At 41.8% G+C, this 144,179-nt stretch overlaps 1 protein-coding gene across 2 annotated transcripts; it reads right to left on the reverse strand.

Moving 5' to 3' along the window:
* Positions 1-9,188: 9,188 nt before the first annotated feature.
* On the reverse strand, positions 9,189-115,709 carry ADAMTS16 (ADAM metallopeptidase with thrombospondin type 1 motif 16; the record flags this gene model as incomplete). Of its 2 annotated transcripts, none has more annotated exons than XM_081090218.1 (23): positions 9,189-10,461; positions 11,201-11,348; positions 16,770-16,994; positions 19,677-19,871; positions 20,034-20,235; positions 44,643-44,769; positions 47,371-47,509; positions 49,111-49,355; positions 49,760-49,883; positions 51,796-51,926; positions 53,670-53,842; positions 55,210-55,358; positions 56,868-56,963; positions 60,480-60,633; positions 70,650-70,787; positions 78,775-78,880; positions 80,545-80,704; positions 82,858-82,941; positions 84,800-84,999; positions 86,796-87,078; positions 107,607-107,932; positions 115,444-115,549; positions 115,635-115,709. In XM_081090218.1, the coding sequence occupies 23 exons, from the start codon at positions 115,692-115,694 to the stop codon at positions 10,346-10,348; spliced, it is 3,687 nt and encodes a 1,228-aa protein (XP_080946344.1). In that variant the 3' UTR covers positions 9,189-10,345. The 2 variants fall into 2 exon arrangements, with proteins under 2 accessions (XP_080946344.1, XP_080946343.1); XM_081090217.1 differs by having other exon boundaries at positions 115,444-115,546; positions 115,635-115,694.
* Positions 115,710-144,179: the final 28,470 nt, after the last annotated feature.

Below are 144,179 nucleotides of genomic sequence, written 5' to 3' on the forward strand. Positions count from 1 at the left end.
CAGGTGGCTGGAAAGTGCTGTCTGTCTGCAGCCAGGGATGAACCTTCTCTGGAAGGCCTCTTGTTTTGTAGGAATGACAAAAACAGAGTTTTCAGATTTGTGCAGCCCATATTGGGAAGGAAGGACCTTGAGGGGCAGAAGCATGACATGGGATGATTTAAGGAGGACCTGAAAAAGATTGATTAGTCCTTTTAAGTGATTTCAAGTTTATCATGGAACATGCAGCATAAAATGACCACCCTTTATCTGCCGTGACCTTGAGAAGTAAGTACGGATGTCACAGCCCAGACACACACTGAAAAAGCCAGTCATCAGGGTCATGATGCAGTGGATGCAGCAGCAGGTGGTGCTTTTGGAAAGAGGGGCAGGAGAAAGCTCAGCTGCAGAGGAATTATTGGAGGAAGACTAGCATTATCAAAAGGCTGGGAGACTCCATCCCCCTCAGCTGATCACCTTCCTCAACTAAATCACACACACAAATGAAAACACTAAGAACATGAGTAGTAGGTGAGGAAGCAACACTGGAGGAAAGATCAGGAGTCTTCCTAAAATGTACAATGAAACTCTTTCCATCTAGCCCTAAGTATTGATGTCCTCTATTATGTCAGGCATTATTCTTTTAGGATTACTTAGAAAATAATAAAATGAATTGACTCATTTTTTTTCTGGAATACTTCCCTCTTTTTCTTATCTTGCTTGAAAAGCATAGATCATCAAAAGCAAAAAAAGGATTAAATTCTTGGAAGAAAACATAGGCAAAAATCCTTATGACCTTTGGTATCAGTCTCTTAGACATGACACCAAAATCACAAACAACAAAAGAAAAAATAAATAAATTAGACTTTATCAAAATTAACTTTTGTTCTTCCAAGGAAACTATCAATAAAAAGACAAGTAGCCCAATTAAAGTACAAATTGGCAGTTATGGAAGTAGTCATGGGGATGTAAAGTATAGCATTGGGAATACAGTCAATAATATAGTAATAACTATGTATGGTATCAGGCTTATCAGAGGATCATTTTGTAAGTTATGTAAATGCCTTCAAATATTAAACATATAGTTACTACTTTTAGGTATAAATCTAAGAGAAATATAAACAATTGTATACAATTGTTCATTCTGCATAGGAACCAAAAGGTGCAAATGACCCAAATATCAATCAACTGATGAGTGGATAAAGAAAATGTGGTACTTTCATTATCTATATATATAAAAGCCTAAGGGATTGGAATGACTGGTCACTATGACGCACACTGACCACTAGGGTGCAGATGCTCAATATAGGGATCACCCGATCAGGGCTGGACCCTGGGCTGGGACGGGGAACTGGGGGTGGGTGGTGGCAGACACAGCCCCTTTCCCAGGGGTCCGAAGGCCAACCCCCTCCTTGAGGTGGTGGCCAACCTCCCATGCCTTGTCCCTCCCCCTGGCTGGCAGACCCTGATCAGCCTGGTGGTAGTGCAGCAGCAAGAGAAGGGGGGCGGGGAGAGGTGGGAAACTGCATGGTGGCAGGGCACTGATGATGGCAGTGTCAGCATCCAGTGTCTGTTCCTTCCACACCTGGCCCAGTGACTGTTGCCTCCTCTCCAGCCCAGCCCTGATTGGGCTGGCCCTGATTGGCTCTGATAGCCAGCAAGGCCTAGGAACCCCACCTGTGCATGAATTCCATGCACCGGACCTCTAGTCTGCAATAAAAAGAGACGAAGGAGTGATGCATGTTATAAGGATGAACTTTGAAAACAGCATGTGACGTGAAAGAAGCCAGTCACATGGCTACATATTGTGTGATTTCTTTTACAGAAAATGTCCCGAGTCATCAAAGTAAATTAGTGGTTGTCAGGGGCTAAAGACCTGACTGCTAATGCTATGAAGTTTTTTTGGGTATGATGAAAATGTTCTGGATTTAGATAATGTTGATAGTTGCACAGTTTTGTGAATATACCCTAAAACAGCAGTCACCAACTTTTTGGGTCTCACGTACCACCAGTGGTCTGCGGACCACCAGTTGGCGACCGCTGCCCAAAAACACTGAAATGTACACTTTAAAAGGGTGAATTTTATCACATGTGATAAAATTATGTCTTAGTTAAAAAAACGAAGAGGAAGAAAACATAGTGCGTGTATAAACCATTTGTAAATAAGATGGTGGGAGGCTTATTTAAAAACCAAAGCTTTGGATTACCAAATATTTCAGCGTGTGTGTGTGTGTGTGTGTGTGTGTGTGTGTGTACATACATTTTGGGAGGAGTGTTATGCATGATGGGTTGATGCATTTGGTCAGCTGAACCATTCCAGCTTCCACCAGTGGCTTTCTAGATGAGTCATTGTGTGAGGCAGGGGGCAGAGAGTGAGAATGGGCCTGGCCCGGCTGTCCCGGGAGAGCCCAAGCTCCAGGGACTGTTACTCAACTCTGAGCTTCAGATCCAGCCTGGGGTGGGGTGAGGGTAGGTCCTGGTCCTACTGCTCAGTCACAGCCTTTGAGCAATCAAATAGCGAACAGGGGAGTCTCAAGCAGAAGCAGATACTCCCCTCTTCTCTCAGCACCCTCCCCCAGTACTGCTCATGTTCCTTAGCAGGGCTGTGTTACTGTGGTTGACTCCTCTAGTTTAATGCATATATTGTGGGTGGGTGTCTGAATGATTCTACCATCCTTTCACTGAAAAAACTTAAGAGTCACAGCGTGGCTTTGTGGTCCATTAACTCATAATGTTACTCTGCCATGTCAGATTTAATTTCCAGTTCTGCAGAATGTCCGGTTCCTCAAAATCAACTCACCAGTCTGAAGGGCTAAGCACTGATAAAGGATGGAGGGCCCTGTGTTTGTGAGCGCCTTGCTGGAACTATTCTGGGCACCTGAGTCTATCGCAATCCCACACACACTCTAGGAAACCCCACACAGAGGGAAAGAGGTGCAATGCCATACAGGTCCATCTGCTATCAATTTTTTCAGATACTTGAGATAAATCAATCAGCATCCATGAAGAGAAAAGGAGAGGCAGGGGTGATCTGCTAGCTGGCCGGGGCTGTGTGGGAGTCCCATGCCGTGTGAAAGCTGAGTAATTGTGAGATGAGTCACACTAAGAGGAAACAAATGTATGGAGGCTTCCTCAAATTCGGGGAGGCTTGGCCAGAGCCCGTGGGACAGAATGTGGTGGGAGGTCTGGGAACAGTGTGCTAACGTTTAGGATCAGCTTTCCTGGTTTCCCTTCCTCACACATTACAACCCCCTCGAAGTGTCGCATCACAGTACATTTTGCCTAAGTAGACTGGTAGATCAATCCCTTTCCTCAGTTATTTACCTTGGAGATCCTGCCCCAAATCCCTGACCTCCTAGCTAAGGGTTTGACTCCCTGGAGACCCACGCATTTTTCTTCTGGCCTCAAATCCTTCCAGGGGAGAAGGAAGTCCCACGATGAAGCTGCCAAGTTTAATCAACTTTACTGCAAATTGTATTAATACAAATCTAAGAGGCAAAATGAACATTGCTTCATACATTTGGACTGTTTAGAGACTTAATGTGGACAAAGGCAGTAATTAAGCAACAATAAAAGGCTGTGCCCTAGAAACGGTTTAATACCTTTGAGAAGAAAAGAAAAACCTACATGACAGCAAGTTTGCCCTTGAGTTCTAAACTCAACTTTGGCAAGTGACTTACCAAAATATCCCAGGACAAATGAAAGGGAAATTGGGATCAGTTTATTTCAGGTCTTGGGTTTGCCGCATCAGGAAGGAAACATGGGTGCACCCCCCCCCCCTCTCTCCCTGGGCTGGGTAAGAGCTTGTCCTGCTACTGAGATCCATGCCAGTGGGAACCATTGCTTTCAGGAACCCAGAGAGGTGGAGGGAGAGTGGCTGTTCAGAACCCAGCAAGGCACCAGCTTACTGGGGCAGCCTCAGACAGCGTGATGGCTTCAAGCTGTGGCAGATGGCTCCAAAGCCATCTCCCAGAACCTAGTATTTTAGCAGCCCTCCAGTCTGGGTGTGGCTATTATGAACAATGACACAACGACCATTGGTGTATGTGTTTTTGTGTAAATAAGTTTTTAATTCTCCTGGGTTTATCCCTAGAAGTGGAGGTGCTGGATTGAACTCCCAACTGTTTTCCACAGTGGCTGCAACACTTGAAATTCCCACCAGCAAGGCCTGAGGGTTCTAACTTCTCCACATCCTCACTTGTAATTTTGTGATATTTTTTATCACAGCTATCCTAGTGAGTGTGAAGTACTAGCGCATTGTGGTTTTGATTTTCATTTCCCTAATGACTACTGATGATTAACATTTTTCTCTGTGTGTGCTTATTGGCCACTTGTATACTTTCTTTGGAGTCTATTCAAATCCTTTGCCAATTTTTAAATTGGGTTATCTGTCTTTTTATTGTTAAGTAGTTGAGTTGTTAAGAGTTCTTTAACTCCTTATTAAGAGGTCTTTATCCTGAATATTAGACCTTTACCAATATATGGATTAAAATATTTCTCTCATTCTTTGGGCTATCTTTTTTATTTTCTTGATAGTATTCTTCGATGAACAAATGTTTATAAATTTGATGACATCTAATTTATCTATTTTTTCCCTTTGGTTGCTTGTGGTTTTTGTGTCATATTTAAGAAACTATTGCCAAATTCAAGATCTTGCCGATTTATATCTTTTAGTAGTTGTATAGTTTTAGCTCTTACAGTTAGGTGTTTGATGCATTTGGAATTAATTGTGGCATATGGTGTGAGGTAGTGGTCCAACTTTATTCTTTCACATGTGGATATCCACTTGTCCCAGAACCATTTGTTAGAAAGATTATTCTTTCCCCATTGAATTGTCTTGGTTGAAGTTTTATAATGAATAGAAAACCTGAAATATTATCTAACTTACTTTTTACCCTAATTTCACAGTTCCATTAGAGTTATTTCGGGGTGGTTTTCACTGAAAAATATATTTTAACCTTTTTGTTAATTTTAACTGTCATGTTCAAAAGGGTTTGACAATTGACACAAATGCTGTGTGTTTAAAAAATTCTCATGTGTCCTCTGTAAGGAAACATATTTTACAACAACCCTGTGCCACCCCTGAATTGCACTGGCTTCTTATTTACCATGTTAAGACTTAATTCCAGTCTCTGCTCTGAGGATAGAGCCATCCCATACCTTCTCTGTACATCCTTAGGGCTGCCGAACTCCATATTTTACATGCTCCCATTACTGAAGTGTAATTATTTATTTTACAGTCCTCCTCTCCTTTTTTCCTCTGAACAGGTGAAAATTGAGCCCCTTAAACTGGACATCTGGGCTTGGGCCAGACTTACGTTAGCAACACACACATGTTCCTTTAGCTGAGCAGAACAAAGCCCCATCCCCCAGGAGCATTGGGAAGGTAGGGTGTGCTCTTGTAACTCACGACTGCTGGAGGGCATGGCGACATTCTGTTTGGGATAAGCAGCACACAGCACTAACCATCCCGCAATGGCAGAATCATCATTCATGGTGCAGCATTATCTTGCCCCCCAGTGCCGGCGCCAACTTAGGCAAACCCTGACTCCTAAAGGAAAACACATTATCAGCTTAAAGAGAAACCTTGGACATTAGATTTGACACTTTGTGAGATACCCTAAGTCATATAATCAGTTCAGGGGAATTAGGATTCCAGAAGAAAGGTGGACAGATTGTGGTCAGCCCAGTGCAGCCCTGGGTCCTCTATGATCACGAGTGGTTCCTCAGTTTCCCAGGGGCTCAGGAAGTTGGAGGTTCATGTGGCCCCTTTTGTGTTCTCCACTTTTGGTAATTTACTCCTTAATTCTGTTACTGATGACCCACTCCCGCCTCAGTCTTTCACCACATCATTGAGCCTGGACTCCTTGTTTTACCCTTGCTGTCCTTGCCAAGTCACATGACTCAGCTTCCTGACTGGTCTGGCCTTTGCTCAATGACTGACAAGGTCTAGGGTTTTCTTTTGGAGTCAGTTCCAGCCCAGCTTCCATTTACACAGGACCTGTGAGAGAAGGTGCCCGCCCTATCTAGCCCCTCCCCTGCCTCATGCCTGCTGTGTACAGAGATGGTGTGCATGTGTCCCTGGTTATGCACACTTTTGATATGTTGTTTCTTTTGCCATGTTGTTGCATCAGCCTGGAGACCCTTTACCCTTTCCTCCAGATGCCAGCATTTCCACTGGACCTTATACGTGCTTCTTCTCATCCTCCCTCCAAACCCAATGCCTAGACCACAGTTATAACCGCAGCATATTCATTTCAATGTTTATTTATATCTGCTATTATGTTAGATGTTCATTGCTTCACATTTGTCAAACTCATGTCCATGATAAAATTAGCAGCTCAGGACAGGAGTGAATCTTACACTTAACCTATGTCTTCAAAGGACAACACCATGTCATCCATACACAGGGTAGGCGCTCACATGAGTTAGAGATGAACTGGATTGAATAAATTTATCTAAACGCTTATTAAACCTCTGACAATTTTAGCCTTGGTGATCACATGATGTTATTGGACATTTCAAAACTTGAATGTTTCACATGACATAGGGTGGATAGAATTGGGTGAAAGGGAGTTTGTTAAGAGAAAGAGAAATCGGAGGGAATTCCTGGAATGAACATTTCTTGGGCTTTGTGACCCTAGAAACCACAAACTATGTGGTTCTGGTGTGAAGGATTGACAGCTGAGCTGCTGGGGAATGTCCCCCTGATGGCCATGATCTGAGAACATCCACAAAGAATGCCCCATGCAATCCAAACCAAAGCACAACCTGCAGGCTGAGAGCCCTGGCACACAGCGACTGAAGCAAACCGGGAGAGCAGGCTTTCCTTTCCCTGGAAATCCTCTCTGTGGTAAGAAAGAATGCTTACTCGGTGTCTTCTGTCATACCCACTGCCTGGGGAGCTGGTTAGTAAGATGTCACGGTTGAGGAGGAGAAAAGAAAGGTGTCTTCAATGACTAGCTGTGTTTTCCTTTGTCAGAAGATAGCAACTGGGGCGTGATTTAAGGAGATCTGAGATGTGCGCATAGAGATTGCTTTCTAAAGTGGTCATTATTCATGCCTGAGTCATGAGGACACTATCATAACAGTATCTTACATTTTATAGGGTTTCAACTTCTCAAAGCCTTTTTATGACTTTCATGTATTTTTCTTTTCAGGAGGAAGCCAGGTCCAGCATACCAGTGAGATGTGTGTGTGGTAGGGCTGGCGGGGAGGGGCTATCTCTGGTGTCTCTTCCTTTTCTATTAAGGACACCAGTCCCATGCAGTTAGGGTCCCACTATATGACCTCATTTAATCTTAATTCCCTCCTTACAGGCCTTGTCGACAAATACAGTCACATTGGGGGTAAGGGCTTTAACATACAAATTTGGGAGTATGCAATGCAGTCCATAGCATGCAGTGTTCTGGAGGAGGGGGGTTTAGGATATCTAAGGTTCTGGGAGTAATCTTGAAGGGTGCAGAAGTGTGACAAATAAGACAGATTCTAGAACATTCCACTCAAACATAAGGGGAGAGAGTTAAAGCTGAACAAATATTTGGTCCATTTTCCCTCAGGGGCAGGCCCAAGTGTCAGGAGGGGGTATGTAGGTGTGGCCCAGCTACGGAAGACAAAGGGACCAGCTGGAACTAATCTGCATTTGTAGAAGCCCTCTTCAGGGGGAGGACAGCTTTGTGAGCCCCCATGGGAAGGCATGATTTTCCACTTGAAGGAGATGTGGGAGCTAATGGCTCTCTACAGTGCAGAGTCCTGTGGGAAAAGTGTGGAAACAAATGTAGCACACACATCTATCTTGATGGTTTTGGCCTTATTTCCCTGGGAGGCTGGCCTGCTCTCCTCAGCTCCCGAAGAGACGGCAACTACCAGATGAGCAAGCAAAGCAGGCAGAAATGAGTTTGTCTGCCCTCCCCAGCTCCGGGCTGTCCACCTGGCAGGATCATGGGGCCTGGGCTCCCGCCAGGGCACAAAGCTCACTTGCCTCTTGGTTCCAGGGCACACGGGTGTGGCTGAGTATCTGTCCAGACTTCAGATTAAAGCTCTTACGATTTGTAATCCCACCACAGACCTTCTGGGGTGCCAGCTGCTTGGGCCAGCCATCAAAACCCCTGAGGTCAGAAGAAGAAATGCCTGTCACTGTGAGTCACAGGCTGGATGCTGATACAGTGGGAGTCCCAGGCGGCTCTGTTGGGGCCCTGACCAGGGAAGGGAGCCAAGGCACTGTGAGGGCCAGTCTGCAGGCACCTGGGCATGGGCACAGCTCCTGTTAGAGACTCCTGGACGGCCTGGCCTCGAATCTACCCACTTGGCCTCTTGGAAAATTATCGGCGGGTTCTGCTCTGCCACCACCTGCAGTCTGTGAGTATATGAGTGCAAGTGTAAGGATTTCAATAGGCCAAAGTCATCCCTAAAACCTCAGAGCCCTCTTTCTCCGGATTCTAATGCAGAGCAGGCGCACATTCTCCGCCTAGCTAGATCCATTCTCAGGGTTGATTCATGACTTCCAGGTAAGTATTAGTTTAACAATAGCGAGACAAGTGAAAAGGTAGCATCTTAGAATTTTGGTGAAGTTTGAAAGATCTAATTACTTTATAGATGATAAATCCAAAAACCAGAGAGGTAAAGTGATTTGCCCAAGGTCACACAGGTAGATGGTATTCAGATCACAGGGAAGGGGCCTTGTTTAGTTTGGGACAGAAGCAAGCACAGTGCCTGGCACATAGTAGGCGTGGTGGATGGTGTTGTCCTGGATGGTTCATTCCCTTCCCAGTTAAGCGTCATATACACCCTACTGCTGCTGTCTGTCACATGGGGCCTCCCTATGGAAGCAGGGACACTAGGTGGTAAAGACAACTCCGCCCTAGCCTTTCTGGTTTCAGTGAACCAGCCATGAGCTTTTCTGGGCCCCCATATGGAGCCAAATGGAAAGAGACTGCCCACTAGCCAGATATTTCTGGAGCACTGGGAGTGGGCAGAGCAGGGCTCTGGACTTGGGAGCAGGCAACTCCAGGCACTGACTTGGCCACATGCCTGTGAGCCACTCCCAGAGCTCCAGGGCAGCGAGCAGCTGGAGGAGGTGACCTCACCCAGTCCATGGTTGGTGCACAGACTGCCACCTGCCTTACAGATATGGGACATGCCAGCCCCCTTAATCATGTGAGCTAATTCCTTAAACTTAATCTCTTATGAAGAATCGTGAGCAGTCAGAATCACACTGTACAATATAAAATTTATTATAAAACTTCAGCAAATATAAATATCCAGATGCCCATTCTGAACACAGCTGCATGGCGGGAAGGGAGAATGACAGCAGCACCCGCACTGACAGATGATGCTGGGGCCTGCGGGGCAGCTTCCCACCGGGAAATCAGTGCCTTCTCTCTGAATGGGCCTCACAAACACAGCCAACATTCATGGAAAAACAGTTTAAAAACCCACAACGCACAAAAATGAAACCTGATTACTAAGGTTATCGTGTTGGCATATTCATTGGAGAAGAACCACCCACGCCCCTTCCTAGGACAGCAGGGTTGTGGTGCAGGCAACAATTCGCTAATCATGGTATTACCTGTAATTCTGTCATCTAAAAACGAAAAGCACTAAGAAACAGTTTAAATAGAGACACTCACTTGTAAATAACTGCGAGAGAGAAAACCTAAGATATAAAATCCTCTCCCCCAGCATCCGAGTCTGTAAGAGATACAGCACCTTAGCAGGAATTTAATTTTTCCTGTTTCCAGAGGCAAACTCTGAAAGCAGGACTGAGTCCCACCTCTCGGGGCAGGCAAGTGCCCCTTAGAGACAATACCAGCTCTTGTCACAGCACCAAGTCCTTGCAAAGAGAAACTCTGTTGCTAGGGCATGAAGCGGGGCCCTGGGAACACAGCCAGGATCTGTCCAGGCCGCCTGCTTGTCCTGGTCAGAAGCTGGTTACTCCTAACCTCTGGAGGGGACCCCGAGGTGGGAGGAAGGCCGGCACACTTAGCAGCAGAATTTTGTACTTGTTCCTAATTTCGTGGCCTTTCTTCTTTTTACAAAGCACCAAACATTTATTAGCATTTACCAAGTTCAGCTCCACTGTCTTTCAGACTTGATTTAGCTGAAATACACATGCAGGGAGCACTGCTCCCGTTTGGCAGAGCAAGCCCTACTGCCTCCTCCAGGTGTCAACCCAGCATGACTCTATATGCTTGTGTGTGCACAGGTGACACCACACACACCCACACGTGCACGCTTGTGCACAAAGAGCCTAACAGCTAACAGTTTTTCTTCTTCCAGTTTCCATCTTTGGATGCATTCCCATGTGAACTGGACAGTTCGTTGGTGCTGAAAACAGGCATTTCCCCGCCCCTGGGAGGGGGCCCCACCCTCACAGGTTGGATTTGGAGCAAGTCTCGCAGCACTGCTGGCCGTAGAACTGGTGGCTGCACATCCCGTGCTGGGGCACCAGGGAGCACCAGTGCAGGTGGTCTCTGCAGACGGCATCTAGAAATGAGCAAATGTCCCTTAGTCCGTGTCCCCACGCCATGTCCACTGCTAAAAGCTAGTAACTCTGCTGGCAAATCAAGGTGAATTTGTCATTGTCTTGAAGCTGCTGAGGGATAGCAGCTCTTCAGGTCAAATTGGGCCACGTGTAATCTGCTGTTTTTATTAGGCCCTTCTTAGAAGATCCAGCAAAACTGAACTTTTTTCTTTTTGTGTTAATCCCACCCACTCAACCACTCATCCACCCGAGACACAGGCACTCTGTGGATGGAGTTCAACCATTAATCTTCTGATCGAGCTGACCCACTTGCTCTCCCCAGCTCCATCTCCTCTCTGAGAAGCCTCCAGAGACAGACTGTTGATCTCTGCAAAGGCATTGGAGGCTCTGTGCACAGAGATGGAGTTTAAGATGAAGAAGGTGGCCTTTGTGTAACTTGTCCCTGAAGAATAAGGAGGATAGCACTGATATAGGAAAAGACATCATGCTTTCTTAAAGCTACACTTAAAAGTAACCACCATAGATGTCATGTCTAGGGAGGTGTGAGAAATGAGGACTGTTTCATGGGAAAACTGGTGAGTGGATGAAAAGAGAAAAGGTGTATCAGAGACAAGAACTGAACTCTAGGGCTCTCTAACCGGTGGCACCCCAACTTCCTCAGGATCTCCAAGGAATGGCTCCAGAAACTTGACAGCCCCCTCCAACATGCCAAGGTCAAGCCTAGGGGCTCCCAGCACTCACCTTTCTCCTTTGCGATGGGGCAGAAATGAGTGTTGCAGGCCAGGGAGGCTTCTGGCTTCTGGTGAACGAAGCAGCCCACAGCCGGCCGGCCCCCTGCCAGGCACTGCACGGACCTGGTCTGCACGCCACCCCCACAGCTGGCTGTGCACTGTGAGAAACACATGCATGTCAGTCATCCAGGGCTGCTCAGTTCTCAGAGTGCTCCCCTCTTCCAAGCATCCCCCTCCACCCAGACTCCACAAGGTGTCTCTCTCTCTCTATGATGGTGGGTGGCTGACTAGATTCTGGATTAATCTCAGGTATGGACAGAGAGGAGAAGTGCCCAGAAGTTTATAATGTTCTTAAGTCATCCATGGGTTGATGGACACAGGAAACTGGCACACATCTGGGGACATAGCATCTTTCCCTGGATCTGTCCAGGCTGTGGTTCTGGCATGAAGGAATCAGTGTCCTTTATGGATGCCATCACAAAGCCATCTTTCTGGTACTCTTGACAAGCCAACGCCCACAGAGGCTTGATAACACTAAGACCCTTCTCCACCCCAAGTTCACGGACTCTGGATGCCTGGAAGTGGCAACAACAGCTTCCTGGGTTCATTTTGTGATGGCATTTACATCCTCCCAAGGGCAATGTTCTTTGGCACCAAGGCCCTGTTTCTTAAGGTGCCTGGCACAGCAGAGCTAGAGAATGCAATGGAATGATTAGAGCATCTTCCACTAGCTGGCTGGCTGGACACACACAGAATATATGACAGGGTCATCTGAGATCTACTGCGGGCAAGAAATCAGGAGAGGGTTGCTCAGAAAGACAAAGGAACCCCAAACTGTGGCAATTCATCTGTCCAAAAGAAAGCAACTCAAACTCTAGACTGTATCACAACTGAGCTGTTTGCACTGAATAGAGTTTCCTTCTTCTCTGCACTCCAAATTGCGGATTCCCGTGGGTGTTGAATGGATGCCAATAGTCACCGGTTGACACTGCATATCTATCCAAGATGCTGCAGGTGCTCTAGGTCCGGCCACTGCTCTAGATGACAGAATTGCATCAGCCAATACCCATTTCACTTTTCTGGACTGACTTTAGTTATATCTAAATTTAAGAATAGTGGTGCATAGAGTCCATTCCATATTTGTCAGAAGTTTTAACAAGTCATCCTGTCAAAGGCCTGAAACTTTTGTGTGTGGCTTTAGCAGTCACTGTCGTCCTTCAGCCAGACAGACAGTCCAACAGGTGTTCCCACTGAAGCCATTCCCAGACCAAATTAGAATGTGAAACACCCTAAGCCCAAATGACCCAAATAATTTAAATCAGTCCTGCTAGGCGACAAGCCATTAAGTTTGATGAAAAGCAAAGCCATTTAAATAAACAGAAATCAATAGAACCACAATCTTTATACTGTTACAAGAATAAACCTGTCTGGGGGCAAAGTTCAGCCAGGCACTGGCCATACATCACAGCCTGACAATTTCCCACAGTCTGAGTCCCAGAGTCCTGGCTACAAGTGCTTATGGCAAACACAGCCGTAAGAGTTATCACTCCCAAGAAGTTAAAGTCTCAGAAGATAACAGAGGAATCACATTGGATACATGTTAGGCAGGATATGATAAAAGTGACTTGTTAGACAAACAGACTGAGTATTTCAGACTGGTAAAAGCTATTACAGACATGTTTTAGCCTTTTTGTTTTGGTTTAAATTAAATACTGATGAGTGTTGCTCCCCTCTTTGTAAATTTGCCTATAAGTCTCCAAATTGAGCAGAGTGGCCTGCCAGGTAAAGGGTGGGGAACCTGTTTCAGGATTAGTTTCCCTACTAACAGAGAGACAACAATCTGGGAGAAACACCTCTATTTGTCTCCCACTCACAATTCTCTAGGGACAGAGTAAGCATACACCTGCCCAAGAAACAACTCAAGACATATGTATAAGTTTAGAAAATATATAAAAAATTAAAAAAGGAACAACCCAATTCCACTCCTTAGCCCATCCACTGCTTCATCTTGTTGGACAGACTGTGCACTCAGAAGAAAATTAAAGGGAAACGTTTGTAGCTATTGATACTTTTTTGTGATTTAAAGCAGGGAATGCTTAAAAATAATACACTTCAAATGTCCCCTGCCCCAATGATTTAAATTAAACTATTTCTAAATTGAATACCTTTTGGAGAGGAGTTCATACATTTCTAAATGAAAAATCTATCAAGTTTGAAGACAACAAGAACCACAGTGGGGCTGGAACATAAGCCAAGGTCAGTATGAAAGGTCTATGAAAGGTGTACCTCTTCCTCCCCAAGGACTGAGGGAATGGTTGCTTCTGCAGAACTCAGAGCCTGGGACCAGGAGTTATGGCCGAGAAAGCAGAGGAGGGGCAGTGGGCAGGCTGGGATATTATGATTTTGTAAGAAGCTGGCTGATAAATAGCCAAATCTGGGCTCACAGAGACACAGCCAGAGCTCTGACACAATGGCGGGGAGGGGGACATCATTTAGAGGGGATTTTGAACTGATTTTATTCTAGTAAAAATTTAGATAATATTAAAATAGATTCTATGATAGATTAAATTGGTTCTGATAAATATTTCTTTTGGACTTAAAGACAACAATTATGTGTGATTTTTGCTCTGTCACATTTGTTCATTTGAGTTTCCCACTCAGATCAATAGCAGGAATTCTCAATCCTTAACAAAATTTTTACATAAATCAAACTTAGCTAATGGTTTCTGTGGGGATGGGGATACAGCAGCATGACTAGGAAGTAAACCATAGATAATTCTTAATGAACTTGTCTGGCCACATTCTCTCTCTAAACACACACACACACACACACACACACACACACACACACACACTCGCGCCTGTCATACAGCAGCCATGAGAGATGGGTGTTTGTTTTAAATTTAGTCATAGAAGCAGGGGGAAATGGGTGCCTGGCAAGCAAGCATTGTCTTTGGATTTTAAAGATTATACCCCTACATATGGGTCTCTCAATAGAGCTCACAATGTCAATGGACAATGTAAACAAAAACCCTGAGAAAAGTGTGTGGTTTAACTGTGCTGGGAGAGAAAGATCTTTAAATAAGGATGAGAAGTGGCTTCCCTGACTCACTCATTGAATTTGTTTTTTCTTTAAAATTCTTACATTCAGCAAACATTCCCCCCCGAATACTTAGTATGGGCTAGGTGCCCTTGTAGGTCCAAGATATATATATGGAGAGAGAGAGAGAGAGAGAGAGAGAGAGAGAGAGAGAGAGAGAGAGCGCTTCTATACATGCAAACACACATATAATGTACAAATGTATATACACACATACAATTGTATAAAATGCACATATAAAACACTTAGTATAACATCTGTTACAAAGCTATATCTGGGCAAACATCACTCTTAATGGTTGTTTTGTGACCATATCTGTTTTCTAGCAGCTCATGTTCAAGTGGGCAGCCTTGATCTCTGCCTGTCACTGGGCTGGAGGGTGGACAGAGCATGATTCAGCACGGGAGGGGTCTCCAATCCAGAGTCTACTTTCTCTCCATGCTTCCTTCCAGTACAGGACCCCAGAGCTTTCCCCTCGGTGAACTTGGGGTGTAGGGTACATTACCTGGGTGTTACCCCAACTAATAGTGGGATGGATGAGTTATGCTAAGAGCTCAGCGCCATCCCCATTCAGTGTCCAGTGCAGGCTCTCAGGGAGAGTTTGGCATGATGAGTGAGTGAGGGGGCAAATGGGCAGATAGGACAAGCAGACACTGTTCAGGCAAGAACAACTGTGGGGGCAGGGAAGGCTGTGATACCGCTGCCAGCTGGGTTGTTTCTATTGCACCAGGCATTGAGTAGATATTCTGAGAAATATTTTTGGAGAAAGACAAAGCCCCGTGGAAGTTCCTTTGGAAGTGGCAAAAGACAGACACCAGCCCAGTGCTATTTGGGATCAGCTGCTAGAGACATCGAAGGCCCAGCTTGGGGGCCCTGAGTACATACATGTGTTGTGACAATTTGGTGGTGCAACACTCCTGATAAATTTAGGATTTGAACTTGGATGTATTGGTGGAAATGTTACCTGATAGGGTTCTGACATCCTGGTCAAGGACCAAGGTGATTATAAGGTGGAAAACCACAAGTTTGTGGTCATGCATGACATCATTTGCCTTTAAAAGCCTACATTCCGCCATGTGCCCATGAGGACCATGGGCTCTGACCAGGTCTGTGTTCTGCTGCCCAGAGTGGAGGTGAGATAGAGTAGGTGTCCCCAGGACCAAGCTGAGCTGTCAGGACCATGGAGAGGTACATGGTGACTGTGAGCTGAAATTGACACCAGAGTCTCTATGCCTCAGTTTCTTTGTCTGTAAAATGGGGGTGATAGTGTTACCTTCCTCATAGTGTCGCTGGGAGGGGCAAATGAGTTAGGAGTCCCACAATTCCTAGCACAGTGCCAGCGGTGGGAGGGGCGTGGCTCCGAGCAGGTGTTCGTCCTTGTTACTGCCTTTATTGCTGCCCATGGCACTGAGGCTCTCAGCAGAGAATCCAAGAGTGCTTCCCAGGGTGTGAGAGTATGATTTTGAGGACCCTCTACAAGATGGGTCTGGCAGAGGGGCATACACAGGCTGGTCACCACTGCACACTACATCACTCTTCCTCCACCTTCATCTCTTTGGAAAGGACAAAGTCAGAGATGGGCCCTCCACTCTGCAAAGAAGGCTGGCCCACTGGTCAACAGATTAGAAAGACAAAAATATGTTCCCTTCCCCTCCCTGCAGTGACTGAAAATAAAGCAAAGCGCCCCCTCCTGGGCAGAAGCAAGTAGTGCAGGTGCCCCAGGTTTGGCCAGCTGGGATGGGTCAGGCAGGGTCAGCCCCTGGAACCCCACTGCTGAGGGTCAACTCCACAGAGCTGAGACAGAAATAGCAGCAGGAGCCAGAGGAGTGAGGGCGTGGCCATGGGACATGGAGAAATCCAAAACTAAGGGCAGAGGAGCAGAACTACAGGCAGAAAAGGGACAAAGCTCAGCAGTGTGAGGGCTGCCAGGAGCCCTAGGCAGAAAACAGGGTGAGGAAGGAGGGTGAGTTAACAAGAATAATAGCAGAATTCTCCTTAGATGTGAAGGGAGTGTGGTAGGGGCAAGGAGCTGGGCACACCAAAGGCCCCAAGAGCACTCTGCGTACCTCTCTGGGTCTGGGCTGCCCGAGTCTGAAGTCCCAGGCAGGACACGACATTCTAGGCTGTCTTGACCCCTATTCTCACTTAATTTGTAATAAACCTAGTATAATCTTACAACCACCTACTCATTCCCAATTTCTTCCTCATTCACTCACCTCTGGGAATTCTGCCTACCGTTTACCCAAAACATGACATTTTCCAATGCTTAATTGGGTGACTGTTAAGAACAAAGAACATGTGCCCTAAAATATTCTGCAGCTTTTGTAGAGCACCCTCTTCAGAAAGCCACAGGCACCAAGAAACACAGGCACCTGCACATACCATGGAGAGAAGGTCAGGAGCTGCCTAGTGGGCTTTGATACCCTCTGAGAAGCTCCCCGCCTGAGCCAGCTGCCAAGGTGGGAAGCAGGGCCCCTACCTGAGACCAGGGCGAGGCAAACCAGGTGGCCCGCGGGGGGCCTGTGGCAGCAAACAAGGGGTGCTTGGGGCAGGGGAACTGGGCGCAGGCACGTTCCAGCTCCAGGTCAGGCTGCGGCAAATGCAAGCACTTCTTTGAGGTCAGCTCCCGGTACTTCCCAGAAATGTACTTTTCAGCACATCTTAAGAATCGTTTCTGTGTTCCCCTTTCACATGTAACAGAGCACTAAAAACAAAAGTAAACAAAAGATGTGAGTGAAAAATACTTCTTTTGTGGCGCTGTCTCTTACAAAATATTTGAGTCAAACCATCTCCTGATTATATCAGCTTTAAGTTTTACAGGAGTGTAAACATTCAATGAACTTTATTGGCATTTCAAAAGCATTACTGATTCTATCACTAAAAAAGGTGGGCTCTGGCCAGTGTGGCTCAGTTGGTGGGGCATTGACCTGAGCAATGAAAAGTCATTGGTTCAATTCCCAGTCAGGGCACAAGCCTAGGTTGTAGGCTCAGTAACGGGTAGGGGGTGAGCAGGAGGCAATCAATTGATGTATCCCTCTCACATTGATGTTTCTGTCTTCTCCTTTCCTCTCCCTCTAAAAATCAAGAAACTTTTTTTTTTAAGGAATATCTTAAGACCATAGTGGCCTAGAATTTGGGGGCATAAGTAGGAACAAGGCAATCAACACTATGGAAGGGGTCATTCTGAAGTAATCATTTCACTGGGAAATCAAAATGTTAAGCTGTAACTGATATTAGAGTGCACTGAAATTTAATTCACAGGACATGAGGTGAACCACAGAGATGCATGGGTTAACACTGACTGCAGTGTGAAGCTGGACCCTAAAGCAGGGGCAGGCAGAAGAAACCCAGGGCTCAAAAATTTTCCCCAGAAAGCCCAGTGCTCCCCATGAAGACAGCAAGTGCACAGGAGCAAGTCCACTTATTCTCCGTAGAGGGGTGCTCCAAGCCTGAGCTGTCACTGCTGTGGGATACTTGGCACGTGCAGAATGGGTCCTGGGCGAATCAGCGGGCTGGGCACAGGCGGCAAGTTCAGGTTGTGCAGGGAGGACACAAAAGCCCAAGGCACACTGTTGTACCAGAGGGCTGGCCGGGCTCGGAGGGTCTCGGGAGAGTGGTCCCAGAGTCTGAAGTTGCTGGCCTGTGGTAGAGGAGTGGGTGACGCTGAGCCTTCTGGGTGATTCCATCTACTCTGTAGTGTCTGCAGGTTGCATATGAGGAACCTGGTTGGCCTTACCTGTCTAGGTTCTGGCTTCACACTCTTTGAGTTCAGGTGTGGCTTACAGGTGTGCTTTGTGGGTGTTTTGATGCCAAAATGGAGGCAGAACTTGGAGACTACTCAGTTGCCTCCCATGGCTATGCCAAAGAGAGGCACTGCCCCCTCTCTCTCTCTCTCTCTCTCTCTCTCTCTCTCTCTCTCTCTTTCTGTCTCTCTCTCTCTCTCTCTTTCTGTGTGTGTTAAATGTTCAGGGGGAGGACTACCCACCTGGATATCCACAGATTATACAGCCCAGGCACTTCCCTTCAATGCACTCAGCCTCCTAAGGAGTGTGGGTCAGTCCTAGGAGATGCCGGCATTCTTGTGTCCCAGGTGAGAGAATCCAGAGTTCTCCCTTAGCCATGGCATTTGCTTCAGTGAGTGACCGTGTTTTTACTTTTCAGTAGCAAACTGAAACAGTGTCTGAATGGGATTGAAAACCCTGGTTGGCACAGCCACCCTTTTATTGATTCATGCCCCACCCTGATTAAGGCATCAGTCCAGGTGTGGGCTGGGAGGAGACTCTGTCTGTCCCAGAGGCACTTGGGGTCAGGATCTAGGGGCTTTCCTTTCACAGGTGCTGTGGAAATGCAGACAGACAGCTCTGGGATTACAGAGGAGGTCTCTCAATGCCCGTTCCCATGGGTTTCCACTTGGTGGGGTGCTACTGTCGTTCTGCCCATGTTAGCTTTCTGGTGTCCTTCCGGGGTTTATTGACACCACCTCTGAGTTGATGCACACCACAGCACGATTAAGGAGCCCTGGCATGCCCCTCAGGCAGCCCCCACACCTGTCCCAATGCCCTCTCCCTAGTGTGAGATGCTGTGCTGGGCAGAGGTGGCAGCTCTGTCTGCCCCCTCACAGGCTGTCCCAGCCCTCAATTGGGCCAAAGCTAGTCATAAAGCCTTCAGCACTCCAAACTTCTGTTAGTCCCAGCATAATAGGGCCAGGACAGTCCCCAAATAATGCAAACAAGGGGGCTTCTGGACTTCAGCAGCACAAGGCTTTGATTCCAGCAAACCCAACACGAGCAGTGTATTCTCTAATATGAGAACTGCCCATGGACACTGGTCTCTGAAAACAGTCCGGGTCCTCTAACTTTCCCACGGTAGCCCACTCTCCTCTGGCGCTGTGTTGTATAAGCCTTTCCTGGGAAATGGCTGCAGCTGTTCTGGGGTTAAGTGGGTCCCCGTGACCTCACTGTGAGCATGATGAATGTCCCCTACTCTCTCACCTGTATCCCATCCACCCACTCATCCTCATCTTAGCACCAACCGTGTGATGAGCTTGTGGATGCACTGCTTAAGGACACTGTTAAATATTCAGGAGGAGGACTGCCCACCTGGATGCCCACAAATTATACTCGGTCTGTCTGTCTGTGTTTCCACAACACCCAAGGAAACTAAAGGACATGTCTAGGAATGGAGTGCCTTAATGTTGGCTGAAGCCAGATGGTGGCCTGAATGGGGGTGCAGAGTTGGAGCAAAAAGGGGAGGAGGAGAAGAGGGGAGGAGAGGGAAGCAGTGAAACCAGATGAAGAAATATGGCCCCAAGGGGAGAGTTGGGGAGAGTTGGTCAACCTTCTTCTGTCTGGACCAGGTGCATCTATCTGAGACCAGGCACACCTACCTGGGACCAGGCAGACACAAGCCACTGCAGCTTCTTGTGCTTGTAGCAGCGCTTAAGCGGACAGGCTTCGTGAGTCCTGGGCTTGGGCTCTGAGCTGCAGAGGGCGTCAGGCAGCAGCTGTGCCCTGGCTGAGGGGTTGGTGCTCTTACAGGCCACGGACCTCTTCCTCCATCCCTTCCCGCAGGTTCGAGAGCACTGCATAGGGAGAGTAAGCCTCAGCTCCCAGCAAGGAATGCTCAGACCTTGCTGGGGGAGACTTAGGCCACAGGCCCTGCAAGGCCTGGTGAAAACCCAGCTCTGTGTTGCATAAGAGGGGCCCTGCTGCCACCGCCCCCATATTAACCCTGCCCAAGGTACCTCTGCCCAGGGCCCAGCACTCCAAGTGGGCGGGCAGCTCTGGGGACGGCAGGCCTGTCGGCTGGCAGGGACAGGCTGTGGACACAGGCTGGCCGAGACCCGCTCTGCTCTGTAATGGGCTCGCTGCGTGCACTGGACCACTCGGCTCTGTGTCCCTCCACCACACGTCCTGCTGCAGGTACTCCAGTTCCCCACGGTCCAACTGGGAGGGGACAGAGAGACCTACAGTGAGGGACAGTGCCACCTCTTCCTGAGGGGAGGGCATGTCTGTCCAGGAAGCCACTGACATTGCTCACCTACACTCTACATGTGTAGAGTTATTTTTAGAGGTCACCCTGATCACAGATGCTTCTCACTCTCATTAGCTTTCCTGATTGTCATTCTTCCCCCTGCCCTGGTTTCAAGGTCACCTGTACTGGGAAATAACTTTCTTTAACACAATTTTTCTGTTTTCCCTCTAGCTCAGTGGTTCTCAACCTGTGGGTCGCGGCCCCTTTGGCAGTCGAAAGACCTTTCACAGGGGTCGCCTAAGGCCATACTGCATATCAGATATTTACATTACGATTCATAACAGTAGCAACATTACAGTTATGAAGTAGCAACGAAAATAATTTTATGGTTGGGTCACAACACGAGGAACTATATTTAAAGGCCCAGAAGGTTGAGAACCACTGCTCTAGCTCCTTTTTAAAAAATGGAAAATTTTAAACATATAGAAAAGTAAAGGCCCTCTGTGTCCCATCCACTCAACTTCAACTATTATCAAGGCTGTGCCAGCTCCACGTGTGTTGTTCTGCCAAGAGCAGAATGGCGGGGCCATTCCTCAAGTTCTCAATTGGGCCCCATTTTCAGAGCCAGTTTTTTGGCTCTTGTGAAAGTTCTCAGGACAAGTCAGTGGTGGAAGGAGAGGAAAGATGGTGACACTTCCTGGATGGGAAGCAGAAGTGACCTCCCCCCAGCTATGCAGCAGCCCTGCCAGGTCCCTTGCACCTTTAGGCTGAGTTTTGCCTTGACATTTTTACTTACTTTCATTTGTAGAAGTCTTAAACTATTTTATACCAAGGTTGCTCCTGAAGAAATTCTATTATGTGTCTAAGACAATTACAAAAAATCCCTATAATACAATGTTTTATGCTCATAAAAAAACAAACAATGTTGGGCTTATAGGAATTGTTCCGTTTCAACTGTGGAAATGCTTCCATTTTTTAGGGTCAATAAAATGACTGTCTTTTATTTCATGTTAAATCATGTAAATTATGCCTCCTTCCTTGCTATGAAACAGGTTTTCAGCCTCTTGGCTGTGATGCTTCTGCCTTTGGAGCTTCTCAGTTGCTTCCTGTTGCTTTTATGTTTTCTCCCATTTCTTGTGTTTGCTCTCTCAGCCCTGCAGACCTGTAAATTCTAATTGCTGTGTCCACACAGGGGCTGCAAAGCCGTCTTGGCTGCGCTCAGGCTTTTCTCACCCCCTCGTTAAGTCCTCTGTCTCCATCATCGTAAGCTGTTCCAACTGGGTCTATCCATTCTCTGCCCTTCTGTTAACTGCCCGCCATTAAGAACCCTTCCTGAACCAAGATCGTTCGCAGAGCATATGGAAACGCCAAGTGTCTGTTTCCTTTCACAGGCAGAGCTTTGGGGAAAGGTCTTAATTTCCGCTCATGATAGAGTCAACATCCACACAAAGTCCCAAGCTTTCTGAGGGTTCCAAGAGCAGATGCCAGGTGTGTTCAGTAGCGAACCAGGGGCCCCACTTGCGCCACTTTGTTCTGTTCTTCCTGTCTGCCTGGCAGCTAGAACAAAGCAGGCAGCTGGAATTACCCAGATCAAGAAGACTCGGCCATCCAGCCATCGTCTGAGCTTCCCCGGCCCAGGATGGCCCTTGTCGGGCACACTTTTAGAGAGGGTTGCTGGGAGAGGTGATGGACCTGACCGATGTCACTCAACATTTGAGGCAGGGTTTCCTGGCACCACTAGTTCAAGATTCAATATCACTATTTGTCACAGGCATTAGTCATTTCTAAATAAAATGACTTTCCCTTCTACATTAAAATAATACTAACATTTTGGTTTTGGTTATTTAAAGTTTCCTTTGAAAAATGCAAATTTCCAACCAGAGTGTTTGGCTTTAGTAAGATACCTTGTCATGAAGCACCACCCGGACAGCCACATGCTGTAACTACCCTCCGATTCAGAAGCCAACCCGCTTGGCATGGACCAGTGTCCGCTCTGCTGCCGGCTGAGCCAGCCAGGGGTCACAGACTCACATCAGGGAGTCACTCAGAGAGCAAGTAACTGCTAATTTCATTGTAGAATTCAGTTTCAGTTGTTTTATTTTTCTGCTTATTCTCTTTGAATTTTCAAGACAGCGTAGATTGTTCCATTTCCACCACACTTTTCTTCTACATGAAATGTTTTAAAGATAACAATGCTGATCCAACAATAAACAGATGCTAGTTTGAAAGTCTGCTTTTTCCACTGGGAAACAGTAAGTTAACTTAAAGAGGGCCTGGCAGAACTGTAAGCTGACAGCACAGCAGTGGAGGTCAGAGAACGTGGGGGGATGAGGAAGGAGAGAAACTGCTTTTATGAGCCCATCTGGCAGATGGCCAGAGGCCCTTCACCTGCCTTCCCTATCTGCTGATTTGGAATGCATTATTGGTCTGTGTCAAAGGACATTTCATCAGCGTCAAATGGTACCTGCTACATTCCAGGCAAGTACAGAGGCAGAAAACTAGCTCTGCCAATGATCTTGGTAACCAAATGTGCAAGTGAATGGTGTCGATATAGCCAGAATTATTGGACAAACAGATAGCACTCTGCTCACATGCTCTACTTTCCGGAGCAACACACTTTGTCTCCAAATCCACCTAAAGTTCACTAGTAAGCACATTAGAATAGCGAGGGCCAGACACCCACTCATTCCCTCCACCACGGTCTGTTTGCAGGATGTTCTGGTGGCAATGCTTGGAATTGGCCCTGATTTTCACTTTAGAACTGAGAGACCATCACTGACCGCCGGTTGGCAAGGACAGGGCAGACTTCAGAAAACAGGAGACCTGGATGGGGATTGCAGGCTTTTGCCGTCAGCACTTGGAAGCTGCACCTTGACTGTTACTTCATTTGTTCAGACTCAAAAGGCAAACCACTTTGTGGACGTGTGAGACTGACGGAGAGATTTATAATGAGACAGACACAGGCACTGAGCTGTTTTCATCTCTAAACGCAGCATTTCTTCTCTGAATCACACCAAGCCAAATTGAAGGACATCAAAAGCTCCCCACAAAGGAAGCACTGTGGGTGCTAATTTTATGGACTGTGAGAAGCCAGAGGTATGTGAATTTTTATTATTAGGGGGCCAACATGCTATTTTTACCAGATTTTCCTGTCTCACTATCCTGTCATCAGTTGTTATCTTAGGAAGAATCAGTAAGATCTACAGAGCTTTCATTTACATGGGGAGACAGGGAAAACAAAATTATGAGGGACACAGAGACCAAAGAATTTGACCTCACTGTTCAAAACAGCCTCAACAATTCCCTGTTTCAGCAAAAATCCTTCTTCTGAGGTTTTTCTTTCTGTAGACCATGGAGGGTGTTTGCATCCCATAAACTCCAATGACAGACTTCAGGTCATAAAAGGGAAAAGGAAAATCATTAGATTCAAGTGTGAATGAAGTTCTGTTTCTTTATGTGGTTGCTCCTCTATCCAGTTTACAGAGTATTGGAAAAAAGGAGGCTGAGTGTTACAGCTGGGAAGGAGCTCAGAAATGATGGACTTTACCAACTGTATCTTAAGTTGGGCAACCGAGCCCCAAGAAGAAAGGACAGTCCCGAGGTAGTGGAAGATGCAAATAAGAGGAGGGGTCAGCAATACCCCCCCCAACAATGCTGCTCTGTGTCCACCCTACTCTACTCAAAAGAATGAACATCTTTTCCATCATCAGATTCCAAAGTGGGAAGGGTAGCTTCCTCTTGCTCCTCTTGCATACCCATTCAACACCCAACCAAGGAATCAACTGTTTATATTACAAACACCTTTGCTCTGGAGTACAAAATACGGGAGCAGTAACTACATAGAGCAGACAAATTAGCAATCTAGACTAGATTGCAACTGAAATCGAGTACTGAGTGAATAGGAGGTACCTGCTACATTCCAGGCAAGTATGGAGGCAGTTTTAACATCCCAAATTTTCATGCCCAAGGATAGTACAAAGGGGCTGAGTGGACCCTGGTCTATGCTCCTGTGACCCAGATGGAACTAAGACAGTGTTCTCCAAACCATAGCTGGCTGGCAGGGCTCTCACATACCCAGGTGTTCCTGGGCTCTCCTTCATTCTGTAGGAATCACAAATCTGAGGTTGGGGGTCAGGATTTTGAATTTTGACAAAGCCATCTCTTCCTCAGCCTGATGAGTAAGATGACCAGCAGGGTTGGGAACATGACTGTTAATAAATGGAACATCCTGCTCTTTAGGACTGTCCAGGACATGGGCCCCTGCAGATGGGCATTATCTTCACTCCATCCCTAGTAATTGAGTTATATTGATGTTATTTTTAACTGTTATGAGAACTAGGATATTTAATAAACTTGCAGTGGGGAGCCTGGTGAATAGGTTCTTCTGGAGGAAGGCAGACACCTTCATTCCTGGTTACTGGTGAATTAGACAAGTCTACTCAGGTGGCCCAGTACCCTGGGTCAGTGCAGCCCTTTTGGTTTTTAAGACTGCGCTCTGGGCCAGCTCCTATACTCATACCCAGAGACTGAGCTTCTGGGAGTGTAAAGTCATGCAAGCTTAGCCTCCTTCCCAAAGAAAGACTATCCCAGAACCAAAGTGGCTGAAGAGCTGGTATGGAGCAGAGCTGCTTCCTTGTATACTGACCAGTCCAACCTTGATATGAAGAACTCTGAGAGGTAAAAGTTAACTTTGCCCAATATTAGCATGTTTCTAAGCCTCCCAAACCACCCAACTTCAGAGCTGGGGAAATATACTTATCCAAGATTGGCTTCATGGTGCAAGGTGTTTGTAAACTTACATTATGCTTGGATACAGAAGGTTGTGACAATGGATGGGTTCATAACTAGGGGCATCATCTAGGTTACAAATATCCCTCTTATGCCACCCTGCTGCCCAAGCAGACAGGAGGTTTTCCACTGGGCAGGGTCAACAAAACCTCCTACATAAGACTCCTTGGTTTTGTCTTCAGGAGGGCAAAGCAGTGGGATACTCCCTGAATCAACTTGTCCTGTGGGGCCTTTAGATCTGATCTGCTCTTCTCTGGACACCAGACATGCCTCACCCCTCTGCCTTTAGTCCATATTCCACTGCAGGAGTAGCTCTCTCTCTCTCTTTTTAAAAATATATTTTATTGATTTTTTACAGAGAGGAAGGGAGAGGGATGAAAGTTAGAAACATCGATGAGAGAGAAACATTGATCAGCTGCCTCCTACACACCTCCCACTGGGGATGTGCTCGCTACCAAGGTACATGCCCTTGACCGGAATCGAACCTGGGGCCCTTCAGTCCGCAGGCCGACACTCTATCCACTGAGCCAAACCGGTTAGAGCAGGAGTAGCTCTCTTATTTACTCATCTGAACTGACCCAACAGACTCATTGGGCCTCTTCATTCTCTTTGTGAAACAACCCAGCCCCAGCCCAGGCCATGCTGAGCTCCATATGAGGGCCAGCCTTGCCCATGGTTGTCAACATCCTCTGCTGCCACCCACTGACAAGCAGGAGCACACGGAACCAGCTGAGCCTACATTCTAATCTGCTTTTCCCAGCTGAACTTGTTATTGGAATTATGTAATAAAATTAAATTTGGTGTAGCCTGATGAAATACGAGCATGAAAAATGAGAAGCTTATTTCCAAGAAAACAAAGTTGGATCTTTGGAATGACTCAGTGAAGACTAGTCATTAAACAAAATTGCTGTCAGCTTAGGCATGACTGAGACCAAGTAAAATACAGAAAAATTAAAAACTAAAAATAATTTTATACTTGAATGAATAGATGAATGAATGTGACCAGTTTCACTCTTCTTTAAAGAAACTCAAACTGGACATCATAGGTATTGCATATATTTTATGCAAAATAATCCACTTCTATTTTTATTAATCAGATTCCTACTCAAAGTAGGTTTTAGCCATAACTAAAAGAATTAGCAAATGGATGCATACTTATGAACTTAACATGAAAATAAAAATTCAAAGTGTATGTGTGTATTTTTATGTATTTATTATTATTATTATTATTATTATTATTATTATTATTGTGTATGTGTGTATGTGTATTTAAATAGTTTTTTCCCTTAATCTACTTTTTCATCAGTGTGCTGAATGAGAACTTCTCTTCTACCTGGTGAGAACCCCCAAATTTTCCCCATTGAACTCCTCACCCATGTATCCCCTGTCCACAAAGCATGCCCATCTGACATGTGATGGGAAAGTGGAGCCAATAGTCCCCATCTCTGCCCTCCTGCCCTTGTGCCCATATTAGGGAGTGAAACCCTCTAGGTGCCCTTTCCCCGACCATCCTATATTTCACCAAATCACAGATTCTACTCCCTGATTCTCCAACAAAGCTGCATCCTCCTATACATCTAACTGAATCCAGGTGTTGGCTTATCTTATGTGTCAACTTGGCTGGGCCATGGTACCCAGATATTTGCTCTAGGAAATGCTACCCTTGAAGTAAAAACTAGCCCTATAAACCGAAGCTGCATGTTACATGGATCTAATGATTACTAACCTAATTTATGTTTTTATTTTAAAAAAATCTCCTAGATTGAAGACACCATTTTCCTAATAGAGAAAAGATACAGCACGTTTCCTAAATTGCTGAGAAGATGAATATATTAATCAATTCCTCATGTAAGTAACTGTCCAATATACTTAATATGAATGATAGAAAGACTGTGGACCTAAACCAGGTTCAGGTTTTCTGAACTATTTGGAATATGTTGCTGTAACAATATTAACACTGTTATTTTGCCCTACAAAGAGTGAAAGGTAACAGAAACAACCTTTTCCTTAAGACACTCACTTTGCTTGGAAAACATTTGCATCTAGCTCAAGAGTCAGCAAACATTTTACTAAATAGCCAGACAGTAAATATTTTAGGTTGGTGGGCCAGATGCTCCCTGCTGCAACCACTCAGCATTTCTGTGGCAGAGGGAAAGCAGCCAGAGACAATGCGGGAACCAATGGCATGCCCGAGTTCCAATAAGACCTGATTTTCAGAATCACCATAGGCCACAGTTTGCCAATCCCAGATAGAACCAGTTCCATTTAGAAATAATAGGATTAAACACATCTGCAGAAACCAGGAAGCGATGGGCTTGTGGGCAGTAGGCAGCACGTCTGAACAAGGTAGGTAGGTACATTGGAGTGTTAGGCCTATTTTGAGTGCAGCCAAAGCAGGTTATCAGGAAGAAAAGGACACACTTCCCCATTGTCAGAGACAGATATTAACAACAACAACAACAACAACAACAACAAAAACCAGCAACAAAGTCCCGCATGTCAAATCTTGACTTTCTAACAGAATCGATTTGAATATTAAAGAGTCAGAATGAAGCTTCATACACTGAAGCACCAGGAAGGGAACCAGCATCTCACAGGTAGAGTGCAAATTCAATTAAGTAAAAGCCAAGCTGGAGCTCTCCATCTTTGAGAGCTATAAACTTGTTTAATTCTCCCTACAAACCAATAAGCTGGATCTTATTCTTTATTCCCCTTCAGAGAGGACAAGAGTGACGTGCAGAAAGGTCATGGAAGAGGTGTGGGCTGGGATTTGAGCCCAGTGAGTGCAGCTTTGGGACCTGGACTCTCACTGCTGGGTTTAGACACACTCAGTGCCTGCTCTGCTCCTTGCACTGTTCTAAGTGCTTACATGATTAACCCATGCACAGACAGGGACCCACTCAACAACCCCAGGGGGAGGGGCTATTAGAATCCTCATTTTAGAGATGAGAAACTGAGGCCCAGAGGTGGTGAGAGCCTCTGCTGCAGGCACTTTACTTCTTGATGATCAAGGTCACACAGCTGGTAAGTGGCAGGGCCAGGGCCGGGGCCGGGGGAGGGACGACTCACTCTGCTGTGTGCTGTTCAATGAATGAGCACTTCTACAAGGCTAGCTGTTTAGCTGGGGGAAAGTTACCTAATATTGATGTGAGATAGTTACCTAATATTGTTTAGCTCTAAAATGTCCTAGGAAAAATGTATATATTTAGGAATTTTATGGGCATTACATATCTTAATTAGACAGTTGCAAAATTTGGTATGTGTCTCTATTTTATATGCACCTAAGTGTAGAATTTATTACTATAGGTAAAAGTTGTGTGTTTATACTTTATGGCTGAATATCCACACAGACTAGTGTTTTGAAAAGTCCTTAATGATTCAATATTGAATCAGTGTCAAAATACTTAGGTTAGGGCCATGCTCTTTCCAAATGATTTTCCCTTAGTCATCATGTCGCCCAGAGTTTCTATAACATCTGAAATATCTTTTCCTGCCTCTCAAAAGAGCCTATTAGTGGTGCTCTAGGGAAAGCTTATGTGTCTAACACAAATTTAAACATTTCACAACTGTAGTTCTTTTTCCTTTCTTTTAAAATAAATGACCTTCCCACAGGAGATGGTTTAATAAGCAACTCTCAAAGTGCAAAGTGTAATTTAAGTCACGGAAGATTCACTAACCACTGTGTTCCAACTCACTTTCTTTGGATCCTCATTTTTTTCTTCTTTTGGAAGGAATGTCAGCTTCCTCTTCTATTACAGGAGTTGAACTTTGCTCACTGGGGCTTCCTTTTAGGAGAAGAATTTTAAAATGATGGCATCACTCCTTCTACAGTTTCAGGCTTTTCTGGCATTTTGCTTTAGGGTTTCTTGGATGTTCATTCTTAGATAAATACTTTGAAATGAGCTTCTCCAGACTCATGAGTCAGTTTTCTAAGAATGCTTTCCAGGTGGCCTTGTCCAGTGGATCTGGACAGTTTGAGCCCAGACCACAGCCTCTCAGTTTCTGCGGCTTATGCACTCAGCTAGCCAAGTGGGATTGGTCACTTAGGGCCATCAATGGAAGGTTTATATACCAAGGTTACCAGGAATTGCCATAAATCCAATTGGTTTTAGGAGAGAACTCAAAGAAACATATTGAATCCATATTTCACTCAGATCAGATCTGCAAGCAAATTGACACCATGGATAGACTCAAGGTCAGAATCCTGCCCAGAGTCTCAGACACATTCTTTGCAATCAAATAGTAAAGAGAGAGATAGTAAGAATATCACGATCATGCGGTTATACTAGCTGAATCTATGAACTAGCCACATTGAAAACCAAACAAAACTAGAATCTCATTTCCTTGATTTTTTTCCCCCCTAAACTCATGAAAGCACTGATGACAAATGAATGATGGGGAACATGAGACATAACGTGAATATTTACCATAGTTCCTACAAAATGACAACAGAACTTGATCTTTTACAGTAGTTTCTAATAACCTTTACATTTTTTCCTTTAAGCTGACAAAAAGTTTCCAAACTGAGGTCCAGGTGTGAAGGTACCACATGCTGTAGATGATTTTTCTGGCCAATTGATTCTTTTAGGTCAGGTGGTTGCCAAAAGTATATAGTTAACATTTGATGCTGGGGTCATCTTTCTTGGTGAGGTTGGAACATTCCATTCTCTGCAGGAAGGAGTTCTCACTGTGGCACTTGGAGGAGATTAATCAGAACCAGAAAATGAACACACAGAGTAACTAGAATAATATTTCTGTAACCTCCGGCTCCCATCCCTATGAAACTACCTTTTACAGTCGCATTCATTCTTCAACACATCCACAGATTAGTTATTTTTCATTCTCTTGGTTGAATTTCTTTCCCATCTGATGGGTCTTATGTATTCGTAAATACTAAATGGTTGTGATGCTCTTAAAAATAGTTTTAATTAACTATTAAATAATGTAGTGAGTTATTTAGTTAGTTAAATATTGTCATATTCTTTGGCATCAACTCTCCATTGTAAAGCTTCAAATAGTAGATCACAAAAACGATCAGATGAATCATGTTGTGAATGTCATATTATCTACTGCTCTTAACAACAATGATGCGAGAAGATGAAAGGGGTGTGAGGAGGAATGTACTATACTGGCATCTAATTAATCATATTTGCTGTATTATAATTGCTATAATTTATTAGCCTATGTTGCAAAAGAACCTAATGATCCAATGTACATTGACATGAGAAAATACTCTTTATATTTAAATAGTTTATACTATGCTCCATATTCTTACAATGAGTTGGGATAGAGAAAAAAACCCTATATTTAAAGATCTCATTCTCTAGATCAGCTGTTTTAAATGACTCAAATTGGGACATCAGCCAATCAGTGTAGCATTTATAATAATTTATGCCAAAATATCATATGCAGAACATAAAAACACCGTCTGGTAGTTTAGACAGTACTATGATATCTTTCTCTAACTGACCCTATGATGTAAGGTCTACATTTGCACAAGTAGCCATGAGAGAATTGCATTTGCCTTCACAGACACAGGAAAAAAATCTGTGGGAAATCCAATTCTTTGAACAAAATAAAAAGGTTTCCTGAAGAATAACTAGTGTAGGCAACTGAAAACAGTGAGACCAGTGGAGGGCTGAATGCAGGTGTGCTGTGTATTACAATCTAATAGGTATTAAATGACATTGGACAGGCTCTGAAAAATCTCCTTGTCCTCAAGAAACCAATATACATATATTCCAAGTCCTTGATAATCTACAGTCAGACAATCCAGGCTGATGAATTCAATCCTAAATCCCTCTAGTCTACTGAGTTCCAATAATACCAGTCAGTAATGATGGATGGCTAGTATTTAATGAGGTGCTTTATTTCTGTTGACTCTTTAATTCACACAAACATTTACATGGTAGGTATTATTATTATATTATTATATCCATTTCAGAGATGAAAACTGAGGTGCAGAAATACTCAGTAATGTGCAGAAGGATATGCAGGAGCACATGGAGGAGTCAGGATTCCAGTGCAGGTGTCCTGACCTGATGCCTGGGCTCTGGATCATCTGAGCCCCACCAAACTTGGGACAAACCATAAATATGGGCCACAGTGGCCACTAGGACAGTGTGACTGACTGCCAATTCTGGAGAAACCCTTCATAAGCATTCTTTCTGCAAACAGATGGCAGAATCCTCTGCAAAGATAAATAATGCGAGAACCAAGATGGCGGCATAAGGTATAAACCTATACGTGCTGCCCCTGACAACAACATTGAAACTACAACTATAAGACAAAACAGCTATCATCCAGAACCACATGAAAGCTGGCCAAGTGGAAGTTCTACAACTAGAAGGAAAGAAAGAAGTGCATTAAGACTGGGTAGGAGGTGCAGAGGTGCCAAGAACAGAGGTACAAAGGGCGCGTGAGGCAGGCTGCACCTGGATGCGCGGTTTTTTGCTATTGGGAGGCGATACAAGCTTTCCAATGCACTGAGCTCATTTAAGGTGAGATTCTGGGGTCCCAGACTCCTACGGGGAGAAACTGGACTGTCTTGCAGTGGGTTGGAAAGTGAGGGTGGCTTTCTCGCAGAGCTGCTTGCAGGGATCATTGTTGCTGTGGGGGCGCGGGACTCAGGGACGCAGAGGGACTCAGAAGGATGCAGAGATGTGGAGTCTGAGTCGTGGAGACGCTGAGGACAGCCATTGCTGTTTGCTCCGCCCTGGTGATTCTCTGAGACCTCGCCCCACTCAATTTACAGCCCCACCCAAACAGTGTGCAGCTGCACAAAGGAATTACCTGCACTTTTTTGCAGCCTAACCTAAAAAACTGCAGCTGGGTCAGAGAGCTCCAAAACTTCCAAACCCCAAACAAAGAGGAGAAATCTGCTGGTATCGCTGTCACTCCTGCTGGGTGGACTCACACAGTGGTTGACTTGGAGATCCAAGAGCCAGGGTACCCCTGGTCAGATTCCAGATTTCAACTCCTCACATCCAAAAGGGACACACTCAAGAAGCAGACTCAGGGAGCACCAAAGCCCCACTGAAGCAAGTCCTGCCCCATAAGGGTGTCTCCAGCACAGCAGTTCTTCCACTATAGACACAGCGAGTCCTCGCAGTCAGCCAAAAATGAGAAGACAAAGAAACATATCAAAAATGAAAGAAATGGAGGAAAGCAAACTAATGGAGGACATAGAGTTCAAAACCACAGTTATAAGGTTACTCAAGAATCTTCTATGAACCTCCGAGGAACTTAGTGAGACCTTCAAGGATCTTAATGAGAATGCCAAAAAAATGGAAAAGGACCAGTCAGAAATTAAACATACACTGACTGAAATTAAAAAGAATATACAGAGATCCAACAGAAGACTAGAGGATCCCAAGAATAAAGTCAAAGATTTGAAATATTAAGAAGCAAAAACACCCATCTGGAAAAGCAAAATGAAAAAAGGATCCAAAAATATAAAGATAGTGTAAGGAGCCTCTGGGACAACTTCAAACGTACCAACACCTGAATTATCGGGGTGACAGAAGAAGAGAGAGAGCAAGATACTGAAAGCCTATTAGAAGAAATCATGACAGAAAAGTTCCCCTACCTGATGAAAGAAATAGACTTACAAGTCCAGGAAGCAAAGAGAACCCCAAACAAGAGGAATCCAAAGAGGACCACACCAAGACACATCATAATTAAAATGCCAAGGGCAAAAGACAAAGAGATAATCTTAAAAGCAGCAAGAGAAAAACATTTAGTTACCTACAAGGGAGTACCCATACGACTGTCAGCTGATTTCTCAACAGAAACCATGCAGGCCAGAAGGGAGTGGCAAGAAATATTCTAAGTGATGAATAGCAAGAACCTACAACCAAGATTACTCTACCCAGCAAAGCTATCATGTAGAATTGAAGGTCAGATAAAGAGCTTCACAGACAAGAAAAAGCTAAAGGAGTTCATCACCACCAAACCAGGATTATATGAAATGGTGAAGGATATTCTTTAAGAAGAGGAAGAAGAAAAAGGTAAAGATAAAATTTATGAACTACAAAGTGACAACAAATAAATACCTATCAACAAGTGAACCTAAAAATTAAGTCAGAATAAACTGGTGAATATAATAGAAGTAGGGGCATAGAAAGGGAGTGGACTGACAATTCTTGGGGGGAAGGGGGTATGGGGGGGTGCGGGAAGAGACTGGACAAAAATCTTACACCTATGGATGAGGACAGTGGCAGGGGGTAAGGGCATGGAGTGGGGTGGGAACCAGGTGGAGGGGAGCTATGGGGGGAAAAAGAGGAACATCTGTAATAATCTGAACAATAAAGATTTATTAATTAAAAAAAAAGATAAATAATGCTGTTGATGATCAACAGATCATATTCCAAGTTAATGTCTTTGGTAACCACATGTAGGCCACACAACTATTGATGGGTGTGGGACACTCTTCAATAGCTTCATAAAGAAAGCACATCTCTCTGAAATTCTTTTTTAAATTTAAAAATTGAGGTAGAGATTTTGGAAAGATGATGCAAGTGAGGGAGCTCAGAGATTCCTTTTCCCAAAAGCAAATAAATGGCTGAGAAGTTGTGAAGTTATCAAAAGAATTGAAACAAAGACTACTCACAAAACAAATCATTTGTATTTGCTCCAGAAAGCACTTGAAAAGCGTACACTGCAGGAACAAGGCCAGAAGGAAAGAGACCAGCTCCATTTAGGTCTATAAAAGGATTATATGCAAATGCCCATAAGGAACTGAACTGGGAAAAAGGAACCTTACATGTGAAGATTATAGAGGAACCCTCCCCCCACTAAAAGACACATGTAAAAAAGATATATAGCACTCAAAAGAAAGATGAAGAAAATAATAAAATGTTCTGGAAGAAGACTTACTTTATCAAATACAATTTTACAAAATAGATTACACTATCAGAAAATTTAAAAGAGAGTAAAAATTCCATGAAGCAAGACATCAAGGAAGAGATAAGATGACAGGATGGCATTAAAGGAAGTGAGAAGAGAAGCAACAGAAAGACATTCCCAGATACGCAAGGAGTTAGAAGATCCTTCTTTAAAAATCTCCCCAAGACATACTCCTGTTGATGAGGAAAAGATTTAAATTATTGAACTCAAGAATGAGAATGCTATTGTATGAAGACTGGTAAGGTCCTTGGATCCATTAAAATAGATAATTAAGCTTATACAACTGTGGTGAAGATTATAACACAGGATACCATTCTATCATTATTGAAAGAATGCAGGTATATAACATATAATATAATATAATATAATATAATATAATATAATATAATATAATAATATAAATGTAAATAATAATAATTATTTTATATTAAAGTAAATTGAAATGAGAAACCTGCAAGCACTTATGACAAAGACTGGAGCCTGAAGTGTGAGAAATCTATAATAATAAAACCATATTATGCTTAGACCGGACAGCTGAACGACCTTCCAGACGTCCTTCTGGACAACCTTCTGGATGAAGCCAGGGCTGTGAGGGCTGAGGCCCTCACATGTATTTTGTACATTGGGCCTCAAGTAGAGAATAAAAGGAGTAGAAATGTGCTAGTTGCCTATTTTAAATCTGTAAGATAATAGAAATGTGCTAATTTGTAAGTTGATAAATCATAAAAGCGTAGCTTAAGCACATTATTTAAAATTGTATAGGTAACTAAAGTAGGATTAGAAATATACTGTATGTCTTCTAAATAATCAGAGGAATGAAAAAGGAGAAAAACATAAATCAAAAGTTAGAAACAAATTGAAAGACAAGCACAGCTAGGCTTTGGAAGAAGATCTCAGCATGAAAGACAACAGAAAAACCCACCAACCAACTAGTAGAAAAAGGAAAATGAAGGGAATAGACTCTGCAGGTAAGAGGAGAGAGGAAGAGTGGCGGGGGAGGGGAAATAGAGAAAGAGAAAGAACGACAGAAGTAAAGGAAGAACAATAATTGTATTTTCAAATAAAGAGAAGAGCAAGATGCTTTAAAAGAAAGGTTACAATCAAAGACCACAAAAGTAAGAAAACATTTGTTGTCAGGTATTAAACAAAGAGCAAAAAAGAGCAGGATATCTGTAAGATAATAAAAATCTCCCCAAACAAATAGATAAAGGGATGGAATTTGAAAAGAAAACATAAGAACATTAAAACATGAATCTAATATATGAGGAATTCAGGAGGCAAGAATATAAAGAATGAAGGAGAATAGTATTAAAACCTTTTCTCCCCCTACACTAAAAGGGTCCATATGGACTCAGCAAATAAATGAAGATACAATGAGATTAAAGCACATTGGTAACCCAGGAATAAATAAAAGACCCTAAGGCTTCCAAAAAGGAGGAGGTAAACGTAATCAGAATAGCAGCAGACTCCTTGGCAGCCGCAGGAGATGGAAGTCAGTGATCTCATGCCCATAAAACTCCAAGGGAGAGTGAATTTCCCCCCTGAACTCTGTTCTCAGACTCTCTGTCACTGGCGAAGCTGAGGAAATTCAGCTCCCGGAAACTTTCTCAGACAGTGGAAAGAGGTTGTTCCCTGAATGTGGTGTAAACAAAGACAGGACGTGGCCTGGTAACAGGAAACACTATTCCATGTCACAGAGAAACAGAGGGAGTCCCAGCACATCAGGTTCAAGGTGAGACAAGAATGGTGGCCCCAGGGATGAGGACCCCAAAGAAAAACCAACTGAGAGGTCTTCTGACATGTCTGACCGTGGGGGGAGAGCTGTGAGAAGCCTATGAAGTTCTCACCTCCTCCTTGTCCTGTTCTCTATGAGGGGGACCCACACTCTGCACCTCCTGATCTCACCACTCCCACCTCCTCTGTCTTTCCCTAGTTTTCCTTTTAATCCACAGCTCTTATCACCTTCCAAAATGGGCCATCATTTAAAAATATCTTATGCTTATTGCTGATGTATCTCTCCCCCAATAAGCTCCTCAAAGACAGGGATCTTTGTTCACTCACTAATGTATACCAAGTGCCTGACACACAGGAGACATCCAACTGATATTGGTTAAATGAATCCATACACTGTAAATATATAAAACCCAAGCAGACAAAATTCAGGCAGTTAACTTTTGGAAAATGAAATTTTATATACAGAAAGACAGAATCAGGATATCCTACTTAGCCAGCAAGGACTGATGATAAAGATGTGAATAGTGTATAATAATGGAATGTCATCATATTGGAAAAATGGAGGCCAAGGAAGTTGGTATTAAAAGTGATGTGAGTCATAAAAAGTGAAGCAAAAGGGCTATATCCTCTCTCTGACAAATAAGAGAATAATCTCTAAAACCAATAAATAGAAAAATGATGCCCTGGCCAGTTTGGCTCAGTGGATGAGGCGTTGGCCTGTGGACTGAAGGGTCCCAGGTTCGATTCTGGCCAAGGGCACATGCCCGGGTTGCGGGCTCAGTCCCCAGTGGGGGGTGTGCAGGAGGCAGCCAATCAATGATTCTCTCTTATCATTGACGTTTCTATCTCTCCCTCTTCCTTCCACTCTGAAATCAATAAATATATTTTAATTTTTTAAAAAAAATAGAAAAATGATAATTATGCATACTATTTAGAAATATTAGAACACATACCAGAGGAGAGAGATAAAGTAACTGAAATTGTTGCCTTGGGTTAGTGGGACTGGGAGTGGGATGACGGTTGCAGCAGGGATGATGATTTCTCATAGTGAACTTTAAAATACAATATGCCTTTTAAAATTATCTGCATGTTGTTACTAAATAAAATAAAAATAAAAAAAAATAGATGTCAGAAGCAAACACCTAGAATTAATTAAGTGTTGAATTTTGAGAATTTATATGGATTCTTTTCTTTAGCTCTTTTTTTAAATTAAGAAAATATGTAATATCACATCAAAAATTAAAAATCTCTTATTGTTGGAATTTTGTTTGACATAAAAGTGTAACAAGACTGCAGTAATGTGGCAGCTGAAGGTGGAGGTGGAATTTTCACGTGGATTCCTGTTTTGCATTGGATCCAGACAAATGTAAATATTGTAGGAGACTGTGGTCTTTCCTTTGTGACAATTGCATTCCTGGTGACCACAGTCAGAAGCATATTAAGAATTTTTTTCTGCTTCGGGTTGTTTTGCCCTGAACTTATATGGAACCTATAGGAAAACAAATCAAGTTGCACATAAAAAAGTTTTATACTCTCATGTGTCATATTTTTTATTTTGCAACACTACTCCTTCATCAAAATGAGGTCTTGTCTTAAAAGTGGTGTTTTAATTGAAAATGTAATTCATCTAAACAAGTTAGTTTGAGAATCTCTTTGGCTCTGGGAATATTGTTTAAAAATCTATGCATGCCCATAAAAATGCAATGAAAGATATGTAACATTTATTGGAAACTTCACAAAGAAAATAAGAACTGTTTAAGCAGAAACCCAAGCAGGAGTGGGGGTGGGGAATGAGAAAATTCTAAGATGTAGTAATCATATTCAGACCTGTCAGAAAAATCTCATACCACCTGATAAAGTTAATGCATAAGTCTTATTTTCCTTCTAGTCCTTAACAACTCTCCAAGGGAAGATTCTCAGGTCTCACAACTGGTGGAAATGCTTAACAAAATCATGGTTCACAGGTGATATGGGAATGACAACACATCAACATGTCAACCCAAACTAACCTGAATTCTTAAGCAAATGCTAAGGTGAATTGCAAAATAAATTATTAAACTCCTATATCAAGTTCGGAAGTCAATTAGTTTGGTTTCCTTCTTAAGCTTCTTAAGCCAAAGCTCTTTCAAGGTTACATGTGTCACTGTACTTATCTACTCACATTTCCTAGTCCTGTAAGGTCAGAGATTTTAAAGTTTTTATTTAGTGAAACTCTTATAAAGGTGGGGTGGAGAGGTGGGCAAAAAGGAGGAGGATTCTGGTGGGAAACATGACTGAGTATGGACATTCAGCACAGATGGGGCTACATGGGAGAGATGTTTGCAAATCAACACCTTTCAAGGTGATGTCTAAAGAAGAGTTTTAAATAAACAATTTTAAATGAACAGAATGATTACATATCCTTGTTCAATATTCAATTAAATATTCAAACAGTCACCCTATACCTGACCCACATCTTTCCTTTCTCTTTAAAATACAACATGAAAACCAAAAAGAAAACTGGCCTCAAGTGAAACATTGCCGATAGGTTCCAGTTCACAGAATGAAACCATTTTGCTAACCGGTTTGTAAGGAGGCACCACAGGATAGGCAACGATAATAGGACCATCCAAAGGTCATGTGCAGAGGAGCACAGAGAGAGGGTACTTTTGTATGGATTCCTATGAAGAGAAAACAAGGCATTTGATCGCAATATTTTTCATCTAAATTCTTCCTCTGCATTCCTAGAAGAATACTGCAGGGAGGGGAAGAGTATCCTTTTAGCATCTGGAAAGCATTTCCTCTTGAATCTTCAATCCACTGTCCAGGAAAGCACACATCCTATGGGTTTATGCTTTGAAAACGAGCTAGTTAAGATAAATGACACAAGGAGCCACTCCACTTAGATAAACTGAGAAAGAGAAAGGAAATAAATATCTGTGTGATTTATAGTTCGTGTTTCAAAAGCAAGAGATAAAAATGCCTGATTCATGCTAAAATGAAGATGGAGGCAGCTGAGCTATGGGTGGAGGGAGGGTGGTTGCTGTGCACTGCTAGTCTGTTCCGAGGTCACTGCCCAGCCAGCCTTGCCTGGTGCGAGGAGGAAAGACCTGAGGTTATGTGTCTACTCAGCTGCCTTCCAGAGGAGCAGCTGGGAATTGCCTAAGCCCTGTCATTTAGCCATGATGCTCCTGTGGGCTGGAGCCAACCAGACTTTTTAAGATCATCTTCCTCCAGCAAGGAGACCCCTGGATTCCTAGTACTCTGCCCCCTGCAGAGATTCATATCCTGGGACACCCATCCTGCTAATGACCCAGGAGCTTGCCAGCGCTCCAGTTGTGTGAGCCTTAGACACTGCCCAGGCATGCCATTTGGATGCTGATGCAGGAGGTCAGAGGTTCGAACCAAAAGAGCAGCTTTTCTTTTTTATTTAAAGTACAAATAAGAAGGCTGTGGATTAAGATGTTTTAAAGATCCCACTCCCCAATCCTTTCGGGACCCTCCTACACATGGGACATGGAACACCAGATTGCACTCCGCTGTATCCGGCCATCCTGTCCACTGAGCGAGATTTGAGAGAATGAGCTATTGCAGTCACTCTGGCTTTGGGAGGCCACTAGAGGGACACCGCAGGACACCAGGGCTTGGAGAGGGCCCCACACCTCAGCAGAGACAGGCTCTAATAAGAAAAACACGCTCTCATGTTCTGAAACATAAAACTGGGGCTTTCTGCCCACTTAATCAGGAACAAAATATTGTCGGTATTCTGGGCAAGAGAGAAATGTATCTCGCATCTCAGAGGGAAACAAAGCAAGTTTTTAAATTAAGATCTATTTTCCCAATTCAATTGTTAAAACAAAACTCCACGAGGATTAATATATATAATATAGGTTCATTCTTCTGTGCTTCGTCATTGATAGTTTTGCTTCACAGACTAAATAAGTAACTGATGTGAATTTGTTTCTCCTTTTACAGCAAAATTAAAACAGCCAAGATTTATTGTGTATTTAGCACATGTGCTGTGCTAAGAGCATTTATGTGGATTTCCTCAGCATATCCTTCCCTGTATTCCCTGGATTATGTAGAAGCCGTGCAGACAAAGGGGGTTTGCACCCAGGTTGGTGACAACACAGCCCACACCTTTAACCACACACATTCTGCCTAGCACGTACCATATTCTGTTCGGCATCACCCAGGCCCACTAAGTCCACTCCAAGCAGCGGTATGGAATGGGAGCCAGGATATTTGTCCCACCTGAACCATAGGAACCTCTGGGGCTATTAGTCCTCCAGCCCCTGCTACTATCTGGGGTGTCCTCTGAATTCTCTCCCAGGAGGAAAGCATAGCAGTAGGTTTCCAGCTAGGATTTATATCATCTCCCAAAACTTTCTTTTAGGAGAAAATGCATATATTCAAAAATGGGAGACATATAAATCAAAGAGTTAAGAAGTGGCCTCTGGGGTTCTCTTAGGTGACTCGGGTGAGCTCTCAGTGTGTTTTCTACCAGCTGCTCCCATACAGCAGGTTCAGCTTCCCCAGACAGACCCTTCCTCCCGGAATAATGCCTTTCCTTTCAGGACACAGAGCTCTTACTAGAATCCTATCTAATAAAAGAGAAACATGGTAATTAGCCGTACATCCGCTACCCTTCCCATTGGCTAATCAGGGCGATATGCAAATTAACTGCCAGCCGAGATGGTGGCCGACAGCCAGGCAGCTTGAAGCGAACATGAGGCTTGCTTGCTTCAGTGACGAAGGACTCCAACATTCCCTGCCTGCCGCTGCCGGCCTCTGAGCTTGCAGTTTGAAACATTGTTACAAATATAGAAGCTAAACAAAACCCCAGAAACCTGCTTTCAGCCAGCCGGGATCTCAGAGCTGGAGTTGAAACAGTGTTTCGATTATAGAACCCAAACAAACCAGATACCTGCTTTCAGCAGCCGAGGCCTAAGAGCTGGAGCCAAGCCTCAGAGCTAAAGCTGGCCCAGAATAAAAAAAAAAGAAAAAAAGGAGCAGTTGGGAGCTTCAGTCACCCACCAGCCCGAAAACAGCCCTCAGCCCCTCACCCAGACTGGCCAGGCACCCCAGTGGGGACCCCACTTTGAAGGGTGTGTGACCAGCTGCAAACAGCCATCATCCCCTCATCCAGGCTGGCCAGGCACCCCAGTGGGGACCCCCACCCTGATCCAGGACACCCTTCAGGGCAAACCAGCTGGCCCCCACCCATGCACCAGGCCTCTATCCTATATAGTAAAAGGGTAATATGCCTCCCAGCACCGGGATCAGCGGAGCCGAGAGGCCTCCCGGCACGGGGATCAGCCTGACAGGGGGCATGATCGCCCTGTGGCTCTGTGTGTTACAGGGGGCGGGGCCACAACCTCCCTATCCGCCCTGCTCTGTTTGTGACGGGAGAAGGCACCCCAACCCCCTGATCAGCCCTGCTCTGTGCCTGTTAGGGGGGAGCTCCCCAATCCCCTGTTTGCCCTGCGGCTCTGTGTGTGACAGGGTGTGGCATCCCAATCCCCCCCTCACGGGCCCTGCTCTGTGTGTGACGGGGTAGAGCCATAACCTCCCCATTGGCCCTGCCCTGAGTGTGACAGGGTGCGGCGCCCCAAACCCCTGATCTGCCCTGCTCTGTGTGTGACGGGGGGCAGTGCCCGAACTCCCCTATCGGCCCTACTCTGTGAGTGACAGGGGGGAGCTCCTCAACCCCCTGATCGGCCCTGCTCTGTGTGTGACAGGGGGTGACGCCGCAACCTCCCCATTGACCCTGCCTTGAGTGTGACAAGGGGCGGTGCCCCAACCGCCCAATCGGCCCTACCCTGAGCGTGACTGAGGGTGGCATCACAACCTCCCGATCCGCCCTGCTCTGTGCATGACAGGGGGCAGCGCCCCAACTCCCCAATCGGCCCTGCTCTGAGCCCGACCAGGGGCTGCACTTAGGGATTGGGCCTGCCCTCTGCCACCCGGGAGCAGGCCTAAGCCAGCAGGTCCTTATCTCCTGAGGGCTCCCAGACTGCGAGAGGGCACAGGCCGGGCTGAGGGACCCCCTCTCCCCGCTGAGTGCACAAATTTTTGTGCACCGGGCCTCTAGTTTACCTATAACATTGGACCTGAATGAGATAAGTATAGAATATAGGACATTGAAGAAGACAGAAATGTCTTTGGCTCTAGATCCCTCAAAACCAGAAAGATAAACTGCAGGGAAGGCCCAGTGAGAAGAGCAATGGGCAGAACAGGTGACTGTGAGGAAAAATTAGTACCTCCACATATATACATATTTACAACAGAGCATAAGGGAAATCCAACATCCATTTAAAAATCTTTCTTCAAAGAAATCCAGAAGTGTGAAACCAAAGGGGAAGCAGAGACATGCTCTAGGAGGGCTTTCAGAAGAGGCGGGACATTAGCCCACTGGGAAAGGCAGTGTGAGGGCTGGTCTCCCTGGTGGGCTGTTCATGGCAGGAAGGGTGGTCGTTTCCTGGCTGTGTCCCAGAGTGCGGAATGGGAGAAGGAGGAATGCTGGAGGAGGCTGGCGGGAATATCAAATCACTGTCCTGGGACGGAGGAAATGACTGGTCAAGGGTGTTAGGATTGGCTGCCATTCTGGGGTGGCTATGTGAGATGGTGACCTTTTTGAGTGAGAACAGGGGCTTGTACATTTTCTGGCAGTATTTAACAACTGAGCTCCAAGTGTGGAATGGGTGATAAGAAGGATGTAGCCAAGTTGGGTCTCTGGGGAAGGATAAGTGGAAAGAATTGGGAGAAAGTGTTAAGCCAGCTCTCCAGAGAAGGATGACAGCACTACTCATGGACTCTGCACTGGGGAGAGGACATGACATCCTGGACAGGGAGGATAGAAATGCTGGTGCCCCAGGAAGACATAAGGACAATTGGATGCGAGAGCACATGAGTTGCCATGACCAGAGGTGGTGGCCAGAATGGAGTGCTGGGACCCAGGTTTCACAGGTGAGGCACATAGAAGTTAGGAGAGTGGCTTAGCTGCTCCAACAGAGACCATGTAACCAGAGCTCACCCCTGGGAGGTGGCATGTCCCTTTCAAGAGGAAGCCTGAGTTGGTAGGAAGGTGTGGTAGCTCTGCTCATTCCGACACCCTCCATAGTGGGACTCCACCCACCTTGCAGGCTGCCTTTGCCCATGTGACTAGAGCTGGCTCACTACAGCCAAGCCTGTTGTAGCCCATGGAGGGGTGAGAGGAGGAGGCGGAGGAGGCAGAGTCTTTGCAGGACACACATGGAAGGACCTGTTTCACTTCTGTTGGCATCCTGCTGGGAGGGAGGACAGGGGATCCTGGCTGAGGCAAGGTCAGTGAATCTGAAGTGGTGGGTCCCTAGCCCCTGAGGAGGCAGGTGGGCTGGGAATACAGAATCTTTCCAGGGATGCCCATTCAGGCATCCTAGTAGGAAGAAAGGTCTCTGACCCTTAAATGTTGATAAGTGGCCTCATTATTATCCTGAGCAAGTGACCAGGGCCCACACAGGCCAGAGATGAAAGCAGACAGTGCCTCTCGCCCTGCTCTATTTTACCATCTTCAAGAAAAGCATCAATTTTATGCTGGGAGGCTCAGTTCAGCAAACCTGAGATCCATATCCCAGCTTATGGGTCTTTACAACAAGATGTATAAGACTATTTTGTACATAGTGCCTTGGCTGTCTGAAGCTCTAGTTGGAGTTAGAATTTAATTTCTTAAATTTGTTACTCAGATGATTTTTACATGTGACATAGCCCCGAAAAGATAAAGAAAGTGAGGAGCAGAGAGACTAAGGATGTGCTCAGGGATGATGGCTGATGAGAGCAGGGCAGGACCACAGCTGCCTCCTGGGTCCTTCCCAGGCCACCATCTCAGTAAACCTGAGCTTTATTTAGAAATATTTAGCCCTAGCTGGTTTGGCTCAGTGGATAGTGTGTCTGCCTGCGGACTGAAGGGTCCCTGGTTCGATTTCGGTCAAGGGAACATGCCTGGGTTGTGGGCTTGATCCCCAGTAGGGGGCATGCAGGAGGCAACCGATCAATGGTTCTCCCTCATCATGGATGTTTCTAGCTCTCTCTCCCTCTCCATTCCTCTCTGAAATCAATAAAAATATATTTAAAAAAATAAAGAAATATCCAAGGGCAGCAGTATTGAGGACAGCATGATGGAAGGACAGAGCCCAGGTGTTCTGCACCTCCATCTCACACGTGAGCATGCACAGTGCACAGCAGTCACCCACACACCCTTGACAACCCAGGAAGCCTTCGTTCAGTAAGGCACAGAAAAGATGAAATACTTCCATTTGTGACGACATGGATGAATCTTGAGAATATCATGCTAAATGAAATAAGTCAGATGGAAAAAGTCAAGAACCATATGATTTCACTAACATGTGGGGTATAAAACTGAAAGCAACAAACAAACAAAACTCATAGTCACAGACAACAGTATGGTGATTATCAGAGGGGAAGAGGGCTGGAGGGGAGAAAAAGATAAATGGGGTCAACTATATGGTGAGAAAAGGAAACTTGACTTTGGGGGATGAATACATAATACAATATATAGATGATGTAATATAGAATTGTACACCTGAAACCTATATAATTGTATTAACCAATGTCAGCCCAATACATCTAATAACATTTTTTTAAAAAGAAAAAGAAATACTAGGAAGGAGACAGAAAGCTGGGAGCTAAAACTTTACTATCACCACAGTGTACTATCATCCCTGGCAGCATGCAGCTTAAAGTAAAAATCGAAAAGGATGCTACTCTAAGAACTTCCACTGACATTCACAAGATTTTCCAGACACATTTTAAAGCTCACTTGTTCAAGCAGTCCTGGTGACTTCGGCCTCTTTGCTAGTCGGGATTATGTGATGGTACTCAGTGCTTCTACCTTTAGACACAGGAGCTCCTAGGACTCCCCAAGTATATTTGCAAACTATGAAACTAGTTCCGATGGCCTGGCGGTTCTTACCTGGGAGGACAGGCAGATACTTTGCAAGGCACCACCCCTGTGGCAGGCCGGGTGTTGGGATTGCAGAATGACGTATTTACTTGAAACCTCAGGTCTCTGTAGCAACCTTCTCGGGTGGTCATCTGCCCTGTATGAAAGGGTGAGAGGCATGATAAAGACTCAGGGACATGCCCCATGGTAAAAGGCAGGTGAAGAGCTAATGAAGTTCATCAGAAAAAAACACACACTTTACTGTATTTGAATGTCTTTGTGTTACTGACCAATTGGCCAGCTGTTGATATTCTACTTTTCTGACCATTCCTCATGACTTTTATTAGTGAATTTCATCAGTTCTAAGATACATTCATTTTCTCACTACATTTTAACATCTTTAAAATCAACATGGGTCTTGCATATTGATAAATCAGTAAGAGGTTAAGATCTTGTGTTCATTTATTCAACAAGTATATACTTGACAACTGGTGAGTTAATTTTTGAGGTCAAATCTGTTTATAGGTGATAAGGACACTTGAGATTTTAATTTAAATTTTATTTCCTCAGCCCATATAAACAATAATGGATGCAAAAATGAAATTAAATATTCCTTCCTTTGACATTTTTCAAATATCTGAATATTCTGAGAAAATAAAAATATTCATAGACAGTCACATGTCCAGTAGAACATAGGATTTCCAAGTTCTATTTTTACAGGAGGTGGTAGATAACTACGTTTTCAGATGAGTTTCCTTTGATGGAATGGGGTCTGCTCAGCCATATAGCTGAACTTTTACAAAGACTCAGGTATTATTTCTCTAACTAAGGGCACATCTGTGAAGGAATTTCTCAACAGCACTCACAATCACTCAACTGTTTATTAGAAAGAAATATCACCTGGTCTGTGGAAATGCCAGAATCAAGCCAATTTCCTAAAGTGATCCATATTAATAGATAAGAGAGAAGAGTATGCAATTCAATGGTGAAAGTAAGAAAGTCAGAGAAAACACCCTTTAACTGGAAAGCCCAGAGCTGAACCCTGGCCCTGGGAGGTGGTGAGTGTCATGATCAATGTGGCCAGGCTCTGCCTTTATCTTTTCAGAAACCAGCCCCGGTCAGTTCTTTGGAAAGCATTTTGAAATTTCCACATTTTGCCAAAGTATCTGGAAGAGGAGTATCCAGTCTTAAAGACTCTAATTTTTATCAAAATCTCCAAGTTTTCAATACTTCTAACTATAGAATTAATTCCAGCTGTTGCCAAAAGCCTTAGAAACAATCAGTTAAGCAAAATTACACAGAAAACTAGAAAATATTACACAAATGAATGCACATTGTCCCATGAGAAACATGTGTCATTACTTCAGGGAGTGCTGGATATACTGAGGGCCTTCACAAGCATGAAGACCCTAAAATCAGAAGAGGGAAGATACTCCAGGACACGAGAACGGGGGAATTCCTGATTTGTTGTTCCACTTATTTGTCCATTCATTGATTAATTCTTGTATGTGCTCTGACAGGGGATCAAACCTGCAAACTTGGTGTTTCAGCACGATGCTCTAATGAGTTGAGCTACCAGCTAGGGCCCTGGTAATGGTTCTTGAATGACAGAAGAGGTGGGGAGCTTTTCAGTTGCCATTAGAGCCACTATCTTGCTATCCAACTGTACAGAGGGAATCACATTTTTTTCTTAGGATGTTTTAATGTCAGAATTTAAATATAATTTTAATATTTTATTCTTAGCTCAAAATGGGAAGAATTAACATATGTCAAGTACATAGTATTAACTTTTCAGACCATGATATTTTTGTGAATCTTTCAGTTTTTCTTAATTTCTTTATTAAGAATATGAGTTCATTATTATTTTTCTTCATCCATTCATTAGATTCTTATTTTATGCAAGTTCTCATTTGTGTACCATTTTTATATTTATATATAGTACTGTCTGAATTATTTTCTTAATTATGAAAACTGAGAATTCACAAAGCTGAAATACACCGGCTCGAGTGGAAATTTGTTTCAAAAATATCAGACAGTATTTACTATTTTGTTTCTAAATTTGCAAATATGTACTTGCCATTCTTTGTCAGATAGTCCATACTGGCTCTAGCTAAAAATGTCTTCTAGTGAATCAACTTCAACAATCTAAACATTACTTAAAATTCTTATAGTATTAACATAAAAAAGCCATCCATTGTCTTGTGAGATTCTTTTGAAATGTTGTTTCTTGTCACTTACACTGCAATTTTAATAAGATTATTATAATTTCTCTATGAGTTTCAGTGTACAAACTTTATAGCCATTTTCTTTCCACTGAATGTTTTGAACAAGACCGTTTGATAAAAAACTCATTCTATATTACTATACTTTTCATGTAAGCTTCTATTTCTCATCACAAACATGATATATATATATATATATATATATATATATATATATATATATAGTGACTTTCATAACAAAATTATGCCAAAAAACACACCCTTAAATTAGATGAAAAGCAGAAACCAATTCACTAAAGAATGTCCTCAAAGCTACATGCTAATGCATATGAGCCTGAGAAGTAGTTGAGGCTTTCAAGTGATACTCAGGACCAGTATTCTCTCCTCTGCTTCTGGCAATATTACTGCTACTCTCAGGCAGACACCTAGGGTGACTCATTACGGCATGATGAGGACCAGTGTAGTACATGTCACAGCTTGACCGTGCTCCGGGCACCTCTGTGCCTACCAGCAGGAGAGACAGAGAAGTGACCTACCCCCACCACAGGAAACAGAGCACTCAGAGCGGACGATGACCCACGTGTAGCTGGGCTGGGCACTGGGCTTCTGCTCACCGCCCCGCCGAGGCACCGAGTATTCCCAGGCAATGCCCGGGTTCCTTCCCTGAAGCAGAAGCTACAACATAAGATGGGGGGAATATAACTAGTTAAAATGGAACCAATAACTACATGATTTGTTTTAAAAACTTGAAACAATAGCAATGTCAACAAAATGTTGTTTAAAGTGATAAAATAAACAGTGTTCAGTCTCCAAAATTTGCATTAACTTTCTGAACAGGAATAAACTCCCAACTGGACTCAAGTATATCTAGTAACTATATAGACATCTGACTTGCCATATACTTAGTGTTTCCTCCACACAAGACTTCAGATGTCTTTGCCACCCAATAAACATATTTGGTTATCTCTTGCTTTCTCTCCATGTTCCTTCTGACTTCCCTGCAAATCCTCCCCAGGAGAGCGAATCAGAAAGTGATACTTACAAAGCACCATCACACGTCCTAGTAACAACCCAGGACGCTGAAGTGATGTCATCCATGCCACTGCCAAAGCTAAGTCAGAGGACTTCCCACATGGCTGGGTGCCTGTTGGCATGTACCCAGGAGTTCCAGGAGAAACATATCTTACTGGTCAAGATGATCTCTCAGGCTCAGCATAACTGTGAGCCAAGGTTTAGGGCAGTGGTCGGCAAACTGCGGCCTATGAGCCACATGTGGCTCTTTGGCCCCTTGAGTGTGGCTCTTCCACAAAATACCACGTGTGGGCGTGCATGTACAGTGCGATTGAAACTCCGTGGCCCATGCGCAGAAGTTGGTATTTTGTGTAATAGCCACACTCAAGGGGCCAAAGAGCTGCATGTGTTTCGCGAGCCATAGTTTGCCGACCACTGGTTTAGCGTATAACATTGCATTTGGACTCTTCACCTTCCCGTGTAAAACCTGAACACATGGATCAGTAATCACCTTTTCTCTCATAAGTGTACCAGATCCACTGATCTCAGTAAGTAGGTTATCTATTTTTTTTTTAAAGCAGCATCACTATTATCCTTTTGATAGACATCTGCATTTCTGAGCCATTATGCATCCTTGATGTGATGTTCCAGTGGATAATGACACTGGCCCTTCCCTGACAACTCAGCTCAAGTCTCCATTGGTGTAGGGCAGGTTGGCACCCTGGAGAGTGGGCTGCACTGCAAGGCCATTGAGATGCTCCCCTTCTGACACCCTGAGGCTCTGACTCTTCTTCCACAAAAACAGTTCCTAATAAGCTGAACTCATTTTCAACCCTGACCCATTTCTCTTTCTCTATGATTATTATAGCTAACAGCCTGAGATGGTGAGAGAGAAATAATCAAGGCAAGAATGTAGGGTGAATAGTTTACCACAGGGTGAAGGAAGAAGTTCAGAGTCAGGAGGCACAGACAGAGCCTCTCCCAGCCATAGAGCTTACAGAAGAGAAGCAGACATTTGTAAAGACCCCAACATGGGAACTGCAGGACGTGCATAAGTACACATTTAATCATGCACCAAGAAATGAAGATGATTAAAAAAGTCCACTGACCCATTCAGCCTATGCATTGAATAGTCTTGTTTTTGATGCATTACCTAATTGTAAGCACGCTTCTGTGCACTTAAAATTACACCAATAGCCTTGGACCTACAGAAATGCTAGAAGACCCCAAAATCCAAGCCCCAAAACCATGAAGCTGGAATCTACCTCCACAATCAGTGTTTCGTTTGTTGGCCCCGCAGAGGTCAAGCTCTCCGGCTCCCTGTGGGACCGTCGGTAGTTGAAGGCAGTGCCTGAAAACTTGTAGCGTCCGGGCCAGTCCACGGTCCAGTGTCCATTCAGGTAGTATGTTTTGAGGGCATTGCGCACAGCAATGTAGGAGGTAGATACATTCATTTCATAGATGCGAATACTCCGGGCTCCCGAAGGAATGGTAACCATCTGATAATACTCTAGATTAAAGCAGACAGGATCAGGGAGGATGGGGCATTTCATTCATTTATGCCAAGGCCAAATCTCTCATCACCTTCAGTACTCCATAACTACAACGTGAGAATCCTATAAGTGACTTTTTGTAATTGAAGCAGAGTTATTGTAATTTTCACTATTCCTAAGGATGATTCTAATTCAAATAACCTAGCAACCACTTTCTATCAAAACAAAGGATTGAGAGTAGGCAGAAAAGGAGGCAGTTGTGGGACCTGTTAATTGTTATTGTTGACACTATTGCTCATCTCCACCTCCTGTCAAGAGTCTCAACACCTGCTGCATTCACTACACCTCAAATCCTTCCCACCAAAAAGTTCCCGTTTCGATCTTGTCTCTCAACCTCCGCAGGCAGCTGTGGCATACTCACGGTTGGTGCGGTGGTGCTTGGCATAGAGGCCCTTGTGCACCGTGCAGTCTGAGTTATTCCCCTTGCACACACCGCAAGAGTCTTCCACGGCACTGGATCCAAGGATGTTGTCACACCCAACTCTCTGGGATATTCGTGAGGTCACATGTCATTCATGAAAGAAAAGATAACACGAGCCACATCACAAACCTAAAGCAGGAAACCTCCTCCCCGCTATAGTTGAAAATTCCAACACAGGGAAATTAACAAATATTTATTGGATACCCAATATGTGCACAGAAAGCCTGCAAATCTACTCTTCAGGCCCAAAGTTGGAAAACTTTAAATGTCAAACATAACCTGAACTCTTCAGGATTGCTCACAGCTATTGTATCCTGAGCCCTGAATTGCATCTATCCAGTTGTTATGTGGGAAACATGGGTCAAGTGCAGACTGACATAAAGCACTTACTACAAACGACAAGCAATGTGTTCTCACAAGGGTCCACTGGAATGTGCCCTGGTGCTTTTGAATCTCCTTGTTCAATGGCAGAGAAGTAGTACATGCCATGTGGAAATAATCCCCAGCAGTAAATAATATAAAGGGCATATTTGTTCACCCTCTTACAATCTTATGAACTGATTATTTGTACAATGCTTGTTAGTTTTATATTTCCTAACAACGTCTATAGATCTATTCAGAAATGAAATAACTATAGTCCACAATCCCTTGCTTGTAATCCACAGGGATGGATGCATTTCAGAGATTTTAGGATGGAAATTGACATATTGTGTATATAATGTGAAAGTCCCAGATGGGCCTAGGATAGCAATGATATTTCTATAACACAATGCAGACATCTTCATACTATGCGGTTAAAAGAAAACTATCAAATAGTCTTACATCTGTTCAGGGAAGGTTTTTACCACCAAACAAATTCAGGTCAGCTTACATTTTCCATCCAAACAAACTTTCTATTTCATAGATTTTTAGATTTCAAAATTACAAATAAGGGATTGCAACATTATCATTAAGAATACCTAAAAATACTGAAATATTTAACAAATCAACTACTAATTAGACAAAACAGGTAGAGACTTGAGCATTTTAAAGCTGAAAAAGATCTTGATAGAATCATCTAGCCTAATCTTCATGCATTAAAAAAAGAATTACACCGAGGTCTTAGTGGGTGGTTCTACTTTACTATGGTCCTATAATTTAGAGAAAACTAGAACTTGGACTGAGGTTGTTGGACTCCAGTGAATAAGAATATTGAGTAACTTCTGTGTGTGATCTGGTCACACCATCACTTTGTTTATAATGAAATTCTTTCCATAACTTACTTCTGCACATGGTAACAAGCTCCAAGGGTGATGTCCACTTAGTCACTGAGTCTTTCCCAGCCTGTCACCTAAGTCCCTCTCTAATAGATGTTGAGGCTACTGGGTCTTCTGGAGACCCCTGGAATAGCTGCAGAGTGCCTCTCAGCTCTGAGCTGCCCGCCCCACTTCATTATTTTCCACGCTACCGTTCAGCCACTGCATCTGATCCCACAACTCCACTAGTTCCCTATCTCAGTGCCTGATCTACACAGACACAATGATCAAAACCTGACTCCTCATTCTGGCAGCGATTGTTCTTGTGAGAGCCCAATCCCCATCCCTCACCTCCCCCATACCCCAACCCTTGCCTGCCTTCTGGATACTCTGATCACTGAGTTGGGTCTTACCAACCTATGCTCCTCTGCCTGCCTCCCTAAATTCCCCTTCCAACTCACCCTTTCAGATTTAGCTTGGAAGCTCTCTTCTCCAAGGAGCCCTGCAAATCTCCCAGATCCACATCTAAGAGAGAATCAGCTCTTTCCTTCTCCCTGCGCTCTGTACCTTCAGTGCCACAAACCACTGTGTCTCAGCATGTGTACATCTGGCTTCTCCCTCACTGGGCTTTGACTTGAAAGGGCTTGTTTTTTATCTGTTCTCTCTAGCTTCTTATAGAATGCCTGGCACAAAGCAGACTGTCTGGAGATGTTTGTTGAATGAATGAACGATCATTATTACCTCACATATCCCATCTATACAAACATTACGGCTATCCTCCGAGCATGGAGTCCCATCTTTGACTTTATTTGACAAAGAAAAGAAGAAATCAAATCCTTCTGCGATACAGTAGAGTTTGCATAAGTCCTGATCTTAAAAAGAAATACACACACAAACACAAATAAGAAAGATACTTAAGCTCTGATCATTTTTGCTCTAAATTTTAGATAGACTTTTTTTTTTTCTTTTTGCCCATAAAATAAACTCCCACACAATAATACATTGCAAAGACATTTTTGTATGGTTGTTTCTTTAGGCTTGTTTTTTCCCCTTTAATTTATTATTATCTAAATGTTCACTGTTACTTTTTACTCAACTCTCTACTAGTCTTTGTTCTTTACACAGTGGTTGGCACATAGTAGGCATTCAATAAACATTTGTTGATTTGAACTACAACATTACTATTAACTGTTCTACTAGTATAATTAACTACTCTCTTGTAGAAATGCAAAAAAGTCACTACAATTTTATAACAATATGTCAAATTCTCACAAATAAAATGTAACAAGAAATAAAAGTATTGAATTTCTTAATCGCTAATACAGTTGAAAAAATACATAATATTTTTAAATTGATAGAGGGAATCACTTTTAGATGAAATCTCCAGAAAATTATGTTTTCTAAAATTTATTATAAAAAATATTGATACATAAAGAACATGGGTATCATCATATCCTTAAGACTGGTAAAGTTCACTTCCTCTCTCATTTCAAGGGTTTATGATTTATATGATTAAATATAAACTCTTGTAAAAACCATATCCCTTTGTTTTTTCCTTGGTAAGAAGGGAACAGTTTATGATGAACGTTTTTGTCTGCCTCAGGAGTTTTCATAGGCTCAAGACTCATCTATAAATATTTTCTTTATTTTATGAGACCCACCTGAACAATTTTAAGATCAAATTTAGTGCTTCCATTATTAATACCTTTATTTACTGAAGACTAGCAAGGTCAGGAATAACATGCACATTTTTTGACCCCAATTTCAAAGTTCTTTCTATTTTTTTCACTGGCTTAATTTTCTCTGAGTTAAAGAGTGAAAATACCACCAAGAATGCTTTGTATGAAATTGCTGACAATTTTCTTTCTATAATCTACTAATTTCATAAACCTCTCAGCATGAAAATATTATATATTATGATGAAGAAAGTAAATGTCACATGAGAAGTTCCAAGTTATGTATTTCTTGAGTGTTGCTTAGACAATATTCCAAATTTCAAAAAATAAGATGATTAGATGTTCTTTGGACTTATTTTTAAATTATACCACTTAAGCTACCAAGCTCAAGTTATAATAATCATAAGACTAATGCATATTTTTCTTCAACTAGAGAGTAAAATCTTACATATGTCACAAATAAACATTCGGTTTAAAGTTATATTATAGATCAAGACTTTCTGAATATAGTATACTTTAAAATTATCTGATTTTCCAAAAGATACTAAAGTTGTTCTTTCATTATTTGGCAATTATGTGTTCATTGGGTAACATGCTTATAGAAATATCACCATCAACTATAGGGATTTGTAATTAAAATAAGCATTGATTCATTGACAATAAAACATCTTCTTTTCATTTTTTACCACTTCTAAATTTAATGGTATTATAAACTTGTTCTCTGTTTGGCTTGTTAATTTCTGACCACACAGTTGGTCAAGTTTAGATTAAGATGCCTGTAGCCATGTGTCAAAATACCCCAGAAAGGGATCTGTGACACTGATCTCATATAGGGGTATCTGATCTACCTGAACACCACACCATCTATCATGCAGTTCTTTCAGGAGGAAAGATAATAAAGTAGAAGGCTATCACTACTGAGTAGGGTTTGGGATTTACCTTCTACTTGCGTGTAAGGCTTCCACTTGTAGTGCCACCCTCGAAACCGTTTGCTGTTGTATTCCGCACACTGCATGGCACGGAAGTCAACACTATCGTGGGGACATTTCTGACTGTTGCAAAGCTTCAGAGTGCGAGTGGAGCCCTCACAAAACTTCCCGCCATGGGATGGTCTGGAACACATATTTTGCTGTTAGAAACCTTATATTTTAATAGGGACTTGCCCCTTCCTTCAAATTGGGCTTATTGGAGAGATGTAGCAGATAATGTTAATTACTTATAGGGGCTAAGTCATTTGCTAAGTAGTCACTGATAATTTTTTTTCTTTTTTTTAAAAAAATATATTTTATTGATTTTTTACAGAGAGAAAGGGAGAGGGACAGAGGGTCAGAAACATTGATGAGAGAGGAACATCGATCAGCTGCCTCCTGCACACTCCCCACTGGGAATGTGCCAGCAACCAAGGTACATGCCCTTGACTAGAATCGAACCCAGGACCCCTGAGTCCACAAGCCGACGTTCTATCCGCTGAGCCAAACTGGTCAGGGCTGATAATTTCTTATATATTAACAACATGGGCAGTGTTTCCTTTTCTATTGAGTGTATAGTTTACAGTGTTGGCAGAAAAGGTTAGAATGTGGTAAGCAGGTTTGTGTGTGTTAATGCCACCTCCCAGCCTCCTTCTGCGGGAATAGGGTCAGCGTTGCTCCGAATGCCATAAAGGAGGGGACACCAAGGGAGGGCAGTGGCTCTCCCAGAATTACACAGTTGATAGAAAGCAGAACTGAGAATGAAATTGAACTATACCACTTCTTTCCACTACTAGCTTCCTGCGACAAGGCCAGGGCACCCAATTGGGTCAGAAGTAACAGTCACCTTCCACTTGTTGGCACTGACAGCAAATGCCCCAGGTTCTCTGCTACCCACTCAGAATTCATGTGGACCACCAGGATGAGAGCATCCTGTCCATGCAGGAACCTATTGGGTCACACATGTTAAAGCCAGGACTGAGATAATGGCAATATGACATATCTTAAACTAACCGAGGTGCAAAAAGAGGATTTAGAAATCTATTCACTCCACTGTACTGGTGACTGCATTTAACATTCTTGTCATATAACAGGAGGCCACCACAATTAAAGCACATATTGAAAAGGTAAATATTTTTGATAAAAACCAAAAATTATGTTTTTTCACATAAAATAATTGTTCTTGTTCATTTTTATTCTCTATACTTACGATGTTTTCTTTGTTTTAGGCACGCCCTTGGCATTTCAAGTATACATGGTTACAATCCAATTTTGGAATATCACTGTTGGATCTATTACTTTTTGCTATGATTAGATAGTTATAAGCATCTCATATCAAAAAATATCATTGTTTTAGAAATGTTTGAGGGAAAAGGCTTTCCTATTTAACGTTTCTTACAATAATATTGGAAGCACAGAATGAGTACGACTGAGCTCAGGTACAGGCACTGTTTGAAAGGCTGCGGCAGAGAGATGCTCACTTGTGAGTTGGGGAATTCAGACTTGCTTACTTGGGATTAGTGCAGAGGCGGTCTCTGTGGGACACCCCTCCTCCACAGGTCCTGGAGCATGGTGACCAGGGAGACCAGTCTGACCAATGGCCATGGGTAGGCTTAGGGCCTTCATCACCATATTTCACACACTGCCCTCCACGGCACCACTAAAAGTTAAAAAAGAAAATAGTAGATATGACCTCATGGATAGATAGGTGGATCAGCACTCTTGTAATGCTTAATGCTCAGTCACGGGGAGTCTGGTACCATAAGCAGACATTCTTGTCCCTAACCATTAGTAGCACATCATACAAACACACTTAAGGATGCTTCTTTTGTCTTTCCACACCTATCATTGTTCTATAAATCCATGTAAACGGAACATAAATAGAAAAAAAAACAACCCAGCTGAGCTGCTGGAACTTGGCACATTTAATTAAGTAGTGTTGCATAGATAGTCAGCTCTCAAGTGAATGGACGCCGACCTCTCCTGAAAACAATGTGCTTTTCACATCTCATTTTCAGCTGAGACTGAGTTTCAGGTAGAGAAATCCAGCTGGAGGTTCCACATGATTCAACACCTTGTCATTTCTGGCAGGTGGGCTGTGACTTTTCTCTAAGGCACCTGGACTCAGAGCCTGGAGGTCATAACTGATGCACGTCAGAGGTCACAGGGCTTTCTAAGATGAAATAATCTGCACAGTACTTGTCTGTCCCTGGAGATGCTATCAGCTCCCCGTTCTCAAGAGAAGGGCCCATCAATGTGGATTCATGCTAACATCTACATGGTTCCTTCACTCCCACCCCACATAAAGGCTACACAAGATCTCACATTGTGTTCAGTGGTGTTGGATTTTCTACCTATGGCTTGGTGTAGACCTAGGCCATCTGTTGAGAGGAGGTAAGTAGCTGCCTTGTTCCTTGTGGCTGGCAGAGCTTGTCCTGGGGTGAGGGGTACGGCAATTTAGAGCCATCTGATTTGTTCTGAGAGGGAAAAAAATGCTGTTTTTATAAGAGGCCAGTAAAAATATTTCAGTTACTAATGGATGTATTGTTGCTATTTGATCATTGTTGGCACATGGGAGTGACAATTTCAAATAGTTCAATTTAATATTATTTAAGAAAGAAAAATTAAAATTTTAAAATATAAGTACGTCTGAGGACTAAAGCCTCATCTATTGAATTCTTTGGTTCTTTGCTACAAGCAAAAAAAAGTCTCTCTTTCACTACTGCCTTCTCTCACCCCAGCTGAAAAACTGAAGTCCCACAGCCCTGACCCCTCTCAGCTCCATGAGGGGCATTTGGAGACCCCTCTCGCCAAATCTATGCTCTGTGGCTTTAACATTACTACTTAGTGCTGGATCTCTAGGTGGTTAAATGGTCGTTAAGGGTTTAATGTTTTCCCTTACTAAATAGGTTCAGCTGTCACCTTTGCCTGAACATCCACATCTCTTAATTCCAGCCAACTCATCAATTATATCATTGAACAAAATAAAGAAAAAAAAAAGAGTCTTCTTCATGATATCAATATAAACACAATCTTTTCACATGTGTAAGTCTGCACATATATATGAGAAAGAAGGGCTTGAAAATACCAAGGCAAGATGAGGAGAGATGAATAGGCTGAAAGACTGACAGCTAAATATGACATTGTATGTGCCAGATCAGCATCTTACCATGTCATGCCCACAAATGGTGCCTTCTGCTGCTGGCATAAATTTAGTCTCACACTTCCTTCCAATCCGATGACACCACAAAGCTTTACAGATATCCTAAAAGGAGAAAAAAGGTCATCAGTATTACAAATGACCCATGAAAACTTTAAGGGGAAATAACTGATATAAATTAAAACTGATATCTACTTAGCAGTAGATGCATAGATAGAGTGAGAACCCTGAAGATTCATGTTCTAGATTTGATTCATCCCTGAAACTTTGTTTTTTTTTTTCATTATAAATTTACCAAAATTATATTTTCTAAACTAATAAGTTAAATATATCCCTTGCCTGGTAGCTCGACTGGTTGGAGTCCCATATACCAAAAGGTTGTATATTTGACCTCTGGTTGGGGACATACAGGAGGCAACTGATCAGTTTCTCTTTCTCTATCTTTCCCTTCTTCTCTGTCTAAAATCAATCCTAGGGTGAGGCTAAAAAATTAATAAGTAAAATATGCCTAATCCAGACATTGCAGAAAATTCCAAAAAATTAAAATTAACAAAACAAGAAAACCTAAGATATTATAATTTATCCTTGACCCCATCTTTCATTAAGTTCTCCAAGTCTGAATCCCCAATTTTCAAATTAAAGAGGATTATGAATCTTGCTGCCTTGTCCATTGATCCATCCATATATCCAGAAATAAATCATAGAGTTAGAAAACCCTTAAAATATCATACAATCCTTGTTACTGTTTTTCAACATATCAAAAATTATTTGATACTTTGGTACCCTATAGATGTAACTGTCTGCCATCAGATAAAACATGACAGACACTCTATTCTGAAAAACAAATAAAATTTCTAGTACCTCAAAGAATTAGATAATACAGTAAAAATTAAACCACAACCAAACAACCAAAACCAATTACTCCTGTTCACGTTTATCGTACTTTGACTTAGCTGCTGACCGCTGGACATAATGTACAGTTATTGTATTAAATTCAGCATCGTTGTTGCACGTCATTATATTCTTAATAAAACTTCAGGGTTCTCTTAGAACAAAGACCCTTTTAAGTCATGGTTCTAGAGCCTGAGAGTTGGAATGTAAGATGTTCTGGGCATGGGGGAAGCTCCCAATTTCAACAGAAGCCAGGACACGAAGGTGATCAAATTTCCAAGTATTCTGGCAGCTTGTATTTCAGGCTGCAGGGTCAGGGCAGCAAGCAGTGTTGACAAAGCATATAGGTAATTGATGAAGACACAACATTTATAATAATCAATATTTAACTCAGAAAACAAGTTGAAGCCCAAGTAGATAGTTCACTCATGATTTTATTTTTGCAGCTAAGAAATACTATCTTAATGAAGGCTCTCACTTGCTATTCTATCTCCTAATTTAAGATCTATGCTTGCAAAGACTAACTTTAGTAATATGACTTGGTGCATTTTAACATTACAAACTAACACCTCCATAAAACCATTTTCAATGACTGTGTTGAAAATTTATTGTTTCTATATTGTGAATAGAGTGTCAGCAGATTCATTTTCTCAAACTGTCTATATTATGCTCTCCAAAAATGTAAACTGAAAATGTAATTACAAGTGATGTAATAATAAGGTATACAAGCTATTATAATTATTTGTTTTGCAAGCAGTGGGCTGTTTTTATCACTAATTTTGATTATCACTATGTAACTCATCAGTAACAGAGACAGCCATGGCCATTTAAGCATGGGAGTTTACACATGAGTATGTAAACATACATACATATACATCAAATGTACATGCATCCAAAGATGCCTTTGCATTTGCACTGTATATTAACTTTTGAAACTAATTAGCATGTGGTGCTTAGAAGAGGTGCATCCCTTTCTAAAGTATCATCCATCCATCTATCTATCACCCTGCTCAGCAAATTTAATTAAGTGGCTCTTATGTGATAGGTGTTGGCCTAGGCACTGGGTAATTTTCTTCCCATTTATTCTTTTATGTTCTATCAGAAGACTTACTAGTCTTTACATTTCAACCTAACAAAATAGAACTATTTTCATAAAATTTCAGTAGAAGTTCATTAAAAAAGATAAATTTCATAATTAAAAATGTCCTGAGATAATTCAGTCCACATAAAAAATAAAAAAATCTCTAATTGCCATATAATATGTAATTTTGAATTCACTATATTAGAGATTCTGTCACAAAAATATAATTTAACTTATAAAGACAAAATACATTAAGTTTATTTGTGTTGAAGAACAATTTTACATGATGATGAGCTGACATTTTGTTGAAAAATTTTTTTTTAATTTCAAAAGGTTTTTCTTCTACTGTCATAATTAAGTAACTGATAACGGGCTTACTTATTTTTGCATACGAAAACTATAAAACTAGAAAAAGTATAGAGGTGAATTGTTTTAGACCTCTCATGACAGATAACATAGTATATGATCCTGGAGAGAAGGGAAACTCACAGGTGAGTGACAAATTTGCCTCAGCTCCCTGCAAATGTTTCATTGCATGCAAATATTTCCTCAGTAATGGAAAAATGGAAAAATATGCACATTAACTTATTTTCTATATTTTCCAAATGGTATGAGGATATCATGGATGACATAATCCATGGTCACAGAGCAAACTAATGTGGAAACCAGAAGTATGTTTCTAGTTTGAAATAAAACATTCATTTTAAGCACTTTTTTTTTTAACATAAAGAAGAGTAACACTCAAAAATTTCTTAGGAAATTCACATTGTGCCCATGGAATATATACTGATGTGGACTGATTTATTATTCTTGGTCCAAGCTGAGATGACTCAGCTGAGGAGATAAAAGCCCAGTCTGGCACATGGCTATAACTGATCTTTGTAGGAGCTCTATTTGAGTTTAGAAATTGCGAATATTCTGGTGCATTTTGAAATGTTTGGAGGTTTCTGGAGGACTATATATTTTTTGTCTACCTTCATCTTAATTCTATTATAAACTAGAATAAAAGAAATCTCAAAAAGAGTTACTTTCATTTAATCTATGGGTAGGTCTTCTTGTGGTTCAGTAAAGCAAGTTCCTAAATCTCCATTTCCCTGTCCAGCAAGAACACTCCTCTCTGTGTTATATGAGGAATTTATATTAGGAGAACATGCGGGTGATGTCCCTGGGGTTGGTGAACTAGCTAGCATCTCCTTCAAGAAACTTGTCTATATATACTTTATTTGGAGAATTTAGTAATCAGAAGCCCTAGATAAGCTGCTACTTTATAGTAAATTATGCTTAAAGAGGTGGAAGGTAATGGTGGACCTTGTTTTTCTAATACCACTTTAAAAAAATGCAGAGTATTAGTTTGCCAACTTACACCAACCAAAAGTAATTGCTGATCTCCCACATGATAAATCAGAAAGAAAGAAGTGACCTAACAGGCCAAGTCGTTCTCAAGTGAAAACTGATACCCACAACAGTATCAGTCATCATTTTCTTTGCCAGTAAAACATGTGTTTCCTGTTATACGGGGCCAGCCCTAACATACAGGATTTGACATTTGGTAGGTACCCAATAAGTGCAGAATACATCAATGTCAGTTACACTGAATAAAACGGTTTTATGAATAATAGTGCACTGAACACTGGCCAGTAATCACTTGCCTTTTTAAAATCCAGCATGCAAAGCTTGGCTTTCTCTCCAAATTGCCACTTGCACTGCGTGTTTGCATCGTATAACTGTCCCGGCAATTTCTCAGGATACTTGTATTCTTTCACAGGCTTTGGCTGATCAGCAAGGCATATCGCTTGGGCAGTGCTGAATCAAAGAGGAGATGCCAAAAGAATTATCAAAGAGGTACATCCAGTTATGCCATACAATTTACCACATATATTATATAGAGAAGAGGAGTTTTTTTTTTCCCCCTAAAGGTCCAATATAACAATTATCTTAATTAAATTTCAATATAGGGGCCACATTTTCAGAAACTGTTCATTTTGCTTTTTCCAGGAAGGCAATTTGTTTTTTCTTAGATTACTCAAAATCTTCATGGGGAAAAGCGAAATGGAATAATACAACCAGATGTTCAATGTGAAAAGCTCCTATTACAGACCACTTTTATGTACACTTCTTGCCAGGAACAATCAAAAGATGGAAATGGGTATTGTAAAAGGCAAAACACAATCTGCCAATTTCGAAGATTAAAATGTGTTTTCTCTCCCTCTCTCTCCCTGCCTGCCTCCCTTTCTTTCTTCTTTCTTCTTCTAGGCTAGGGGACACCTGCACAACAGATTATAGCTTCCACAGGTTCTGTATGAACCATTGCAACACTTTCCACCAGCAATGCTCTATACTCATGCTAATTTCTTACTAGACTTCGAAGTCCAGGAGGAAAACAACTCTGCTTAAGTTTACTAGCAGATGGCTAAAGGCCAACTAATAATTCCTTCCTCCACAAATACAGTATCCCCTTCCCTACCAGGGCTGTACTTAGGTATAATGTTTGCATTTGGAGGGAGGAGGGACAAGTATTTGCAAATAGCAACTAAATCCTACTTATAAATTTCAATAAGCCAAAAGGGGAAAAAAGGCCTCTGTAATCACAATAAATTAATCAACAGCAGATCTGCTCATGCATCTCCAACCTTTTCTTTGTGTGCTTGTCCACCTTGATTGGAATCTTTCTGGCCCCAGTCTTCAGGGCCCTAGTCCCAGATTCCTGTGCCTTGGAGCCCACTGATGCATGACTTCAATTAATATCCACACACAAAAAACATGAGGAATGGCACAAGCCACTCTGCACGAGACATTAATCCTACACACAATAAGGTCAGAAGGTTTTTCAGAGCAAACCAAGGGCATATTTATGAGTAAAGAAAAATGAATAAAAGCATAATTAACACTTCAAGACAGGAGTGATTTGTCAAACTGTGAATTCCACAGCCCCTCTCTCCAATGGATCTCAAATGATTTCTGTATACTAGTAAGATGTCTCAAATTATTTCCCAAAGTTTACATCAGGGTTGGCAATATTATTCTCTGTCCATGGGCAGGAAACTAGGTAAAGTCAGCTATACTGATTGGTTCACATGAGAGATTGAAAAATTACAAAGAGGTTCACAGGTTCAGGAATTTTTATAGTTTGTGTAAATGTAACTTGCTATTTATAATTCAGCCTTAAAATTAAAATCAAAGAGAACTGCCCCTTCTAACTATGGTGGCCTGGCATGTATCAAATGGATCCTTCTGTGGGCATCAGAAAACTATTAAACTAAAAAGGACACAAGGGATGAAAATGTACAGAGCAAAGGGAGGCACAGAGCTGAGTCCGACACCCAGTGCTATTTTCCTCCTCAAAAAGGGAATTTGTTGAGTTGTAAGCATCTGCTAGGAAGACAAGTGGCAGAGTAGAAAGTGAAAGCTGAGGGCCTGAGGAGCTGAGTAAAGTTTTTGGCAACCTGGTGGGGCTGGGAGATGAACACTGGAACCGAGGCTCTGCCGGAAAGGGGTGCCCTGGTACACCACAGGATTTTCATTGACAGTACAATAGGCCTAATTCTAGGAGTGAGAACAACCTCAATAGGCCAGGTTAGAAAGTGAATGAGGATAAACTCCAACCACCCCATCTGCTAAAAATAAAATCATTACTTTGTCTTTAAACGTTTCATAAACAATGCCCTCATTTATCAACATTAGTATGTTTACTAGGAGATAAGACCAAATGATTGAAATCCAAGAGTATATACACATAATAGAGGAAGACTCATAGGAAATTTAGCTACTAGTACAGCCGTGGGCAAACTACGGCCCGCCGGCCGGATCCGGCCCGTTTGAAATGAATAAAACTATTGAAAAAAAAGACTGTACCCTTTTATGTAATGATGTTTACTTTGAATTTATATTAGTTCACACAAATACTCCATCCATGCTTTTGTTCCGGCCCTCCCGTCCAGTTTAAGAACCCATTGTGGCCCTCGAGTCAAAAAGTTTGCCCACCCCTGTACTAGTATAATCAGAAATAGAATTCAAAATTACTGTAATTAATAGATTCAAGAAAATAAAAAAATGAAGAATTTCACCAAAGAAATAATGCATGTGGTGTATTGTAAAAAGTTATAACATTAACAAAATTGGAATCCCCCCAAAAAAGAGAGGATAGGAAGAATGGGACAGAGTAAATATTTGTAAATAAAATGGCCAAGCATGTTCAAAAACTGATGGAACACAGCAAACCATAGATTTAAGCAGTTCTAAAATTCCAAACAGAAAGCACACATAGGTACATATAGGAATTCTACAGGAAACCAAAATCACACACAAAAATCAAAAGCTACCTGAAGAAAAAGAGACAAGACTGACAGCTGTCTTATCAATAGAAATGACAAAAGCCAGGAAACAATGAAATGACAGCTTCAGATTACAAGAGAAAGATAACTGCTGAACTAGAATTCCATTCAAAACCAAAATACCCTTTACAAAGAGAGTAAAATAAAGACAAATATGAATATCCCACTAAGAAGCCCACAATAAAACAAACAAATGAACAAACAAACAACACTCTAATAGGACTGGCTCAGACACAGAGGAAATGCTCTCAGATGGAAAATGGAAATGCTAGATGCAATGAAGAGCAATGTAAGGGTAATTATGTTTGTCACAAAACCACAGAGAAAAGCACATGCTGGTGAGGCAGAGGTCCCTGCCTGGTCAATAAACACACAGTGCACAGACTGGGAGCCTGGAAGAAGCCCACAGTTGGGGAAGATGCAGGGACACACATATCAATGCCAGGATATGAAAGTCAGCTCTGATTAGCGTCACATATGAAGAGCTGAAACTCCACGTGTTGAGCTCATCCCTTTTAGATCTGGTCAGGCTAATGCTTGGACCTGCTTGCTCTTGCCCTATCAGGTCACACAGCTAAGCCCAGTCAGTGAGGCAAGTATAGGGATCCCCCAGAATGTGGGTGCAAGAAGGAAACGCATGACAGACATTTTATAAACAACCTACCAAAATATCTACAAGGATAAAAGAGGTCTTGACTCTTTCACATGCCCTGCACCAAAATCAGATGGCTTGCATGTGACAAGAAAAACAGTAAACATTGTAGGACAGCGGTCGCCAACCTTTCGGACCTCACGGACCAACAGTGGTCCACAGACCACCGGTTGGCGACCGCTGTTGTAGGAGATCATGGGACAGACTATATGCATGACTTTAAGGTAGGCAGAGTGTTTTTTCAGCAATGCACCAAAAAATGCTTCTACTGAAGGGAAAATATTGATAATTTAGACTCCATTAAACTTGTGTTAAAGAAAATGGGGCAAAGTCAAAGGTACCACAACATGTCACATCCTTTTCCCACTCTTTTTCATGAACCATAAAATATTAAACAGCCTGAGAGATCTTTTAGTTGTATTTCTTCCTTTTCCAAGTAAAAACTCCAGGTCCCCCAGAAAGGTTATGTCTCTTGCCACCATCAGGACCTTCCCAGACATAAGGGATAAAGGCCTGATTAGCATGTAAGCTCTGTTTCCCTCTGCTGCCCTTTCCATCACATGGTGGTACCTGTTTTCAAGTCTTCACATCATATGTGCTCTGCAGAAACGGCAACATGCTGTGACTTACCGATTTGTTTTTCTTAAGATGAACATTATATAGCGGAGCAAAATGTGCACTGAACTGTACTATTTCCATTAAACCCTAAAGCAAGCATAATCAACTCTACAGTCAAATCACAATTTCTCATCGACAGGGTATAGGGTATGACAGGGGACCCATGCACCCCTCAAACTTCCAGTTCTGGTCACCTTTCTCATGTACTGATGTGGACTGGTGTGGTCAGAGGGGAGGCATGTTCAATGACCAGTATTACATGACTTACATTTAAAAAAAATAAATTGAAGATGAGTCCACATTGTCATTAAGTTTAAAATAATGAGCTAAATTTTCCCTAAGTCCTAGGCCTCCAGGATGCAGACATGAGTAAATGTGATGAGGCCTGTGGCTGTTCATAGGAAATGACACATTACTTTATTGACTAGGCTGATGAATGTACTCCAAACACGCATCTGTCCTTCTTGACTCTACCAAGTAGGGAGAAAAGTTGTGCTGACAACTTTAGGCCAATTGAGTTCCTTATTATATGTTTTTTTTTCCGTGTACCACATGCTAAATTGCTAATAAAGGAAGTTAGATTCATCATTAAGAGTTTGCATTTATCCTTACTCATTGTCGGGATCATATCCAAAGAGCCACCTAAATTGGTGGAGAATGTAGCAGTGTTTTGATTCCTTGGAAATCAGGAAGTCAGCAAACATGTCAAAGAAGACCAAGTCAGATTCATTAAGCTGATGAAAAGTCAGTGTTAACATGCTATAGACATGTCCAATTTATAACTGGTCATCTCAAGTAAACCTTCATAGCGAACTTGATATTGAATGTCTTTTTTGGGGAAAATTGAATCTTCCAAGAAAACAGACTTAATGAGCATGTAAAATCTGGCATATTTACTTATTATCATGGGGTCCAAAGAAATTAAAAAAAGTCCCTGAAAATAAAGGCCCATTACTGAATTGCAACAGAAAGGTTTTACTGACTGGCAGAAAAACAAATGAACATATTTCAGATTACACTAAACTGTTCCAATAACACAGGACAAAAATGGCTTTGAATTCCAGAACCTTAATACTGTAATCATTCTGAAAATCATATTCTTATTTGAAGATTACAACCCATATTTAGTGTCATCAAAATAAGTATTCTCTAAGCATATAAATATTTTCTTGCCATGAATTTCCCTAGACTTATTGGCAGTTAAAACACATTTTCTGGACACTTTTATGATGCTGATTTTCACTGCACATCTGAACTTGGCATCCCCTGTTTCCCAAGATGTCAGTGAACATTTATAAAAGCTGAAAATGTTTATGTTATCTTCATCATAAGTAAGAGGATGAAAAAGCAATACAATTATTTTAAAAAGACTCCAAAATTATAGAAAGAATTTGAGATATAGAAAATTCCTAATTTTTCTTATTAATAGAAGAATACCGAGAGCCTTAAAACGAATATTCTTTGTTACAGTAAGAAGAATTCTTTACACACCCACATACACACACACAGCTGCAAGAAAAAGCTAAACATAATACTAACAATCCCCAACTTGCTTTCATGAGAATACTGTGTAGGGAAAAAATGCTAAAAGGAACCCCTGTGTGTGTCATGCCAATTGTAGAATAATGTTAACATTGCCTTTTTAAATAATAAAAATAGAAAAATGACCAAGTGTATATCCCTAGTATATAGGCTTATATTACCAGGATACAGATATTGTCCACAAAATTCTCACTCTTCCTGGGTGGCATTAACTATGAAAAGCAGTCAGAGTCAATATTTTACCTGCAGTCTTAGAATAGGACTATGAGGAAAGGACCACAAGCTGAAGGCTGGAGTCCATGCATGCTGGTGGCCAGGATGCTGGCTCAGAAAATGTGTTATGAGGAGAACTAAAGGAAGAGGCAGCAATCAAGGTAAACCAGCCATAGGTTCACTGATACAGGTGGGCATTGAGGAGCAGTCCATCCGATAATAGACAACAAATATTAGTAAAACTGACTAAAAGAGTTCATTACCATGCCGGAATGGTGTTCTAGAAACAAGACAATGTAAATTGTGGGGGGAAAAGAAAGAAAGAAGAGGAAAAGAGGAACTCTACTGAAAAAAAAATAAGAAAGAAAGAGAGAAAAAGAGAATGAAAACCTAAAACCCAAAGTAAGGACCTCAGTGAAACTGGCCAGAGAGGCCAGTAGAACTGTGAATGGTATCCAGAGAAGCTTACAGGGATGGCATACTTTTGTCCTTAATTTTTAGCTTGGAGTAACTAGTTCTTAGTTTTGACCACAATAATATATGTTACAAAGACTTGGAAGATAGCTAGCTTCCTGCTAGTCTGGCACTTTTTGGGTGCTGCCAACCTATTTCTTCTTCCATCAACTCTGATCGAGCCAGTGCCAGTCATGAGCTCTGCAGCTGCCTCTCTATGCTGTGTTGCCTGTTCAATTGCTGGCATCATGTTGTAGGAAAACCAATAAAAGTACAAGAAAAGTGTTTCTGGTGGCTGTGTAAACTGACCCAGGATGGAATCACTCGAGTTGGGTCTAGAGGAGGGTAGAAGTGGGAGATCATACGTGTGTCATCAGGTATGGAAGGGTACAAACAGGTAACTGTATATCAATGGTTTTCTTTTCTGTGTTTGTATTAATATTTATGAATACACACTATACAACATATAAATATAATTTTATTGTTAAAAATTTATAAAATCTATTTTATATATCAAATGTATAATATATAAAGTATTATGTAAACGTAAGGTATATTCATAAAGTATAAAGAAACATTTTATAAGTGCATGCACATATGTAAATCTTTAGTTATTTTTATATATACATATGCACAGTTCTATTTATTTTTAAAATTCTTTGCTGATAAAAGCTTTGCTTTCCTTGAAATATTGGTATTTGCTCTATTTTATGTTAATATGAACAGATTATATCTCCTTTTTGTTGCTTTGGTTTCTAGAAAGATCATAGACCAATTTTAAGCTTCACAATCACAGCTAAAGATTGTCCTTTAGGATCTATATAATTGTTTTTTTCCCTTGGTCTTCATTTTTTTCCCATTTGCTTTTCTCTGCATCTGCTTGTGAATTATACTATTTTTTGTATGATAACCTATTCCAATTCCCTTTTTTATTTAATAATTTTTATTGTGTTCATATTTCTTGTTAGTCTTTACTTCACAGAAAAGATGTAGGTGCCAAGGCATTCCAAACATATAGAACTAGAGGCCTGGTGCATGAAATTCATGCAGGGGGTAGGGGGGTCCCTCAGCCCAGCCTGAACCCTCTACAATCTGGGACCCCTCGAGGGATGTCCGACTGTCAGACATCCCTCTCGCAATCCGGGACCACTGACTCCTAACCACTCACCTGCCTGCCTGCCTGATACCCCTAACTGCTCCCCTGCCTGCCTGATTGCCCCTAACTGCTCTCCTGCTGGCCTGATCACCCCTAACTGCTCTCCCCTGCCAGCTTGATCACCCCCTAACTGCTCTCCCCTGCCGGCCTGATCGCCCCTAACTGCTCTCCCCTACTGGCCTGGTTGCTTCTAACTGCTCTCCCCTGCCGCCTGATCACCCCTAATCGCCTCTGTCTTGGCCCCGCCACCATGGCTTTGTCCCGAAGGACGTTTGGAAGACATCCAGCCTATCCAGTCTAATTAGCATATTACCCTTTCATTAGTATAAATAGTTTCATTTTTCAACACTTAAGCTCTTAGTGCCGGATGATTCTTTGGAGATTGTGATTATTTTATATTCACTCAGTCATCCAGAAAAGAACATTCACACAGGACTATGCTCCCTTATCCAAACCTCTGGTGTCAGCTGTGTTTTTAGGATTGTTCAGGTTTTTTAAAACTAATACAGTGCATATACTATATATTATATAACCACTCCAGCAGGGGATAGAGCAGGGACCTGTAATCAAGCACATAATGTTTTTATAGCAAAAAAAAAAAAAATAGGAATCATCACTTTAAACATATTCTGGAGCAATGAGAAATTATATTGAAAAAGATGTGCTTGATACTTCCATCTTTCTCATTGTACAGGTACTTGTCAATTACTAAAGAAGTCTTTATTTCCCTAGGCCAGGAATTTTTCTTTCTGGATACTCTGTATTTAAAAGAAATTGTTTTTTTAAAAATATGTAACTACTACATTTTTATTTTGTGTGTGTAATAAACAATATAAATTAGAAGAAAGAAATCTCTCAAATTAAAAAAATAAATTCTTTAAATCCAAGGTGTTTATAAGCTAATGTATGTCAGCTAGTAGAGTACATATTGGTTAGCTTTAGGTAACTTTACCAGGAAATGAATTAACCAACCCCAAAATTCCAACAGTCTGTATAATTTTAATACAGTTTTCACAAAATGCCTACAAATAACTCCTGACTAAGCAAATCAGATTGAGTCAGAATGACTTAAAATACACCTGTCCTTTTTTTCCCTTATTCTTTTTTTTTAATTTTAATTTATTAAGGTAAGGGTGGTTTCATTTGTTAGCTTTCTACAAGAATATACAATTGAAATGGAAGTGATAATTCTTACATTTTCTTTCACAAATCTAAAAAATATGAATGTGTTTAGTTGAGAAGTACTAGAATCGGTAGATGATTGTGAGTCAGTGAGTTGTTAACAAGCAAACACAATTCTTCTGTGTCTGGTAAAATACATTTCTGATGAATAAACATGTCCTTCATCCTGAATAAGAGCAGTTCTCCTTCCTGGGAGCTAAAGAAATAATAATGTTCCCATTTTGGGTGTCTTACAGGAGGAACAAAGATATCAAACCATAGTCTTATCCAGGTACCACCATGGTCCTCAAAGACTGTATTCAGAAGGGAAGAAAGGGATGGTGAGAAGTTCAGGTGGATCCAGCACCTAAATTCTTATGCCTATGTAATCAGCTGTCTATGTTTATTATCAGATATAAGTCATCAAGAGTTAAGAGCCACTTCCTAAGCAAATAAAAATTCTTCCTCATCTTTATAATATTTGAGCCAAGTAATTTTTTTTAAGTAACTACATGTAAAAAAAAATAAATGTTATGAGTTCAACAGAATTGCTTTTCCTTGGCTCTTTAAATATATGGTTCTTGGGGTCAGTGACGTTAGGTCTAAGGTTCAGCATTCCTAGGTTCTATTTTCAATTCTGCCAATAATCATTTGGTCCCTGCAATCTCAGCTACTTCACCTATAATGTGATTTGGGGCTGGTGATACAGCACATGTTCCTTTCTGTAAGAATCCTCTTATTCTTTTCCTCCAGAGCACACAGGTAGACATCTCTTAGCCTCACTTCGCTTTGGAGGGCCCTCAGCTGAATTCTCAGTTCCAAAAATACAGCCCCTTTCCTTCACATCCTCCATTACTGTCTTTTGCCAGCCATTGGCTGGATGGAGTAGAGAACAAGATCCTAAAAGAGGAAAGAGCCACAGGGTGAAAGGAACCTGGGTCTCCGAATGACTACATGGAGCAGAGATCTCACCAACCTATACTGGCATGTGGTGCAAGTCAGAAATAGCTATGGTTTAAAGCTTAAGCCAAACAATAAATGCAAATTCATTGAGATTTGGGGAATAATCTACCTTATTAACAGATCTAATGATGTTTCTTAAAGTCCTTTCTTTCTCTAAAATTTTCAAATATAATGACTATTGTTCAGGGAGTCAAATCCTACCTTCCAAATATTCTATACCCTAAATGAATTAGTGCTATAATCAAATTTCCTAAAAATAATGATTAAAATAATAGGTTTTTACAGCCAGGTTAAGGTTTATAAATTCAAGTTTTTCCTCCTATTAAGAAATGAATTTTGTTAAAAAAAATTTACGTGTTCTTTACCATTGTGTGCACTGATGTATACATGCCAGATCTTCCCATTCAAGGACTGAAATGTCTAATTATAGACAAGAGAATTTAAAAAAAAACCCTAAATGTAGACAAAATATTTTGGCTTGGTAAATATCATATGGACTTCCTTTGAGTTTAAAGGTTGAATGATGTTGGATTAAGCCTACAGGCCTCCATGCTCTAAGGAAGTGTTTGGCAAACTCCTTAGTCAAATAAATATCTCAAGACACTTCCAAATGGGATCCACCTTGGGAAGTCACACCCAAGCTTGGTGGCTGCTTGGACAGGATCAGGCTGACTAGGTATTGACCATCAAAAGCACCAAGAGATATACGACCAGCTTCAAAAGTTCATACCTTAAAAATTTATGCAGGTACTGGCGGCTGCAGGGTGACCAGGAGAAGACCCCATTGCGTCCTGCTAATGTAGGGGACATTATGTTGCCCTCAGACTTTTTGCACATGTTCCCTTCTCCATCATGGATCATGCCAAAGCTACGAGAGAGAGAAATGGTTCTTTCAAAACAAAGACTGGTTTAAATTGTCTAATATACTCTAACAAGCACATGTAAAAACACTGTGAAGACTCCCCTACTTCTGAGTGCTAGTCAGGCAGAGAAATTATGGCTTTAACAGCCAAATTGTGGAGACAAGGCACAGATTCATAGACTCTTCCTGAAGAGCTACTATTCACTGCGTTGTTTGAAAGTATTCACAAATATCAAAACAGAGCACTGTCCAGATGTTGCTAAGGGCAGATGCTTTCTTTATAAAAAAGCATTTCAAATGGCATGGGGTGGGCCATTTGCTTGATCTTGGTAGAGCTAAAACTGTTCTATATTCCTTCATTCCCTCTATGCTCTCTTCTGCTCAGAATGTCCAGTGTTTGTCAGAAATACAGATGCCAGACTCCCCCGGTGTGTTTGATACCTAACACAATTTGAGAATTACTAGCCAATTACTGCAACTCTTGGTCCCTACACCTACCCAGTACTGCTCCATCTAAGGCTAGGTCTACACTGCCAGATGCTGTGACAGCTGGACATTTATTGACCCAAATACTCCCTGCAGCCCTTTGGAGGAAGTGGCTCCACGGGACCCCAATTGGTGGCTACAGTTACCTTTATTTCTGGGCCTTGTTTGACAGTGAACCTGTTACAGAGAGAATATTAAGCATGCTACCTATGTTTTTAAATGTAAACCTCACTACAAGCCTATAACATAGGTATAATATAATGACAGAAAGACTGAGGACTTGAGAGAAGCTTGTCCAGGGTCTCAGAGTCAGGACTGGAACCTGACAGTCTAATGTCAGAGCCCAGGCGGGACCCATGCAATAGTATAATCCAAGCGTGATTGAAGGATGTATCCGAGAAATTCTAGTGTGCAAACATTGTCCAATTTCTGCAAAATTCCTACTCAGTACCAAGGGTGATGTATATGCAGTCATTTCAGCCTCCACCCATTCTCTGAAGTTCTATTAAAAGCAATCAATCAAGGCCAGAGTAACCATAAGGCAGAGAAAATGTGTCATGGCTATGGAAAAGATTCAGAATGTAATCACATATGGGTGGCTGCTTTGGGGAGAAAGTGACCAAAATGAAATACCAACATACCCACCCCTGGCTGGCCCTTTATCTGAATGTGGAGAAGACACATTATGGGCCATCAACTGCCCTAGATAAGTTTGTCACCACTTTTGCCTACATTTCTAAGAAATTCAGTCACAATACCCCAGTTCTGAGAACATCTTGGTCTTGAACTTTTCTCTAATGTATTTTCAATGATTCTTTCTAGCATTAATCTCAAACTCTGCTGTACACCAGAATACCTGAGAAATATACTGAATAGTGTGTCTATGCAAAGCCCACCCTGATAGGTTTCTTATTTAGTAGATTGTGGGTTTGGCTCTAGCATTTGGGTGTATTCTGACACCGTAAGTTGATTTTCATACCCACCCAATCTGGGCACCACTATTTTAAGAGTTGTGTTTCCAAGTAGTACAACTCCCATAAATGGTACTGCGATGTTTGCCAACACATTAGCATGAAAGTGCCACAATGATCACATTTGATATTCACATTAATATAGCCATGGATGAATGACTAGAACACATTCTAAAGATAAGGTTGGTATTTGGCAACCCAGAAATATGATTAATATTCAAGTTAACATGTTGGATAAATTTTTGCTTCCATGAACCATAGTACTTTATTCAAAGTGACTACACCCCATATATTAATGCATTAAATATATACATACATATTTTTTCTTTCCTATCTACTATCTAAGACATTTCTAAAGAACAGAGATTCTTTTTTTTTTTTCTTTTTTTAATTAAATCTTTATTGTTCAGATTATTACATTTGTTCCTCTTTTTTCCCCCCATAACTCCCCTCCTCCCAGTTCCCGCCCCACCCTCCGCCCTCACTCCCCACCCACTGTCCTCATCCATAGGTGCACGATTTTTGTCCAGTCTCTTCCCGCATCTCCGACACCCCTTTCCCCCCCAAGAATAGTCAGTCCATTCCCTTTCTATGTCCCTCATTCTATTATAATCACCAGTTCATTCTGTTCATCGGATTATTTATTCACTTGATTCTTAGATTCACTTGTTGATAGATGCATATTTGTTGTTCATAATTTGTATCTTTACCTTTTTCTTCCTCTTCCTCTTCTTAAAGGATACCTTTCAGCATTTCATATAATCCTGATTTGGTGGTGATGAACTCCTTTAGCTTTTCCTTATCTGTGAAGCTCTTTATCTGACCTTCAATTCTGAATGATAGCTTTGCTGGATAAAGTAATCTTGGTTGTAGGTTCAAGAACAGAGATTCTTGTTATCCATGCTCATAACCCCAGAGCCAGTGGGCTCACCAGTCCATAACAGGTTCTCTATTCATATTTGTTGAATGAACAAAGAAAAACCTTCCAGCTTTAACACCAACTCAATATCCAAATAGAAACATAATTTTAAAATAAATTAGACTGGAGAATTATGTTCAGTGTCAGATGCCTTTAATATCTTCTATAGTACTTTCTCGAGTGATTCAATTACATCGTGTATTCCTTCATTATTAATGACATACTCTGAACAGCCAAGTATATTTAGAGGTTGTATCAATTATTTCAGGCTGTTTAGATAAAAGGGGTTGAGGAAATGAGAAAGTCTCTAAAGAAACCATCTTGGATAATAAATCACATCCTTGGCCTGATGATGGTAACCGCTGGTAGAACCCAGATGTCCAGAGCTCTGATGCAGGTTTTTCAAAAAGTCTCTGTCATTCATAAATGGTTTGACTTTGGGCAAATTACTTAAATCCCTGAGTTTCAGTTTCCTCACATAAAATGGAATAATAAAAGTCTCCTCAGAATACTTGCCACCCTGCATGTCACAAACTAAATTTCAAAATTTCTATCCATTTCTCTGATTCAAATATGATCTTGGTCAAATCACTTAACACCTAGACACTATTTGTATGTGTGTGTGTATGTGTGTGTGTGTGTGTATCATATACATACATTATATATACATCATATATATACATTATATATACATCATATATATACATCATATATATATTAGGGGCCCGGTGCACGAAATTCGTGCACTGGGTGTGTGGGTGGGGGAGAGTGTCCCTCAGCCCAGCCTGCCCCCTCTCACATACTGGGAGCCCTCAGGCGTTGACCCCCATCACCCTCCGATCGCCTGATCGGCCCCTTGCCCAGGCCTGACGCCTCCGCCAGAGGTGTCAGGCTTGGACAGGGGACCCCCATCTCCCCCCGATCACTGGCTCTGGCCCCCGCCCAGGCCTGAGGCCTCTGGCCCAGGAATCATGCCTGGGCAGGGGACCCCCATCTCCCTCTGATCGCTTGCTCCACCCCCCGCCCAAGCCTGATGCCTCTGACCCAGGCTTCAGGCCTGGGCAAGGGGACCATCATATCCCCCCAATCCCCGGCTCCGCCCCCCACCCAGGCCTGATGCCTCAGCCAGAGGAGTTGACCCTCATCACCCTCCGATCACCAATCACCGGATCGGCCCCTTGACCAGGCCTGAGGCCTCCGGCAGAGGTGTCAGGCCTGGGCAGGGGACCCCCAGCTCCCCGCGGTTGCAGGCTCCGCCCCTGCCCAGGCCTAACGCCTCTGGCCTAGGCGTCCGGCCCGGGCAGCGGGGACCTGCAGTGGCAGCGGTGGGGGGCGCCGCGATCGTGGGCTTCGCTTTGGGCCCAGGCAAGGGACCTCTAGCTCCTGGGACTGCCAGCTTCGACCGTGCCCAGCTCCCATCGCTGGCTCCACCCCTACTTCCTGCTATCACTGGCCAGGGTGGCAAAGGCGCCTGATTCTCATTTCATGGCTGGGGGGCAGGGCAAAGGCGGCCCCAGGGCCGCCTTTGCCCTGCCCCCCAGCTCTTAGCTCCCCCCTGGGTTTCTGATCACTGTCAGTGGCAGGGGGCTTCTTCCTGCTTTCCCTTTCGCCTCCCTGCATTGTGCCTACATATGCAAATTAGCCGCCATCTTGTTGGCAGTTAACTGCCAATCTTAGTTGGCAGTTCACTGCCAATCTTAGTTGGCAGTTAATTTGCATATAGCCCTGACTAGCCAATGAAAAAGGTATCGCCGTACGCCAATTACCATTTTTCTCTTTTATTAGTGTAGATATGATGTGTGTGTGTGTGTGTGTGTGTTTGCATGGGTGGGTTTGGCCAAAGGTCAAAGGGTTTCAAATACTTTTGGACACATGAACAAACAAAATAATTTAGGAAGAATGACAATTAATATAATTGGTAAGAAGTGACCCTCTAATTGCTGGGGATCCCTGGAGTACAGTCTGAGAATCACAGGACCAATGATCTCTGTGGCACAGGCTTGCCCTGATAATGTACATATCTGTCAGCTCACCCAGTGCTTCCCGACCCAGCAAGAAGAGTTCAGGTTAATGACAGAGCACAGCCACAAACCGGTGGTGTGCACATATCACCATCAAATGTTCAAAAGACATCTAACATCACTAGCCGAGTATGCTTGACGTGAATATTAGCAAGCCAATTCTGCTTCTTTCGAGAACATGTCCCTCATCTTCCCTGACTGTATCTCTTGTAATGCCTACAGCCCTCACTTTTTTTTCTCTAGTATGCCACGTTTATTTTATCTTTCTGTTAGATATTTGGGGGATTTAGATCACTAGTCCTTTTATAGAATCCTAAACAATGCTTTGCTAGCAGAATGCAAATTGTGTCCAGAGAATAGGTCCATAAATACTAAATAAACAAACAAACAGGAAACAAAAATGATAGATTATATGTACTTTTGAGCACACTAAATGTGTTTTAATATTGTCTTAATGGTCTGAAATGATCATGCAAATCAAGTATTTCAGCATATGTACTAGTATATAATAGGGATGTTCAACTCAAATAATATCATTATAATTGTGCATGCACATACCTGCTAAGGATTCCACAGGCTCCACTGGTTTTGAAGTTAGAAAGGTAGGTAAGGGAAGACCAGGCAATGTGCCCTGGTCGCTCTCAGGCTGTGGGAGAACCACCATGTATCTGAGTCCCAGGGTGCTAACCATTAAATGATATGACTTCCCTTTGCAAACGGGGATTTCCAAATAGATGACATATTCTCCAAAATGTATAATTTGTTCCTCAATATGTTTATGCCAATTCTTCTACACTTGCATGTAGCAAACCACTCATCCTGTGTCATGAGATTTAATTTAACCAGGACACTCTTCCTTCCCCACCTACTTAAGAACAATTCTGACTCAATCCCACATACATGCAGAGAACACACATTCTCGCTTCTGCTTCCAGTCTTTCTTCCTCCATTTTCCAACACAAATCTAAATGCTGGTTCTTAGCAATTTCTATGTTTAGGTCAGATTCTCCAGTATAAACCTCAAGATGTTTTGGAGATGAAAACAACTAAGTTTAATAGAAGAAACTTTCTGGACATTAACTGAAATCTTTCTTCGAGTTAAAGATTAGAAAGCCTATGGCTGAAAGCATGGGGAAGCACTCCTCCACCCTAAACAATGTCCTCTGAATGTAAGCAAAACTGAAGAGGTAAGCGGCACCTGTGAAATATGATTTTTATACAGACCTAGATTTAAAGTTGTCTTTTAATTCTTAAGATACCAAACTCTAAAACTGACTTTGCTTGGAGCTCATTGCAAAGGATAAGATAAAGGCATGCTGTTTATTTATAAGGTTTTATCCATATAGAAAACCTATTGTCCCTTTTTCAAGAACGATAGTTATTAAATAAATGAACTGAATAAATGTGCTTGTCTTCAAATAAAATTCACAGAGTTTAATTACTGAGTCTTCTATGCCACCCCCTCTCTCATTTGATGTACTTTAAAAAACTCCTCATTTGTTCACTTGCTCACTCCCCAACTCACTCCTCCCATGCCATTCATTCAGATTTGCTGAATATTCAGTATAGCTTCTCTGCTAAGTCAGTGAAGGAAGATGAGAGATTGTTCTGAGTGGTTTATATGGTTTGAAATACATGAAAAATTGCTCTGCACATTTATAAAAAGTGCTCCACAAAGAGAAGGTACTATAATTATTATTGCCATTATTGTTATAACTATTATTATCACTCATTTTGGCATTTAGCACATGCAATTAATTTGCACATCTCTTACAGATATGTCCTATTTCAATAAGATCAAAAGCTATTTCATGGGCAAATTGACTCTTTCGAGCTCCCAGTTCCTCTATCTCTTGCACAATGTCCTCTAAACATCAGGTGCTCACTAAGGAGTTGCTAATTTTCTGGAGGTTAATTCTACAGGGAGTGGGACTCCTCTTCATCCAGATCTAGAGCATCTGTCCTTCTTCCATCTATATTCCCTCTTGCAAGTACAAGCACTTATCTCTTGTTTGGAAAAATCTCTTTTTCCATCTAGACCGAGCCCAAGTGATAAGAGGAAATATTAACAATGGACTTCTAAGAGAAAATAATAGCAAACACTGTTAGTCATTGAAGACCCCAGTGTTGGATGTATCAAGTTTAGCTTCTGTTAAATTCACCACCTGCAACTGCTTGCACTGCCAATGCCCATATCTCAACTGCTTATCTAATGCCGATTTGCTCAGCCCTCGGTGACTTAAACATTTCTTACCTTGATTGTTTAATTAAATTCAGGTATGGTTCAGAGAACAGCAAGAGCCCCGTGTCGTTAAAATAATGAGAGTTTTTGAAGTTCTAACTCTAGTAGTCTATTAAAAAAAAACAATTATGATGTAACTGCTGAAAGCTTTATGAAGTGTAGGTGCAATTTTCTGGGCACTGAAAAAGTCAATCATTACCTGTAATGATGAAGGGATCAGTAATGGGATATACAGTTTCACTTTCAGGTCATCAGTTCATACACAATTCAAGTCTGCATGGCTTCTGTGTGGTTCCATTACACACAAAGGTGCACATGTGAACATACACACACAGACATGCACATACAGATGCTTTGAACAGGTCGGGGTAATGAGTGACCTCAGGCCATTTGCAAGTAAAATTGGGGTTAATGTAAAAAAGAGAAAAAAATTATATTTTCTGGTTGTGCATTTTCTAGGAGAAATTTCAAGTTTAGCTGCAGTATAGTAGGAAAATACCTTCATATGGTCAGTGGTCCTATGAATCATGGCAATTGTAGGAAGTTAGCAAGGGCCCATTAAAAAATTAATAGATGGTGCCTCAAGGTAAGGCAATCTTATAACATTATAGGTCCAAGAAACCTTATCTAATAATAAGTTTCTATTGATAGAAATTTTTCATTCAACAGGAATAAATATAAGCTTTTCACATAAAAAGATGCCACCCATGACAAGCCACCCATTGCTGAGAGCTGCTTGTCCAGCAGCAGCATCTGTCTGTGCCAAGCTGCCAGGCTCACTGCTTGCCCTGATGCTGCCCCATTTCAAAACTGGCAACACTTGGAAAATGGGAACGTGGGAAGCAAACCATCTCCTACTGGGCCCAATATCCTGTAATACTTGCACTCCCCAAACTCTGCTCAGCACACCAATCAAAAAAAATACCTCTCCAAATTCTAAAAGAGATATGAGAACATGAACTCAAGAGTAACAAGTTAAAAATAGAAGGGCCTGTTACTACCCTCTGTTGTCTGGAGCCCCTAACAGGAGCTGACCATGGAATAGGATTAACACAGGACAGAGGAGCAGGACTGATACAAGTGTCTGCAATGGCAGGTGCAAGTATGAGCAGTAATATAAGGGAAGAACAGGGTGAGGAAAGTATAAACACATGCACTGAATGTGCAGGACAAGGCATTAAGATAAAAACAAAAGAAGTACCTAAGTGACAATATTTACAGCCTGTCAATGACATTCTCCTTGGATATATGTGAACCCCCCTTACAGACTTGACCTAATGAATCCATATTTCTATTGCAACCAACCAAGAGGGAAAGGACCCTGGGCTCGACCCTCCCATGCACATGTACTTACTTGTGTCCAGACTCGTGGGCGATGGTAAAAGCCAGTCCAAGACCTGTATCTTCATTAATCGTACAGCTGCGATATTTACTACACATTCCACTTATGGGCGCAAATCCTATGGGCATAAAGGTCAAATGAATATATAACAGTTTTCAATAAAATAAAGGAAGAGGGTGTATTATACAGGCTAATTTACTGTCCACCCTTTAGGGAAATTTGGTTCTCATATCCATCTGCTGAAATATGAAATAGGAAACCTTTAGACTCTTAACAAAAAGGGCTCTTAACAATGTGGGAGAAGGGGATCTGTCCTCTGCATGGAAAACTCTTCAGGGCTCTATGAAATGTTCATATCACAGGCTACAACTTGTACACAGTAGAAGAGGGGTTTCACTGCAGATGGAGGAGAATTTCTGTCTCTTACTATAAGCATATGTATTCTCAAAAGATGAAATAAAAAGTGCTATGGGGAATGGGTGTGTCAGGAAGTCCCAAGGCCACACAGGTTCAAGTATTTGCCTGGAGGACACACATAGACTCAGAATTTTTTATATTCATAAGTATGATTTAGCATGGCAAAAGGATAGAGAGAAACATTAGGAAAGGAAACAGGTACATGAGAAGCTTGGGGGAAGCAGCATGAGCTTCCAGAACCCTCTCCCAGTAAATCCACACAGGACAGGATTGATTTCCCTAGTAACAAGTCACAACAGGTGTAGACTGTTGTCCACCAGGGAAGCTCATTAGAGACACAGGACCCAGGGGTTTTATTGGGGCTGATCACAGAGGCAGCCTCTGCCTGGCATGGACCCAAATTCCAGACTCCTAGGAGGAAAGCAGGTGTTCCACGTAATTCGCATTATTTGTTCAAACAATTTTGTCAAAGTGAGCCACACTTGTGAGGTAAGATGATGGGAACCTTCTTGAAATCTAAGTTCTCAGAAGCCAGCTAAGGGCCAACCTCATAAGCAGGTCTTCCTAGGACAAGCAGTCAGGTTAACCTATACAGTGGGGCCTTGGCTTACGAGTTTAATTCATTCCGAGACCAAGCTCGTTAAGGAGCTCATTAACTCAAATTATTCTGTCAACTCAATGCAAAAAATTGGCGGAGAGACAGCTGGTATCTCAAAAAACTCGTTAGTCGGGACACTCGTAAGTCAAGGCCCCACTGTATTAAACTAAGTCCTATATGAGTGGTTTTATAATAAAGGATCTTTCTCACTAAAATCCTAGGGAAAATGGAGAGTTAGAAAAAAATGTCCAGGAGAGCTCTGGTCAGGAGCACACTGTGCTTAACGCTATTTGGAAAAAATGTCAAAGTGCTGCCTCTAAGATCTACTCAGCTCTATAGACATATAAAATTGTTATGATTGAAACATTAATAAAGGAATTTTAAAAAATTAGGAATATAATATAGTTGTAATATCTCTATAATATTCATAAATGTACCATTTCGCCACGTAATAAGACACCCTTGACTCTATTGACCCCATTCTCTCAGAAGAAGAAATGAAAAAATTTATTTCTTAAGTTAGAATAGACAAAAACTCTTGAATATATTTAGGAACATTCCTTTGTGAAGTAATCACTTTTGATGAATAAATTCAAACTTTTATTTTTGGCCAAAGTTCATACAAAGATGCCATTTTCTTCTTTAAAATTGCACTCAGCAGTGGCTACCACTTACAGATTGGGAATAGGGGCAAGAATTCACTATATATGGCCACAGAAGGCGCATAGCACATATGTGGTCCTCAAAACTCTGCTGGATGATCTTACCCAAAGTATCACAGGGCTCATTCTTCCAGGAGCATATGTCCAGACCTGTGAGTAAGATGGCGTGGTCATGGCGAGTTCCATCTTTCCCCATCAAACCAGACTGCCACTGGCAGAAGCTACTTAAGGTGTGATCTGCGTGATGGCTTATCACAAGCCCTGGCTATGCAAGAGAGAGCAAGGCCACCATGAGAACAGAAAGAAAACAGAGTATAATGCAATTGTTACTAGCATTGGTATCACAGCAAACTCTCATTAACTTGGATTTCAAATACATAGATGGATCCAAATAGCATATGTACTAATGCATCCATTTTATGTATTACAACACAAAAAAAGTATGTTACATAAAACCATAGAGATTTAGTGTACATTTCTCTAGTTCTGTGCTAAAACAGTTGGGATGCATTTAGCTGACCCTGAATGCATTTTCAGTGAGCCATGAAAGATTATTTTTGTGTATCAATTTTTTTGCGTTAAAAATCTTTGTAAAACAGTTTGCAAAATTATATAAGACAATAGGATTATTTGTATGTGACTAAACACATACACAAAGCACACCTAGTCACTGCATGTTTACTTCATTAGCAAGTTGAGCAAGTGGGATTTCCAACTTATAGCCCTTTCAATATTTATTATTGCAGTGTTACTCAGTCACCACAGAGGCATCATATTCATGAGGAAGGCAGGTCAATTGGGAAAGCTTTATTTCTGGAAAATAGACTGGAACTGGAAGGAAACCACATAGAAAACATGTGACCTTATTTGCATATACCAAGGTCTAGTAAAGTAACTGTGAAATATCAGAAGAACTTGTGAACACTTGGGAAATGAAGAATTCGGGAGCCGCAGGAACATCCAGAGCAGGCTGCAATGAAAGGTGTGAACCTTATGTATAGCAATGCTATATTTTCCTATAATGGTCACAGAAAACCAGATCAAATACCTCAATTCTAGGACAACTTGTGTAAGGCTCTCATGACTGGAATGTTGTGTTGGAATTTTTGTCCTTCAGTCATGCAATATGTTTTCTCTTTACAAGTTTTTGTCTTTCCAGAAAGTCAAATACACCTGAGCTAGATGTTGTACATCAAAACTGGGGCATGCCTTCCATTCTTCAGCTGGCAATTTCCAGGAACACTGCATTAATCAAAGTTAACACAGGTGTACGATCAAAAGATAACCTCTCCTATTCTTTGCAGCTTGGAGGAATGCCAAGGTGAAAACAATTTAATACAAGGAATAATTAACCTGTCACCTGAGAAACCCTGCTGGCTCAGCACCCCCTCCCCAGACACATACAAAGACAATGAGGTTGTATCTTCCTGACTATTCAGGCTAGAAATAGGCATGTCCTGGCTACCCCCACTCTGCCCAGGAAAAGAGCAGAGCCCCAGAATATTAAAGCCCGTAGGCATCTTAGATCTTAGATTTCATCTAAAAATCTTTTGTTTTATAAATAAACAAATAAACTATGGCTAACAGGAGATTCTGCTAAGACATCAGCAATGGTGGAACTGGATGCAGGGTGCCTGACTCGGGTCCCAGGCTCACTCTCCCATGCCCAGTCAATGATCACCTTGGGCCAGAATAGAAGCGAGAGCCTTTGATGGCTGAGATGCTCCCCCCCCCCCATTACTTATGCCATGAGATGTTCATATGCATCCTCTTGTGAACTGAAATGTATGTCTGGACATTTAGACTGGGACTCTGGAATGGAGGCAAAGGAGGTGCTTTTACCAAATGCTACTAAGATCCAACATAATTTGATTTTTTTTTATATGTAATGAGAGAAATGTGCTCAACACTTCAGAATCTCTATGAAAATAAAATCCTAGGATTAAAGATGGTGAGGGTTAGTGGGATCAGTCTTAGCAGTTGGGAGACAACAGAGCAAAGCAATGCAATGCAACACAGTACAATTTAACGTCTACTCTACAGGATATCCTTAGTCTTCTAGCAAAAGACAAAAGGGGCTCAGTTCCATGTGGCATCCTGAAAGCTCACGGTGGCTGAAGACACAGTTTGCACTTTGTCTCCCAACTGTGTTTCCCACCCATATATTAAAGGCAGCTTTTCTATTCCATTTTCTCATAAAGCAATTACATGAGTACTTCTTACTACCTCTGCACAAAAACACAAGCTGTCAAATAATCATTAAAGGAACTGACAAGCAACCCATTGCATAAGACACAAAATATTACAATTTTTTGTCCCCAAGGGAAAGAGAATTAAAGAATCCATATTAAAGAAAACAAAGCGTTATTTTGCATTTATTTTTCTGGGAGAAAAGTTGATGTTTTAGAGACAGAATACCTGTTCTTCTTCTAGAAGAATCAGACCTACAATTGCAATGTTGATGTTTCCTCCTATTGTTCCATCTTTGAATAAAGCAGACACCTGAAAAAGACAGGTAATCCATGTCAGTCTCCATATGTGACACCATTTTCCCCCAGCCCTCAGTCTGCCTGGAGTTCTGATGCTGAAGGCCAATCCCCATGTTTCCTAGTAATGTAGCATCATTATGTTTCTTATACTGTCCGACAGACAGGTATATGAATATCTTTCTAAAAGACCAATTGTTGAATCCCTGTCATTGGTGCTGGGAGTGAAAAACTGAAGTTTGGGGAGGGAGGTTCCACTTCTTCTGAAACCCCAATGTAGGGATTACAAGGTCTCTGAATTGCAAAGTGTCCTCAATTGAATTGAATAGAGGATATTTTACTCATAGTGATAACTGCATAGGTAAGTACTCCCCATGCTCTCCTGGCAAGAGATTCCAGAAGCATAAAACAAATGCTGGGAAAAGACCAAGAGGGCATGAGAAATAAAAGAAAACATGGAAAGATGATCAAAGAAAGAGACAAACATTTGAGATGATGATCACAAACATTTGATATGGCATTTGGGGTGATAAGTGATGATAGTGGGCAGTGTGGGATACAATAGGGAGGTGACTTGGCGCGAATATACCTCTCCCCACTCTACACTTGAGGTGTAGAAACATTGGAAAAGTTATACATAATAGAGGTGACACTTGCTCAAATCAGAGCATCCCGGGCCCTGCTGTCCTCAGCCCTGTGGCTGTGTAGTTGTAGGTGCCTCAGTGTCACTGTCTCCCTCAGTTCCCTAGGAGGTCATAAACCACATGGGTCAACCTACCAAAAATGACCCTAGCCATAATAGGCATGTGGCATAATGGAATATAAAACACACTTAGGGGTACTCTGTTCATTAAGGCAGAACATAAAGTAGGTTTTTAAAATATTGTTATCACAACTCTTTTTAAAATATGTTTCTATTGATTTTTTTTTTCTAGAGACAGAGGAAGGGAGAGGGAGAGGGAAATATTGATCTGTTATCTCCTGTATGTCCCCTACTGGGGATTGAGCTCAGAATCCGGGCATGTGCCCTGACCAGGAATCAAACAAGTGACCTCTAGGTGCATGGGACAATGCTCAACCAATTGAGCCACACCGGCCAGGGCACAACTATTTTTTTTTTTTGTCTTAAAAGTTCTTACCACATACATACACAAACACAAGGATCTATGTGTTGTGATAGATGTGCTAAGTAACTTATTTTGGTAATCATTATGCCACATGTATGTATGTCAAATTATCACTTTATAGCCTAAATTTACAGAATGTTATATGTCAATTTTAACTATTTTTTTAAATCATTTTGTTGACCCAAGATTTTATCTACTGTTACCTAGATGTCACTTAAGTGAAATGAGCCTTAGATACCTCTTACCACTCTTCCATAATTACTATAGCTGCCACTCTGGGGACAGACATTCCTTATCTGAGATGACATTCTAAAAAGCTGTATTGTTTTCCTGCTTTTCTAGATAAAATAATGTATACTCAATAGCTGGACATTAAAATTCCTAAAATGAGTATTTCTATGTAACCATCTAAAAAACCACACATACAGTGGTGATAAACAGATTTGATGCACCAAAATGTCTCAGCATACACTTTTAGATTTCTGAACTGAGACATTAGTACATCAAAACAGGTTACTGGCTTACAGAGAGGATTAAATTCTTCATCCACCTTAATTTGTTCTCTGACGTTCTAAAAATGGCTCTTTTGATCCGAGCATAGTAAAACTGAAGGACTTACTACAGATAAAATATTTCTATGTATGAGACATAAATCCATAAGTATAAAGCAGAATGTAAAACACATATGCATACACACCCCATTAGGTGTAACTATACACTCAGCCTCAATAGGATAGATGTTCTTACCATGTTGAGTATTGTCAGCACATAGGTGGTGATATTTTCATGGCCATGATTTTGCATCATCTTTTTGTCAACCACCACCAACGTCTCCACATTCAGTTCTTTATTCCTATGGGACTTCAGAAGAGAGCGCTTGTGCCGTGAGCAAGACTTGTACTCATCAGGCAAGATGAAAAGGTCTTCCTTGGGAGGCTTGGGCATGTCTATGAGGGATGTATAGACAGTGAATTAGAGCAAATTAATCACTAAAATGAGTGGTGGAACTTGTTATATAGAAATTGAATTTAAAAAATGATTGTTCATTATATATGAACCATATAATCCGTAAAACTTTGTGATACAAAACTTGTGTTAAAGTGGAACACAATTCAAATAAAGTCCGTAGAGTCTAGATGTCATGGAAATCATTGCTTTATTTACCTTTGTATAATTTTGTCCTGATTTAAAACAAGAGAAGGTCATTTTTGCTCTGTAGTGCCAGCATCTAGAAACATAAAGCTCAAAGACTATTAGCATAAGAATTTATGGAATGGGCTGTGCAAATGAATTATTGATAAAGCAATAAAACTAACAATTACAAGAAAGAGTGTTGTCTTGCATAATTTCCTTATTTGAAGGATTTTAATGACCTGAGAGTTTTAAAGCTGAGTCTTATGTATGCACACATGACTGGTTTGTCTGTAGTGTCTCAAACAGATTCCAAATGACTTGGGACAGATCAACCTCACTGCAGAGCTGGCTTTCCTAGAAAGCACCATAAATATTTACCTAACTTAATTAGGAGACAAAATATACTATGCCCTCTTGAAGCAAGACATTTAAAAATAATTATGATGCCTGGCCAGCAGAGCTCAGTGGTTGGGCATCGACCTGTGAATCAGGAGGTCAGGGTTCGATTCCCAGTCAGGGCACATGCCTGGGTTGTGGCCTCAATCCCCAGTGGGGGGACATGCAGGAGGCAGCCGATCAATGATTTCTCTCATCATTGATGTTTCCATCTTTCTCTCTCCCTCTCCCTTCTTCTCTGAAATCAATTAAAAAAAAAAGTTGAAGAATCTGTCTTTAAAAAAATAGTTTTGGCATTTATAATCAGTAAGTTAAATCTAGGTTAAAAACAATTCGGTTTAGTAGATGCCTTAGAAAACGTGGTTAGAATTGTATCATGGGAAAATAGACTTCAAAATATCCACAGGTATTACGGTACTTATTCTTTCATTATAGGTTCCCACTGGTTATGGGTGGTTCACTCCCTTCCACAACATATATGGAGCTCCTGCTCATGCCCACCTCTATTTTAGGGCATTGGGTATAGTAAACCAAACAGCAGAAAAAGATGGGGCTGGGTGAAGATGGGCTCGTGGGAGGAAGGCTTAATGAAGTGATGGTGGACGGAGAAGCTGAAGGAAGTGAGGGAAGTTCCAGAGAACACTGAACTCCTATTTTGAATTTGTGAGAGGTTCCTACATAAAATGTAAATAACACATCACCTCCTAAATGTTCATGACAAAAAAAGACTTTGATAAAGCTTGGTGATAAATTGTAGGTAAATTTATGTCTTGCAAGTCTGTCTTTTGATGTGGTGAGTCAAGTACATAAATATGTATAGAGATAAATGACCTCAGCAGGAAAACTATGTGGGCTTTAATAAATCTAGACCTCAAAAATATAGAATTACTGAGTAGACATGCCAGAGTTCTTTTGAAGATGTCTGGTAGATTCGGTATTCCTCAGCAGTGCATCATTTAATCTGTCCAGGGAACAGCTTTTTTTAAAAAAAATGAAAACATCTACCATTATTTATCCATCTATCATGGAGAGAGCTTTTATACTGAACATGCAGATAATGGACTCTCTTTGGAATTGTCACTAAAGTTTAGTAAGGACAGTTAATACATGTCACTTTGGGAACAGACATGATTTGATGAAAATTAAAAATATTCCATCGGCTTATATAAATGTTAAAATCATTAAACACATGAAGAGAATCGCCCTTACATACATTTCTTGCGTCTTCCACAGAAATGCTGCTTTTGTGGGTGCCCGAGGTCAAAGCCACCTTGCAGATTTTGATTTTCGTGGTAGAAGAGGTGGTGATTTTCCAGCTCCCGCTGCCTCTGGACCATCACTGCCTGGCGCCCCCTCGGAGCCTGTGGCTCTGTGGATCTCTTGTACAGTATGTGGGAAGGAGGCCCACCCGCGGCAGAGTCATTGAGTTGGCCTGCTAGGTGGGAAGGAAGTGGCTTTAAGAAGTAATCTGCTTCTTGTGTTCTTATCATGCCTGACTGGAAAAACAGGGAAAGGAAAGAAAACACAATTACACTTCCAATTGGAGCCATAGTCAGCTCTCCAAGCACTCCTGTATATCTTTGCTTACAAGCATACCATTCCCACCTTCTGAGGTTAAGCTCTGGCCCTAGTGTTCCTACTGGTGGGGAAAGGTAAACTTGGTAAATTATCAATGAAGCTATCAGCACCATGGGGGGTAGACCTCCTGGGGCCTAACTGCCACCTCACAGTGGAAAGTGAAATACTTGGAATTTATGCTCTGGATCACAGAGGAAGCAGCTTCTCACACCATATTCCACATGAGTGACTTGGAAATCTTTGTTGCCTCCTAGGACTCTACCAACTAAACTAGAATACAGTAATACTTTAAAGTTTGCAGTTCTATCAAGAAATAGCCAGGTCTGAAATTAAATAGTAGCCAAAGCCAGTTGGGTTTCATCCTTTATGCATTTAAACTAACCCAGGAGTAGCAGAGCCATCTTGGATGTGTTCAACCTTGTGTAATAACACTACCCAAAGAGGAATTGCACTCTATTGAAGGTAACTAGTTTAAATATTAAACTAAAAAAGAAAAAAAAGGAAAAGTCATTGTTTGTTTTTTTTAAAAAACTTGTCTGCTATACAAACAATTCCTTGCTTTTCAAATCACGGCTTGGAAGACTACCAGCTTCTCTAGGTTCTCTGGAGTAGACGGCATTCGGCATCTCTCATGCAAGCCCAAGTGGACTCAGAGAGATTGGCCAGATAAGGCAAACATCCCAGGTAGAATTATCATCTAATTCTACATATCATCTGTGTGATCTTGGAGGATATTTACTTAGCCTCTCTCTGCCATTTTGTCATCTGGACAGTGGATATAAAGAGCGCTACTTTCTATGAGCTCATAAGAATGAACAATAATGTATTTCAAACATATGACCTGCAATAAATGTGCAAACAAAATATGCTGGTTTAATAAAACAAAGAGTATAAAATATCACACGTCACCCTGACAATTAAGGAGGCTTGGGGGGACTTTGCACTGTATAGTATGAGATTTCTAAAGCCCAAGTGTTGGTGCACCCCATGACACAGTTGCCCCAAACACATCTTTGCTTCTGGCCTGATCCATTATTTTTTATACTCTTTCTGGCTTCAACTAAAACACTTGTGTTCTATAACAGCTGTTCCAGACTCCCCTGCTTTTCCCTGGGTTCAAGGCTATATTCTGGGTGGCCCAGGCTGAGGGACAAGATCTTCAGGCAAGAGTGACCTGTCACAGCTGGTGGATTTTTGAATTTTCATTAACAAAGTGGTCAAGCACTGTACTTGTTGCATTTGTAATTTAGTCTGTTACAACATTCTATGTTTAAACCATCCTCAATTTCATTAAATACATAGAGCATAATAACTGATAAGACATTCTTTGATAATCAATAGATAATAAAAATTACCAAAAAAAGAAAAAACACGTTTACTTCATTATCTTGCTGCATTATTAGTTTGCAAGTTTATTTAAAAGATTAGGCAAATCATGGAAGATTAATGCTTTCTCCTTATCAAAGTTTTTCCTTGTTGAGTCAAACATATTTATTTGGAAACTCATAAAATGTCTAGTGTATGCCTGCCCACAGTAACCACTGGGATGTCAGCTGGGTGGATTATTAACCAGGCTTCAGAAAAGGCTAATGTCCTCCACGCTCTGCAAAGGAGCTCTCCTGGGGCCTGCAACTCTAGCATGGCCAATTCTGTAAATCATTTCACACTGGGAAGCCTACCAAACACTCATGTTGCATTTATGAGGAAGGAAAAAAATGTGTGTCATGTTAGCGCTGAGAAAATGCTGCTTTTGAGCAATGTAAGTAAAGAAAGTGTTGAAGTTCGAAAGTAGGATGTTTATTGTGATCTATGTGTGGTTATCCACAATTAAAAGTTGGTAGATTTCTATTATTGTGTATCTCTTTATAGACACTGTCTATAAAAGTTGCATGAATCAAAAAATAAAATGGAAATTAAGAAGAAATAGATAAATGCCCAACCACTGAGTCTGTTTCTCCTGCAGTGTAAGAAGTCCTCACTGAACTGGTTCCAAGATTGTCTCAGATGACACCATAAGCTATTTTCAAGACAACTAGCTGTCAATAAACAAAGTGAAAGCATAATCAGGCTCATTAAGAGAAACATGCATTTTAATTCCCTAGTAACTGCATTTTTACTCTCAACTGTTATTTGTTTTGAGAATAGTCTACTTGTTCTAGTCTTCTTAACGATGTCTCAGAAACACAAGACAATTTTAACATTTATAGAACTTTCATAAAAGCCAAACTCTGCTTTTTATTTCCTTATACCTCAGGGTCAAACATGAACCTGGCCCGAGGCCAGTCCATCACTTGCTAAGTGCCCAAAATCACAGTAAGTTTTGTTGCACAATTATTTGTGATGCTTTGAAAATCAAAATTCAGCCAAAATCTCCTAAGAAGTTAAATAACCAAAAGGTTCTCTCTTTCCCAAGAGATTTTGCATCTGATTCCTATTATTCCTGTCCCTACTGTGCACCTGGCTTAGGCATTGGGCCTCTTGCCTTCAAGGATAATGGGGCTGTGTGCTGGTCATAGGAATCACCCATCATCACAAACCAAAATCAGTCCAGTCTTCAAAATTCAGTCATTTGCTCAGTTCAAATCTTGGTCACTAGTCACAAGACTTTTTCTATGCCTTTCCCACTTGCATGACTCAAACAAATTCATTCACTTTGTTGAATTCTACCTGGACCGTGTGACCAGGCCAAAGACAACAAGTGGGACTTGGATGAAGTGCCAACACACATTGTTGCAGGATCAATGGCTGCACAGCTGAGTTGAGCACACCTGAGCCTTTAGACAATCAGGCTTTGAATAAATTTTATGGCAGGAGGAAGCAGAGTTGTAATTTTAGAGTACAATTAATCATTGCATTAGAATGATCCCTGGCTACTCCAAATAATTATTCAAGACTATTCTGGAATCTATGCTTTTCATCTGCTGTTTGATACAGTGATTTTTGTCTTAAAACCTCATAACTGAAGCTTCAAGGGAGCAGCACAGTGAATGCTCATCTTTCATCACTTTTCCTTAAAATTTGAAGAGCTCTCATATTTTTGTTTGTCATATTAATTTAATTCACTTGAACATTAAATTATCAGCATTTCTTGCCTTACCTTATGATCTAATCTTAGTACTGACATAACTTATGATTAGAGCTTAGATAAATATGATCATTTGTGACTCCCATTAGCATGCTTGGCTGAACAACAAACCTAGAGTGAAGGGTGACCCACTGTTTGAGGTAAATACTTCTCCCCACTTTATCATTTCTTTAGCATGTTGGGATCCAGGAGCACCACACTTCTTGCCCCTCACTGGTTCCTCTCCTAGGAGAAAATGCCTTATCTGCAAATTCGAACTCAAAACTGGGCATGAGTAGTATAGCCCTTTCCTCTCATGAACAATGTCCTAGAGGAAGCTCAACTACTCAATGGATCTTGATCACAGGATAGGCTTAGCTGCCAGATGGGCAGCATAGGTGAGAAGCTGTCCCAGGTTGGTCACTTCCATGGACCTAGCACCTCCTGCAACTCAGTGCATAGGACTAAATTGGAGCCCAGTTTTAGGAAAGCCACTCACCTGTATAAATATTCCACTTTCTCCAAACATGATTTAAAAATACATAGATCTAGCATCTAAGTTACTCTTTTTTTTCCTTCACATTTTATAATTAACTGAGAATACAGGATTTATGAAAAACAAAAAGGGAAAAAAATGTAAGGAAAAAGGAAGCTATGTATTGGACCATCTCAAAACCCAACATTCTCTTTTAGCTCTCAGATGGTTTATTAATTAATAGACTAATTATTATGTATACTACCTATACTAATAAAAGGATAATATGCTAATTAGACTGGGAGACCTTCTGGCAGACCTTCCGTACATCCTTCTGGACAAAGGCATGGTGGTGGGGCTGAGGCAGAGGTGGTTAGGGGAGATCAGGATGGCAGGGGAGGGTAGTTGGGGGCGATCAGGATATCAGGGGAGGACAGTTGTAGGCGAGCAGGCTGGTGGGGGGGCAGTTGGGGGCGAGCAGGCTGGCAGGGGGGCAGTTGGCGGCAAGAAGGCTTGAAGGGGGGGCATTTGGGGGCGATCAGGCCAGCAGGTAGAGTGGTTAGGGGTGATCAGGCAGGCAGACAGGTGAGCGGTTAGGAGCCAGCGGTCCCGGATTGTGAGAGGGATGTCCGACTGCCGAGGATTGGGGATCGGGCCTAAACTGGCAGCTGGACATCCCCCGAGGGGTCCCAGATTGGAGAGGATATAGGCCAGGCTGAGGGACATCCCCCCCCCCCCGGACAAATTTCGTGCACCAGGCCACTAGTCCTATATAATAAAAGGCTAATATGCAAATAGACCGAACAGTGGTCACTATGATGTACACTGACCACCAGGGGGCAGATGCTTAATGAAGGAGCTGCCCCCTGATAGTCAGTGTGAAGCCCTGAGCTGGGCTCATGACTGGCATGCGCAGTGGTGGTGGTTGGAGTCTCTCCCACTTCTGCTGCAGCGCTAAGGACTAAGCCATCAGTTGGACATCCCCCAAGGGCTCCTGGATTGTGAGAGGGCACAGGCCGGGCTGAGGGAACCCCCCGAGTGCACAAATTTCATGCACCAGGCCTCTAGTTATGAATATAAATATGAATAAAAATAACAGTTACTTTGTCTTGGGCACTATCTATGTGGCAGATAATGTGCTATGTAATTTGCTCTATATATTACCCCTATCCTAATAACAAACATGTTAACTGAGGATTAATATTCCCATTTAAAAGAAAGAAAACAAACAATTCAATTTAAAAAAGGTCCAAAGATCTTAGTAGCCACCTCAACAGAAAGATATACAGATGGGAAATAAGTATATGAAAAGATGCTCCATATCACATGTCATCAGGAAAATGCAAATTAAAACAATGAGATACCACTACATACCTATTAGAATAGCCAAACTGACAACATCAAATGCTAGTAAGGATGTAAGTTACAGGAACTTTCATTCACTGTTGGTGAGAATCAAAATGGTGCAGCCACTTTAGAAGACAGTTCAGCTGTTTCTTACAAAAACTAAACAAGCTCTTACTATAAGATCCAGCAATCACACTCCTTTGTATTTATACAAATGAGTTAAAATTTATATTCACACAAAAACCTTTGCACATGAATATTTATAGCAGCTTCATAATTGCCAAAACTTGGAAGCAACCTAGATGCCCTTTAGTAAGTGAATAGATGAGTAAGCTATGGCACATTCAGACAATGGAATATTATTCCGCAGTAAAGAAAAAGAGCTGTCAAACCATAAAAAGGCATGGAGTAAACTTAACTTAATGTTGCTAAATGAAGGAAACCCAAAATGAAAAGGTTACATCCGCTATGATTTCACTATATGACATCTGGAAAAGGCAAAACTATGGAGACAGTGAAAAGAAAAGTGGTTACTAGAGGTTACTATGGAGAGAGGAATGACTAGACAGAGCACAGAGGATTTTTCGGGCAGGTCAAATACTTTGTGTGATATTATAATGATGGGTACATGTCATTATATATTTGTCTAAACCCATACAATGCACAACACCAAAAGTGAGCTCTAATGTAACCTATGGACTTTGGGTGATTATGATGTGTCAATGTAAGTTCATCAGTTGTAACAAATGTACCACTCTGGTGGGGAATGTTGATAATGGAGGAGGCTGTATGTCTGGGGGGCAGGGTGTAAATCAGGGGTGGGCAAACTTTTTGACTCGAGGGCCACAATGGGTTCTTAAACTGGACCGGAGGGCCGGAACAAAAGCATGGATGGAGTGTTTGTGTGAACTAATATAAATTCAAAGTAAACATCATTACATAAAAGGGTACGGTCTTTTTTTTTTTAGTTTTATTCATTTCAAAAGGGCCGCATCTGGCCCGCGGGCCGTAGTTTGCCCACGGCTGGTGTAAATGGTAAATATCTACCTTCTGCTCAATTTTTGTTTCGTTAAAACTGCTCTAAAAAGTAAAGTCTATTTTGAAATAAAGGCTACATTCCCTATGTTGTATAGGGAATGTACAGCTATACAGTGAGTAATATTGTAAAAACTATATATGGTGCCAGGTGGGCACTTGGGGGATCACTTTGTAAAGTATATGATTATCTAACTACTAAGCTGTACGCCCAGAACCAATACAAAATAATACTGAATGTAAACTATAATAAAAAATTTAAATAAAAAAGAAACAACCCAGGATAACAAAGGACATCAGGAGTGGAGGAAAGGGGCGCTCAGCTTTAGATAGGTGGCCAGTGGCCTCACTGAGAAGGTGGCATTTCAGCAAAGCCCTAAATGAGATGAGCTGGCTGTGAAGAGACCAGAGGGAGGCCCTGTGGCTCAGGATGCTTCTGCTGTGCCAGCCATTGTTCCTGTTCCAGAAACACACAGACTCCCCGTGGCCTCAAAGCCTTCACCCCCACTCATCTTGTTTCCTGTACACACCACCACCAGACCTCCGCTGGCCTGGATCTTCCTCATTACTCAGTTTGGAGTGACAGTGTGAGGTATAGGGATTTGCTTGCCATCATGTTCTTAATGATGGAGCAGATGTGAGTCTCAGCCTTGTGGCACACCTACGGTGGTATAATGGCAAGCAGTGGCTCCTAAAGCAAAATATATGGTTCAAGTCCTGGATCTGCCTCTCTTCAGAGGGTGAACTTGTGTGTGTGTGTGTGTGTGTGTGTGTGTGTGTGTGTGTGTGTGTCCTGAGACCCAGTTCCTATATTTGCAAGAAGATGATACGTCTACAGCTATTTCCTAGCATGGCTGTGAAGATTACATATACATATATATTTTTAATGAGGGCAGCATATAGAAAGTTGCAAAAAAAAAAAAAGAGGAGATTGTGTGTGTACAAGACTCTGTGCAGGTTGAAAAGAAAAAGACCAAAAGGCCAAAGGTAGTGAGAGAGTCACAATAGAGCTAGACAGCCACTACCAGTGTGTCATGGCAGAGAGAGTCACAGCAGAGTGAGACAGCCATTGACAGGTCCTCATGGGAGAGAGGTAAGCCACAGTCATGACGTGGGCAGGCACACATGTTTCTCATTAGAGGCCATGGGACCCCAGGGTGTTGTCACCTGGATCTATAAGCCATTGCTGAAATTATCATGTTTTTTCCACACACACTCGATCCATCCCAGTGTGCAAGCCCATGGCACCCTTCCCTCTGGCAGTGGCAGGTTGCCAGCTTGAGGCGAATTCTGCTATGAACTCATCAAGCTGACACTTAGCTCATGAGTCAGCTGTTTTCTCTATTTAGTTATGCCACTGGGTATTTCTCTTCTCCAGTGCTCTTGGTGTTGATATCTAGTCTCTTTGGTGTTGTTATCTAGTGCTCTTTAAGCTGAAGGTTCCAGGAAGGTCACATCATATTCCTGTTAATCATATTAATATGATGGCATTCATTTATTGATCACCTACTATGTGCTTGCCTCTGTTCTAGGGGCTGAATACCCTATTATCAATGATCCTGAGAACAGATTTGCAAGGTAGGAAGTAACAGCTACATTTTTGTGGGAAAAAGAACAATCCAAATGTCCATCAACTGGTGAACAAATAAACAAAACGTGGTATATTTTTACAATGGAATATCATTCAGCAAGGAAGGCAATGAAGTACTACTGAACATGACTGAATCTAAAAACATCATGACAAGCAAAATAAGCCAGAGCAAAAGACCTTGTGTTGTCTGATTTTGTTTCTACTACATGCCAAAGAAAAAGAGGCAAAACTATAGAGGCAGGAACCAGAACAGTTATTGTGAACTGGGGCTGGGAGCAGAGAATACTGCAGTTGGGCACGGAGTGGTGGGAGTGGTCTAAAGCTGGATTGAGGAAATGGCTGCACAATATCACTGAATTGTGCACTTAAATTGGTGAGCTTCTGTTGTGTAAATTACACCTCACTAAAGCATTAAGACAATAAGATGGAGACACCAGGGACAAGGGCTCACAACTAGGACAGGAGGCCAGACCTGCTGAGTTTTTATGGCCATTCCCTCCACAGCTGGGTGCTTCCTAGGTGCACAGTGGGATGAAGTTCATTCGAAGATGTGTTCTTGGAAACAACAGCCTAACAAACAGTGCAGCACAGACTGCAAGGCCATTCAAAGGTCAGGTTTCTTGCAAAAGAAAACAGGCAAATAATGAAGCCAAGAGGGTGCCTAAAGCCCCAGGAGCATGAGAGCGGTCTGAGCTTCCTTCCTTGATTGCGTAGAAAATTGCAAGGCTGAGAAAAGTTATCTGTCCAGTCTCATTTTCACCAAGGCAACTCTAAAAGATGATTAAGATTTGAAAGCAGTTCATCTCCTCCTCCCCACTGCCATCGAACTGGGCTGTCCAAAAGAAAAGGACCACACATATACTTTACCTATGGGTATCCAACTGTGGGCACAAAGTAGGAACTTCATGGATCTCCCTGAAGAAGGGCCCATAGATCATGGGTATTATTCATAGAGTCTGATAACCTTTGCATATCCAGCCATGATTCTCAAAACTTTCTGTCCATGAGAAGTGAACAGCTCATTGAAATTCATGCTCCTCCTACCTTCTACCCTCTGATGTTCTGACTCAGCAGCTCTGGGGTGGGAGGGGGTTTGTGAAAAACAGGTTTACTTAATAAGATTCACAAACCCACCACCAAGACACATCCAGGGCATGAGTCCTGAGGGCCAAGGCCCGCACATCCTGTGCTTAACTGTCATCTTTCACTTCCCAGCCCAGAGCTCAGGAAGGACACACACAACCCCTCCATTTTTGTCAATGTCTTTCATATATTGGCTGGCTTTCTAGGACACAATGTGACTTGGTATAAAGTTTGTTACTACCAATCTTCCTTCTTTTCAAGCAATGAAGTGATGACTTTAGACATCAATATTTTCTGATGGTATATTAGTAAATATCAACAGCAGTACCAAGTACAACACTATCCATTAAGCTCACTGGAATAGACTAACTAGTAAAAGATGGCTAAATAATTGCTGTTGTACCACAGGGCCTGGGGATGGTCATTTATACCAACACTGTCTGTTCTACATGACCTCTGTTAGGCATGGAACATTCTAGGCAGCTCCTTTAAACATCCGTTACTCTGGATACCAAAGTTGACCATTCACAAATTCCAGCCTCAGTTATATATATGACTGCATATACTTTCATACACATATCAGAGTATCTCAAGGGGATTATAAAAGTTATGATCAGTCCTATTCCCAGGCTGCCAGATCAAATCCTATAATCATTATACAATGTGGCAATGCATATTCAAAATGGTGTATTTTTGATTGCCTTCTTAATATGCTGTGCTGAAGAATCTATGAAGCAAATGCCATCTTTTTTTTTTTTTTTTTTTTTTGTAGAAATAAAACACTGGCAAATGCTATGGCCAAATTAGTCTATGAGAATGTAGAGATCTTCCAAACAGCACCGACACAAGGGGAGAGCTCACTATTGGAAAGCTCTCTCCGGCAGGTCCATCATTTCCAGAGGGAAACAAAGGAAACAAATAATGAAAAGAACAGGCTAGGTTGGTTCCTTAGTGTGATTCACAGCTGGTTTGTCTAAACCTTCACAGGGCAGTCAGCTGTTACCTGTGCCCGCCAGTGAGGAAAGAACTTGATTCTCACTGTGGCTCAGAGAGAGCAACTCCTAATAAGCTTGGGCTCGGCTTCATCCTCCTCTTCTGTGGCCATAAAAATAGTGTGCAGCCTCACGAGGGGTAAACAGCCATCCTGCAAATACACTGTTCCATATTAACGGGATGCTAATGCTAATTTAGGCTCCTTAATCCATTCAACCACAAAATATCCCAAAAGATAGATGAGGGATATCTACATGATCTCTTACATACTTTTTTTTCACACACAAAATAAAAATAGAATATCCTAAAATCAGTTTTCTAGTAATTTCCAAGTGAGACATTCGCTTCTCTTGGTCAGCCAATGATGGCTAAGATCACAATGCTCTCTGAAGTTGCCTTTCTGCCAATTCTCACATCCATTTCTGACTCAGCCATATGAAAGGGAGTAATGCTGTTGTAAACACTGTTGTCTTATCCATTAGGAAGGCACAGTGTCTGCTAGTGAGAATTAGGGTGAATTAGAGGGACCCACCGTTATTTCAATGGGAAATTTATATAGCCTTCCTTGATTAGTGTTGGATTAAATATGTTTTTTAAAATGTTTTAAACATATGTTCTCTGTCTTGTCCTCTCTTTCTGGTCTTTTGTCACCAAATTTTATAATCATGTGAGTTGATAACCATTAGAGCTATAAACACAGAGCTATAAAAGCCCTCACCTACAAATTTTCTGGAGGAATCAGTTTTCTGAGTGAGGTGGTACTCAATTATTGCACAGTTGTTCCCCTCGCAAGCATCAAAGTGATTAAAAGCGCAGGTTTTGTACATCTAAGTTTTCTGTTGTTGTTTTTTTACTGACAAGATCCAATGTTGTCCAACCAATCAATTAGATTCCAAGGATACACAAGGGTACAGATGGCGAATTGCCCTGGAAGGAGACATGGGTGCTGTGTGGAAAGCTCATCATTTGTTCTGAGAACCAATAGATTTGCCTTGGAATCTGAACTCTGTCCCTTGTTAGATGGCAGCTTTTGGCAGGCTACATAATCTGCCTGATCCTCAGATTCCTTTTGTACATAATGGGAACAGAACCTCTTCTAGTATTGCTAATAGAATGAAATGCAATAGTAATGCATGCAATTAATTTGCTTACAAAAATGCCCAGCCTGGCATACAGTAAGTGCTCATTTTAATATCAACGTTCATCATTTATAATGGGTGTATTATCATATTTCTTGAAATCATTCAAATTGCATCACTAACACATACTTTAACATATATCATCCTATAATAAAGAAGCAGAATTCACCATGTATATTTGTTTTGTAACAACTAAACATGGACTAGATTGCAACTAAGTCTTTTCAAAATAATGACACATTGAGTACATTAAGCATTGGAACAGTTTTGACTCCAATTACTTGAGTCCACTAAGCATTAGATCAGTTTTAGGTTAAGAATTTTTCCCCAAGGCTCTGGTTTAGGTGTTGGAGAAAAGCGATGGGTAGGTGAGATAAACAACCTTTGTGTGAAACCATCACAATCCTCCTCATTGTCTGGTTACAATAAACAGAGGAACCACCATTTCCAAAGAACCACCATAATTGAAGCATGTCAAAGCCTTAAGGATGTGTTTACTTTTCTTATGACAGAAAAATATTATCACAGGCTACCTTTCTGTGCAAGAGTATAAATGTGTGCTGTGAGATTATTGACATAAAAAACAGTAGAAAGAATATGTGAAAGGAAAGTGAATCAAAGCACTATAGGAATTTGGGAAGTTAACTCATCATAAAAGAAACTCTCCATACAGGATCCAACTAAAATCATGGCAGTGACAAACAGACTCCCCTCATGCATCTTTGTCTCTATGTCTAGCCAAATATAAAAGAATAAATTACCTATTATGCTTACTCTACAACTTTATGCACATGTGCATTGTGTGTGCAACAGCCATGTCATGGCCACTGCATCGTATGTCAGAGCCTGAAGCTGGTCACACCTTTGACCAAGGGTAGATGAAAGGGCTGAAATCAGAGAAGCAAGTTGGTTGGGGTTGACTTTGAAACTAAGATCAAACAAAAGAGACATCTTGGAAGTTTCCAAATCGAATCAATTTTAAATTGCATGAGATGAGGGTGAAATCTAAACTGTGAATAATTGCCAAATGAGATGATTAACTTGCAAACTATAAAATAGAACATGATACAATGTCAACATGTAATTAATATGGTTGGCCTTAATAGTTGGGTAAGGATATTGGCTAGAATGGATGTTAACGCCTGATTACAGTGTATATAGTAATACTTTTATTATAGCATACATATACAATAAGATATGTAATTATTGGGTATATATGTAATCGAGGACTGCCATTCAATAATATAAAGTTACAAGTTCTTAGGACATTTTTACATTTAAATTGCAATCTGTGAGACTGTCAAATTATTCTCACTAATTTACATCATATTTTAAGACATAAGTACACAGGTCATTTTAAACACTGTATGTCCCCTTTACAAATAGGGACAGTCATCCAGGAGCAGTTGGCCATTCTGGTGAGGCTAAAAGCTGTATTTGCCTTCTTTCAGCTACTAGTGCACATGTGTGACTCAGGCCTGAGGTGAAGCTGTGTTTGCTTAGTTTAAGTAAGGAGTGCATCCATTATTCTAAGTAAATGTAAAATTTTGCATGATCCAGTCTGAATTTGGAACCCAATTTTAGAGAAAACACTTGTTTCCCATAAAGTCATTGCACTGACCACAGTCTGGGTTGCAGTCATTCTGAGACTTTAGACTTGTTCCCACCTCAAATACGTGGGTGTTAGTATTTCTTCAAAAAATTTAATAAACCAAGTGGATCTAGTCCTTCCTCCACTGGAGGAGGGTATGACACATGTATTATTATATCTTTTCAGAGATTTAATAACAAGAAACTTAAAAGTGGTGGGGGTTAGTGAGCTCAACTTTATTTAAATGTATAAACTCATAAACTACTCCTGAAAGACAACATATTGGATTATTAGAGGCAGAGGTAAGAAATTATGATTGCAATTAGATCCAAAAAAAGTTTTCAAGCAGTAAACATATAATTACAGTATGCATCAAAGCAACAGCCAAAATTAATAGTAATGATACTGAATAGTGAATAAAAGACTGCCTTATATTATAGACCTTCTTAAGGAACATTAATGACTTATGTTTCTACATATGGCACACTTACACGGCACAGCCCTTGCATATTGCAACATCTAATATTTAGTCTCCCAAATCTTCTACACATACTTGTACATCTCAACCAGAAACAGAACTGTGATATAAAACATCCTAGCTTCTCTTTTGGCTTAATTATTCTGCAATACATCACTTTTTGTTTTATTACCTAATGATGACCTGCTAAGGGAATAGTCAAGACTCCCAATCTGCAGTTAGAGATAATCTATGCACATAAAACAAGGTTTATAGCTCCTTTGGCTGCTGCAGGGGGAATACAAAGTCAAAATGTCAGCTGTTCTGGGCACTTCCCTCATTTATGGTACCTCACTAAGCACAGAATAATCTCCCAGGTGTTGGGAATAGAAAATTTTCTATCAACCACGTGGCCATAAGCAACGGTTCTAAGAATTGCATAAACAATGCTCTTGCATTTTAAATTGCTTGCTCAAATGATATGTCTTTTTATCATCCTAATGTGCTTTCAAGAAATCACCTAAAGGTTTCTATTGTAACCAAAATATGGTCTAATCCTTTCCCCACCTCATCTGTGTGGCTTCCCTGAAGGTCAGTATAACTCCATCTCTTGGTTCTTTAACTTTAGTTGAACTTGCTTGTATTACAACATGCACAGTTATTCTCTAATTAGATTTTAATCCAAATTACATAGTTTAATAATGGGGGTAGGAGGAAGAGAACAAATACTTGCTCAGCCCGTAGTATGCACCAAGCATTGTGCAAAGGGCTTTTAAAATATATATCTATAGTCTCATTTAATGCTCATGCAACTATATGAGGCCAGTGTTATTTACAAATTAAGAAAACTGGACTGCACATGAGCCACTTGGCTAGTGAGAGAAATTTGATTTGTCTAAAGGCCATTTTTCTCCCATTATATTTCCCATTTGCTTATTTTAAGAAGTCATTTTATTCTGTTTCTTGTTTGAATGTATATCTAGGCACCTTTTTTGCATAAAAAGAGTTCATGTATGTCTGTTCTTTTATTTCTCAGGGTAACTACCACAGCCTTCAAATTTTAGGTGCTCCAAAATGCTTGTTGACTAAGTTGGTTCTGGATTTTGATAAAACAATTGCTTAATATGTTTATCTTAATACAATAAATATGTATTATTTTTCTTAGTTTATAATAAGTGACACCTTTTATCTCTGAAAGTTAACACAGAATAAATTTGCTTCATCACCTTTTGTGAAGGATTTGGGGTGGTAAGAATGCCATTTCTCAGAAATCTGAATGTGCAATAGACAACCCACCCTTGTCATATGCTTGAGAATCAAGAAATATGTCCAAGAAATGGAGACAATGTATCTGAGCACACACTAAGGTATAAGAGGCTAAGCAATGAAAAAATGCCAGTTAGTTTCTTGAAACACACTCTACATAAATCGCATCATAACCTCTCATTGCAACATTTGCTATTTAGAATTTTGTTTAGAGATTCCAGCTACCCTTTGAAGAAAATTGCTTACGGGGTTATGACTGGAAAAGTACTCACTTGCAGACGGCCTTTCCTGAGATCATGCTAATGTGAAGAGCACTTGAGCTGTGTAAATATGCTCCCAAGGCCTCAACAGACTGGCTTGGGTCTGTGTGGTGGTTGCCTAGGAAACGCATGCTTTCCGAACACAATTTACACAGCACCATTTCTAGACATGGCTATTTACAATCACTGCACCCTCTGTCTGGATACAGGGATTCTCTCCAGCATTAATGAAACTAGAATTTGAAACTACAACCTTTTATCTATCCATCCATTCATCTCCATTATACTTCCTATTTATAAGGAAAGTGGAACAAAACCATAAGTTTTATAATTAATTTTTTCTAATTTTTGTTTCCAACTAATGGTAAGCTATTGGAAGAATATTTGATCCTTTCAAGTATAAAAGTTTATCTTATAAAATGTTCCTTTGATCTATTTCTAGTGATTAATAAATTCATTTTTATAAATTCCAAATTTTATCCAATCATCCAGTCATCCAACCCCTCTTCCTTCTACCATCCATTCAGTTACTTCCATGGGCAAGGAATATTGTTATGTGCTGATGGTCGAAGGGATCATTCATTGAGGTTATGGAGCTGCCCTTAGGCGCTCACTGTATATTATAGGGGGTAAATACTGATCTAGTAACCAAAATAAGGATTAAATTATAATTCCTTTCAAGGAGAAAACCAAGGTGAGTCATGAATGTATTACATTGGAACCTACCCTGGCTTAGAAGAGAAATATGACTCCCAGGAGTAATTTTCCAATTGAGACCTTTAGCCAGTTGAAGAGGGGAGGGAATTGTGCTCCAGGCAGTGAGAACAGCATTTTCTAAGGCCCAGAGAGGGTGAGGAGTTCAGCCTTATTTGGAAAGAAATAAGTTGGTGCTGCTTCAATCTAGAGAGTTTTCCTTATTAGACTGGAGATATAGGTAAGGGCAAACCTCCATAGTCAGCCATAATGAGGATGTAGGGGTTTACTCTGAGTATAATGGGAGCATATTGAGAAGGATAATGACAAGATCAGAACTCTGCTTTTCAACCTTCACTGGGGCATCTCTCTGGTAACTTCTTTATATATTGACAGTGAATGCCATATTGGATACATCCATTTACTGTCAATTAACTATACCAATAGACTTCTTGTCTTCTCCCTATAAATTTCCTACCGTCTCCTTGTGAACTTCCTGTCTGCCCACAGCGAACTTCTTGTCTGATCCCTATAAACTTTCTGCCTGTTCCCTGTTTCCTGTGGATTTCCTTTTGGTTACTTGTAGACATCCTGTCGACCCCCTCTGGACTTCCTGTCTGCCCCTGTGGACTTCCTGTCTTCTTCCTATAGACTTTTAATCATTTCCATTATACTTCCTATCTATAAGGAAAGTGGAACAAAACCATAAGTTTTATAATTAATTTTTTCTAATTTTTGTTTACAACTAATGGTAAGCTATTGGAAAAATATTTGGTCCTTTCAAGTATAAAAGTTTATCTTATAAAATGTTCCTTCGATCTATTTCTAGTGATTAATAAATTCATTTTTATAAATTTCAAATTTCTAACTATATTTTTCTTAATTAGCAGAAATTTATTGAATTATCAAGTATTTTCATTCAGTTCTCCACACTCACTTTTTATGTTTCCTAATATCCACAAATTTTGGTCATACTTTACCTAAAAACTTTACTTTTTCTATAGCTCTCTCACATGTCTTCCCAGAGTGAGATATTTTCCACTGGGTTTACTATCACCAGCCTTTTCAGATAGTGACACGTTTCTTTTAAAATTCATATTATCTCCTCTGAAAATCTTCATGTTGATTCTTTCTTTGTACTCCCATTTTATTTTTCTAACTCATGAACATTTTTCAGCATCAGTTGAAATTTTGGCAATATTTCAGATAGTTTCCTAGGATTTATTGGGTGCTTTAGAGAAACTCTCAATGACTAAAGTTTCCAGAGAATCCCTGGGGTTTGTGGCTGGAAATAAAACCTTGTATAATTCAAACCAGGGTCCAAAGTAAGTCTCCAACCAAGTGAGGAAATTCTTAAAGAGACCTGAGAAATGTGGCATTTACAAGTATTCCAAAATTGTTAAAAACGTGAATAATTACATATTAGGAGAAGTGATATGTATTCTATGTATTAATGCCATAACAAACAATATGATTTATGCAAGAGGAACTAAAGTTCATTCAGATTTGTGCCAAGAGCTTGATATTATTATGGAGTTGAATGGTACAATATTTAAGTTGAAAACTTACTACAGAAACTTAGCAATATATTTGAACTGCCAGCAGAGAATGAGGACACCTGAAGATAAATCTATGAAGATTATGCAATCTGAAGACAGAAAAAAATAATGTAGTAAAATAAATGGAGCTTCAGAGAAATGTTGGAAATATTAGCACACCAACATATGCATAATGGGAGTGCCAAAGAATAAACACAGAGACGCCCATATCAATATATATATATCATAGTAAAAAATGCTGAAATACAAAGAGAAAATCTTGAAATAGCAACATAAAAACTACAGTGAGACAAACAGCTGACTTATAATTAGAAACAATGGGATCCGGAAGGCAGTAAGATGACATATCCAAAGTACTGGGGGAAAAACACCCCAAATACAACAACAATTCTGTCAACCAATACTCTCTATCATGTAAATCAAAACCACAATGAGATACCACTTTATACTCACTAAGACAGCTATGATAAAAAAGATGGACTACAAAAATTGGCCAAAATGGGCAGAAATTAGAATCCTTGTACATTGCTGGGGGAGATGCAAAATGGTACAGCTACTGTAAAGAGCAGTTTGGCATTCCTCAAAATGTTCAACATAGAATTTCCATATGACCCAGTAATTATATCCTTAGGTATAAACCCAAGAGAAATGAAACATATATCTGCACAAAAACTTGTAAATAAATGTTCATAGCAGCATTACTCACAACAGCCAAACATATTCCACATTGTTCCTCAAATCACTTATTAGAGGACTATAGCAGTATGTTCCCAAACTCCGTATCTGATGACCAGAGGAAAAACTATTTATCAGTTTGGAAATTGCTAATTGTAAACCAGTTTTTTAAGTTGAATGATACAACATATTAAACTCTTATTTAAACAATATCTATTCACTTAAAGGTAATAAATAGTTCCATACTACAGATGAAATCAGAAGAATGGACTATTGGTTATTTCCCATAATCAGGGATCTTATTTCCAAAGAGGTCTCCACTAGGATCTACAAAGGTGTGTTTAGCTACAGCAAAGCAGATAAAAGAGAATTCTACTGGCTCTAGACTCCCATAAGATGGCTGGGTCAACTAGAAACCCTGTTAAAATAAACAAACAAACAAATAAACACTTAACTGAGATCTACCTGGAACTTGATTAGAATCTGAAAGAACCAAGAACAACAACAACAACAAAAAAGACCCATCATCTAACTTAAAACACATGCTAGCTTTCTTTACATGTTAACAGATTTGGAAGATGAGGGCTGAGTAACCATCAATCAGAAAACAGATAACAGACTTGGCAGCCACACGAGGGACATTCCCATTCAACATTTTTTATTTTTTTAAATCTGGCTAGAGAGAGAGGACTTCTTTATCCTCCCCTTTTCTTCCTGAAATATGACTTTGATTTGTCTTATCATATGGCAAAATCCCCTGAACCTCACACTCGAAAGTCTATTTGAGGTCATGTTTGTAATGGCCATCTACAGACAAAGTGTCAGTGAAGTCGGAATTAATGTATTTGGAAGATTAATGGTGAAATCATACAGATTTCTATTCTAGTGACCAAAATATTAAATTCCAGTGTTTATTATCCAGAAGAGGCTTTTTTCCTATTTTTCAATTCTTTATCTTTCATGTAATTGCGATTTACAACTTTCACTGTTAACTCTCAATGAGTTCAAAGAGAGGCAGAAATCTCAACCTGCTGCCAGCTAAGGCGATTCATGGGATAGACTCCAGGCACAGCTCAGAGGTCCTGGGAGAGGATGGTCTCACAGAGACCCTAGAGCCAATGAGCCTGCACCCCTGCTGTGTTATTGGGAACGCCTTGCCCAATCTCTGCAAAGGAATCCAATCATACTGAGCTCTAAAGGGCATGGCGCATCTCCCTACCACACAGATGGCTTCCATTTCTGGTCTGAACCTTTGTTGAAGAAAGCCAAGGAAGAGTTATCTTCCTTTAGTGCATTATGTGAAGAGGTTAGCCCAGTAATTATGATCTATTTTTCTTGGAAAAGCATGTAAGAAATCAGCCACACTCTCTTCATTCTTAACAAGTTTGCCAAATAACCACCACCCTATCCTTGGCCACTTCCTACTGTATCCATTCTCAAACCAAAAGCCTTTTACAAATGAAAGGGGACATGAGACCAACCCATACCAAATTCCCCTAAAAAGTAGAAGTTAATATTTTTTTAAAAATATTAACAGGATTTAGCATCTACAAATATTCAGTATTTAAGAAGTTGGTTATGAATGCTCTTTCAGCACCCACTATTCACATACATACACAAAATTCTTCTGATATATAGAGTCTGATTTCCCCTTTTCAAGAAAGGAAAATAAATTCAAGGCAGACTTAAAGCACTTTCTAGATATGTAATAAACGTTCAAAAACCTGTTTTCCAAACCTTTAATATAGTCAAGACCTTAAGTCAGGGGTCCTCAAACTACAGCCCGTGAGCCACATGCAAATACAAATATTGTATTTGTTCCCGTTTTGTTTTTTTACTTCAAAATAAGATATGTGCAGTGTGCATAGGAATTTGTTCATAGTTTTTTTTTTAAACTATAGTCTGGCCCTCCAACAGTCTGAGGAACAGTGAACTGGCCCCCTGTTTAAAAAGTTTGAGGACCCCTGCCTTAAGGCATTTGGACCACACATTTTCACTCTAAGTTATAACTCTGTGTGTGTCACTGATTAACTTATGCTAAAGAATCTAATAATATTTTCTTTCCTAAAAATATTAAGACATTTCAAGGAAAGTCAAAGAGAAACCATTAATATTTCAGCTTAGGTCAGCCTGAAGGTCAGTATCTTCTCAACTTGCCCAGATGACCCTCACTCTAGGAGTCCCAGTAAAGGGGACCACATGAAACACCTAAATGATGCATAATGTCTCATTCTGATATTAAGAAAATGGGGGATGCACCAATAGAATCATCAGTCTGATAAGATCAGCAATGCCCTGCCATGAATTCATCAACCCATTTGAAATGAACACCCAAGTTTGCAAGCATGTTATATATACTAATAAAAGGGTAATATGCTAATTAGACCAGGTCAACCAACCATCTTCTGGACATCCAACTTTGTTCTGGACAAAGCCATGGTTGTAGGGGCCGAGGCAGAGGCAGTTAGGGGTGATCAGGCCAGCAGGGGAGGGCAGTTGGGGGTGAAATCAGGCCTGCAGGGGAGAGCAGTTGGGAGTGAGATAAGGCCAGCAGGGGAGGGCAGTTGGGAGCGAGATCAGGCTGGCAGGGGTTGGGGGGGGGCAGTTAGGAGTGATCAGGCAGGCAGAGGCAGTTAGGGGTGATCAGACCGACAGGGGAGAGCAGTTAGGGGTGAGATCAGGCCGGCAGGGGAAGGCAGTTAAGGGCGATCAGGCAGGCAGGCAGGTGAGTGGTTAGGAGCCAGCGGTCCCAGATTGCGAGAGGGATGTCCAATTGCCAGTTTAGGCCCGAGGGCAACTGATCAAATAATTGCCATGGCCAATCAGCTGAGTACTGCATTCTATTAAAAATTAGGACACTAATAATGGACCAGCAGTTAGAGTGCAGCCATCTTCTAAAATGTCAATGCCTTTAGAGGTGGCCATAAATTTGTAGGCACAGTTTTCAAGGTGCAGTGCTTTCCCACTATTATTCTAGAACAGCAGAGGCAACAAAAGGCTAGACATGTGTGTGCTATTTTCAAATGGGCCAAAGAAGGCAGCATGACATATTTTAAACTGATTATTTGGCAATTTTCTCCAGCTTTTAAGACCAAAGAAGTCTTCACTGCAATAACAGAAGATAGAGCTCAAATATTTAAAGGGAAATGGGTCACCTTTCCTCTTTCACACATCACTGTTCCCACCATCTCATTGCAGGTAGCAAGAGCTATACTTACCAAACCTTTACAGGTTGAAAGAGCCACTGAGGAATTTTTGTGGGATCGTATGGAGCCTTGATAAAAACAGAAATCCTCAGGTGGGAAAGCCTGCACTGACTTAATGCCGCCCTTTCCCAGTGTCTGTACGATGAATCCAGGAGCCACCAGATGGCTGGATGTCTTCAATTCCATGTGGAAGTCATGCCTGGAGCCTTTCAGTCGCAGGTGAAGAGAGTCCACTCCAGGCTGGGCCAGTGCCCTTTTCCTCCTCTGAGGGTGTGCGATTTCGTGGGACACGTAGTTGCCACTGTAGTCGACCTCATAGGGAGACACCAGGTCATATTCTGAAAGTAGAAGAGTAATTTCAGAATTCTCAAAAACAATACATTTGACCCAGTGATCCCACTTCTAGGAATATACCCCAAGAAGCTAGAAACACCAATCAGAAAGGATATATGCACCCCTATGTTCATAGCAGCACAATTCACCATAGCTAAGATTTGGAAACAGCCTAAGTACCCATCAGCAGATGAGTGGATTAAAAAACTGTGGTATATCTACACGATGGAATACTACGCTGCAGTAAAAAAGAAGGAATTCTTGCCATTTGCAACAGCATGGATGGAACTGGAGAGCATTATGCTAAGTGAAGTAAGCCAGTCAGAGAAAGATAAATACAGCATGATGTCACTCATTTGTAGAATATAGAGAACAACATAGACTGATGAACAGGGACAGATCCAGAGACAGAGAAGCAGCGATCAGACTGTCAATCCCCAGAGGGAAAGTAGGGGAGGGTGGGGGTAAGGGGGAGAGATCAACCAAAGGACTTGTATGCATACATATAAGCCAAACCAATGGACACAGACAACAGGGGGATGAGAGCATGAGTGTGTGTGTGGGGGGGTGTGGTTAGGGGTTAATGGGGGGATGAGGACATATTTGTAATACCTTAATCAGTAAAGAAATTAAAGATAAAAAAAAGAAATAGCTAACAACAACAAAAAACAGAGTACAAAAGTTTTCAAATGTAACCTATTACCAGATGACACGTTCACTCAGTACAAAATGATGGAGCAATTTCCAATATCAACCCATCCACAAGTCCCAACTGTACAATGCACAAAAATCAGAGATGGGGGAATACTTTAAAAGTGGCCTTTCAAAGGGAAGTCACTGCTGTTCCTATAACCAATCCAGTGAATTCTGTAACACTTCAAAGGGAAAACAGATGGTAGGCTGAGTAAAACTAAAAAATTGACTTTGATTATTATATTTAATAATTTTACTATAATTTTTATAGCAGTAAACATTTCTTTAGTCATATATTTCAGTCTTTTACAAACATCTTCATTGTGCTAAGAAATTTTGGCTTAATCATGTTGTCAAGTTTTCAGACAACAGTTAAAAAGACAAATATGATGGGCATTCTTTGCTGCTAATTTTTTGATATTTGGTTACTAAATCACTGAACATGTAGGAGAAAAGGTAGAATACACACTTGCAGTTTTCCCAGATGGGAACATTTGTAAATGTTGATTTGTGTATTTGCTCCCAATGAAAGCCACTGTTGACCCTCCAGTTGGCCTGAGCTCTTAGTGCCTGATCCTATTTCATACTCCAGGGCCTTTCCAAGACATGTGCCACACTCTTCTTCCCACTCCCACTGGAATTGACAGTATTTAGCCAAAATCAAATTCAAATAAATGATTTTTAAGTCAAGAAAATTCCAAGAGCTATCAGATTTCTGGGCACCCATATAGGTCTGCGGAGCTTCGATCACAGCCTTACAATTGTACTCCGTGTACACCTGATTCACTTCTTCTCTGTGAAAAGTACAGGAAGAGGCTTCCTGGAAACACTGTATTTTCTTCTCCAAAAAGTGTCTCCCTTATAGAAAATTGCTTATTTTTATTTTATAGCCAGGATTTGTTCTCTCAATACCATCATTAATGATATCATCTCTGCTCTCCAAAGGTTGGGAAAGGTTGTTGCTATCCCAAGCAGGACAGGTCTTTGTCTAGGAAGGGGTGGCTTCATGCCAGGGGCAGCTCTCCCTGTGAGGCCATCCCCCACACTCGGAGCTGGGCTTTGAGACCACGTGAAGCTGCATTTGTCAAGGCTGGGGTCAAAATTGACTAGTTAATGATGTGTTAGCTTGATTTACACCTTTCAGATATTTAAACAACGGTATATGCGCCTCCATCTGCATGCTAGTGATGGGCCTGCACACCTCCCAAGAGGGCCTGCTGCCTACCCCATATTTTTTCTAATGATCAGAAAATAGCAGCTTAGTATGCCAGCAGGCCTGAAACAGATGTTAGGCTGCAGCGCTAAAGAGGGATGGGAAGATCTACCCCTGCAATGAGGTGAGCAGTCTTCAAAGACCTCTTGCATGCCTAATGAGACCCCGATACTAATATTCTCATGCAGACTCTAATGTCATATATATATATATATATATATATATATATATATATATATATATATTTTCCTCTTTTATTACCAATATATGTCATTAGGAGGCTGTTCTGTTAGATGCTTAAAACTGGGGCTCTATACAGCCTTTATGTGAGATGAACACAGTTCTTGGAGTCATAAGATAAAATAAAACATCTCCCTACAGAAGTGGCATTTGGTCACAACTGAACAGTACTCGAATAATTATTTATTTTCTGGAAAAAGAAGGTTTTATTCACAAACAGAACTGTCCACATGTCCCTGTGCTGTCCTGGCAGATAGCTGTGGTTACATGGAACAGAGAGGGTGGCATCCAGGGACGGTCAGAAAAGACATGCCTCAGGTTTGGGAGAGGCAGAGGAAGCCAAGGATGGGAAGGCAGAGAAGCCAAGGACGGAGTGCCCGTGCTGAAGCCCATGGCAGGTGAGGGTTTGAGGCCAGAGGGCCCATCTAAACAAGAGGCAGAATACCTGAGACCTTGGCTGTGGTCTCTGTGACCCCAGGTTTCTGTTTCCTCTGCTCAAGAGCTTTGGTGTATGACCCCTCTAGGCCCATTGCTGGGCCCACAGGCCTGGCCCTGTATAAATGAACAGGCACTTTGAGGGTGACGGATGAGATGGGCTAGAAGATGCAGATTAGACAGGCAGCAGGTTCGGGCAGACAACATGATAACCAACCATTGAAATATATGTCAAAGCAGGGCACTGTGGCACATGGGGTAAAATACATTGGAATCTTTTCATAATTTTTAGGAGAACGAGAGAATAAAACAAACCCAGTTAAATTGTATGCAGAAAGGGAAAACATGTCAGGATTGTGTGTGTGTGGCATAAGTATATGATCACAGCCTGAGCTATTCTGAAAAACAGAAGTGAAAAGTGCATGGCCAACCAGCCTTCCCCATTCCTGGATTTCTGGACTAAGGGGACAGGCTGGTGTGACGTGAACAGTTATCACCTGTCATCCTGCACTCTGGACCTCTCAGGGAGTACTATCCAGTAACCACTAGCCTGTCTCCATTGCAACAGAGGCCCTGGAGTGAGCACAGAAGCATGTGGACTGCTCCAAACATTGGCTAACCCTCAAATTTATTGCACGTAAAAAGATGATTACCATTTTAAAAAAATCAAATTGTTTCCAGATGATATAAGCCATATTCTCATGACCTTTATTTTGGATGGCAGATATTATCTATTTTTTAAAATGATGACTGATAAGCCCCTTTTGCATAAACACATGTGATGTTGTGCTGATAAATGTGTGACAACCAGTTGTCTGGGGGGGAAAAACAGGCTGGTTTGCAGAATTTTCCAATTTCTCTGGTGTAAATACTCCCACCATGGCTGATTTTGATTACCAGGGTGTGAAATCACTGAACATGGAGTTTAGAAGAGAAGCATAGTAGCAGACAGTTACATAGTATCTCCACCTTACTGATGCTATACAAGCAAATCCTATATAATAAAAGGCTAATATGCAAATCGACCAAACAGCGGAATAACCAGTCACTATGATGTGCACTGACCACAAGAGTCAGACATTCAAAGCAGGAGCTGCGCCCTGGTAATCAGTGCATGCCCACAGAGGGAGTGCTGCGCAGCCAGAAGCTGTGGCACAACAGGAGCCCCTCCCACCTCCGCAGCAATGCTAAGGATGTCCGACTGATGGCTTAGGCCCGCTACCTGTGGGAAATGGGCCTAAGCCATCAGTTGGACATCTCCCGAGGGCTCCTGGACTGCGAGAGGTTGCAGGCAGGGCTGAGGCACCCTCCCGCCCCAGTGCACGATTTTCATGCACTGGGCCTTTAGTAACCTTATAAACATAGGTAGACTCATAGATAGAAAGCAGACTGACAGTTATCTGGGAGTGTAGGGGGCTGGGGGAGGTGGAGGGATTGAACAAAAAAGAAAAATAACAGAGAAAGAAAAAACTCATGGACATGGAGAATACTTCGGTGATTCCTGCGGGGGGGGAGGGGGGAGGAGTGGTGATGGGAGGTGGAGGAGGTTATAGGAGGGTAAATGGTAATGGAAGGAGACTTAACTTGAGGTGGTGATCATGCAATACAGTGTACATATGATGTGTTGTGGAATTGTGTACCTGAAACCTGTATAATTTTGTTAATCAGTGTCACCCACTAAATTCAATAAAAAGGATAAAAAGTAAATCAATTTGAAAAAGGTTATAGCTAAAGAATTCAATGAATGAACAAAATAACTACAGAATCTCACCATACAGTTATTATTATTTGGAAGGCAGTTAATATATAATTGCAGTAAACTGAAAATTCTAAACTGACTTTTCATCTTATGTTTTAAGATTATAATCCCCAATCTATTGGTTTGTGATTTCAAGAAAAACTTAATGTGATTCCTGACCTTTGAGAATCCTTTAAATAAGATCTTGGTCCTAATCAGGTTTTTTTTTTTAAAGAAGGAAAAATACACATGGCTGCTTCAGTCAGTACCCTGGACTACTTGATGTCGAAAGGTTTTTGACCACAGCAACCAGCCTAGGAAGACTCTGGTCCCGTGGTGGGCAAACCACGGCTCACAAGCCACACGCGGCTCTTTGGCCCCTTGAGTGTGGCTCTTCCACAAAATAACACGTGCGGGCGCGCACATACAGTGCGATTGAAACTTCGTGGCCCATGCGCAGAAGTCAGTATTTTGTGGAAGAGCAGGTATTTTGTGGAAGAGCCACACTCAAGGGGCCAAGAGTCACATGTGGCTCACGGGCCGCAGTTTTCCGACCACTGCTCTGGTTTCAGGTGCAGGGCGTGGGGTGTGGACCATCTGTGCGTGTACTCGGGCTGAGCTGACCAGCTGCAGAGAGCTGATTTTGCACACTGTCTCCTCATTCTGTGTTTAGGGGTGTCACATTGATAGCCTGAAATCTGCCACGATGGGAGTAACGACCCCATGTTAACCAGCAAACGTTCCAAATCAGAGCTCCAAAGAGCCTCTTGTTAAACATTTACACCCCTGGGCCAACCTCAAGGACATTGCCCTGCCTCCTGTGATGTGAATGCTCGAATGTAAATCAATATAAATTTCCAGAGCACAAACACAGACCTATTATGCCCAATGAAACAAAGTTCTGAGGATCTTGTAAAACTTCCTAGGAGCTTAACTTACTCTAGAATTAAAAAGTTAGCAAATCTGTGATATGTTCCTGCTCTAAGAGGAGCCACAATTTTTATGACAGTGGCAAATTTGTAGGAAAAATCATTCAGTAATAAGGAAAAGCAATGCCAAATCAGCCAAAATAAAATGGGTGTTCCTAATATTTGAAAATAGAATTTACCTCAATTTAGTTACCCTTTGTCGCCTCAAAGTGTATGGAGGCATAATTATTTCATACAGCCAGCAAAACTTGCAGTGTAGTTTGAAATATGTTTTAAACAAACATTATGGCCAAAAGAGTTATTTCAACTTACATAACAGATGCCTGGATTTCCAACAGTAAACTGACCCCAGCATCACACACCGTGTACTCTAGCTCTGCTGTTCTCCATGGAAACAGGTAACACTGCTGAGGAGAAAATCTTTCTCTGGTTCTGTGAAAGCCGCCCCTGGACACTCACTCTCTCAGCTGAGTCTATTATAATTAAAGACCTAAAACAAATGCAGATGAGGAATGAGGGTGGTTTGTCCACTAAGCTGGACTTCACTGATGATGGATTGCACCTGCCCCTTCAGGTTCTGGCCAAGCCAGGTGAGTGGCTGTCATGGACAATCTGGGCTGTGACGCCTACCAGATTGGAGCTGCATGCCAGCCGGCAGGGAGTCCAGCTCGCAGGGATCTATTCTCCCAGGGTTTGGAAAAGCACATTTAGGCGGGATGCTTTGGCTTCTCCTCCTGGAAATACATGTTTCACTGTCTATAAAACCCTTATCTTAAAGGAAACTTAATAAAGCACTCTGAAAATCTCCCGAGACCTTCAGGAATTTTCATAATTTTAGAAAACTAAAGTTTTTACAAAAATATTTTTTTAAGTGTGTGTGTGGGTGCAATTAACTTCTAATGTGGATAAGTATATGCACAATGCATGGTAAGAGAAACAACAAAGACGACTAGGGCAACCCCAAGTAGGTAAGCTTTAAATACACAGTGAAAACTGAGCTTTAAATCTTTCTATCATTTACATCTAGCGCCCTCTGGTGGTCCCGGAAAAGATCCTCTGTTCCCACATTCATCTGTTTTATCACTTTATATATGATTTATGTCTTCGTTCAGAAGGAGATGATGTCATTTAAAAAAATATAATTCTTACCCGAGGATATATTTTTTAATTGATTTGAGAGAGAGAGAGAGAGAGAGAGAGAGAGAGAGAGAGAGGCAGGGAGAAGGAGAGAGAGACATCAATTGGTTGCCTTCCATAGAGCCCCAACTGGGGATTGAACCCAGAACCTCGGTATGTGCAGGGACCAGGAACCAGACCTACGACGTTTTGGTGCATGGGGAGGAGGCTCCAACCAACTGAGTCACACAGTCCAGGGCCAGAAGGAGACAATTTCAACAGTAAATGCAGACATTAAATTATTTTATCATGGTGAAGAAATTACATTCAGGTATTTTGAATTATTACCTCTTTAATTTTCAAAAATTTCTGAAATTATATTGTGATAATCAAAGCTTGTTCTCCCTCTAAAAGTCATCTTTCACATTTAAGATGACCGTTCATTGTTGGAAATGATATGAAGTATTAACATTGAATAATACCCAATGGATTGGGTTCAAATAAGAACCATCTAGCCACTGATGTTCCACACCTGCTTTCCCATTCACCCAGGAAATGTGAAATTCCCCAGTGCTGTTTGTGAAGTGCTGCTTCTGAGCCGTGGAAGTAAAACCACGCAGTGCAAAAGCGGCAGCTTTGTTTTTAGGACAGATGGTGGAACAGGATATGGACATTGCTTATGATGCCACACTATGCTCTTGAAGAGCACCAACTTTGATATTAAGATGGTGAGTGCTGAGCAGAAATGACTACCTCTGCCTCGGGTTCTGAGTCTAGGATAGAGCTTAAGTTAAAAATCAGGTGCAGCAGGGCGGGGCGGGGGGGGGGGGCGGAGTGGAGAATTGAGTAATATGCTCTTTATAAAAATTCTTCGATGCGCACATTCATACAACCTCTAGATTCCTCCTTGGCTCTGTCATTTTTTAAAATAAAATATATCCCCTTGCCTTTCCCTCTGATGTTTGTGGTAATAACGCTGGTGAGTTCTTGCTGGTTCACACGGAAATATAACGTAAATCTTGGTGAGTGGACTCAGGTGCTCCCTCATAGGAAGCAGAGGTGTCTTAGGAGAGTTCCTAAGTGATGAACGTGCGCGTTAGGGCGTCACCAGCGGCTACCCTGCAAAGACTGGAACCCCGCTCGCGGACTTACCGCCCTTTTTCACGCCGGCGGGCCACTCCGCAGGACCTGGAGGACGCCGGCTGCTCGGGCTCCCAGGTGAGGCCGCTGGGGGTCTCCAGGCGCACGCAGGTGCCTGCTGGAAAACAGCGGCGACACCTCGGTCAGACTGGGGGCTGCGCGAGGGGAGCCGCGGGGACCCTGCCCCGCCGTCGGGGACTCACCTGCACACCCACCTGCACCAGCAGCAGCACCCAGAGCGCCGCGCAGCCGGGGCCCCACATGGCCTCACCGCCCAGCGCGCCCCACGCCCGTCGCCCAAGCAGCGGACCCCGAGGGGAGAAAGCACGGCTTCACGCGGGGGAGCTCGGAAGGGTCCAGGACCGCGGGATGGTCCCCAGTCGGGTGTCGTGCAAGTGGGCACCCGGGACCCGATCCGACTGGAGTGCAGGAGCCTTCCCCTCCGCGACTCCGCCACCCGCGAGGGGCTTTTACTGCGGCTCCGCACCGCGCGGGGGGCGGAGTGGCGACCGCGGCTCGGCGGGGGCGGTGCGGAGCACCCGCCCGCATCGTGGGAGAATGGGGGAGGGTGTTGGAAGGAAGGCGGGAGAGGACGGGGAGGGGAGGGAGAAGCGAAGAGGACGGAGGAGGGGAGCAGAGGGGGGAGAAAGGGGAGTTGGAGAGGAGCGGAGAGAGAAGGAGGAGGGCAGGAGGGCAGAAAAGAGGGGGAGGGAAGAGGCAGGGGAAAAAGGGGTGGGGAAGGAGAGCATTGAAGACAGGGAGGATCGGGATGCTCGCCTGTCCGAAGTCGGATCCTCAAAGGGCTCACGAGGGTGGAGAGGGGCCTGGAGACGCTGGGCAGTGAGCAGGTTGAATGGCCTGCCCGTTGCCTTCCAGATCTACTGTTTGTCTACCGGCCTGGCCGTGCTTAGCTGTGCGCACAGCTTCTCCGGACCCCCTTCCCGAGGGCTTTGCCTGCGCAGTGGAAGGGGCAGACACCTGCTGGTTGGAGTGAGGCTGGACTCGCTGGGGCCCTGCTGGGTCCGCCCTCCTGCCTGATGGAGAAGATGGGGTGTGGTCTGGGGCGGCCGAACCTTCTGGGGAACCCGTGGATCTATGTGTATGTGCGTCGCTCTGGGGCTTGTGAGGTGATGGGTGACCTGGAGGTGGAAGAAGCTCCCACCACCGGGCCATCTGCCCAGGGATGTAGCTGCGCTCCTGGTCCCCAGGGCTTAGGCTGCCCTCGACTGGCCTTGCCTGGGACTGCCTGTGCAGAGGCTTCTGGGTGCAGCCTTTGGATCCCAAGGAGGGGCAGGAGGGCGGCCACAGGCCTAGCAACAATCACAACCCTGGTTCTGCATCTCTCCACAGCTTGTGTGTATACATGCGCATGTGTACGTTTCATTGTGAACGCTGTGTACATGCACTTGGTGTGCACCTATGTATGTCAGTGCCCCCCGTGTGTGCACATTTGTGCATGTGTATGAGCTTGTGCATGAGTACACCTGTTACTGCTTGTGACCACTTTGCTCCAGTGGTTGCTCTTCATCTTTCTGACCAGTTACATCCTGCAGTTCTCTGGTCTTTGTGGCTCATGTTCAGTATAGCCAAGGGTCTCACAAAGGTTCTGAGTTTCACTCAGGGCAGAATTTCCCTTTGTCCTGAGCGAGTAGGGAGCACCTCAGTAATGGGGATCTCTAATAATCTCGAATTAGCTCAAATATAGCCTGCAGGGAGTCAGATTCCCCAAGTCTGACATGAAGACACCTAGGGGCTCTCTATGTTTAAACAGATGCAACAAAAGAAGAATGGCTGGCCTAAAAGGATTCAATTTAAATATATATATATATTTTTTAGTAATACCAATATGAGTCTCTTTCCATTGTGAGGAAAGAAACAATATTTTTTTACAATAGTGAGCGTTTTTCCAGTTCCTTTAGCTGTTCACTGAATTCAATGTTCATCCCACACCTGGAATGCCTATAGATCACACAAACCAAAGGCAAACTCCAGCCTGGGGGTCTGGGTTGGGAGCTGAGATGAGGGAAACTGGTACAGTGGGTATAACCAGAACTGCCAAGAACACAGTGCAATAATGTGATCTGTGACTTATAATAAGATAAACACACACACACACACACACACACACACACACACACACACACAGGGTCTTCTAGTTGTGGCACAGGGCTCCTAAAACCCTTGGAATTTCCCAAGTGCTGAGAGCATTAAAGGTGTCTTTTGTAATGCTAATGAGTTGGCTTTGCACCCTAGGCTGTTGGTTAGTTGCCAGGAGAACCAAATAGTGAATTCCTAAATACCAGTCCTGAAGGGGAGCTGTTTCTACTCTCTACTTGCAGACCTGGAATCACCTGTCTTTATCAATGGGTCCATGTGCTTGATCTGGCTGTCTGCAGCTGATCTGGTCTCTCTGGACCTCACTTTTCTATCTGCACAACAAGAATGGCAGCGATGGCTTGCAGATGTGTTGGGGTTAGGCGCACTGATCTACACACATAGCAAGAAAGAGCTCAACCCTGTTCTCCTCCTCCTTCCCCAGCTACTGGGAGTGGAGATCAACCTGGAGCTAAGTGTCCCCAAGGAAGAGGGTGGAAGAGTTTGACTCAAGTCAGACTATCACTGAGGAGGGACGCCAGGGACAATAGAGCACATTTGACGATGTATTCCTGTTCCCTGCATCACAACAAAGTCAACTTGGAATAACATGTGTAAACCACAGCATTTTCCTTCCAAGCACTCTTGTGATCTGGCATTTACTTTTGTGGAGAAGTCTGGAAGCAGGTTTGATTTTGTTCTTCAGTTCAGATCCTCATAGAACCATTACCTATCCTTGCTTTTGGGTTCTTTTAGAACGTGTTTGGCTGTGCATTTTGTCATATTTTTTCCTGAAACATCATAAGTGTGTGGATTTTTTTCAGCTTTGGGAAGATATAGATACTTATGTGCTTATTATTTGGGAGACATGATATTTAATAATGGGTATTTAGTATTAAAATAGACAGTTTAGATCATTGCTGACATAAAATGACAAAGATGATTACTGAAAAAGAAAGTATGTACACATGTATACAACTAAATGAGGTAAATAGAAATAGCATGTTTCATATTTCACAAAATATTTTCAAGGAACAGAGAGGGGAGAAAGCACAGAAAAGCAAATGAAATGCTACTAAAATTCTATTCCACAGATTAGGGAGTCAACATATAGGCTTTATTAGTAACTTTGAACATCGGAGAATTAAGCTAAGATCCTCTTGAAAAGTTGAAAGTAAATACTGATGGCTAAAATAAGATTATATGAGAATAGAAAAGTAAATAAGATATTTTGAATATATGGAAAAAATAGAGAATAACAGCAGGGAAAATAAAAATCAGAAGGTATAGGGTGTGACAACAGAATACAAAAAATTATAACAATACATACAATGGGTTAAATTTACTTACTTTAGAACAAAGTCTTAGCTTTTGTTATGGTAGTAAACTTCAATCATATACTCTTAAAAGTACACAAAAACTAAAATATTAAATTACTCAACTAATATTAAATTAGAATATTTTTCAGAGAAATAAAATAAAATTGAGACTGCCAGAATATGACCCTGGGTACATTTTCTAACTCCCAGGATGTTGCAGATAAGCTGCCAGGTGGTGTGGGAGGATTAGTCAGCTGGGTACTCATGAGGATATTGAGAAAAGTTGCCTTTATTGCAGATTGCACTCGTGCCGTGACTCAGGGGAATCAGTCTCCAAATCCTGAGTGATGAATATGGACGAAGCTTTCCCTTTATACTCTTAGTTTCTTTGTCCCAAAAATATGGATCAGGCTTCTGGACCCTTCATGGGCTTTGCAGACTCTCATGAGTTGGGATGGGGGGAGTGAGATTACACCCAGAGGCACTGGCACCAGCCCCTCCGGGGATTCTATACGGTTCATGGTTTATAACCTCTGTAAAATGGGAGTATTCTGGGAAACAGGTTCTGAAAGGCAGGATAGGCATCACAGATAAGAAGGAAGTTTGATAAGAATGGAGTTTATCGGCAAGCAAAAGTGTATGGTTATCAGCAAGCAAGGGTGTATGTCAGAAGGCAGGTTGCTAGCACAGATTCAGAAAGCTAGCCCCCCAAATGTCTTATTTTTCCCTTCAAGGAGACTTAATTTTTCCATCTATGTAAACGACATGATAAAAACAGAACCTTCTTCAGAAGGTTGATATGAGGATGCAATAAATTGATACTTGTAAGTATCAATTTAGAACTTAGAACAATGCCTGGAATGTAGAAATTGCTGTGTAAGTAGAATTAAAGTTTAAATGCAATTTAATGCATTTATATAAAAATAGTACATACTACTGTTAACAGAGGGGAGAGGGCCTCATCTCCTCCAGTTGCTTATGGGGTTGAAATTCCTGCACTGTCCCAAGAAAAAGAATTTTTTGAGACTTGAATGGGAGGATGTGATATTGTAGGAAATTTTATTTCTGTGAATCACATCCCTGAGTTTACAAAGTCCCACTTCCCTCGGTACAGTTATAGAAAAAGTATAGCTTTAGTTTCAGCAGAGCTAAAATCAGAGTCAGTATCCAGAGTTTCCTTTCTATGTTGGAGCAATGTTCAATCTAGCATCAGGCTAGCTTAGCTTGTGTTCCCTGCTGCAGTCCTTAGTTGATTGATTACATGTGGGGTCCACAGGGCCACATGGCTATGGAGGAAACACAGGCAAATGCAAAGAAAGCAAGAGTGAGCCAAAGCACAAGAGAAGTAAGAGTCACAAGTCAAGCATGTCAAGAGCAACAAGAGAGTGAACTCCTTTGTTTCGGAGATAATGTTGTCCCAAATTTTTCTGCACTTGCAGTGGCCACACCCTTTCTGGCCAACCATCCCTGTCCCCAGGTTTGACTGACAGGCAAGTACCTTCCCTATGTTACCCCAACTTTATGGGACATGGATATATCTTCCCTTTGTTTGGATCCCTTCTCCCAGTGTTTTGCAGTGAATAGAATGGGGGCTCCTTGGGGAGCGCAAAGTTGCAGCTTCCTGGTGAAGCTGCCCAAATGACATGCTTATAGTGCCTGGCTTCCCCCTTTGCTTCTTTCCTATTATTAATAACTAGCTAATTACAATGGTATCATTACTCTGACAAAATAAAACAAATGGGAAAAATAATTGGCAGTATCAGATCAGTACAGACCAAATTAAACATGAATATCAACATTTCCTCAGTTTAAAACTTTGCTTCCAAATCCACTTGATTTGCGTGAGAAGTAGTTCCAAATCTAGTTGATTTGCATGAGAAGTAGTTCCAGTGATTATTCCAGAATAAAGATTGCTTCCTTGAACAGAGTTTAGCATTTCTGCCAACTGGAGACCAAAAACTACACAGCAAATCTGTTGTGACCAATCCGATTCATTTTCCCATATCGCATCTCATGTGTGAATACCTTGACTAAGTGGACTTACTGCCCATCAGACTCCACAAATCATGGGAGAAAAGAGCCAGTCTTACTGTTTATGAAAGTGTCTGGAAAACATCAGATGATTTTCAGAGATATAGAATCTCATCTGCAAGGTTGCAAACACCACAGTGTATGTGGTACTCAGTGCCCTGGGACAGATTCCAATGGCAACCTCCCCCCCATCTACAGCTAATTACCATGACTCCATTATGGAGCAATTTTAGCTCAGCTGTCTTATTCTATCTTCATGAGATGGAGAAATCCAAGCTCCCAAATTCCAAAATTCCAGATCAGTAACCACATGGTAGTATTTACAGATTAAGACCAGTGTACATACTATCCCATTAGTAATGTTTCTTTAATGAAGAAAGTGTGGGTCTGTAAAATCACTATGATGAAAATGTCTCCGTTGATTCCTGATAACTAAGCAATAATTTGTTTTGGAAAATTTGAATTCTCAATTTTTACTTATGTATAATTCAAATAAGAGCTTCTCACTTTCTAGCTTTGTCTACCAGTACACTCAAAAGAGCTGATGCATTTGGCTGGTCTTTTTAAATTCAGATTGGTAAGTGTACAAGTCTGATAGCATCCTTTTGTTAACATAAAAAACATTCAAAGCTATAAAGAATTTTTGTGAGTTTATTTGAGCCAAAATGTCAACAAGTGCCAGGAAACAGAATCTCAAGGTATTGGGATAATGCTCCTGAGAAAGGCTGTTTTTCACCTTGTTTCATACATTACAATCAAAAGAGAAGACTTAAGTGATTTACATAAAATCCATTGGTTATAGGTTAGGGAGGCTGGAGAGAGCAAAACAAGTGGTAGTGTGGGCTCTGGGATTGGATAAAAAGTAAAATGATAGACACATACTTCATTTAGTTAGGTGGGTACAGGGTAGTTACCAGTCAACAATTAACATAACTATAACAATGAGGGAATTTATGGTCTCAGTGCTGGCACCCAGGAGCCTTTGGTTGTGTCCTAAGGGGGTCCAGAAAAAGGGGAGTTACTAGTTATCCTGACATTTCACAGGTATGTTAAAGATGCAAAAGGACAACAGGCTCAGTGAAGATTGAAGTTGATCTTTGTCAGGGAAGATACTGGCCTAGGATATGACTACCCACTATAAATTGCTTTTTAATTAAAGGTTTTATTTCAGACCACCCTTTGTGGTTATTTAGGTCTCTTGAGTTTGCAAGGCCACCTCACAGGCCTTTCCTGAGTTAGTCAGGTTAGCACGTGGCCCTTTTTCATCCATACTTTGATACAATTTGGAATTTAAGAATAAACTAAATATATAATAACTAAGATAAATTAAGTGAATGCAAAGATAGATTATGCTTTTTCAAACTCTATCTGCCTCAAACACTGGGTAGGTCCCTCTTAGCAGGGACAGACACTGATTATGAAGTGCTAATTTAGATGTTGAAAAGTCACTTTCTAGAAAATTAAACTGTTGATCAGACAGTCCTGGACAATATCATCCTCATTTTTTCCAGTCCTTTCACTTGGGAAGTTCTGATCAAACACACTTTTCTCAGAACAGATCATCACATCCCTCTGCTTAGCAAGCTTTATTCTCTTTCTCTCTCTTCCTCTACCTGGCATCACATCATGCATTTGCTGGGAACCTTGTTTATTGCCTTTATTCTCCTAGAATGTCTTGCTCACAGCTACATCTCTCCCACTCAAGGTCCCAGCACATGGTTGGGACTATCTCTGTGAGAGAACAGGGCTACATTCAAGTTTCCTCTTACCTTTTATGTTAGGAAAAGCCATGATTGTCAGGCTCCAGAGCAGTAGTAGGGGAGCAGATACCTCCCAGCCTGTCCTGAGAACCCCAAACTCTGCTTTAGTGAGAGGCAGAAGGCATGAGCTCTTACTTGCATGTTAGCATGCAAATCAGCGGTTCTCAACCTGTGGGTCGTGACCCATTTGGCCGTCGAACGACCCTTTCATAGGGGTTGCCTAAGACTATCCTGCATATCAGATATTTACATTACGATTCATAACAGTAGCAACATTACAGTTATGAAGTAGCAATGAAAATAATTTTATGGTTGGGCCACAACATGAGGAACTGTATTTAAAGGGCCAGAAGGTTGAGAACCACGGATGCAAATTGTTGGAAGAATAACATTTCTGTGCCCAGAGGCAGCAGCTGGCACAGAAGACGTGGTCTTCCCAGGTAGAATGCCTGTTAACTGTGAACATATAATCTATGTCCACTTTCTCCTGACTATACCCCGCAGAAGTCACCACAGAGGAGATGAGAATTCGAAAGTTTACATTTTAGAACAAGCAGCGGATTTAAGCCTTTCAATTCAAAATCTGCCCACATATTTTACATCATCTGAGCTTCTCCTTTGTCATACTTCAGAGCAGAGACTGACTAGAAGGGAGGAAGAATTGATCAGATTCCAGGAAAGGAACTACCCCAGTAGGCCCAGGTGGATGCTAGATTTCAGTTGGCACCAGGCAAGGGGACACTGGTGCTCAGAACTGGGCCACATGAACAACAGCTCAGTGCAGAACTGTGTGGCAGAACCAAGAGGCAGAAAATGGCTCCAGGGCAGAGGGGAGGCTCAGGGACTGAAGCAGATGGTAAGAGCAAAGCCCCAATCAGAAGATCAGAGCAGAGGGCAGATATAACCAACAAAAGCCTGGTTGTCTGACAGAGATGACAGCTATGAAGGGGTGAGTGTGTGCCCTTTGAGATGCTGTACAGTTTTGAAGAAGTGACAGCGAGGCTGCTGCTCCACTTAATCAGCAGCTTCTGGGCACCATGTGTGGTTTCGATATAAGTCCCAACATGTTTGGGGCTCACAGTCTAAAGCTAACTAAACATATAAGATCTTTCAAAGTGAGAGGCAACGCATTTATTTGAGAGCAATAAGAATAGCTTTTCAGGGCACTCTGATTTAGGCGGAAGCAAGTAAGAGCTCATGCCTTCTGCCTCTCAATAAAGCAGAGTTTGGGGGTTCTCAGGGCAGGCTGGGAGGTATCTGCTCCCCTACTACTGCTCTGAAGCCTGACAATCATGGCTTTTCCTAACATAATGATGCTATTATATTATCAGTGTTCTGATTAGGAGACAAAGGCAAGGGGTATTTATGAGAAAGGGAAGGGGGGCAATTACATCAATAGAAGGAAGGCATTTCTATTGGTGCAGATAGCATAACATGCTATCTGTAAATGCTAATTGTAAAAAATGCCTTTACTTTTCAGTCTGGTTGGCATTAGTTTAGTAGTCATAATGTCTGCTTTCTTGTTATTTTTGAAAAAAGTTCTTTGGGACATAAGGTTGCTTTAGGACTAGCCCAAAGGTTATTTTGTTCTGTTTTTACATGTCAAAGATTTGAGGCATAAGACTTGCAACTGTTCCTCTGGGAAGACAGCTTCAACTCCATTTTAAAGTGGCTCTGTTTAACCCTGGCAGTGTAGCTCAGTGGGTTAGAGCATCATCCTGCTACACCAAGGTTGTGAGTTTGATCCCCAGTCGGGGCACATAGAAGAAGTGTTCAATGAATGCATAAATACATGGAATAACAAATGGATCTCTCTCTCTCTCTCTCTCTCTCTCTCTCTCTCTCTCTCCCTCTCTCTCTCTCAAATCAATTAAAAAATTAAAGTGGCTTTGCTTATTATTATTTTTGATAGCTATAATAAAGTAGGTTTGCAGTTCCATAATAAACTCTCCCTTCCTAAATTTGCCCACAAATGTGGCAGCGAATCAAGAAGTATGTAATGGCAGGGATGCAGTCAGCAAGAATTCCTGCTCAGTCCTGTTAGCACATTATGTTTATAAGGGTCTAGAGCAGTGATGGCGAACCTTTTGAGCTCGGCGTGTCAGCATTTTGAAAAACCCTAACTTAACTCTGGTGCCATGTCACATATAGAAATTTTTTGATATTTGCAACCATAGTAAAACAAAGATTTATATTTTTGATATTTATTTTATGTATTTAAATGCCATTTAACAAAGAAAAATCAACCAAAAAAATGAGTTCGCTTGTCATCTCTGACACGCGTGTCATAGGTTCGCCATCACTGGTCTAGAGGTTGACGTGGTAGCACTTTCCCAGGTGGTTCCAATTTACCTGTGTCCTTAGGAGCCCAAGGAAAGTAGTAACTGGTAGGTTATGTACTTTCTGGACTTGGTTCTAAAAATGAAAGATACGTGTGTGTGATGGGTGTGGGTTAAGACAGAAGTAGTAAAAAAGGCATAGACAGTTTTTATTGGGGAGGAACCTACTGGGCTGAGCTAAATTATGGCAGCTCTTAGGCTGCTGCTGAGGGAAGTCCAAGAAACAAAGTACTAACAGACCCTTTCATTGCTCATCAGGCCCTGCACACATGGCTGCTATCCAGAACATCAAGTCTCTGACCTTCATATGACCCCACGCTCAGTTCTAAGTCACTTGCCTTAACTCAGTTGTCACCACATCTCTGAGCCTGTTCCCTTGATTCCTGACCTTGATCTGGGATATGGTCCTCAGATGCAGCATCTGACTTGGCCTCTGCAGCCCAGGCCTTAGCCTCCCTCATCTCTCTTTGCACCCCATTCATGTCCCCTTTAACCTCCCAAAACAAATCCTACCTGATGATGATTTATGTAAAGGCACATGGCATTAGAAATTGTTCAATCCACCTACCCACCTACCCACCTATCTAACAAGGTGGACTTATTTCCGGTGCCAGAGTGACATTCAGAGTAAACCCAGGCTCAGTCTTCTCCAATCCACACTGTGGAATTAATCTGCATCACCCACAGCTCATCCACATAAAGCTGCATGTGATCTAACTCCACCCCACTGACCATTTTGCTGATCGAGCAAGATTGGTTTCTCTTCTAGTGCTTTTCTTTGGACATAGCGCCTTCCCTCTCTGCCTACCAAAGCCTTCCCATGTTTTATAGACTGGACTGACACTACATCCTTTTTCAAGCCTCACTTGCTTACTCAGTCAATTCACTTATCATCGTTCTCTCTCTTTAAAATATATATTATATTATATTATATTATATTATATTATATTATATTATAATTATTATTATTCAGGTACAGTAAGGCCAACAGAGCATGAGATGACTTCACTGTAAATATAGTTTGTTACTCACAGATCCCAAAAGGGGGGGAGTACATATCACATGATGGGCACATTTGGGAGCATCAGGGTCAGGAGGCAGAGGGAGAGCAGGAAAAAGTGGGCAAGAACCTTTTTTTGTGGTTTCCACCAGAAGAAACAGGTCAGGTAGTGCAGGAAGGCTTGGGTTGGCTAATTTGAATAACTGCAGTGGGTTCTGGGGATAGGGGCTATTCTTAGATGTCTGGCATTTGGGTTGACTAAGGCAGTGTCCCAAGTGTAAGTGCCAGATAAAGGGCTCTGGGTTGGCTGGTTAGCATATGAAAGGTGCACTTGCAGGTGAGCCCTGTGAGGAGCTCTCTTTCCAGGACTAACAAGGTTCAGGTTTCAAAGCATCAACGATACAGAAAAGAAAACACATGATTAATAAACCCTCTTTCTCTCTTGGCATGTATATCTTGCCATGTATCCTTATTTTTTAACGTCTAACTCATTTAGTAACCTCCATAATAAAGGAATGCTTGCTTTTTCAATTTTATATATTTTGCAACATCTACTAGTATTGAATGCTAATTGTAAATAATCAAAATATATTTTGGGGGGGCAAAAGATAGCACAATAGAAGTTTTACTTGGAATGTGGCAAAGGGAGGACAGAGTAGCAGAGATATGGAGGTTGGTTATAAAGAGTTGCAAGCACAGGGGGACCAATAAATAGAATTAAATAGAACATGCATACTTTGTCTGCAAGACTCAGAATTTGACCTCCACATGCATTAGTAACAGTTGCCTCTATTGAATCTCTAAAGGAAACTTTACGAAATGCAAAAGTGCTAGTAATTCATAAAGGACTAAAGGATAAGCTCTTCTTTTTTGACAATTCCTGTCTTTCCTTCACCTGATATTTATTTTCAGGTCCTTATTTTTAGCACCTCCTAGGAAAACCCATATTAACTTGAATACAGTAAGAGCACATGCAACTTTTCTATTACATATGCTGCATATAAAATGCATGTTTATTTTGAGTGTGAATTCTTACTAAGTGTATTTCTTTCCTGGTTGTTTGAGGAATGGCCTGGGTTTGGTGGCAGTGCTCACACCCCTAAGACGACTCCAGGAGACAAACGAAGAGTCAGGGACCCAGAAAACCAAAGACTCCGGGAAGTTTGCCAAAGCTTCACTTCAAACCAATCTTTCAAATTAGATTTGCAGATGCCTCTTTTACTCAGTGGGGAATCTGGGAAATAATGGAATATTTGTAAAGTACGTGTTAATCTAATGACCTATTTCCATTTAACAACTTCAAAGTGTCGTAAATGCAAGACACTCATTAATGCTTCCAAGTGAGGCATAAAGCTGGCCAGGCGATTTTGCAGCTGAGCCTTAACAACACACTGCCTTTGGAAACTGGTTGTCTCTGCTCTGATTTGGGACATAACCTAGAGAGGTGTCTTTAAACTTTTCTTTTTAGGCACAGGATTTCAGGAATAAGTACAGCATAAGCTTTCTGTGCAACTGTCCAGAATACAGGGCTCATGAGTTCAGAGGAGTCGTTTTCCTATACACATTCATGGGGCTGGTCCTCTTGCTCCACAGATGAACACAATGAATTGGATATAAATATCTCTGTACAGATGAATTTCATAGCACATTCACCTATCAGTGACAGAGCCACGGAGGTGTTGCCCGTGGTGTCACGGGTTCTAAGCTGCTCTCACATCTTAAGTGGACAAGCACTTCTCTTTGTCAATGTTACTTCTCCCATCTGTGCTCCCGGTGACAATGCCCCTCACCCCCCTTCCTCTGGATTCTTCATTGACTACCACTCCTTGAGACTCACCTGTTTCCTATACATCACACATCAATCCTGGTAGGGGTCTATTATTTCCCATTTCTCACAGAGCAAAACCTTAAACTCCCAAACCAGAGGGTATTTATTTACTGTTTAGGGGAGTGGCAAATACAATATTTGAGCTCAGACTTTCTGAGTCTAACTATTTTGTAATCCAATCCCTGCCTTGCTTTCTTCTGCCTCCTTGTAATCTTCTGTATGCTCTCTCATTAATTTCAAATACATAAAAGAAGCTGCAAAGCTGTCATTCTCTGAAGCATGTGAAATTTTGCTTCCTGGCAGTTTGGTTCAAATAAACTCATAAAAGATCTTTATAGGTTTGGATGTTTCTTATGTCAACAAGTAGCAGAAATGTTTGAATCTTAGTAATAATAGAAAGGAAGAGATGAGAAATAAAGAGATAAAATTCCATGGGCAGAAATTCCTTCAAAGGTACACATCCTGATCTTTGGAGGGCAGCCATTGGCTCAGCCCCCTGCCTGTCCTGTGCCCACACCACCCTGCAGGCTGGTCCTAATGGGGATAAGATATCTCTTTCATTAAGATCTGACACCATCCACTACAGGTGGCCTTGGTACTTCACGGATATTGTCAGACATTAGGTTATCTCCTCTCTTTCACTTCCCTTATGATGAAAACTCATACCTTTTCTTACCCTCCCATCCGAGGGAATAAAACATGTGCGTTTAATCACTTGTGTTGAGTTCCATTCTCTCTATTCAAGGTTTTTAGGGAGATGGAACACTTCTGTAAAACAAAATAAAAAATCAAAACAGAGGTGCCATCCACAGAGAAGAAACGTTGAAGAGACAGTGCAGGGCAAACTCAAGGCAGAGCTGGTTTAAGGTGACAACCAACAGGCAAAATGTCTCCAAAGAGCACAAACCATTGTTGGGGGGACTAAGGGCCGAGGCCAGAGTAAAAGAATAAATGATTCAAAAGACAAATTACACACTTACCCGCCAAGAAAGACACTTCATGAAAGCCTAATGGTTGACATAAGTACGAAAGTTTCTTATAAATTCATGAAAAAAAATTGTTACAGAAAATTTGGCAAAATATATTAACAAGGATGTTATATAAATATGATTAGTTAAATTAGTGGTAAATTTATGGTAAAACTCATTCACAATGAAAAAATGTGCACCTCCTTGGTGTCACTCAGAAATAGAGGACCATTGGCTCTCTAAGGAAGAAAATAGGTTTACCCACTCTCTTAAAAAAGAATCAACACTAGGTGCACAGGTTAAGAGGATGTCATGATGACACCTGGTGCCAGCCCCATCACAACAGTGCACACCAGCTGCCAGGCACCTGCTTCTCTTGGCCCTTGGGCTGCTCTTTCAGTGCACATGGAGATGGAACTTCTGAGGGAATGACTGACCCCTATTGGTGGGTAAACAGCCCTGTCCCCAGCCTTCTATGGGGGCTCACTAGGAAGTCCATGCAATACTCATACCCAGAATTCCCCACAGGATTAACAATTATGTTAAAGAACAATTTACATATTATTCTTAACTCTTATTATTTAATACTAGTGTCCTGGTGCATGGATTCATGCACATTGAAAGGAAATTAATTAGAAGAAATATTTTAATATCACTACTTGCCCTTTCTCTATAATAGAAGTGTCAACCAAATTTTGAGGAATTATCAACCTAGCATCTGAACTCCTAAACCTCAGTGTCTGATTCACAATACATACAGGTCAGGCAGGAATCACTGAGGGACATTTTCTTTAGAAAAATTATTTATTTTTTTACTTAGTTTACAATCTCAATTGAATTGACTCAATCATTAAAACTTGAAGGAATTATTAGTTTTACTCATGGAAAAATTAGTTTCACTATCAGTAGCATTTTAGAAAAATATTCCCACTTCTTTTTTTAAAAATATATTTTATTGATTTTTTTATAGAGAGGAAGGAAGAGGGATAGAGAATTAGAAACATCAATGAGAGAGAAACCTCAATCAGCTGCCTCCTGCACACCCCCTACTGGGGATGTGCCCACAACCAAGGTACATGCCCTTAACTGGAATCAAACCTGGGACCCTTCAATCCACGGGCCGATGCTCTATCCACTGAGCCAAACCAATTAAGGCTATTCCCACTTCTTTAGGCTTCTCTGAGTGACTGACATGCTGGTAAAGTGAGAAGGCGGAATGATTATGAAGGTGAAGTTCATGAGCTGGGCTGGGCTGTGGGCTGCATTTTACGCCATGGGGTCTTGACAGTGTTGGCTGAGATTTGGTGGGGTGTCGCTACAGGGTGGTGGCCGGGCCTGTGTCCCACTTGGGGGAAGCCAAGTGTTGGTTTGTCGGCACCAGGTCTGCGGTATGGTTTATTTTTAAATGGCCAGCGTGCATCATGGCAGCTCCTGTGTTGAGTGTCTGCCCCCTGGTGGTCAGTTCGCATCATAGCTACTGGTTGGATGGATGGACACTTAGCCTTTTATATATATAGATTATTATTATTATCATTCCTCTACTTTAAAAATTACTAGTTTTAAGGAAAGTACCTAATCAGGTTTTCAAAGGAAGTTCAGTTATAGAGATTTACCAGAACCTTTTAAACTTTAATTTTCCCACAAGTAAATAAAAGTTATATAATGGACACATTTTCCTCAGAAGCAGGAATTTTTTTTGTGTGTGTATAAGAGAATAAACTGTCAGGGAAACATCTCTGAGGTAAGAAGAACTGGGCGAGATCCCATGTGAGAGGGCGGTCAGAGGTTGACTGAGCGGTGAGGATCAGGGCCATGCCCACTTGCTCTAGGAAAGTGGGCTCTTGGTTCATGATGGCACATGGCTACTTGACAATGAGGTCCATGTTCTGCCCCCTTCGAGAATTAAATTACAGCATTATTTTGGGGGGCAAGTTTTTAATGTAGAAAAGCATATAAAACACATACAATACAAAATAATGAATATAACATTTGGCTCAAAAATAATAAACCCATTAAGAATTCTTGATGTACAGAAATAGATTTTATGGAGAATTTTTTGGAAAAAGAAGCAGAAAAAAAAAAGAGAGAAAGAAAAGTGAATGTACACATGTGTGCACACATTAAGCCCAGGATTAAGGGAGGCCAGAGTTGCAGGCCTATTTGCAGTTCAAGGTTTTCTTGGAGGTTATAGTCACCAAAGGGATCCTTTGTAAGAAACTCTTGTTGGAAAGAATAGAAAATATATGCTTGCTGCCTAGAGAATTCCTTTCCACATGCACAGACCCTGCATGACCAGAGTCTATGAAGTCTGCCTGTTCTAAGGGCCCAGAGGACCACCACTGAGTTCTGGCTCATGGAATCAGAGTGAGGTTCTCCATGTTGGGGACATGGCAAACATTTGGGCGTCAGACTTTGGATGGCATGGGTGTCATGTGTCATCAGATGCAGCACTGAGACACTGAGTGGTCCAGCTATGGGACCCCACTTTTCATGCAAGTAGCCAATCAGTCTTACCCAGGCACTAGGGCAGGGCTCCCCCCCGCCCCCAAATATATGGTGCTTTCAATACAAACCTGGGACCCTTCTTAGTGCTGGCCACCGGTGTCTGTGATAGGCACAGAATTTACTAGATCCATTTGAAATGAACCATGATCTTCAAAGTATAAACATTTCTCTCCTTTATCAGGAGTACATGTGAGTCCTCCGATTTGCCATGTCTGCTCTATGGGTGTCATGAACCAGAGTAATCCACCTAGAATGCCTCTACATTGCCAGCTGGCTGTGGATGTCTGTGGGGACCATGTTTTTCATCTTGGGTAAGCCATTTAACCCCTGAGGTACCTTAATTGACAAAATGAAGACCTTGGACCACTCATTTGCTCCATCTAATAACTTTTGAGGCCCACCGTTTTTCTCTTAACCTCTCAACATTTTATTATTGTTGCACTCTGTATTCATACTGGGTATCTAGTTTATTCATTTAAATTTCTATGCAATATCCCACCATATGGGTATCATTTATTCACTGATATATCTGTCCTAAGACTATAGTAGGAAGCAAAGTCTGAATTTTGAGGAATTATCAACCTAGCATCTGGACTCCTAAACCTCAGTGTCTGATTCACAATACATGCAGGTCTGGCAGGAATCACTGAGGGACATTTTCTTTAGAAAAATTATTTATTTTTTTTACTTAGTTTACAATCTCAATTGGAATCGACTCCTCAATCATTAAAACTTGAAGGAATTATTAGTTTTACTCATGGAAAAATTAGTTTCACTATCAGTAGCATTTTAGAAAAATATTCCCACTTCTTTAGGCTTCTTTGAGTGACTGACATGCTGGTAAAGTGAGAAGGTTGAATGATTATGAAGGTCAAGTTCATGAGCTAAAGTACTTTGTTATGTAGGAGAGAACACTGGGGGAGAAGTAAGACTTTGGTTTGAGTTTGACATTCTAAATTGTAGCTATAGAAATGTACATTATTCATCAAATTGCTTTGAATTAATAATGTAATCTGTAGCTGAGGATATTTTTTCCTTACTCACTTTACATCGTTGACCTTGAAAATTCCATGAGATAATATAGGTCTCACTGCATAACACCAAAAACCATTAAGTAATTTAATATGATGTTATTTATAATTGCAATGTTCTCTATACCTATTGTGGATTTTCATATCCATATAGATGTATATCAATATAGATGAGAACTTATCAGTGATGGAAAAATAGGTGGCAGGAAAATTAGGGTGGGAGAGAGCAGAGGGAAGACTGGAGAGGCAGGAAAGGACCCAGTCCACAATGTTGGCCTCTCACCCACTAGGTGTCTTCAGACCAGGGCTCAACTGCTCTTTTAGAAACCAGTTGATAATGATAGTTTTTACCCATAAAAAATGAATCACAGCAGTAAAGGCCACGCTGGTTCAGGGGGCAGCTTCCAGACCAGAGTCCCAGGAGCCATAAGTAGGAAATCAGCAGGTATTGGTTAATACAATTACAATAAAAGACACATGTGAATGTTAAAACTCCCTACCCAACAATCCATCTCTAGGGAGAAAGCTGGAGAGAAGCTAGGCATATAAAAATCATATTAACAAATCCATCATTGGCTTTGAAACAATACTAATGCAAAGAAGAGTGGTTTGAAGCCACTAAATTTGGTTTGCAGCCACAATAAATTGGCTTGAATATGCTTATAGGAAATTTTACACAAAGTGTACAGCATCTTGCTGCCTTCTTCTCTATAATTATATTTTATAATTATATTTTAGTTTAACCAAGTTTCAAGGATACAGTATGAGGCCCATGCCCTACAGTATGAGGTGGGCATGGAGTTGACCGTGTCTACAATGGTGGTGGGGACTGCAGCTCTGAGGTCACCTTGCCCAAGTCCCCACCACCAACCTGCATGAACCAGGATATGTTACTCACCTTCTCTAAGCCTTAATTTCCTCATTTGTAAAACAGGGTGGGATAATAATTCTACCTATTTGTAGATTCTCAAGATGGAACTCCTTAACACACACCTGCCACAGTAGAGAAAGGTGAAAGCAATAAGTGCAGGAAGGACTCTTTAGGGTTGCCAGCAGAAGCCTGCTGGCCACGTGGGTGGTCATCCTGTTCACTGGACAACATTGCAGTCTATGGAGTCCACTGCTTTCTGGAGATGACCTGGGATGTGCAGGCGTGGGGTTTTGATTCTGCTATTTCTCAGGGGCTGGTCTAGAAGTCTATTTCTAAAGTAGAATCCCTAATCAATGGCCAGGCAGGTTTGAAGTAAAGGCTTGGAATGGCAACTCTCATTTGGACAACTGTTTTAGTTGTGCTTTCAAAATGCACTTGGATGAAGTTCCAATGATGAAAGGACAGATTTCACTGGGTGCTAAGAAGTGGTGTTCTTAGGGACAGCCTGGGTGTCAGAAAAATAGAAAGCAAGTATGCAGTCCTGCCTTCATATGGCCCAGAAACTTAAACTTGTACCTCATGATAAATGTCACCTCTTTGACCACTTGATTAATCTTCTCATATCATAACAAGAACAACTTCTAGCAGTTGTTGTCCTTTCTTCCTGACTAATCTGACCCGCATTATTTTATTCTGATTTGGGCATGTGGTTACCTCGAGTAAAGATGTCATGTCCCAGTTTTCAATGACACTTGGCAAGGTCAGGAGAGCAGTTCCAGCCAGTAGAATGTCAGCAGAGGTGAAATCCTTGAAGGATGGGTGTGCTCCTTGCTGCCTCCTTCCTGCTGGCTGGAAAGTGGACACGATGGTGGGAGCTCTAATGGCAATCTCGGACACTGAGGTGGCACTGTGTGCTGTGTCCTAGAACGGTGGCACTCAGATGGCAGGAGCCTCTAAGACCTGTGGAGCCCACCCCCTGCCCGCCACTGCTTGTCCGGACTTCTCTCTGATGAGGGAGAAAGACACATCACTTCTTCCAGGGACAGAAACAATGACCCACTATTCCATAGGTCACTTCTAGGTTAGGAGGTTACTCACTCCCAGAATGACTCATAGTTACATATAAAGAAAGAGATGACAATGAAGGGGGAGCAGATATTTCAGGAAACAAAGGGAACAATAATATTCTGAAATGATATAACAAGAAATTTATTTTATTATTTGAACCTGAGTTAATGGTTGAAATAACAGCATGTGCCGAGCCAGTTCAGCCAAGGGTTCGAAAGCCTGGGTGAGGGCGGCGAAAGGATGAAGAAATGACAGACAAAGAGAATAAGCTGGGTCTAGGGTGGATCTTCCTGTGCCTGGCTGAGGCCACAGAGAGAGATCCAGAGGGAAGCTGAGCCTTTATTTTATAGCCAGAGGTAAACAAGGTAGTGGTCACCATAGTTACAGTGTTCTTGTGAGTTTCACTAGTTTGGCAGCACTTGCTACATCTCCCTCAGCCCATTAGCTTCCCAGATAGGATCTAGGGAGTGTCATAAGGTCAAGCCTAATTATGCTAAGAGGACTGTGCCCTCTAAGCTGGGACTTGTTTGTGGCTTTGCCAACAGGTCAGTCCCAGGCTTAACCCTATAGCCGCACCCTACAATAGCATACATTTTTTTCTTCATTTCTGTCAGTATTTGTATGTAAGTCTCTCTCATTTTATTAATTGTGGTGTTTCTTTTTCTTTCTTTCTTTCTTTTTTTTTTTTTTACATTTCACCCAAGGATATTTTTTGGTTGATTTTTTTAGAGAGCGCGGGAGAGGGAAAGACAGAAATATCAATGTGACAGAAATACATGGATTGGTTGCCTCCTGCATGTGCTCTGACCAGGGCCCCTGGGCCAGGGAGGAGCCTGCGACTGAGGTACATGCCTTTGACTGGAATCAAACCCAGGACCCTTTAGTTTACACACCGATGCTCTATCCACTGAGCAAAACCTGCTAGGGCTTCATTGTGGTGTTTCTTACTGTTTGTGGCTATAATCAGATAGCTGGTTTGAACGACTGTTACTTTGTTTGACATCAGCATATATTACCTTTGCTTTTCCTTGGGCATGGGGCATGACTCATGGGAGTGTGTGAGCTCAGCTTGCAGAGTGAAGTGTCAGCAATATCTTCCCCACTGGGATCCCACAATTACTGTCCATACAGTGTCTCCATCAAGCATGAGGGCATGCAGAAGGGCACCGAGGATGTAAGACGCTCCGTATGTGGCCAAGCTCATTGACACTCCCTTTATCAGTGGTTCTCAACCTTCTGGCCCTTTAAATACATTTCCTCATGTTGTGACCCAACCTTAAAATTATTTTCCTTGTTACTTCCTAACTGTAATGTTGCTACTGTTATGAATTGTTATGAATCGTAATGTAAATATCTGATATGCAGGATGGTCTTAGGCGACCCCTGTGAAAGGGTCGTTCGACGGCCAAAGGGGTTGCGACCCACAGGTTGAGAACTGTTGCTTTATATGATGAACAGCAGTGGGTCTTGTGAAACACCTTTCAACGCTGCCTTTTCTTTTTGCTGGAAAACATGGCGATGCCAGGGAGGTCTGTGTTACTCAGAACTCCCGACCTCCGTTAATAGTTCACTCTTCTCATAACTTATTACTGACCCCAGTGTTATTTTAAGTGTTCCAGTGACTGCCCTTGTCATTGAGTAACTGGGGGTGAACACAAAACACATCGCCACAGCCCCTCCAAATATTTCTGCTTAGGCCTCTGTGCCATACGTCATGTTGAGAATCAATTTCCCTTTGGCCAAAAGATTAATGTTTTATGCAGAGTGGACTCCTAAACCCCAAGGAGGGCAGTGGAGCACCAAGGAGGTTGGGTAAGGCTTTGGGACAATCCATTCATCCTGGTTCTGAAAGTGGCAAAGGGGGTATTGCTCACAACTGAGGTTATGCCATCCTGCCTGAGTAGGTGTACTCCCCACATGAACCTACACCAACACACACACACCATGTAGGGAGACAGAGGAAGTGCCTCCCATCTCCTCTGGGGTGCTGCTGACTCTGGCTTATGAACATACTTTTCTAAGGCATCTAGCTGTTTCAAGGTGAAAATGCTAAAGCATCTTGTGCAATGCCAACCTTTAAATATGTACTGAAACTTAAACAGGAGGGCTGAACATGGTCCTGGCACTGCCCAGAGCTGTCCTGTTTGGTGGTGGTGCTGGTCACATGGGCAGAGATTCCTATTCCCAGGCCCCAGGGCCCCAGCTTACACCAGCATCTCTGTCTTGTCCATGAGCTCTAAAGCCAGCAACCTCAAGGCCTTTGGACACCAGGGGCTTTCTTGTCTGAGATTTGGCTTTGATCAGGCTCCTGGATTTTTGTTGCATGTATTTGCCTATATTGGGGGAAACGTGATCTAACAAATGTACTGCTGCAAAGCCAATGCATTGGTGGCAACACCAAGAGCAAGGCTGACCTTTCCTGTGGTGACAAGGCTCTGAGTGGCAGGTGTGGCAAGGGTATCAGCAATGATAATTCCAAGTTCTCTTTTTTCTACAAAAGCCTCCCATGTGGCTTCCATGTTCTCTGCTCCCGCTGGGGTGGCTCCAGGCAGGGAAATAACAACCCAGTAAACATGGCTCCTATGAATGCCAGGAAGCACCGTTACCCATTTTGATTACAGATTTCCAGCTGACAGTCTGAGGGCACCTACTCTGTGTCAGAGACTCTCTTTATTAGCCTATTTAATTAGCACCGTCACTCTTTGAGGGAAATGAGGTAGATGAGTATCCCTACTACACAGGTAGGGACACTGAGACCCAGAGGTGCAAGCCATGATTTGACCTGGTTATTCTGTTCTCAGCATCTGTGCTCTTAGCAATATCCTCTCCACTGGGCTCCCTGGTCACCTGCTCTGTGGTCTAATGGTATCCACTGGGTTTGCTGGCTCTGGATGCAGAAGCCACTGTTGCTATTGATTCTCTCAGGCTGCTATGCACCAAGAAATAACCATCTTGAAAACAGTGATTTGGTCAGGATTTACAAACCTAATGTGTTTATGGTGATTATTCATCTCTTCAATGCTGCTAGACTTTCTGAGTGTAGAAATAGCTTTCTGAGAATAAATGTCTTAAATTCTACAAGGGAAATGATCACTCACATGCTTTCTGATGTTAAGTAGGTGGCTAACAATGAATTGTTATGCCAAACACATGCTTTGAGCTTATTCCCTTAGAAATGAGGAATGAGGAAATACAAAGGAATCACCACATTACAGTCCGAGTTCCTTACAGTGCAGTAAGAATGAAAGTTAGTTTGCCAATCTGAACATCAACAGTCAACATGTGTTTGTTTCATGTTTGCTCATTTTCTTTTGGAAAACACCCTGTTTTGCCTCTGCCATTGTGTTCAAGGCTCACCTCTGTCTTGGGGGCAACGTGACAAGTGAGGACCTGATTTTAGTCACAGGACCAGTCACAGGACTGTGCGTGACAGAAATGCTGATTTAGTCCCTGACTGACCTTGCAGTTAGCTTTTGAATGCTCTCTGAAATTAAGCTTTATCATGTTCATATTTTCTTGTGCTCATTTAGGTTTATCTCAGATTTTAAAAAAAATTGGTGTCTTTAATCAATGTGATCTGTAGCCATGTTTTCCTCTACACAAGGAAGTCTTCCAGGCCACCCGCCCCCCCCTCCCCCCCCTCCCGCCCATGCCTTTTCCTGGAAGTGCTAACAGGTGTTTCTTAATGGAAAGAATCTGGGATCAGATAAAGTTCAGAAACACATGGTAGAGCCTAGCTGGTATGGTTCTTTGTAGCAGAACTGCCACACCTTTAACCTGACCAGGGGTCCTCAGATTCCCTGGAGGGGACTCCAGCCTCCCACAGCACAAAGGACAGCCTTACTGAGGGCCATTGCAAAGGACTAGGTTTCATTAGGATATCGTTTAGGAATTGACATGCGAAATACAAGGTCGTAAAGGCAAATTGCTATGGCTTTTGCTTTCAAAGTTTCATGTACTCCAGGTAGGGAATCTTAGGCAAAAGTGAAAAATGAAGTAAATGAACACATTATGTGTTTACATCTGCAAAGTTCCAAATGTGTAGTGAAAGTGGCAGCCCCATAATATACTTTTTAACAAATAATTTTGTTGCTGGTGGAGATGGGTTCCTTTCAAGAAGTCGCAAGAAAAGCATTTTGGGGACCCACACATGGAAGGACAAGGTTTAACGGGAAGATTTATTGGACTGGAAATGAAAAACTGCCCCCAGATTCCCGACGTTCGTCCTGAGGTGGAAGAAGTCCAGTCTTGTCTTCATCAAACCCAGAAGAAAGGCCAGGGTCCAGGAATTCAGTGCCATTGGTTCAGTCCAGTTCAGTGTCTGTCCACATCTGGCTGGCTTAGCCTCTGTTCCTGTCTGCACTCCAGTCAGTGCTTTGTTGACCCGCCCAGGCCCACACTTGGGGCCCCAGTGACTGTTAGTCCTGCATGGCTGCTACAGAGAGACCGAACAAGTGCCTGGGGAAATGCATGTTACAAAGCCAGCAGCATTTGTTAAACTTGAATTATATTATCTCAGGCGTGCAAGGGATCAGATGCTCTTTCCAATTAACCAATCAATTTTCCAGTCTTTCTGGGGCTTGTGCTGGCCCCTCTTCCTAACCAATCAGTCATTTTCCCAGATTGGACACCTCCTCCATATATAGGAGGACTTTCCTCTGCACCCTCTTGGCTTCTACTGCGCATGTGCCCAGCAGAGGAATTTCTCCTGCTGTTTCTATTCCTCTCTTGGTTAATCCCTGCTAAAGATTGGTAAGGATTCTTTCCACTCACTTAAGAGATTAGGTCCTAAGGGCATGGAAGATGCAGCAGCCCCCTGGAGTGTGTGTGTGAATGCTGTAAGTTCCTAGGGAAGCAGGCTTATTGTCTGATTCAGCTCCTTAGTTTATTATGATTAATGTCTGATTCCCTTTGCTCCTTTTCATAACTAATACTAACTAGCTACCTATGCTAACACTTTTATATTGCTCCTCAGGTCAGGGTTCTTTCTTTCTTTCTTTCTTTCTTTCTTTCTTTCTTCCTTTTCTTCACAATCTAAAGTTCTGTTCATGTGTCAAACAGAAGAAATTTCTGCAAGCAGGCTGTCAAATCTGGCAATTCATCACGGTAGTTATATATATATAACTATATATATATATATATATAACTATATATATATATATAGCTGGGATGCACATTTGCCTGTCAGTGGTGAGACATAATTTGTACTTTTTGAAAAGAAAATAATAAGCAGCTGAACACTTAGGTTTAAAATTAATCTTGACTTGTGATTTAATCTTCTATGTCTCCTAAAGTAAATATTATAAGTGGTGCATGTGAACATAATTTGATTTCTTATATTACCGCTTTAAAGCCAGTTCCCTTTCAGCATGCCCCCATTTTGACTGACTTTGCAATAAAAGGAATCAGAGAGGATGTTTAGAGAGAGCAGAGAACAAGAAGGAGGAAGGAGGGGAGGAAGCTGGGGGGGGGGGGGGGGCGTCACAGTGTTGTGGCCTCAGGCAGGCCTTCAGTGCTGTGTCTTTCCTCAACTTTACTATTTTAAGAAATTGTCACCCAGGCATGACATGCCAGGGTGCAGTCAGAATACTCACTCACCAACCACACTTTCACCCAGTTGTTCCAGATAAAATGATAAAATGTGTGAGGTGATAAGTAATTCCTAGAGTTTGATTAACTCTATTGGGTTGAATTGAGTCACATTTTAAGGGACACCCAGAAGAAGAAAAACAACATTGTTCCCACATGTTGGTGAAAGAGTCCTGAAGGCTGGGGTGGGGCAGGGAGGGCACCAGGGTGAAAGAGTGAGAGGAAATAGCAGCCCTTGAAGAGGACACATGATTAAACTTATTGTTTAAGACGCCGCTGGCAACTGATGTGAAATCCTGCACTTTTCTAAGGCTCCCCCTCATAGTACAGTGAAGCAATATGACTGCGAGTGTGGGAATAATGTTTAGATAAGATATCTACATATCTTCCCAGAGATCACCGGGCTGAGAGAATGCTTTTGTTTAATAATACCTTGTGGTTTCTTGTTTCTCCCAGAGGGAATTATTTGTTTCCTAGGCGCTTGCTTTCAGGTGAAGGGTTTATGGCTTTGTTCAATAGCAAATCCTTAAAACAGGAGACACTATGTGAGAAGGGAGTTCTGGCTATGTAAATAGCCAATTATTTCATCTTTGTGTTTCTCCTAAATATGAACTTTATGCTAAAATTAAAATGGCTGCCGTGAAATCAGGCCAAGTGGCAATCTAGAAGCAAAATTACTACATGGCTGCAGAAGATAAGAAGGGAAATAAGAGAAGAATGGCCACTTAGCCTGATGGTGGATGGAGAGAGGAGAAATTAAGGAAACAAAGGGAAATTATAGAAGGCACACATACACCCTTAAGATCCGGACCAGAAGGTCATGCTGTTACAATGAAAAGCTGACTGCTAAGTTCTGAGATACTTGGAGACAAATGCCTTCCAAGGAAAAGTAAAAAAAAACAAAATAAAATAAAAAATCCCTGTGGGTTTATAGAATCCTACCCAGCAAAGTTTAGGTTCTCAGAAAAATGTGTTTGAAAACAGGACTATAATGCAAGCCATTGTGTAGGCCCAGAGCGAGGCAGCTTAGATGCTGAGCTCCGTCTGCAAGAGGGTTTCCTTGCCTCAGGTGGAATTCCTTTCCCTCTGAAATGGCACTATTCTCAAGGACACTTTTCTCTCTTGGCCTATTGTTGGAGTAAGGCTTTTGAGTAAGCAATAGATTGTTGGCTACACTGAGCCCTGTGGAGAACACTCAACAATAAACAGAAGTCATACTCTCAGGCAACATGCCTGTTATTGGAATATATAAGATTCTTGTGGAACAGGATGAGGTGCTTTGCATTCTCTCCCCAAGCCCTGGGGATTGCTTGTAAGCTTTCCTCTGCATTCTGAAAACACTAGGAGCTGCTCCTTAAATAGCCCAATGGCCTTCCTCACTTTCAAGCCCACTTCAACTTGAGTTTTTGATGTTGCTCCCACAGAACATCAGCTGTCCTCTACTCAGCACTTTCTCTTTAACTCTTATCTCTATTATTTAACACTAGAGGCCCAATGCGCTAATTCGTGCACCAGGGGGGTCCCTTGGCCTGGCCTGCAGGATCAGGCCAAAACCAGCTCTCCTACATCCCTCAAGAAGTCCTGGATTGTGAGAGGGCGCAGGCCAGGCCAAGGGACCCGACTGGTGCATAATCAGGACCGGGGAGGGACGTGAGAAGTTGGACAGCCATGGAGGGACCACGGGAGGGCTCCAGGGTGTGTCCAGGCTGTCTCGCTCAGTCCTGATTGGCTGGACCACAGCAGCAAGCTAACCTACTGGTTGAAGCGTCTGCCCCCTGGTGGTCCAGTGCATGTCATAGCAAGTGGTTGAGTGGACTTAGCATATCATTAGCATATTATGCTTTGATTCCTTGAATGGACAACTGGATGACTGGACACTTAGCATATTAGGCTTTTATTATATATGATTATTATTTATTCTCGCAGCTAGTATTTCAGTTATTTCTATCTGGTATCCATAATATACTCAACTCACAGAATTACTCTCCCAAAATGCCTCTTCACACCTTCTCTGCCATGGAGTAAAAACTCCATTTTGGTTTGGGGTCCTAGGACTGAGTCCTGGGAGCTGCAGAGTGTTTCTCAAGGACAGATATGGGTGGAACCATGTTGGGAGGGGACTTCAGAGATGTTACCTCTTCTATGCACCAATCACAAAAACAATGAATGATGTGCTGCTCAGAGAAAATCCATCTGGGAGAGAAAGAGCAGGGTCCACAGAAACTTTACACTTAAGGTTGAAATATGAAATCTAGAAACTTAAATAATATGTCCATTTTGTTAGAGTTTTTAAAAAGGATAGATGTCATTAGCCTTTTGAAATTCTTTCTTATAACTCCAGTTAAATAGGCTGAAAATATACTCAGTTAATGTGCTTGTCCATATTCTATGTTAGGTGTTTGATATGTTGAATGATCATGTACACAACTTTTAATACTAGTTTTGTAATATATCTCCAGATCTCCAACTATATCAGACATTGAGATTTCCCTATAACTGAGCAATGGTACTGTGTATTAGAGAGAGAGAGAGAGAGAGAGAGAGAGAGAGAGAGAGAGAGAGAGAGAATGAGAACTGTGCTTTGTGGCATGCAGGCATTCAGTGGGGTTGATTGGCTGGGATCCCATATGAAATTTTTTTTCCATGTTGAATACACTGAATATATAGTACAAAAAAATTGCAAGGAGGTCTCAGATAAAATGACTGAGTTTTGAGGTAGTGAAAAGAAAGTTCAAGATGAAGAAAAGACCTTCAGTGAAGGTCAGCACATTTGAAGAATAGCTACATGGGTAATACATTTTATATAATATTCTGCATAGATTATTTATTGTTTGGATTTTTAGTTAACAGATGATTTTTAGGGCAACTTGAAGTTTATAGAAGTTACACAGGAAGTACAGAGAGTTCTTATATACCCTTTACTTCCACATAGTTCCCCCTTTTATGAACAGCTTGCTTTAGTGTGGTGTATTTCTTACAACTGATGAACCCATATTGATTATTTAGTTTTAATGAAGCTGCTGACTCTTTAGTCTATCCTGGTCACCAAAGGGTTTACTGCAGAGAATCTGACCTGGGGCCTTCAGCTGGGTCCACCTATCTTTCCTATATCTATGTCAAGATGGTCTTCCTTGTTTGTTGACTCTCCTCAAACAGAATCCTTATTCTAAATCAAAATCACTGGGTTTGTCTGCAGGCATAATGTATAAACCCCACTCTCTGACCATGTCAAAAGGTCTTACCCTTCTGGGAGAGGAGCTGTATCACCCCCACTTCCCCAGCAAGGGGCATTTTGTTAAACCAGGAGCCTTGTACTGTGGAGGCAGCTGCATGTTAGTGGGAAAGAGTATAAATTATTTCATGAATGCTTTTAAGGACTCTTTTTTTTTTTTCTTAAAATATGTGTAGCTTGAAATGTAGCCAATTCAACCCAATGGAATTGCTGACTGCTGAAAATGCATGTCTAGTACTCACAATTTGTTTTAATAAACTCAGTTTTTCTACTGAAAATACATATTTATTCTTCTGAGAACACGTTAATCACAAACAGGAATGAATGGGAAACGTCAAAGTGGAGCGCATTTTCCATGTTTGCTCCTGCCTTGACTTTATTTTCTTGGGTTCTATTTAGCAGTAGGTATGAAAATTAAAACTTCCTCAGTTGCCTCTCAGGATAAATGAAAGAAAGAATTTTCTTTCCAGAATCAGAAATGAGATGAGAGAACTGGGTCTGTTGGGAGTGGGTGGAGAATGTCCAGTACCAGTCCTGCCTTCTCAGCCAGTGACCTTGACTAGACTTTATCTGTCCAGTTCTGCAATTCATTTTAATTCTGAAATGAGGAACTTTGCATCTAAATCATCTGTAAGGGTTTTTCCAGCCCTAAATATAATTAAAATAACAATTCTATGTGCAGTCCAAGAAGAGATGGACATCAGTACTTTTGAAGTACCATGTACTGTCTATCTTTTGGAGACACATGGGAGAGAAATATTTCTTACCTTAGTTGCCAACATTTAAACACATGACTTTTCTCTAGCTGTCCTTGAGAGAAGACAAGAGACTTAGATGTGTGCCAGAAAACTTGGATTCCCTGTCTGCCTCTTATTTTTGTTTAAATTTTAAATAAATTATTATTTTTCTTGCCATTTCCCTAATCAGTGCTTCTCAACCCTGGATGTATATTAGAACCACCTGGAGAGCTTTAAAAATACCCATGACACCTTTTGGGACCTTTCAACACAACCAGAATCTCAGGGGCAGAAGCCTGAGCTTTTCTCTCTTGGTTGGAGAGGGCCGGAGAGGGCCTGCTTCTGTTTCTTTTTCTTTTTTAAAAATCCTTACGCA

The sequence above is a fragment of the Myotis nattereri genome (assembly GCF_964212035.1).
Source record: "Myotis nattereri genome assembly, chromosome: 4".
Classification (NCBI taxonomy): Eukaryota; Metazoa; Chordata; class Mammalia; order Chiroptera; family Vespertilionidae; genus Myotis; species Myotis nattereri.